At 34.5% G+C, this 144,179-nt stretch overlaps 10 protein-coding genes and 3 pseudogenes across 13 annotated transcripts; 4 read left to right on the top strand and 9 right to left on the bottom strand.

Annotated features, from left to right (window-relative positions):
- Positions 1 to 3,885: 3,885 nt before the first annotated feature.
- On the top strand, positions 3,886 to 5,293 carry LOC125216778 (uncharacterized). The gene is made up of 2 exons (XM_048118542.2): positions 3,886 to 4,425; positions 4,553 to 5,293. Exons 1-2 carry the CDS (start codon positions 3,984 to 3,986, stop codon positions 5,176 to 5,178), a joined length of 1,068 nt encoding a protein of 355 aa, XP_047974499.1. The 5' UTR covers positions 3,886 to 3,983; the 3' UTR covers positions 5,179 to 5,293.
- A 276-nt stretch (positions 5,294 to 5,569) lies between these two features.
- On the bottom strand, positions 5,570 to 8,948 carry LOC125211485 (large ribosomal subunit protein uL24c-like). 3 transcript variants are annotated; one of them, XM_048111306.2, is made up of 5 exons: positions 8,778 to 8,948; positions 8,170 to 8,211; positions 7,528 to 7,758; positions 7,225 to 7,436; positions 5,570 to 5,921 (listed from the first exon to the last, which is right to left on the bottom strand). In XM_048111306.2, exons 1-4 carry the CDS (start codon positions 8,868 to 8,870, stop codon positions 7,233 to 7,235), a joined length of 570 nt encoding a protein of 189 aa, XP_047967263.1. In that variant the 5' UTR covers positions 8,871 to 8,948; the 3' UTR covers positions 5,570 to 5,921; positions 7,225 to 7,232. The 3 variants fall into 3 exon arrangements, with proteins under 3 accessions (XP_047967263.1, XP_047967262.1, XP_047967264.1); XM_048111305.2 differs by lacking the exon at positions 5,570 to 5,921 and having other exon boundaries at positions 7,104 to 7,436; positions 8,778 to 8,947; XM_048111307.2 differs by lacking the exon at positions 5,570 to 5,921 and having other exon boundaries at positions 7,104 to 7,436; positions 8,170 to 8,208; positions 8,778 to 8,943.
- Positions 8,949 to 11,072: 2,124 nt separating this feature from the next.
- LOC125215915 (large ribosomal subunit protein uL23-like) lies at positions 11,073 to 13,334 on the bottom strand. The gene is made up of 3 exons (XM_048117495.1): positions 13,229 to 13,334; positions 11,652 to 12,015; positions 11,073 to 11,346 (listed from the first exon to the last, which is right to left on the bottom strand). Exons 1-3 carry the CDS (start codon positions 13,239 to 13,241, stop codon positions 11,262 to 11,264), a joined length of 462 nt encoding a protein of 153 aa, XP_047973452.1. The 5' UTR covers positions 13,242 to 13,334; the 3' UTR covers positions 11,073 to 11,261.
- Positions 13,335 to 23,446: 10,112 nt separating this feature from the next.
- On the top strand, positions 23,447 to 25,868 carry LOC125214440 (chitin-inducible gibberellin-responsive protein 1-like). 2 transcript variants are annotated; one of them, XM_048115461.2, is made up of 2 exons: positions 23,447 to 23,628; positions 24,356 to 25,868. In XM_048115461.2, the coding sequence occupies exon 2, from the start codon at positions 24,363 to 24,365 to the stop codon at positions 25,710 to 25,712; it is 1,350 nt and encodes a 449-aa protein (XP_047971418.1). In that variant the 5' UTR covers positions 23,447 to 23,628; positions 24,356 to 24,362; the 3' UTR covers positions 25,713 to 25,868. The 2 variants fall into 2 exon arrangements, with proteins under 2 accessions (XP_047971418.1, XP_047971419.1); XM_048115462.2 differs by having other exon boundaries at positions 23,449 to 23,628; positions 24,465 to 25,868.
- A 3,737-nt stretch (positions 25,869 to 29,605) lies between these two features.
- On the bottom strand, positions 29,606 to 30,281 carry LOC125215976 (desiccation protectant protein Lea14 homolog pseudogene; annotated as a pseudogene).
- A 4,525-nt stretch (positions 30,282 to 34,806) lies between these two features.
- On the bottom strand, positions 34,807 to 36,118 carry LOC125215776 (uncharacterized). The gene is made up of 2 exons (XM_048117317.2): positions 35,706 to 36,118; positions 34,807 to 35,014 (listed from the first exon to the last, which is right to left on the bottom strand). The coding sequence occupies exons 1-2, from the start codon at positions 35,999 to 36,001 to the stop codon at positions 34,957 to 34,959; spliced, it is 354 nt and encodes a 117-aa protein (XP_047973274.1). The 5' UTR covers positions 36,002 to 36,118; the 3' UTR covers positions 34,807 to 34,956.
- Positions 36,119 to 58,639: 22,521 nt separating this feature from the next.
- LOC125212044 (RNA-binding (RRM/RBD/RNP motifs) family protein) lies at positions 58,640 to 61,614 on the bottom strand. Its single transcript, XM_048112071.2, has 4 exons — positions 61,392 to 61,614; positions 60,133 to 60,201; positions 59,930 to 60,036; positions 58,640 to 58,905 (listed from the first exon to the last, which is right to left on the bottom strand). Exons 1-4 carry the CDS (start codon positions 61,561 to 61,563, stop codon positions 58,813 to 58,815), a joined length of 441 nt encoding a protein of 146 aa, XP_047968028.1. The 5' UTR covers positions 61,564 to 61,614; the 3' UTR covers positions 58,640 to 58,812.
- A 3,190-nt stretch (positions 61,615 to 64,804) lies between these two features.
- On the bottom strand, positions 64,805 to 66,167 carry LOC148930403 (uncharacterized; annotated as a pseudogene).
- A 3,478-nt stretch (positions 66,168 to 69,645) lies between these two features.
- On the bottom strand, positions 69,646 to 71,791 carry LOC125215006 (large ribosomal subunit protein uL2-like). The gene is made up of 2 exons (XM_048116278.2): positions 71,296 to 71,791; positions 69,646 to 70,179 (listed from the first exon to the last, which is right to left on the bottom strand). The coding sequence occupies exons 1-2, from the start codon at positions 71,733 to 71,735 to the stop codon at positions 69,837 to 69,839; spliced, it is 783 nt and encodes a 260-aa protein (XP_047972235.1). The 5' UTR covers positions 71,736 to 71,791; the 3' UTR covers positions 69,646 to 69,836.
- Positions 71,792 to 72,766: 975 nt separating this feature from the next.
- LOC125216765 (mRNA capping enzyme family protein) lies at positions 72,767 to 78,788 on the top strand. Its single transcript, XM_048118530.2, has 13 exons — positions 72,767 to 72,985; positions 73,184 to 73,323; positions 73,452 to 73,520; positions 73,615 to 73,686; positions 74,563 to 74,664; positions 74,898 to 74,954; positions 76,103 to 76,241; positions 77,286 to 77,350; positions 77,439 to 77,489; positions 77,687 to 77,749; positions 78,046 to 78,169; positions 78,251 to 78,312; positions 78,471 to 78,788. The coding sequence occupies exons 1-13, from the start codon at positions 72,907 to 72,909 to the stop codon at positions 78,564 to 78,566; spliced, it is 1,119 nt and encodes a 372-aa protein (XP_047974487.1). The 5' UTR covers positions 72,767 to 72,906; the 3' UTR covers positions 78,567 to 78,788.
- Positions 78,789 to 80,016: 1,228 nt separating this feature from the next.
- On the bottom strand, positions 80,017 to 82,496 carry LOC125215087 (Uncharacterized conserved protein (UCP012943)). Its single transcript, XM_048116397.2, has 4 exons — positions 82,073 to 82,496; positions 81,033 to 81,177; positions 80,686 to 80,779; positions 80,017 to 80,599 (listed from the first exon to the last, which is right to left on the bottom strand). Exons 1-4 carry the CDS (start codon positions 82,375 to 82,377, stop codon positions 80,250 to 80,252), a joined length of 894 nt encoding a protein of 297 aa, XP_047972354.1. The 5' UTR covers positions 82,378 to 82,496; the 3' UTR covers positions 80,017 to 80,249.
- A 3,299-nt stretch (positions 82,497 to 85,795) lies between these two features.
- On the bottom strand, positions 85,796 to 86,523 carry LOC148930402 (uncharacterized; annotated as a pseudogene).
- A 19,341-nt stretch (positions 86,524 to 105,864) lies between these two features.
- Positions 105,865 to 108,095, top strand: DFL1 (Auxin-responsive GH3 family protein). The gene is made up of 3 exons (XM_048109979.2): positions 105,865 to 106,251; positions 106,405 to 107,333; positions 107,395 to 108,095. Exons 1-3 carry the CDS (start codon positions 105,929 to 105,931, stop codon positions 107,985 to 107,987), a joined length of 1,845 nt encoding a protein of 614 aa, XP_047965936.2. The 5' UTR covers positions 105,865 to 105,928; the 3' UTR covers positions 107,988 to 108,095.
- The last annotated feature ends 36,084 nt before the right edge of the window (positions 108,096 to 144,179 follow it).

Genomic DNA, 144,179 nt, shown 5'->3' with positions numbered 1-144,179 from the left:
TAATTAAATATAATTTTAAAAATTTGAATTATATTGGGTAATTGTATTAATACTTCTCATTTATTCACTATATTTCTTTTATATTAAAAAGTATGCATGCATATGCTCGTGAGCTCGTCATATCCTTGATTACTAACTTTAAGATCCTTGTATCTATAAATATGAGTTGACTTTGTATATTTGAAATCGTCGTATTTTTAAATGTTGACAAAACCAACCTAGCTATATATATAGCATATGGAAATTTGGAACCCCACAAGAACTTATTACGTTAAAGGCAATTTGCTACTATATATTAACCAAAATTTTGGTGGAATGCTATAATTTATAAACATAATTATCTGTAATGCTAAGGAAGGCTAAGCATAAAATAGTCATTTATGTTTTACTCTTTTAGAAGAATTCATAATTAGCTAAATTTTGCAGAGGATTGAGCTGCTATATTAGCGTGATATATAACGTGCATTCTCTTCGTCCATTTTTCTTAATTTGAACTGTCGAAAAATATTTTTTTTACTAAAATGATTTTATTTAATAATATTTGGATGTATATATAATGAAAGTGAATTAGAACTAATTAATAGACTACTACAGCTGCACGTGGATTAATATTGACACCATCTTTTAAGGAGCAACATTACACGTGACCAAGTAATTCCAATCTCTATTGTATGAATAAATTGTATGAAAAACAATTACTATAACGCTAATTAAAAGGAGTGGTATTATCAATAATATTTAATGCAGTGGAGAAAGTAGTCGTTTTCTCACAACTAATGCGATAGATATATTATGGTTGCACTTTAACATGTGGAGTGCACTTAATGAATGATCGATGCAATACAACTATTGTTTTCTTTTAATGCCATCCAAGATTATTTTAGCCCATCATAAATATTTGTAACTAATAATTTTTGCATATAATTTAAGCAAAGAGTTCAATTCTTGCGTCATGATTTGAAAATGTGTCTTTTTGTGATTATTTATGTATTACTTTAAATTACTGTAAGGATGTATTGATCAGAACCCAATTAATCATTCAGCAATTACATTTCGTAATTACATGTATTGCTAGACATAATAATATCACATTTATGTATTGAGTACGTCACAGTGTAAAGGAACAGGACTCTATATTCTTTTTGAAATATGCATCAAGTATAATACTACTAGTACTATTTATCAAATATAAATGCCTTCTAATATCACGTAACCTTTTTAAAAAATAAAAATTCATGAATTTTGAATATTTTTTATATAATATTATGAATTTGTATTAGTTTGTCGATTACCCACATGAACACAAATTTTAACTTAATTTGAAAGATATAGACAATTGAGTGATATTTTATCAATAGAGTGAACTACAAAAATAGTCCTTGAACTATGTGTTTATCTCGCCAATGAATCCTAGACTTTAAAAATATCCTCAGACAACCCTGGACTAAGTGTTTATCTCGAAAATGATCAATTTTCACTGTTTCGTGACGAAAATACCCTTTTGGAGGGTTTTGGGAGGTTTGGGCAATTTGGTCTTTTTACATTTTAAATCTGATATTATTTTTGTGATGTACTAAATATGATATTATTTCAAAATTATCATTCTTCTTTCCTTTTGTCATCCTTCACTTTGTTTCTTTATTTCAATATTATATTTAGTTTCATAAAATTAAATTTTAAATTTCAATTTTTAAATATAAATAATTTTTTTTAATTATTAAAATTACTATTAAATAACAAATTAATAGTTTTAATCAATATTTGATAGTGTCTAATATTTAATCAACAAGGTAAGCCGCCGCTTTAATTTTAATCAATAAGTAATAGCTTTAATCATAAATAGATCATATAACACGATATATTCTGAAATAAATATGCATCTAATGTATAGGAGAATTCGACTAAAAATATTATGAAGTTGACTAAAAATTTGATACTACTGAAAATTTGATATAGGAGAAATTTTGTTGAAATTTTCTAGTTAATTATGATTGTTTTCAAATTAATAAACGAAAATTATATTAGTCTTACATTAGATGCATATTTATTCAGAATAAATCGTGTTATATGATCTATTTATGATTAAAACTAAGGTGTCGTCGTATCTTATTGATTAAATATTAGACGCTATCAAATATTGATTAAAACTATTAATCTGTTATTTAATAGTATTTTTAATAATTAAAAAAAATTATTGATATTTAAGAATCGAAATTTAAAATTTAATTTTATAAAATTAAATCTAATATTGAAATAAAGAAACAAAGTGAAGAATGACAAAATGGAAGAAGAATCATAATTTTGAAATAATATCAGATTTAGTACTACATAACTAAAATAATATCAGATTTAAAATGTAAAAAGACCAAATTGTCCAAACCACCCAAAACCCCCAAAAAGGGTATTTTTGTCACGAAATAGTGAAAAAGGACCATTTTTGAGATAAACGCTTAGTCCAGGGTTGTCTTGGGATACTTTTAAAGTTCAGGATTCACTGGCGAAATAAACACAGGACTATTTTTGTAGTTCACTACTATCAATAATATTGATTATTGAGATGATATGCAGTAATTAATGATGTGAGCTTAAATTTATGATTTAAAAATTCAACTTTTGTATGATTGAAGCTTAAAAATAAGTCTATAATATTGATAAAATGTCACTCAAATCGTTTACATCATCAATTGAATGCAACTTAGTCGTTCACATCCTACTATAATTTAAGCCGGATTCGGTTTTTAGTATGTAATCGACATCCCAATATAAATTCATAATAGTATTAGTATATCATCTTCAAAGTTTATAGCAAAAGAATAATATTTTAAAATATTCCGTAATAATAGGACATAATAAAACAATAGTTAAATTAATATGGAAATATATAACATTCTGCTGATGAGGAATTGGTTGAATGATGTTGAACGGATTGAATTGAAATGATTATATTATTTGGAATGCAGCATTCAATTTAGTCATCATTTTTGCACGGCTCCGTAATTCTACTTTGTTTCATTGAAGCGGATATGGATCGATACACTACGGAAACTCATAATTATTGTGTCTATTAATATTTCTTCAAATTTTGATTACAAAGTTTGAATTGGTAATGGAATCTATATTTTTAAACTTAATAAAATCTTATACGTATTTTAAAGTAATTAACGATAAAAGGCATTCTCCCTCGAATTATGGAAATTGAATTTAACTTAAAAACCTCATCCAAAAAAATTGACAAATTTGATTCCATCAAAATGATATATGGAACTAAGATATATGGGATTGAAAAAACTTAACTATTTTGACTCTATTTTTCGGTAATTATTTTGGTTGATAACAATTAATTAATCGACTCTGGTCCAAGATTCACATATATTCCTCCGTTCAACGCAAAAGATCATAGGTCATGCATCAACACTATTAAATCTAGAACCGCGATCTGTTTTTACACCAATATATAACAAATTGAATCTAGCATTTATTATTGTACTTTTTTCAAGATTTACGTATACAAATTAGTTGACTTATTATAATAATAGTAGTGTACCATTAGAATTGGCCCTCTAATAAATTAATTCGATGGTAAAATACATTGATAATTTTTTATTACATTTTTTATATTAATAAAATGTGATTCGCGACACAAATATTCATAGGATAATAACTTTAATCATTTCAAATACTTTGTAATTTCATTTACAAAATGAAAATCCAAAATATCCAAATGTATTTAATATTTATATTCCTGTATACATAATACTAACTAAAACCAAATTGCCGCGTCAACAGTGGTTTGAACTCGAAATCTTGGTAGTGAGATTATGAATATATTTTGATGTAACGCATTAATATCTTGATTCATAAAATCCCACAATCTGTTTGACGATGAGGGGCCAACTCCAAGTCCAATATTAATGTTACCCTTCTCTTGTCTTCACATCAACCACTTTTATTTAGATTAAATTCAACTGATCATTACAAAACTTATGTCGGAGGAGAAGAAGAAGAAAGACAGCATGCCAAGAGCTTGGTTCTCGTTGAACACCTGCAAATCCAACTCCTCCGACGTCCACGATCCCGAGACGAAGAAGAAGCCGCGGTCGAGAAGCAGCCGCTCTGGCTGCTCGAGGTCCATCGCGAACCTCAAAGACGTGATCCACGGCAGCAAGAGGCATCCCGAGCCGCCTCCCCCCGCGGCTTGCAGCCCTCGCTCCATCGGCAGCAGCGAGTTCCTCAACCCGATCACCCACCATGTCGTCTTCTCCACTTCCAAACACGACCTTAAATTCTCTCAAGACACCCGTAAAAATAGAATCACATCGCAAACACGAAACGACGACGCTGCTGGCACTGCAACCTGCCACAAATGCGGCCAACACTTCCTCAAGTTGGAGTCTCTCGAATCCCACCACCTCTCTACCCATGCTGGTACAATTATTTATCAGCCCTTTGTCGCTTTGATTCGTTATTTGAAAAAAAAATCATGGTCTCAGTCATTAACCACTTTTCCTACCAGACCAATTTATTTTCTGACAGTTTCGTTTTGCGAATGCAGTGACGGAGCTAGTGGAAGGTGACTCCTCGCGAAAGGTAGTCGAGATCATTTGCAGATCGACCAAATCTGAGCCGAGCCGCAGCATTAGAATCCAGAGGGTTTTAAAAGTCCACAACATGCAAAAAACCTTATGCAGATTCGAGGACTACAGAGAGATGGTAAAGATCAAAGCAAGCAGACTCCAAAAAAAACACCCTCGTTGCTTGGCGGACGGCAACGAGCTCCTCCGATTCTACGGCACCCACGTGGCCTGCGCCCTCGGCGTTGGCTCCTCGGCCCTCTGCGTCTCCGACAAATGCAGCGTGTGCCGCATCATCCGGCACGGCTTCTCTGCGAAAAGGGAGATGAGAAACGGAGTGGGCGTTTTCACAACTTCGACTAGCGGAAGGGCATTTGAGTCGATAGAGGACGATGTGGACGATCCGTCCCTTAGGAAGGCGTTGATCGTGTGCAGGGTGATCGCCGGGAGGGTGCACCGCCCTCTCGACAACGTGCTAGACATTGTCGGGCAGACCGGGTTCGATTCCCTGGCCGGGAAGGTGGGCTTGTATTCCAATGTTGAGGAGCTTTACTTGCTTAACCCCAAAGCTCTGCTTCCTTGCTTTGTGGTCATTTGTAAAACTTGAGGGACTTTGGTCTGGTGTTTAGGTTAGTTTCTATATGATTAATTGTGTCACAATTTTAATGATGTTTTGTAGAATTCAATCCTTGGTATAATTGCATTTTGGTTCAAACTAACAACATTAGCAACAAATAAACATCAATTAATTGTTCCCCAACATTTTTTGACCAAACTACCTACTTATATGAAAATGTCACCTTGGTACAATGGTAGTAGTAATAATCTCCTGAATATTTTACATGTAAATTCTGAATACAAGATGGTACCAAATCATTACTCTTGAAATTTGACAAACAAATGGTAGAAGATGGTATTTTTGCGAACTAGAAGAAGAAAGAAGTAGTGATTGAAATGAATGAATGTGAAAGATGGAGGAATGTTTTTGACTTGCTTAGTTTAAAATACAATCCAAATAAAAGTTGCTCTGCACAATAAATAATGTGGGGGCTAGTTGAGAGTAATGAATCATAGTGTGAGTTCAAAATATAGAACAAGAATCGAGACAATAACAGCTCATATTGTACTGGCAGTTTTATATTTGTCATGACATTTCACATTTGATTTCTTGTGTTTGTGCAACTCACTTTTTTCTGATGCCCTCTTCTCCATGCCTCTAACTTTCATGCTGAGTTTTATTTTTTCATTTGGAGCTTTCTTACCCATAAAGTGTGTCACATGTTTCTTAGCTGTATATAGTAACACTGTAATTGTAGTCTGGTAAATGGTAAATTTCATTGCTTCTTCAGACTGAGAAGAAAGAAAAGATGCAGTTAGGATTAGGTTGGAGAGAATCAATTCTTCTGCAAAGCAATATTAAAACATGGGCTATAAATGGAGAGGTAGATCATAACTATCTATATTTGGTTAAGAAAATTTGAAATAAGCATATTTGAATGTAAATAGCATTAATAGTGATTTGGACTCGTCACAGGGTGTCAACCTGCTACACTTCTCTCTCAAGAAGTTTTTGTCTATTGAAAACTTCAACACCAAAAATTGACAGAAAAGCCTACTTCTAATGGCCTTTGTCATCTGATGCATTCGGCAAAAGCCTTGAAACTGAGCCAACCAATATCAAAGTATCCAGGTAAAAAAGAGAAGAAGAAGAAGAAGAAGAAGAAGAAGAAGAAGAAGAAGAAGAAGAATTTTGACAGTTAATGGTTTAATCTGTTTGTGATACTGGAGTTTGGGTAAACTAAATCAATCTGCAATATCTTGGACCTTGTGTCATGATTTAAGTGGCACAATGAAACAGTTACCAGAATCTACGCTAGGTAAATTTGTTGTTCACGATGGGGTGAGACGAGCATGGTTCGTGACTGAGCTACTACAACCACGATGCAAGTCGTGGATCCCTGTTCATGTCATAGTTAGTCTATTCATGCTACTATCAAGTTACATACATTTATTAGAGCAGCCCCTGACTAAGCATCATCCTCAAGCTCAAACTCAATTCTAGCATCTTCTATTCTCTATAATTTCATTTCTGTTTTATAACATAGTTCTTAGAATAGGTACAAACATTTTTGTAAATTGTGCATATTTGTAAGAATTATACCACTACATAACACCTATATAAAATCTTGCTAGCTAAAAAGAAGCCAAATCTTCAATCATGCACCTAAGAGAAAAGAGAGTAGAAGAACACCTCCCAACAAACCAAGCTGAAAATCTCCAAATACTACACTGTGAGTCTGTGACTAGGCAGCAGCTTACACCAATGCATATATTTTTAGGTAAATTAGTTGAATGATCATCTTAAACTGCTGCTTCTTATGCAAAACATAAGTTTAGCCTTTTGTGACTTATTTAGTTGATTAACAGCATCTTCACTGCATGATATTTAAGAAATTACAGAAAGAGATGTAGCTATTCACATCTTGAGGTTACCACATGCTAAAGAATTTTATCAAATTGGTCATATTAAAATTTGGGAAGGAGAAAATAGTGTGTTCTTTAAATGTAAGTTAAAAGAATAAATTGAGGAGTACAAATTGAAGATCTAGATTAGTATTACATAGCTGGGATACATCAAACGGATATACAGAACCTGGTCTTCTAAGAGGCAGTAGCTAATTCTGTTGCTTTCTCCTTTTCTTTAGCCACTCTCTTCCAGTTCTCTGCGCTATCAATAATCTCTCCCGTCTTTATAAGGTAGCGTACGCGTTTACCATCATCCAGGGTTTTATGACCTACCCTGCTCACCACATCCTTCTCTTTTGAATATAGCATAACATTTGAGCTGTGAATAGGGGCTTCGATCTGAAAATAGATAATACATTAAACTTATCACTTGGACTTAGTTGCATATCACCACATAAGATTTTCAAGCGTCAATTATAAAGAAAATAACCTTGATTATCTGGCCTGGTTCATCCTCCCCCTTGCTCTTAACATGCTTTGTCTTCAAATTAATATCTTTAATTACAATGCTGCTGTTATGCGTGATAATCCTGCTTACCTCGCCGACTTTACCTTTGTCCTTTCCCGATATGACTTTTACAGTATCTCCAAGTTTAACGTGCATTTTCTGTAGCACTGGTAGACTGTTCGGTTTGCACTCTTTCCGTTCCCATCGTTTAAGCTGTTTGTGAGATTTTAAGGTAGTTAACAAGAAACTTTAGTTGCAACTTTGCAGATACATTCAGATTTGTGGAATGCTTTGAGAAGTATCACACTGCAAAATGTCGAAACAGCAAGCAAGAGAATAGCAAACAACAATGTCATTTTTAAAAATAATCATAAAAGAACGAACGTAATACAACTGTTGGAAGCAAGAATTGTTCCTGTCCAATCCTAGGCTACCTATGAAAAAATTAGTTTCATCAGGTTATGATAAATATGCAAGTTATGCACTGGGAGACTATAATTAACATATCTAACAATGGCGCGGGAAAAATTTATAGAGAGATTAGATTGATGAAGCTAAGTCAGGTGCATTTCTTCCCTACTAGGAACAACAAATGAAGTGAAAACATGCTCGAAAGAAACGCACCTTGGCGACAATTGAACTCGGCTGCTCTGGTAGCCTAACCTGCTATCAGAAGCACGAATTATTAAAAAAGAAGATGCACCGAGCTTCACGGCTTCTGGAATATAAAAGGAAACCTCACACATTTCACCAAAAACAACTCCTCAAGTTTACAAAGCATGCTATGTATATATGTGCATTGGCCTCTTAGCCTAACTACGTTGGACCAATAGCTCAGAAAACCTTATGTTTCCAATACAAGTGTATTGATATGTGAAAAGAAGCTATTAGAAATGGGTCACTCACCCCTTAAAAGGCCTCATAAGGGGAGGGGAGGGTTATCCACACTTATATAGAAGAGATAGGATCATCACCAAGCCGATGTGGGACAAGATATGGAGAATTTAACAGAAGCATATATAAGTGCAATCAATCAATTCAGCTGCTTAAACATTTCAGTCCTTACCATCAAACAAGATCACATCGTTAAAATTTCAATTGCTATCCTAGGAAAATATGGCAATTCAAGACGGTAATTGAACAATTTAGTTGGAAATATTGAATTGTGAATTACACTTTTGAAGAAATGAATTGAAAGTAGAGTGAGCGGGAAATTGAAAAGAAAAGCTTACAAGTGGGAGGTGGAGGGAGGGAGAGACGCGTTGTCCGAGGAAGGAAGTGGTGCCGAGATTGAGCGAGGTGAATGAGCTCTGGAGAGCAGCCATTGTCCAAGAACAGGGGAGTGATTTGGAGAGAGAGAGAAAGAGAGGAATAGATTTTAGAGATAGAGAAGGAAACGAGATAATATTTGAGAATACGTTTCTAATTCTGATTCATTTTGCTATCCTAACTAAAACAATAATTAGGATAAGCTAAATAATAGGGTTAATGGTAATTTAAATAATAAAGTAAAGTTAAATTGTTGTGTTTTCTATAATTTTTAAATTAAAATATTAAATCATGAAATTTCAGTTTTTTTTAATTAACTTATTCATGTACACAAAATATCATTTTTTAATAATGATATTCACAATCTCTCATACCCTAAAGGTATAGAAAATCCAAAAGTAGGCCTACTTATTCGGCCTGTTTTAGTTCTAATAGGACTAGTTGATCGGTTAACCGGTTTTAAATTTTCATATATCTTAGTACCGGAACCGATCGATTCTGGTTTGGAACCGGCCGGTTAAAAACCGATCGATTCTAGTTCCGAACCGGAACCGATGTGTAATTTTAATCTGAATTTATTTATAATTTTAAATAGTTCAATACTAAAAAAATAATAATCCAACATTTAGAAATATAACAAATAATACCTAAAAATTCAAATAAATACACAAAAAATACAAATCAACAATACAATAATATTCATACATGGATAAGAGTGATGCAAGTGTAGTAGACTAGTTTATGTTAGTAATTTTTTAATAAAAAAAAATAGGAGTTCTAAACTTTTAGCAATTTTAAAAAAAAATAAGTTTTAAAATTGAATTCCATTTTCCCCTTTTGTGGCTAAACTAATATTCAATGGAATTTCTAATACTAATTGATCTTGTTGTGACTTTTTGGCTTATAACGGAACAGTTAATAAATTATTCACAAACAGGTTAAAATCGTAGTATGTTAAATGAATTGTTACATAAATTTGTTAAAGTTAAATTTATATCATATGAAATGATATTGTATTTGTAAAAGTTCTTTTGGAAATTAAAAACAAACTTACGATGTCCTACTCATTGTAGTTAGTTCATCAAAAATCGATTGAGGAAATAATGGTAGATTCAAAGTTTTACGGTTTAAACATTTTAAATACTTCAGAAATAGAGCTCGCAAATCTAACACTATTTAAATCTAAAAAACAATGTTTCATTTCATTTTACTTTAATTCAAAATGAACCTCAATTAACCGGTCGGTTCCGGTTAATCGAGAACCGGAGAACCGTTTAAGCCCCCCTATCCAAAAGCATATGAAAGGCGAAATTAGTAAATCAGACTGCTAGTTAAAAATGAGATATACCTTATTAGAAAGAAGAGACTTACCAAAAATAGAGAAGGATAATTCTTATAAGACGGACTAAAATTAAAAAAGAAATTATTTTTTATAAGACGGAAAGACTATAAAATTAAGTTAGACTGGATATATGCTTTAGTAGCAGGGGCATGTTAGGGTGCCACCACCCCTTGAAATAACACCATACCACCATTTCTAGCCAATCATTTGTATACGTGGACGAATAATAAGCTGCTACGTGGCAAAAAAAAAAATCTGGAAAAAGACGGTCAGCAATATGCTGGTCTTTAACCAGCAATATTTTTTGTCCAGCAATATCCGATACATTATACAACAATCTATAGATTGCTATATAGATTGTTGTGTAGTGTTTATAATATTATTGTGTAGCGTTTATAATATTGTTATATAAACAATGCCACGGTATCATTTTAAGAGGGATTGTCATTTTAACACAAACCTTAGTAGCATCTAACATTATTTATTACTCCTAGTAATTAATTATTCTATCTTAAGACCAGGCCGCAATTTGCTTTCCACATGGATGAAATGTGAAAATGCATAGTATAAAAAGCCTTCAAGAACCTAACCTTTTTTTTTAAGAGAACCAATCAAACATTACAATAATAATACTCCATGTCCTTTTAAAAGTAGCTGAAATGTGAAATGGAGTAGTACATAGTTTTTTTAGTAGAACAATAGAAAAAAACTATAATAATACTCCATGTCCTTATAAAAGTGAGTTTCGACAATTTTGTAAACTAACTCCCTACTACGGAATAGAAATAGATCAATCACATATAAAAGAATTTAATAAATATAAAAATAACTACTAGAATTTCAAAACTCATTCAGGCTTCATTATAGTCTAATAGAAATGCATAAAGGACATTGGGCAAACCCAAAACGAAGGATGTGACTGAAAATTATGCATTTTAAAGGCAAGCAATCAAAGAGCACAAAATTTGGACTCTGATCAAAGGTCTAATAACATAGCTAAGAACTGTAACAAAGTCAATGTAATCACGCATCTTTACAAACTTCTGGGAATGACCAGTCTTAAAAACAAAGAGCACAAATAGCAACATAAAGGAGGGCAACATCTTCAGATGATTCCGATTTTGTTGGCAACATCCAAAGCATCGTAGTCTGGCGTCAACCTCACATACGCCTTCTTCGTACCATCGGGCCTGAAACAAATAAGCTTAGTAGGATTAGAGGGCAATAGAAATGGTATAAGACATGTATAACATATACAAACAAGGTCAAATATCATGCCAAACTATTTCATTTTGCAATCAAAATCATCTGGTTTTGACAATTCCATATTGCAAGCGCAACATGTGGATAAAATCAAGAAATTTTACATGACTGGCAAATATCATTATTCAGAAACAAATATCATTACATCAAATAATAACAATTATTGAAAAAAAAGTTAAGGAAAGCCATATATCAGTTCAGGATGTATAAAGCAGGCTGGGAAATGACATACCTGATGAGTGTGTTGACCTTCTTGGTTTGAATGTCGTACATCTTCTTGACGGCGTTCTTGATCTTCTTCTTGTCGGCACGGATATCGACAATGAAAACAAGGGTATTGTTGTCCTCGATTTTTTTCATAGCCGATTCGGTGGTCAAGGGATATTTGAGGATCTGGTAGTGATCAAGCTTGTTGCGAGGGGCAGCGCTGATGCGAGGATACTTGGGAGTTCTTTCCTTGGTCAATGTTTTAGGCCGGTAGAAAGTGACCTTAGTGCGCATCTTCTTGACCTTTTTCTTGAAGGCGCCAGGTGATTTTACAGCCTTGGCTGCCTTCAAGGCCTGAGCCTTTGCATCAGATTTCTTCGTAGCATCAGCTGCGTATCATTTAAGAACAAAGTAGAAAAGCAAAGGGGTGAGAACTTTTTTACATAATATCTTTGCATAGAATGATAATAGCAAATAAAAGGAAGCTAACACATTCAATTCCACACTATCTGCATAATACTATATGAAAGTGTGAAGAAATCATCACCAAATCAAATGGAATGATAATAACAAATAAAAGGAAGCTAACACATTCAATTCCACACTATCTGCATAATACTATATGAAAGTGTGAAGAAATCATCACCAAATCAAATGGAATGATAATAACAAATAAAAGGAAGCTAACACATTCAATTCCACACTATCTGCATAATACTATATGAAAGTGTGAAGAAATCATCACCAAATCAAATGGAATGACAATAACAAATAAAAGGAAGTTAACGCATTCAATTCCACTCTATCTGCATAATACTATATGAAAGTGTGAAGAAATCATCACCAAATCAAATGGAATGATAATAACAAATAAAAGGAAGCTAACACATTCAATTCCACACTATCTGCATGATGTATGAAAGTGTGAAGAAATCAATCACCAAATCAAATGGAATGATAATAACAAATAAAGGAAGCTAACACATTCAATTCCACACTATCTGCATAATACTATATGAAAGTGTGAAGAAATAAATCACCAAATCAAATGGAATGACAATAACAAATAAAAGGAAGTTAACGCATTCAATTCCACTCTATCTGCATAATATATGAAAGTGTAAATCAATCATCAAATCAAATGGAATGATAATAACAAATAAAAGGAAGCTAACACATTCAATTCCACACTATCTGCACAATACATGAAAGTGTGAATAAATCAATCACCAAATCAAATGGAAATTGATTTTAAACTAACTCCCAAGTATGTCGGTCACCACAATCAATAGTTTACGACTTCTAACAAAACACAACATTTTATCAGTGGCTAAACATCCTTCATATACTGCAGAGTTTTGCTTAAAAATCATAAAAATAAATCTCAAGCAACAACTAATAATGGCTGTAGATCAGCTTATAATATTAATAGGAAACTACATCATCATTTTGCTATCCTAATTCCAAATTTTGCATTTAGTAGTTTAAAACAAATTGGCACCATTCAAATCAACAAAAAAAACTACGATCTACAAATAATAAACAACGAATAACCGAAAACATATTCGAATTGTAGAGATTAAAAGACGAAGAATTGCAGACCTTTTGGAGCCATTTCTCTGGTGCTGGCTGTGGAGGAGAGTGGCGTTCTAGGGTTTTGGAGGAGAATGGGATCTAGTTTATAGGGCTTTTTAGGATTGGAATATGTTGAGATCAGGCCTATTAAAAAATACAAGTCCGGCCCAAGTAATATTTCATCAAAATTGTTGATGGAAATTGTTTGGATTACATATTATGATAGGTTTCAAGGTAAAATAAAATAATGAGTATAACTCTCAAATAATGAATCAAAATAGTATAGTACTACATTTTTATGTAAATTTTAGAAAAATTACTACTTTTTTCTTATAACTATATAGACTCTTTCTATTTTATTCAGTCTCATGAAAATAGTACATTTCTATTTTTGGTGATTTCTTTTACTTTAATGAGGTGAACCATATTTTCCACTAATATACTCTTATAACTTTTTCTTTTTCTCTATCATACTTAATTAATTATGCATTAAAACTCGTTTAGTTCCAAAGTCTCTATTTTTATAGGACTGAAGGAGTAAGATTTAGAAGTTTGAAAAATAATGTGAAAACTGAAACAAAATAATGAGAATTACCACATTTCAGGCCAATTGTCCGTGCACTAGTTAATTTTAGGTCATTTTTGTGGTGTGTCTAGTCAATCACAATTATAGAAAGAGGAAAAGAAGAGAAGTAATATTTCACCTATTGTGATTGGTTAGCTAGACACGCAATATGGCACAATGTCTGAACCACTATATTTTACTCAACAAACAAGAGGCACAACCAATTATATTCAACTAATAAGTTATAAGAGGCACAACCAATTATATTCCGCACTATTAAAAATATTATTCACTTCGTTAGTTTTACATCATATAAATAATATATCATAATGAGTTAATAATAAACTCGCAACTTAGTCTTTAAAAAATAATTATATGATAATGGGTTTTAACAACCGGGCAACACTATAGGGTCCAATCGACCATGTTCTTGAGCTTGTCTATTTAATTCAATTGGAGATGACATGTGACATGTCAACACCGTTGATTAGTGGCGAATCCATGATTTTTAATTTGGGGATGCGAATAGTGTACATAGTTATACATAATAGTCAAAAAAGTATTGCTAAAAATATTACACATTGAAATATTGTTTAATTTTAGAGTAATAGATTAATAAAAAAATACATAATTATTTATTATTCTACGAATCCTCATTTCTTTAAAGCGAGTGACTACATTGGTCACAAGAAACTTAAAAAAATATTTTGCAATGAAAACAAATTGTCAAAGATCAAACGTTTTAATAACACAGAAAATAATATAAACTATTACTCCCTCCGTCCCAACATAATTTTACACAGTTTGACTTGGCACGGGTTTTAAGAAATGTAATAGAAAGTGAGTTGAAAAAGTTGGTGGGATGTGGGTCCTACTTTTAAAGTATTGGTTTTATAATAAAATGTGAGTAGGAATGAGTTAGTGGAATATGAGGTCCACTACCAAAAATGGTAAAAGTAAAATGGGTAAAATTATGTGGGACGGACTAAAATGGAATAGTGGGTAAAATTATATGGGACGGAGGGAGTACTAGAATAGAAAATATACTCATGTGTTACTATCTAAAAATAAATTGGGGTATACAATTTAAAGACTATAACATAGAATTCAAAAAAAAAAGTGTGATAGGAGATATTAATCAAATGTTGTATCATATTCATAATTGGACAATAAAACTAAAATGAGGCGGCATATATCATTACCACATCACTATTTCCTAGGTGGCATAATTTAGGTTTCAATCAGATGCGAGATTACTTTACAAATTTTAATTGGAGATAGTATTAAAAGAAAAAGAGTGAACTACAAAAATAGTCCCTGTACTATGTGTTTATCTCGCAATTGAACCCTGGACTTTAAAAATATCCCAGACAACCCTAGACTAAGCGTTTATTTCAAAATTGGTCATTTTTCACTGTTCCGTGACGAAAATACCCTTTTAGGGGTTTTTGGGGGGTTTCGGTAATTTGGTCTTTTTACACTTTAAATCTGATATTATTTCAGTGATGTACTAAATCTGATATTATTTCAAAATTATCATTCTTCTTCCCTTTTTCCACCCTTCACTTTGTTTATTTATTTCAATATTAGATTTAATTTTATAATATTAAATTTTAAATTTTAATTTTTAAATATCAATAAATTTTTATTAATTATTAAAATTACTATTAAATAACAAATTAATAGTTTTAATCAAGATTTGATAGTGTCTAATATTTAATCAATAAAGTACGACGACTCGTTAGTTTTAATCAATATTTAATAGTTTTAATCATAAATAGATCATATAACACGATTTATTCTGAGATAAATATGCATCAAATGTAAGACTAATATAACTTTCATTTATTATTTTGAAAACAATCAAAATTAACTAGAAAATTTCAACAAAAATTCTCCTATATCAAATTTTTAGTAGTATCAAATTTTTAGTCAACTAATTTTTAATCACAAGCAATTATAACAACCGAACGAAGGCTAAATAGAATAGCTCTTATTTTTTTATTATGATTAATATGTATTTCTTCAATTCAGCTTAATATTATATTAAATAACAAAAATTAATAGTTTCAATATTTATAGTGTCCGTGAATTAATAGTTTTAATTAAAAAAATTTATTGATATTTAAAAATTAAAATTTAAAATTTAATTTTATAAAATTAAATCTAATGTTGAAATAAAGAAACAAAGTAAAGGATGACAAAAGGGAAGAAGAATGATAATTTTGAAATAATATCAAATTTAGTACATCACTGAAATAATATCAGATTTAAAATGTAAAAAGATCAAATTGTCCAAACCCCCCAAAACCCCTTAAAAGGGTATTTTCGTCACGAAACAGTGAAAAGGGATCAATTTTGAAATAAACGCTTAGTCCAGAGTTTTCTGGAGATAATTTTAAAGTCCAAGGTTCAATTGCGAGATAAACGCATAGTCCAGGGACTATTTTTGTTGTTTACTCAAAGAAAAAAAATGGGGGTACCACCGTCCCCCCTAGTTCTACATTCCGTCCGCCAGTGATGTGGATTGACTATGATGACGACATGCTGTTTTTGATGGAAGTGCTATGAGTAGCACGGTTGATCGTATAGTTTGATCAAGTGTTGTTGATCGAAGAAATCAAACGCTTGGCATAACACCAAATTACTAGGAGTAATAATTTGGTTGTGCGACTTAAGTATGTACAGGGGCCCATGGACAACTTAATCTATACAATATATAAAAGTAGAGTTTTTGGGATATTTAGGGAAATAAGAGAATTTTTGGAGGTGTTTAGAGAAATATCCCTTTAAAATAAATATTTAAACGAATTAAAAATATAAATGTGCGTGATTGGGAGGACTGTGAATTAAAATATATACTCCAATTTAATACTTTCTTTGTGGCAATTATAGGAATGCTTCCACGTATACTAAATAATATACTTCCTACCACCAAAATAATACTAACATTTAAAAGTGTGATTAAGTGTTAAATTAAAAATATATAATCTATCTATATAATATATAAAAGAGGGGTTTTGGAGAAATTTATGTCATTTAGATTAAAAAGTTATATTAAATTAAATATATATAATTTAAAGGTCATTAAATATATGATTAAGTGGAGTGAATGGGAGGTTTTTAGAGGAGCTTTGGAGAAATTTATGTCATTTAATTTAAAAGGTTATATTAAATTAAATATATATAATTTAAAGGTCGTTAAATATTTGATTAAGTGGAGTGAGGGGGAGGTTTTTAGCCTTCATTAAAATATTATAAGTTTTGGATATAAATTTAAATATTTGTAAATTTTGGATGATAATTATTGAATATTACAAAATCTTTCCTTCAATTTGTTTTTTTAACTGCCCACCATAACTTAAAAGCATGTAACCGCCGGTTGTGGTGGGGGGAATCATTAAAAATTAAATATATTATCTTAATTATGCATCATATTCATATAGATTATTAATCATGATGTGTTTAGCAATTGCAGGATAATGAAAGTTGATTTAGCATTTCCAGATGTTTTAGAAGAGAAACTAAAGATCTCATTAGCAGGTAATTTTCCTTCTCACTTTCACATAGGGTGCATGACGATTTCTTTACTTTTCTTCGCTTCTTGATTGCGGCCTTTTTGTGCAACTTATCGTGAAGGATTCGTCGAGAAAACTGTCCCCGAGAAGATTACCAGACATGCTTGAATCGTGAAGAATGCCGAACCTTTGGGTACTGCCCAAATTAGCCTATGATATTTTTACTCATGTATGTTATACTTATATAATTTATAATCTCAACTTAATCTTTCAAGCGTGCATGGGCTTAGAGTATAAATAAGTTCTATAAGTAAATTCTTTTGTTTAATGTATTTTTGTAATGGGTTTTGATTTCCTATGATTTAACATTGAAAAAATTATATTTTGTGATAATTGTTTCATGGGGTTTTACCATGTCATTTAAATTTGGTTTAAACGTTTGATTAGAATTGCAAATAAAAATATTTTTTGTCCTTTCATCGGATGCATGTGGTGTGAATTGTTCGGTTGTGTACTTTTATGGGTCTCATCTTATGATTTGCTTCACGGATGATCGTTTTAATACATATTGATTATTGATTTTGTGCATTGCAAATTAATTTTGTTCCGTATTTTATTTTAGTTTTAGGTGAGACTGACGACTTTAAAGATGACAAACGAGTTATTTTACCTATGAGTTCTATTGAAGAGTGACGAATTGTGAAGAATTGAAGGTTTTGGTTTATAATGATGAAATTGATTTTAATTTTAAAGATAATGTAGTGTATAAAGAAGTTTTAAATATGATGAGTAATTATCCATTGTGTTTAATTCTTTATTGCGATAGATTTTTATCTTCCTACTACATGACTTAATGTTTAAACATTAGATTATGTAATTTGTTTCAAATTTATTATGCTTCAATGTTGATGGACATTATAATGTTGCATGAACTTGTATCTATCTACTCCATCCGTCTCATTTAAAATGTCAACATTCTTGAATGACATGAGATTTTAGGTGGAGTAGTTAAATATGATAAAGTAGAGTGAAAAATGTGACTGAATATTTTAATGAGGGAGGAGAGATGAATTTGTTTCCAAATGTGGAAAATGGACATCTTGAGTCGGACAGAAAGGGTATCTATCTATATCAACATGTAGTATAATACTCTTCACTGCAGTGTTATGATGTCCTAGGTTAATTTGCATAAGACCTAAGTTCAATATATATAATGCCAAACTCTCTCTATCCCATGATAATCGTATTCCTTTTTGTACCATCAAAAGATAGTTTAGTCATTTTCTTTTTTTGACAAAAACTTTATTATCTTTTTTACGAAAAGAAATATCCAACTAAAGAGGGACATATAAAGTAATATGTAAGTTATTTCTGAATTTGCAATGAAAATGACAACTGTCATAGTGGTAAGGGAGATGTACAAGAGAATAGTGGAAGTAGTGTTAATTGAGAGTGTGGTCTACATTATTAATAGTGTAGTTGGTTTTTAAAAGCAGAAAGTTTATATTTTTCACATACGACTAAAAAGGAAATAGTTCATACTTTTTTAGGGATGGAGGGAGTCCAGATGGAGTATATTATACTCTCTTCGTTATGGCTAAGATGATACAAGGTAAACACATAATTTTATTGAGTTGTTGGTTAATGTGTTTAATTGAAAAAGAAAAAAAGGAGTATTAAATGGAGAGACAACATGAGTTGGATACAATTATAAAGTGAAAAAGTGGTTAGGTGTGTTGGCTAAAAATTAAAGTTTTTTAAGAATAAAAATATGTCATCTTAGGATAAATTAAAAAAAAAGTGTAGCATGTTTTATACGAAAAAGATGTAGCAGAAAAATGAAGTAGCATGGATTGGTTAATAAGATCAAATGTATGGTTGACGTATACAAACATGACTGCCACTGAAAATATACCAAATTAAGACCCAACACAATAAGATTAAATTATATTAGTTCACATTACAATAATTAATTCACATATCCTGATAGTTTGGGCCGTGTCAAAACAACTGCTTTCTTAAAATTGGATTATATTATGAAATAATAAAGTTGTCGACAAAATATTTGGCCACATGTAAAAAATGAATTTAAAAACAACTTTGGTCTTATGAGTTGTTGCAATATTATTTTTATATGCCATCAATCAATGCTTCGACACGATTTATTTTATTTATTTCTCGTCCCAAATTACTATCAAATATTTGTCTGGGTTCATCAACTCGAATCAGAACACACTCATTCTCCATTAGCTTTTTAGTTTAAACACTTTAAAGCTAAATTCTTAGAATCTTATTCTTTTGTTAGGACGGTGTCTTAATCAATTGTACGGTTATACATGAATTGTTATAAATAATAACCCATGATAAGATGGATGTCGAATCACAAAGAATGAATTATTCAAAATTAACGGAACATGAAACTTAAACATATGAATTGTATCAACGAATAATTCGTTCAAGGAACATTGTATATCCAAACTATTTGTCTCAAATACATTGTTACCTTTTCATGGGTGGGCAATTTATTTGATATTGATTAATTAACAAGTAATTTTAATACTACTCCCGTCAGTCATGTTTATTTTGGATTGTCCACTAAATTTGGACATGTTTTGGAACTGCCTAAATACTAGACTAATTTGGACTGATAAAACTAGGGCTATTAGCCACTAAATTCACAAACTATAACTTCATTTCCATCCACCTTTAATTTGGTGAAAAATACATCAACTTTGAGCGTGTAGCTAATATCTTATGTATAATTGTTCCGGCCAAATTAAATATTATTATTAGAGCATCCATAATAGCGGCAAGCCGATCGGCTAGCCGATTCGCGTCGCTAGCCGGTCGATTAGCCGAACCATTACAACCGGCCAGCCGAGAATCGGCGAGAAAATCGGCGTGGGCTAGCCGATTCGTGTGCGCTGGCCGCCATTGTGGTGTGCCGATCGGCCAGCGCCAATTTTAGTTTTTTTTTAAAATTTGTTTTGAAAACCTATATATACGCGATTTCATTTTCATTTTCATTTGCACCACTTGTTTTAATGGGTGGATTTGGATGCCTCGAGGGCACTGATGGGGGGTTCAGACGCGGGCTCAGATACCCCGGGTGGCGGCGGCGGCGAGGATGGCGGTGGCGACGACGAGGAGTAGAGAGTGGCGGGGCTCGTGTGTGGAAGCCCTTTTTTTTAGAAAAAAATCATATATATTTTTTTTATCTATATACCTTTTTTTTAATGAAATGAATGAATTTTCCCGTATATGTCTCGTAAATTTAATTCCGTAATTTAATAGTAAATTTAATTCCGTAAATGTAGTTGTTTTTGAATTATTTTTATTGCGGCTAGCCTATGGCTGGCCTATTTGAGTAAATGGACATGTGGATTTTTAGTGCTACTGACGTGGCAGGGAGAGAGAGTGGCTGACCTATGCTGCCATATTCTTATTGTGGATGCTATTACCAATGTTAATTAACGTGGAGGTGACGTGGCATGTCCAACTCATTTTCACCTTGAAAAGAAAATTTAAAAATTATAAAATAAATGTGAACTTTCTAGCTCCTAACCCTCTCATGGTATCGTCCCATCGGACTCGTCTCATTCCCCACTATGTTGTACTGGGGTTCGTCCCCATCGATCGTAGTTTTCCCACCAATGTCACCCTCAATCAACACTCTACTATCACCCTATCCATTTCTCAAATTGTAAATTACAACTTATTTAAATAATAGTATTAAGAGTAAAGCTAAACGTACATAATATCTTTAATTTTTAGATTTAATTAAATTTAATTAAAAAGTAATTTTGTTATTTGTTATATTATTATGTAGCAATAAGAAAGGAGATATAGAAACTTTATGTTAAATTGTAACATTATTTGGAGCTTGATTTGAATTAATTATACAATATTTAGTAAAAAAATATTTTTTCTAAACATGCTAATATTTAAGTTAAATTTCAAATTTGTTTTAAATTGTTGCAACATGTTTAGTATGTAATTTATTTTATAGCAATTAATATTTATAAGTCGATTTTCATAAAATTTTAAAAAAAGTTTAACTATGTATGTACAATTATATACATTTTTATGTTTGAATAAGGAATATAATTTAAAGAAATATAAATAGTTTGAAAAGCATAGTTAATTAACTACTAATAATAGTAATAAATCAAATTTTTTGTATATTTTAATTTGAATACACTTTACCCTGATCGATCTAAAAATTCAAAATTTGTCAAAACTTCAAATTGATTAAAACAAATTCTGAAAAAATCTAAACAAAATTTTATACTCAGTGTATTAATTTATTCCAGATCAAATATTCAAAACCAATCAGATTGTGTCCATAAGCAAATCTAAATACTGTAGACATACATACAGACTGTGTCCATATTAGTTTTATCATTCATTATTCTTTAAATTTGAGTCTTTTTCCAAACCAACTAATCTGTTTAACAAATTATTTATACGCCAGGAATCTGTCAAATGACTTTTAAAGAGGCCAAGAGACAACTTTATAAAGAAATATATAGAAATAATTAATATAAATGTTAAAAACGTGTTGTTAGGGTGTGTTTAAAAGGTATAGAGAAGATATGTTATTTTATGAGATGTGCTTTTTATATCCTACGATTTCTTATTTTTGTGTAGCTTAAACAATAGTAAATCGTAAACTGCATACATAATTTCCTTAAAAACAAAACATATAGTAGTGTATAAAATCTTTTAAAATGAGCTTTAAACATGAATAATGTACTCTAAACGCTAACTCACACCATCAAGATTCAAGACTACCTTTAATTATCTTCTTTGGCACCAAAGACGTCACATTCGGCAAAGTAGTTTCTTCATTTTCATTTATCCATCAAAATTCGTCTTATTTTAAAAATGAAGAGTTATTCTTCATTTATTATTCAGTTTTTCTTTCACATTTTTTTTATGTCTCATACTTTACTCATTTTATCTTTTTCTTTATCATGCACTACCATTTACCAATTTCAATTAAAATATGTGTAGTCCATCAATAAAATTATTTTTGGTGAACAAATATAGTATAATTATTATCCGCTAATTTTCTCTCACTTCTGTCTATGATCTACTTAGTTCCATCATTGTTTTTTCAAACTATCTATTAATCTATCTTAACATTACTTGAACTTGCAATCTATTAATTGGCAGAAAAAAAAAAATCTTATTCACTGAGTTATGTTTTCTTGTTTCTCGTCATTTATTTGTTACTGAATTTTACTTTTTCTGGTAAAATTTTTTACTTTTCTTAATTATTCTTGGATAGTGATATTTAGGAAAGTAAAGAATTGATGAGATGTTTAAATTTCATAAACGTAAATTTCATAAATTTATCATATCAAGCCCTATGGAAATTATAAACGTATTTTATATATGAAAAAAATAATTACTACCTTTGTTCCTTGTTAATTAAGTCATCTTTCTATTTTATATCAAGCCCTTGGGCACGCGACTCGGCTCGCCACTGCAGGGGCTGAGAGCCGCGGCCCAGGCCAGGTTTCAATGTCCCCCCCCCCCCTCCCCTTTGTGTTAGTTTTAGGGTTTTGGAGAAGATGAAGTGGAGAGAGAAAGAGAGAGTGTGTGACGAAAATTAAACGGTAGTTTTCAAAAATTTTGCATTAGTTTAGGAAACAAATCAATTTCAATCACTAAATCCCTATTAAATTGGTCAACTTTTAAATTAAGGATTGTGATTTCAATTCACACCCTAATTACGGAAATAATTAAAATTCAAATTTTCAATAAATATATTCACTTGTAATTGTCAAAAATTTTAAAATTAATTTAGATTTTTTAATATTATTGTCCAATAATTATTATTCTAGCTAAATTAAAATATAATAAAAAATGTAAGAAAATAATTTTAATTGGTGAATCGGAGAGCCACTATTATGGTGACTAAATTTTTATAAACAGGACCAAGTTTATTGAACATGCTCAAAAAATAGTGATTTAGGCATATCCAAGAGGAGCACCACTATGGACACTCTTGATCGTACTAAAATGATAAACTGGCCCTTCTTGATTGGACTAGTTTACTGGAGATGGAAAAAACGGTATGTTGTGGTATGAGCTCGGAGCTGACGTCAAACACTACTATTCTAATTAATATCCATCTACGTGGCACTTCTACACGCTCACACACGCCTTCAGTCTCCCTCTCTCTCTCTCTATATATATATACACCATTAGAGAGTGTTCTTCTGTAACACCCAATTCGAATAGTTTTCAAATATTTATATGATTTGTTGTTATTCACTTTGATTAATATCCAATACTCTGTTCACAACCAGAATTCATACGATTACATTATACAGGTACTTCATTTCCCTTCATTTCTTCGTTTATTGGCGTGATTCCGATTTCCTAATTGTTTTGTTTTTCCTGTCAATTAAGTATTCCGAATTTCTCGAAATTTCATGGAATTAAGAAACAAAAATATTGGGCCCCCTTCTTCTCTTTATTCGTTTCTTCTCTGCTTCCCAAAACAATCCCTTATTTCAATTGAGTTTTCAAGAGAGATTTCATGGGGCAAAACCTTTGGGGTTATGATTATGAAGGGGTAGAAGTTGTTTTCATCTTTACTAAGTATGATTTTTTTGAGTTTCTAAATATTGGGGAGATTTATTTTTGCTTGTTAACTACTCATGTTACACCTCAATTTTGTGTTAGAAATTCATTGGGTTATATCATAGAATCAATCAGTGATAAAATGACTAATCCATTTCAAGGTGAATCAGGGAGGGATTAGACTTATTTCTGATAGGCCAGCAATTTAAAGCCTAGATATATTGTTGGATCAGTCAAATTTTCAATTTCAGTCTATATATACTGGTGAATTAGTTAAATTTAGCCCACGATCAACTAATCGCTTTAATACCATGGCGTAAATCCATTTGGTTTCATCCTAAGTGGTCCATTTGATATTTTGATATAGTATTAGTACTACTGTGTTTATTTTTGTTTAATTTGCCAGCACTATTTATCTCATAAAGTTAAGATTTTACTAATAGGAGATATGTGTTTGTGTTTGTGTTTGTGCAGCATTGATATGGAATCTGAGTGCTATGGCTTATCCTACAATCCATATTCCATATCCTACAATCACTATCATGATACTCAATATCAAGAAGTTACTCCCTTTTGCTTTCAGGATAGTGTTGATGGAGAAATCAATCAGCACCACATACGGCGCGCTCTGCAGGAGCTGGAGCGTGCTCTAATGGCGGTCGACGACGACGACGACGCGGAAGACATCACATCCCATTTCCAGCCTCAGGGCTCGAGCAACGACCTCAAACAGCTGCTGATCGCGTGCGCCCAAGCCCTCTCCGACAACAAGGTGGACCAATTCGAGAAGCTCGTGGAGCGTGCTAGTCATGGCGTGTCTATAACCGGGGCGCCAATAGAGCGCCTCGGGGCCTACATGCTTCAAGGCCTTCTCGCCAGGAAGGGCGCCGGCATTTACAGAGCCTTCAAATGCCATGAACCCGATAGCAACGCTTTCCTTACCTACATGCGCACCATGTATCAAGTCTGCCCCTATCTCAAGTTCAGCTACATGGCTGCGAACGGCGCCATCGCGGAAGCCTGCAAGAACTCTGATCGCATCCACATCGTCGATTTCCAGATAGCGCAGGGCACACAGTGGATCACTCTGTTGCAGGCGCTCGCAGAGCGCCCTACCGGCCCTCCAGCCGTGCGCATCACTGGGGTAGATGATCCCCTTTCGAGACTCGCCCGTGGCACTGGCTTGGCCGCGGTCGGGGAGACATTCGTCCAGATTTCCAAAATATTCAACATCCCGGTCGAGTTCCACCCTGTCCCGGTCCTTGCCTCGGACGTGACAAGGGAGTTGCTCGACGTTAGGCCAGGCGAGGCGCTGGCGGTGAACTTCCCGCTCCAGCTCCACCACACTCCGGACGAGAGCGTGGACGTCTCCAACCCGAGGGACAGGCTTCTCCGGATGGTGAAGTCGCTGTCCCCGACGGTGGTGACACTTGTCGAGCAGGAGTCGAACACCAACACGGCGGCGTTCCTCCCGAGGTTCGTGGAGACCCTCGACTACTACCTGGCAATGTTCGAGTCGCTGGACATCGCCACGGAAAGGGAGAGCATGGATCGGATCGATGTGGAGCAGCATTGCTTGGCGAGAGACATAGTGAATGTGATAGCGTGCGAGGGGAAGGAGAGAGTCGAGCGACACGAGCTGTTTGGGAAGTGGCGGTCGAGGTTTAGGATGGCGGGTTTCGAGCAGTGTGAGCTGAGCCCTTATGTGAATTCGGTGATCAGAGGGCTGCTGAGAGGCTACTCGGAGCATTATAGTTTGGTAGAGAGAGATGGAGCTATGCTGTTGGCGTGGAAGAATAGGAATTTGATCTCTGCTTCTGCTTGGCATTAGTTTTTTCTTCATGTCGAGTTGTTTTAGTTTAGCTTGTATGGGATAGTAATAAGATGTTGTTACATAGCTATATGACAATGTTAGGCAAGTATAGAGCTAATAACAATGTCGAGTCCAATGATCTTAAATAATCCAACAAATCATTTTTTTCTTCCACTGCACTTTTCCTCTTGACTACATGGAACTCCTCTTTTGATAAACGAGAATGCAACGTCAAAATGTATCTTCGAGCTTCAGGGGTCATTTAACCAACACCCGGTATGTTACATGTCAACTCTTCAAACACAAATGAAAATCTCTATTAATTTAAGTTTCCACACTTCCCCTTTTCGTTCAGTGCCTCCTCAGAGCATACGGAACGGCAGCCCGGTCAAAGCTCAATCCCGCCCTGTTGGGTTGAGTCAAACGCGGCTCTCTGTTGCGAATGACTCGCCCCAAAGGGCCGCATGCGTCGGGAGGTGCGGACTGGCATTTTGGGGGCACCTCACTGGTGACTCGCCAGCTTCGTTCTTCGCCGAACTCAGCGACTCACCAGCCCTGTCCGGGAATACGAAAAGACACTTGATTTAGCTGTTTTTTTTAACTCTCGTCACACTAGTACAAATACTCTTGCTAGAGTTCTTTTCAAGGCAACGTTGAATCATTATGGTTGCATTTCAATCTATTGTCGGGTTTAGATTAAATATTAATGTATACTTTACTAGTTCTTGTGTTGCTAGTTTTGTGGAGCCATTAGATTATTGTTTGAGTGAAAGTGGCTATTGGATTATCTTCCTTGTTCTTTAGCCTAAATGATAAAGTATATGATCCTTATCAGGCTGGAGAAGATAGAGAAAGTCGTAGATAAACTGTGCTCTGTCGAAAATTGGTAATTTGTGAGATTCTAAATGGAAAAAGTAAATACGATAAATAGGAAAATAAATTATTTCATTGGTTGATTGAAGAGAATAACAATAGCCCTATTTATAATACCCTCCGTCCCGAATAATTCGTCCCATTTTGACCGGACACGAGTTTTAAGAAATGTAATGAAAAGTTAGTTGAAAAAGTTAGTGGAATGTGAGTCCTATTTTTATATATTAGTTTTATAATAAAATGTGAGTAGCAATGAGTTAGTGGAATATGAGGTCCACTATCAAAAATAGTAAAAAGTGAAATGGGACGAATTATGTGGGACGAACCGAAATGGAAAAATGGGACACATTATCCGGGACGGAGGGAGTACTAATACTAACTTAATGAGCAAGACAACCAAGATATGAAAAAAATATGCAATCTTTAAATTATCTAACTAAATAATGCAACTAAATAATACTCCCTCCGTCCCACAAAAGATGTCACCCTTGTGGGATGGCACGAGATTTTAGGAGGTTTTATTTTGTGTGTTAAAATGAGAGAGAAAATATAATTTTTATATTCATGTGAGAGAGAACTTTTTCCAAAAGGGGAAATGTGACATCTTTTGTGGGACAAACTAAAAAGAAAAATGTGACATTTTTTGTGGGACGGAGGGAGTAATGCAAGATATGAAAGAGATATGGAATCATGAGCGTATCAACTCCCCGATGGTTGAAAGCCACCTTGTCCTCAAGATGGGAACCACGAAGCAGTCAAGAGAGTTAATGATAACATAAGCTTTGAGTTATCCCCTCTTGGATCAAAAACCTTTAGAGAGAAATCAACATTGAGGTAAGGCATGTCACTCCCACTGCTCTTCTTAGAGAATCCACAATAGATGTCATAGTAAGCGCCCTAGTGGGCGGCCTAGTGGTTACCACATCAGCATGCCCCTTCTTTCTGCGATGGTTGCGCCCTAGTGTGAGCCCTATCAGTTATCCATTTTTCATTTAATTATTAATGTTATTATTTTTTTATATTTTCACATATTGTAAATAGAAAAATTAAATACTAAATTAAATGAAAAGCATGCATTACTAATTATAAAAAAAGAATTTATAAATTTTATATTTAATTTTAATCAAACAAAAAATAGCAAAATATAAATACACTATTATAGAACACAATAAATTTAAATAAAACACTTACATTAATCGAATAAAATGAGAAAAGTATAATAAATATCAAAATAAATAAATAAATAAAAAAGTTGAGTTTGGGGCTTGAACACACAACCTCTATAATTTTCGAAGATACATTTACCTAGGCTAAACATTGATTGTGTATTGAAATCAAACAAATTTTTACATAAAGCAACAAAAAACTCTCTTGTAAGTGTAAAACTAATTGTCCCACATCGAAATCACAAAGAAACTTACAGTTGAAAACCTATCTATAAAATTGCCATTTATCCCACATCGAAGTCACAATGAAAGTTGGAGTTAAAAACCTATCTATAAAATGTTTACTCAAGCAATGCAAAACTTGTTCATTTAGTGTGAAGGATTATATTTTACAAAATATATTCTTTCACTAATTCACGGATCTGTCTTTTAGTATGGATCATTGTGAAATTATAGTTTTTTATTTCAAGTTAAAAAATAATTTTTTAATTTAAAAATTGATTTTTAGAATTAAAAATTGAATTTTATATAATTTTTTTTCGAGATCGGACTCGGGCGCTGCGTCGCAATGGGCGCCCGATCAGGCGCCTGATGGATCGGGTGTGAGATCAGGACGACCAATTTTTCAGTCGCGCAGCTAAGGCTCGGGCGCTTGCAGTGGAAGCTCGATTTTGGGCGATCGGGCGTGAGATTGGACATCCACCGTGGATGCTCTTAGAAGAAAACAGACTGCACTTATGTTTCAAATGCCCGAGCTCCATATATTTGGTCATCTAAAATTCCCATACTACTCTAGAAACTTTAAACCAAGAAGACGATGCACGGAACCGGGGGAATGGCGTGTCATGGCGCGGAGGGTCCAATCGGGCATCGGCGTCAAGTGATGTCGAACTATGAACAGTACCCGTAACATCACCAACAAACAGATTCCCATAGATAATTATCTTCAAACCGGTATAAGCACCTCCTCTCTTGTTCCAACAATTCTCAACATCTTAGATGTCACCCGAGCAACATGAATTGATGCGATGATCTCCTTCACTTCACCAATAGAACCTTCCTCTTCTTTATCTTCTTACAACGGCTGGTCCCATTATGTGAGAGCACAACTCAAGTTGGCCCAAAGTAAATGAGCATATTTCTTTTTTGCTTTAACTCCAATTAGTTTATGTTTGATAAGAAATTGATAGCACATTTTGGGATTTTTATGCACAAATTAAGCGGTGACAAAATGAAAAGAGGGGGAGTCACGTTGCTGTTTTCATCAATCCAGAATTGAAACTGAGTGATTGAGTGATAAGTTCTTGACCTATCGAGCCTGAGCACCACGGATTGAACGGACAAATAGAAGAGAAGATAAACCTTGGTTGAAGTGTCAGGAGACTCAATAACATAAAACTAACAAGAAAATACGAGATATGGATTTGTGATTTTAATCGATACACAAAATCCTTGAATTTAGACGAGAGATTTCTTGTGATTTGGCATGGTGTGATCATTGGGCTGCTGTCACTTGTTGGCCTGGGCTCGGTCGAGGTTGTTGTCAACAAGCTGATAGGATGCGCTTAGTTAGATGGACTCAAGCTGCTGATAGGGTCTGAGTCCCTATCATTGATAGTGGCGTGAAAGAAGATGAGTGCAGATTTTTCAGCTCGGTGCAATCTTGTTTAATGCTTTGATCGAATATTCCTCCGTGGTATGATTGAAATCAAATTTAGTATTCGACCATTTTCTTTTATTTTTCTTTTATTGGCATATATTGTCACGATCTTACCAAACATATATAGTAGTATAAGAACTTTCATTATCTTTTATTAGGATATATTGTAACGTTATTGCCGTGTTGCCAAATGAAGAAAAAGAGTACATAAATTGGCCTAAAAACATTTGATTGAAAACGCAAATAGGTGAATTAAAAACGTAAGACAGAATCAAACCTCCTAACAAAGTCGGCAAATAAGCACAACAATAAAGTTCGATAGGAAGGAAAAGTATCATCACATAAAACAAAGAAAACAATGTCGATTACTTGACTTCAACTTTGTCACCAGTCTCACCCGACGACCCAAAGAACAAGTCCGAGACGGTAGGCAGCTTCATCTCACCATTATACGACATCGGAATCGTGAAATTGCCGACGACAGGGAGGTCGATGATGAGCCCCAGCTCCAAGCAGTAGTCAATGTCCCAATCGCCGCTGATGTCGCGGATCAGGCTAATGGCGGCGCTGTGCGGGACCTTGACGGTGACGTCGAGCTGAGTGGAGGCGCTGGCCTTGAGGGAGCCCGGGTCGGGGATGGTGCCGGAGGCGATCACACGCTCCTTGCTCTTCACGGTGTAGGCGATCTCGCCGATCGGGATGGGGACGCCGTACGGGTTGGAGACGGACACCTTCGAGAGGAGAGTGATGCCGTCCAGGCCGAACCCTTTTAGATCCACGTCCGCGATTGTTGCCTCCGGCACCGCCACGTTCGTGATCTTGTCGGCGACGTACTTCTTTGCCTTCTCCAATAGGTCCATTTTTTTAGATATTTTCAACTTGGGGAGGGATTTTGTTAGGGTTGCAGCTGCTTCTGGGATTATATATACATGGATGTACTAATATGCTAACTAATTTTAAAGTGCTAACGTACATCCAATCACGTGCTGCCATGTGGCATGAAAAATGCAATATTATATACAGAAAAATGCAATATGAATTTCGACAGATTGCATTTTTGTTATATGAAGATTGCATGTTTTATTGTTGAGTTTTGCATTTTCGATATTGACGGTTTAATTTGCATTTTATATCTATACGGATTGCATTTATATATGTGAAAATGCAAAACTTAACAATATAAAATGCAATTTTGTGAAAATGCAAAACTTAACAATTAAAAATGCAATTTTCCTATAACTAAAATGCAATCTGCGGAAATGCATGAACAACTTCACAAATGTGTATTGCATTTTTATATATACAATATTCAATTTTTCGTGCCACATGGCAGCACGTGGTTGGATGTATGTTAGCACTCTAATTAAGGATGCGCCCTAGTGCTCCCCTATATACATTCACACAAGTTTTCATTTATAATAACTGGTAAGTGAGAAAAGAAAAAAATGTTGTTAGAAAAAAAGTTGTTAGAAATTGTGCAATGGACACAATGAGACCCATAAATAAAAAAGTGAAAGAGAATGTTAGTAGTATCATAAATGGATATGTACTATTTTTACGAGACAGAACGAAAAAAAAATATTGTCTATTTCTATAAAATGGAAGGGGTATATTGCGTTCAATTAAACGTCTCATGTTTCTATTTTTGTCCAATTGTATTTAATTTTTTCATTTTATTTTTATAATTTTAATAAGTAAGTTTTCTACTCTGCTACTCCATTCCATTTACCATTATTACAAAATTAGTAATATTATATAAAAGTATGATTCATACATTTTTTTTATAATAAATTTGAACTATTTTTTAAATTCCAATTAATAGGGATTGAAAGGAATATACGAATGGATATGCGTGTGTGAGCGAAGAAATAAATGAACGCGTTACTTTAATTTTATAAGACGATTATTGAAATTTAAAAGAGTAAAGAGCAATTGATGCTATTTCTGGCGTAATTATGATTTCCAGTCTACATCATTTAAAAATATGCGCACCCAATGCATCCTCTAATATTATGATATTGATTATTGGGCTCATAACTCACTAATCTCATTGGAATTTATTGAATCCTAAATAAGTTAAAAGTAAAAAAAATAAATTAAAAACTCAACTGTTAATGCACAAGTAAAATATGAAAGTCATATTCAAATAACAGGGTGTTATTTTTAGATAATATCGAGGTCAATTTAATTATCCGTATTATAAAAATCTTGATTTCCTCAAAGGAATTGAAAACGAATTGAAAATAACCTTCGTGTTATCTACAAATGACAATTTTGGATTTTGCAATAAGATATGGTTTAATTTCCATCATAATACAGTATAATACCCTTATTTTAGAATTAGAATGTGTTTTATTCATTTTTATTTTTAATGGTATAATTTTATTCATGTATCCGTTGGATATGTTTAAAACTATTAATTTAAGAATAAAATTTTTAATTTAATCATGAATTAATTACCACAGTAGTATAAGTTAAGATGCTACGAAATGTAAATAATATGTTTAATTATAAAATAATTTTATAACTTAATACTGTACTATACGCTTTTTTAAATATATTTTCAGTTACAATATAGTTTAAATTCTAATTTCTTCTTTGCCCTAGCATGTTATTTTTCCATAACTTGTTTTTGATTTTGTTAAATATAAAATAAATATAAAGTATAGTTCTTATTGATAGTGGAATTATTATAAAATACTCCATATACTAATGACTAAGTATTTTTCTTATCTTTTTAATATTGTGTTATTTTTTCCTTAGCCTGTTTCAATTTTTATTAAATATAATATCCAGAAAAGCTAAAAAATGCGAATATTTTTTTATTTCTATGTAATGTTGAGATCGATGAGTCTTTTTAATTTGTAGTATGAAAATATTAATCACGATCTCTTCTTTACTTAATGCGGATCGTGATTAAGTAAACTAAAAATTCAATTAAAATTGATAAATCTCATTTTTTTTAAAATTGTGAAAGGAAAAAATAACCCAATTATGTTTATACAATTATGTTGGGTCAACGTTTGTTGTTAACTTGTTAAAGGCACTTTATTTTACGAATGGGCCGCTGGTCATGGCGTTGAAAAACTTGATGATGATGTAACTGTGAGGAATTAAATGATAATTATGTAAGTTAATCAATTAAGAATCTCTTGAGAAAGATTACGTTATCTCCATTTTTATTGTTTTTTAAGGGAGATTACGTTACCGACCAGATTATGAACGGCAATTGAACTATTCTTCAAAACAAGATAGTGAAAGATTAAAAATGCCACCGAAATCAATTGACAAAGGAAAAAAACTGAAACAAGCAACAAAGTGTTTTAGTAAGTTTGTTCTTAATAACCTATATGCTCCAAGTGCAAATTGTTAGAATATTTCGAAAATTGTGAATTCGAAAAAGAGATTTTATAAACATTTTATTTTCAGTGTAACAATCCAAAAACGAAATTGTTTCTTGTTTTTGAATGTAGCAGAATTATTAAACGATTAGAATGAGGGATCATGTTTAATGCACGGCTAAAAGTTTAGCGCACCCGGTGTCATGATAGTTGGCACGGATCATAACTAAAATACTCAAAGGCCCTAATAATTGTCAGTGTAATATTGATGTTATTATCAATATTAATTAAACTTAAATAAGTACAATTAGTACTTAATTTGACTATGTCGGATCTGCATCGGATCCTATGGCTTGGACTCGTGATTTCCCCACTTGTTGATTAACAATCAAGAATCTTTACAGTACTTTTGATTTTAATAAAAAAAAAACACCCAACTTGACTACAAATCAAATAAATGTGTTTGGGGTTTTAATTTATAAAATGTACAAATGCTGCTAAACAGATCATCTATCCCATTATTTTAGTATTCCTCTTTTATACACTACTCAAAATCGCTGGTGACTTTTCGAATAATTAAATAAGTATTCCTCTTTCCCATGTTCTCTTTTTTGGATGTTTAAAAATAAGCGAATTAATTCTTAAAAAAAAGATCTTTTATTTGTCGAGAAACCGTTAATAAGGTCTCTTTTCTTCTCTCTCGATCGATCGAAGCTCTAATCACAATATAGAAATTGTTTTCTTTTTTGTTCACTCAAGTGTGCAATCTTTGTTTCAATTCCGATTGCTTACAGATATTATTAACAAACTCAGACCCAATCGACCACCATAAGAAACTGAAAAGATCAGACTTGGCGATACAACTAATAAATCATAAGCATGACGTTTAATGAACCTGAAGTCATTCAGTTTTAATTTAGACAAGAATTTATCTAGTTATAATATTTTCCAGAGTTAGTTAAATCCAAAATGTTAAAATAGAATAATAGATATAGATGCATGCACATCTCAATGGGAATATCATGAACTGATAACCCAAACCTCTTCAGCCCATAATCCAATAATAAGCCCAATCACACTCGAAGAAAAATCAAACGCTTTTCCTCTGTTTGGCTTTTCTTTTTCATTAATTGCCTCAATCCTCACCTCATATCTAATGCTGAATAGTTTTATTACAAGTATGAACGGAATATTTATTACGAATATGGATTGTGATAGTTATGTGTGAAAGGAATATCTAAAATAATACTTTCTCATTAATAGTTCATTTTCACTTTTTATCATAGATAATAAATCTATTTTCACTTTTTACCATAAATAATAAATAAATCTTATATTTAACTAACTTATTCTACTCACATTTCATTACTCCCTCCGTCCCCTATTAAGAGTCACACTTTTCCATTTCGATCTGTCCCCAATTAAGAGTCACACTTCAATTTTTACCATAAATGGTAAGTAGGTCTCACATTCCACTAACTCAATTTACTCACATTTTATTATAAAATCAATATAAAAAAATGGGTCCCACATTCCACTAACTTTTTCAAACCAACTTTTCCTTACATTTCTTAAAATCCGTGTCCGGTCAAAGTGTGACTCCTAATGGGGGACAGAGGGAGTATAATATAAAAGTGAGATTCATTTTCCAATAACTTTTTTAACCAACTTTCCTTTACATTTCTTAAAACCCATTCCGAAATCAAAGTAGACAATTACTGGAGGACGGATGAAGTGCTATTATTTTTGGCATGGTATTTGATAAGAAAGTCTGTACTAATATTCTCATCCCTCCGTCCCACAATAAAAGTCACATTTTACCATTTCGGTTAGTCTTACAATAAGAGTCACATTTTACTTTTACCATAAATAATAAGTAGGTCACACATTCCATTAACTTTTCCTATATGAAATATGGACCCATATTTCATTAACTTTTCCAACCCACTATTCTTTTAAATTCGTGTTCATACTAAATGTGACCTCTATTATGAAACAAAATAAATACCAGTATATAAAACTTCAATAGCTAAACCCAAAATCAACGCCAGAAAAAACATATTGAAAACATATTGACAAAGAAATGGAGTAGAAAGTTTTATGGTACTCATATTTACAGAGATTGAAACAAGTAAGTGGTAGACATAGATTATATTCTACGAGGCACATCAGAGTATACAAATGCAAAGTAGAGTAGATTTGGTTGGTGTTAAATGACTGCTTCAAAACATGAAGGGCGCAGGTGAAAAAGTTGGCATTACGGTTGACATGTGGGCCCTCCTGCATCACCAAATATAACTCCGAATGTTAATGGAGTATACTGTATTGATAAATGTAAATAAAATGGTGCATTTTTTAACTTTATCCAATGCTATTAATAATGAATTGAACCATCTGTTACTAAACTTGATCGAATTTTTATGATGTAAACAATTGAACGTTTTTGTATTTTTTTTTTCGTATTTTGACTTGAGAAAAATGTTGAGCTCAATTTATATACATAACCGAATAATACATAAAGATTTTTTTTCACTTGATGATAAATTCAAAGAGTATAAACACTCTAATAAACTTCCAATATTTGTTTCTCTATTCACAACTAGATCTTTTTTTCTTAAAAACTTATACATTGGGATATACATTAATGACCTATATATTAAAACATACTAATCTCTAAAACCATTTAACTTTTTAAAAAAATATATTATTGTCCATGAATTAAAAAAATGGTTAAAAAAACCATAAACTTTGGCCGAGGGTAGTCGGACCCGATTTCAAAATTTTGCAGCAAAATACGACCTACGTGAACAATCACACCAGAAATTTACAACCTAGACTAGCTTTTTCGATAAATCTAAGAATTTAGCTGAAAAATAGTAGTAGTAATTTAAACCTTTGTATGATAGCTCTGTGCATTTGGGAAAATGTTTTAATATTTCAGGAAATGCCACATCACATAATCCATTATTACCGGAAATCGTCGTGAGCGGGGGAACGGCGGCGATCTCTTTGGGAAGCGGAGGCGACCTTTCTCTTGATGCTGCGGTGCCATTGCCAACCCTTCGCCGGCTGTTGGACATTACTGCTATTAATCCTCCTCGCCGTTAGCACGTCCTCCGATATCGACGACAACGAAGGCCGCCACTCACGGCCGCCCCTATCATGCTTCCGTCGCTGCGCCACTAACAACCGCGCATCCTCCGGCGGCCGCCTTTCCTCCTCCGATGATGATCCGCAACAAGCCACCAATTCGAGCAAAAACTTCATCACTAGCCTTTTCGATAAATCTAAGAATTTAGTCTAATTAACAAAATCGATGAATTAATTAATGACCATTTCGTCGATCCATGTTTAAAGAGAGAGGAATGGTGAGTTGGGGAAGTTGTGGTGGAGTGTTATATTAATAGATAGGTGGTGAGGTTTTTGTCCTTATCTTCAATGGGGAGATTAATGCGCCATCAAATCAATAATTTTAGTTACTAACACTAGGTTTATATCTATGTGTGGAGTGTAAATAAAAGTCAATTAATAAAGGATACATTTCTAATCCTTACAAATAGTGACCCACTTAATCCAAATCTTGTCTACTTCCATACCCAAATGCTTGGATCTTATGTTTTATTAACTTTGTCTATGTTATATATATACATGTATCAAGTTTAAAGCCTCCTTCGTGAGTTTTCTCCGCATTTTGGGTTGAGTTTTTTTTTATGAATTCCACTTTTGTGGTTGTTTGTGTTATGTTTAATATCATTGAGTAAATTTATGCTTATTAGCTTTGTGTTGCTAGTTAGTTGAGTCATTACAGATGATTCTATGATGACGTTTTATTATCTTTTTAGTTTTCGAGTAATTAGAATAAGAATAAATCTAGACAAATCTTTTGTGGCACAATACGGAAAGTCGAGATCACATCAATAACCAAAATGCCACAAATATGTTAGGCATATGGTATTTACTGACTATTTAATTCATCTTTTATTTTACCAATCATCGATGGTATATTGTATATCTTCCGTTCTTGTCCACTTTGATTTAAGCAAGAATTTAAAAAAATTTAAAGAAAACTTAAGCAAGGATATTAAAAAACGTAAAGAAAAATAATTTTAAAAAGTTAGTGAATATCAATCTCACTTTTATTAATTAATTTTATAATAAATATGAGTAAAATATGTTAATAAAATGTGAAGTCTATTTACTATTTATGATAAAGAAAACAAAAGTAGAAAATTAATAGGGGGACAAATGAAAATGGCAAAAGTGGATAGTTAATAAGGGAGGATGGGGTATTTTATATTGAGATAGTTCTGAAATTAATACTATCTCCGTCCTATAAAAATATGGGTAATTAATATGGTACGGGAATTAAGAAAAAATTGGTAAAGTAAGAGATATGGGGAGAAGGGTAGTTAAAGTAGTGCTAGTGGATAGTGAGACTCACATTGATAGTAGTGTTTAATGGTAGTATAAGATGTAAATAAGTTGATGTATATGGTAATAAATTGAGATAACTTTCTAAAAATGGAATGAACATATTTTCTAAGATGTAAATAAGTTGATGTATAGGGAGTATAAACTATTACTCTCTTTGTCCCATAAAAATATGTATTTTTGGTTGGGCACTGGCTATAATGCACAGTTGATAAAATAAGAGAGATAAAAAGAAAATGTAATTAAAGTATTGTTAGTAGAGAATGACTCCCGCCTCAATACAGAGAAAATAGTTTCCAAATTAGAAAGTGCATACTCTTATGAGATGTACTAAAAATGAGAGAGTGCATACTCTTATGGGAAAAAAGGAGTAAAATTTTGAAACTTACATATTTAGGGATGTCAGTACAGCCCGCAACCTGTGGGTTGACCCGAATAGCCTGCCAAATTTATAGGGTAACAGTTGAAATTTTATAATCCGATAAAATTACAATCTGATTAGCCTGCACCTGAATAACCCGAAACCCGTTAGGGCCAGACCCGAAAACCCAATGGACTGTCCCGAAAACCCAAGAAAATTTCTATTATTCTATTTATGACTCATAATTCGTCACTTCATTGATTATTTTTATAAGATAACTAAAAAAAATAACTTTCAATTATATAGTATTAAATATAAAAATTATATAATATTAAATTTTTATTAATATAATAATATATATTAAATTAGAAACTTAAAATTCACTAAAAATATATATAAATTTGTGAAACTTGCTTTATATTTTCTCCAAATGTGTTTATACTTCATTTTGCACAAATCTCAAATATTAATATTTTTTCATGTTTTTGTTTGAGTTTAAGCATACATTTCAATTTATCATAATTAAATATTTTACATTTTATAAATATAACTATTTTTCATCATTATTTATTGGATTGATCGCATGTTAATTTTATCGATAGCAACCCAATTAACTCGTTAAACTAGCCCATAACCCGAGTTTTTAGGATTAGAGTTGAACTTTTAAATTGCATATCTAAGAGCATCCGCAGCGATGCTTTTTTGTTCCGCCCGTCCGACCGTTCCGCTGAGCAGGCGGCGTCCGTTCGCCACTGGAGCTCGTCCGTCCGTGCTAGCGGCACGGATGTATTTTTTAAAAATTCGAAATTTATTTAAAAAAATATTTTTAAATAAAAAAAAAAATTTCCCACTTCCCAAAAAATTATATCCGTTTTCCACCCACTTTTAATTTATTTTTCAATTTTTTTTTCCAAAATTCACATTTTCATCTATAAATACCCCCACTTCAACACAAAAAATCACATTCTCATCTATTCTATCGTCTACATTCTCTCATCTTTTTTTCATATTCTTTCATCTAAATTCCCACCACACTACACAATGTCCGGCGCCGACGATCACCCCTCCGGCAATCGCGGTTGGAACCACGATTGGTTCGACTCCAGTGAATTCCCTAGTCCGGAAATGCAATTTACGGCCCCTACTCAAACCCAAGGTTCGCAATTTTCGGGTGGCTACCGTCCTTACCCGGTGCATGACCAAAACGCCTCCGGGTTCGGGTGGGCACTCGAACCCAGATCAAGAGGGAGCAGCGGCTCTACTCCTACTCCTACTTCTATTCCTATTCCTACTCCTCCTGTTCGTGGCACCCGTACCCCGTACACTCCGGGTGAGATGATGGCGATGTGCAAAGCCTACTTGGCAGTCTCCGAAGATTCGGACGTTGTCACGAACCAAACCGAGGATACGTATTGGTGGCGCATCACTCGCCTTTACAATGAAACCCGGCCGGGAGGAACCATCTATCGCAATGAGAGTATGGTGCGCAATTGCGTCTACAGATGCAACTTAGCAACCGGTAAGTTCCAGGGGTACTTCCAACAGGAAGAGCGGGCGGCGGGGAGCGGCACGAGCGAGCTCGACATCATCAGTGCCGCCTTGGCGACCTACCAAAGCTTGGAGATGATACCGTTCAAGTACCTCGATTGTTGGTAGGAGGGGCGCCGACATCCGAAGTATATGGGCGGCGTAGTAGCATCCTCCTCCAGCTCCTCTAGCAAACGGTCGAGGTCGGTAGCCCTATCCGACGGCGCCTCCGATGATGTGGCTACCCAGCTTGCCGGAACTAACTTGGGTAGCCCCGACGCTGGCCCGAGCAGTTCCCGCCGGCCGGAAGGAAGGAAGAAGGCGACGACTACCCGCCCCCGCTCCCGCTCCCTTTGTGCCTCCTCCACCCCCGAACAATTCGTTGTGGACCCTCTTGGGTCAACTCTATTTGAACGATACGTCTAAGATGACTCCGGATCAATTTGCAACACATGAGCAAATGATCTGGGGTCTCAAGAGGCAATTGGGGTTAGATGACTAGTCTTCCACGTGTGTAATTTTTAATTTGTAGGATTTTAATTATGTATTTTTTTATTTTCTAGGATTTTAATTATGTATTTTTATTTTTTAGTATTTTAATTATGTAATTTTTATTTTTTAGGATTTTAATTATGTAATTTTTATTTTTTTAATGTATTTTTATAATGTAGAAATGTTTTTAATAATTGGAGTATTTAAATTGAATAATAGAATGGTGGGACCCTTGAGCTTGTTCTTAGCTAAGAGTACAAATGTGAGTGTTGTGCTTTTAACTAAGGAAAAAAAGTAAAAATGGGTTCGGGCCCACAAACGTGCTCTTAGCTAAGAGCACGGATGAGAATGCTCTAAAAGAAATCTATTAATTTACGTTTGGTGTGGTTTATAACATACGTTCTATTTTCGAGCAACACTAAAAGCACATTAAAAAGTTGCAACAATATTATAATTGGTGGTTAGTCAATTACCTATTTCGCCTAATTTAAACCAACTGCAAATCATACAAATTGATTGTTACGCCAAGAACTAAAAATTGTGTTGTAAAACAAAAAATAACTAAAATATTAGTATAATAATAGTATACTATCAACCCCTGAATATCATGGAACATATTTTTTAATTTATATTATGATAAACAAGAAAAGTGATGAGATTATAAACAAGTATCAAATTCAAAATCACTCACATATAGGCCACATTCCTTGAAAACGACGTCGGGACACTGTACCATAAACTATAATACCGGGAAGAGTATAGATATAGATGTTGCCACCATGTTTTAGGTATTTAATTATTTAGTTAATGCGTTATATTTTATTTGACGTGCACTTAGCAAATGAAATTCGAGATATCAAACTGTAAGAGAATATCTTTTAGTTGAAAATAAATCTACTTTGCCTACTGCCCCGATCAGGCGATCACATTAATTAAGGTCTCTGACTTAGATATTCATTAATAATTAGTTGAATAACTTGAAAGATACTAATAAAGTCGAAGTTGTAATGTAATTGATTAGATAACTTACATAAATTTATCTTTTATAAGTCCTTCACAATATTTTTTATAATTTAAATTAGATATCATTATTTTTCTCTTTTTTTCTAAATTACTACTCTTTCCGTCCCTGATAATTTATCACCATTTAATCCGGCACGAGTTATAAAAAATATAATAGAAAGTATGTTGAAAAAGTTAGTGGCATATGAGTCTTACTTTTATTTATTAGTTTTATAATAAAATATGTGTAAGAATGAGTTAGTGGAATGTGAGGTCTACTATCAAAATTGGTAAAAATGAAATATGACAAATTTTTAAGGACGGACGAAAATAAAAATAAGTGACAAATTATTTGAGACGGAGAGAGTATATTATTTACTGTGATTCTCTTATTTCTATTGGTATATGGATTCGTTTAACTTCCAGCTACAAAATAAAATTATTAAATTGTGATTTGGAATTATGGTTGTAGTAGTGAGACTATTTTCTTTTTTAACTTATTAAAATTATTAAAAAGAGTATGATTTAGTCATAAAATAAAAGATATGGTCAACGTTGTATAATAATAAATACTTTCTCCGTCTCATTAAATATGCAACATTTGCTTTCCGGCACGAGATTTTATGTAGTGTTGTTTTGTGAGTTAATGAAGAGAGAATAAAGTAAGAGAGAAGAAAAAGTAGAGAGAGTATTGTTTTTATTTTTAGAAACGTTTTATTTTTAATGGGGCAGATAAAAAAAGGAAAACGTTCAATTTCTAATAGGACAGAGGGAGTAGGTCCCAACAAAGATAATTAAAAAAAATGATACTACAACATATTAAACTTAATTATAAACAATATTGGCTATCGTATTTTCTATAACATAATGAGATCATTAGCACTTGTGTGATTAAATAGAATATTAACAGTCACGGCCGAGGTGAGTTACTAGAATATGTAAGTGAATGGAACAGTTGATTTATACAACGCTAATCTTTAGTAAATCTTTAAAAAAGTCAGATTAACTTAAATTAACAGTTGATTTTGATGATGGAGCGTAACTTAATTGATAAGAAGATTATTTTCAGTCAATAAATAGGTGATTGGAACTATTATGGGAGATAAATATATAATTTTGTTGATTCATGTTATTTTATAAAAGCAAAACTTATTTTGTTGATTCAAATCTTTTCTCTCTACACTGTCGCCATCTACCACACAGTCACCTCTCTCACACCGCTCTACCTACAGTCACTCTCTCGCCTCCGAAGCCACCCATCTACTCATGCAATTGGGACGCGCGCACCCCTCATTTGCATTTGTCAGGTGGCCCCTCTTGCCACTCCACAGATTAGGGGCACCATGATGGGCCCTCTGCTCACACTATAGAGAGCACCATGATGGGCCCTCATTTGCTTTTGTCAGGTGCCCCTCTTACCACTCTACGGATTAAGTAGGGATGGGTGGGTAGGTATACCTTACCGAACCACCATACCGTATATCTTACCGTGAATACGGTATGCGAAACAGTCATACCTTTATCTTACCAAAGTTTTCGGTATACAGAACTTCGGTATATCTTATTTTTGGTATGACGAATTTTCATACCAATACCGTAACTCATTTTCGGTATACCATACCGAAGTTCGGTATACCTTACTTTTGCGGTATACCTGACTTTCCACATCAATTAAAATAGAAAATTAGAGTTTTTAGAATATTATTTATATTTTATAATTTTAAAAATAAATTAAATATAATTTATTATATTTCACAATAGATTTTATAATTTAAAAATATATAAAATATATTTTTATATATAATTATGTTTATATTTTTATGGTATATACCTTAATTTACAGTATATACCGAATTTCGGTATGCAGCGGTATACTGCGGTATTTGAAAATTCATACCGTTACCTTATCAGAATCTTTTGGTAAGGTATCATACCGTACCGAAAGTCGCGGTATACCGAAAATTCGGTATTTTCGATATTTTTCGGTATGATAAGTCCGGTATTTCGATATTTCGATATTTTTCCCCAACCCTGGGATTAAGGACACCATGATGGGGCCCTCTGCTCACACCGTAGAGAGCTCCATAATGGGCCCTCATTTGCTTTTGTCAGGTGCCCCTCTTACCACAATTATCTTGACGTCCACTACTTATTCCTTTGATGTATTGGAAGATTTGGGGAGTAAAACTTACAATGGTCCTTAATCGCATGAAATCAATCTAGAGTCGGATTTGAAGTATATGTGTTGAAGCCTTCTAATGCATGATATGTTACTTGATATCCACCTTTTTTATGTCTATACTTTAGTTTAATTTAAATTTCTTTTATATAAATTAATTCTTTCTCAATTAAAGTTGAGTTTTAATTCTTTCTCAAATCAAATGAATTTAGTTAAATTAATTCCTTCTCAGGAAAGGACTATTCGAATAAATGAGGGGGACACATTAGTTCCTCGGCAACCATCATATTCATAGTATTAACAAAACAATAATTTTAAAAAATTAATAATATGGCACACACAAAAAAAGAAAAAAATAATAATTATTTTTAAATATAGTATCAACGTAAATTCATACAGTAAGAATTGATGAAGAACTACCGCTTGACGTGGCCATAGACTATACTCCCCCTGTCCCATAGAAATAGGTCATATTTCCTTTTTAGTCCGTTCCATAGAAATAGTCCATATCCATTTATGATAATCATTTCCTCCTTTTTTACTTTATTATTTATGACCTTACAATCTACTACACAATTTATAGTAATTTATCTTTTTCTCTCTTACTTTACCAATTACATATTAAAACTCGTGCCAACTTCAAATTAACTAGAACAGATGGAGTATATGTCTTGTACACAGCAGACTAGCGTCTCAGTAGACTCCGTAATCCCAAAATTTGTCCTACTCCAACTGTAATTAGTTAGCTAATTAATTGATTTAACTCAGTACACTACAAAAAAATACTGTTAACCGAGATAAATGGAATATACCGAGCAATTTGCTGGGAAACAGTGAACTTTTTGTTTAAATCTCACCTCAAGTATACATTTAAATTAGTTAAATTTAGTTTATAGTCCATTATTCCATTAGGACTTATATAATGATTGCAGTTTTCCTTTTATAAATTTGAACTTATCTCTATAAAATTTGAAATTATCTCTTAGAAGAATTTCAGCGTAGATATGTACCACATGTCACTTTAGACAATCAAGTTATAGCATTACTTATCTGCAGCCGAAAGGATCGAGCTGTAAATTTATTGTATTTTTCACTAAACTCAATCCTATGCGGTGCATAATAATTTGTAGAAAGCTTATGTTGACACAACATCATGAATAAATATGAAGATTTAAAACGAAAATGGGTGAATATAGTTCAGATTGATATTAGAGACAATAGGCACACCGCTCCTCCCATGCACTTGTACACAATTACTTGCATTACAAATACGGAGTACCCATAGTATCAGTGTCAAAGCCGTTATACACAAAATTTCATTTTTGCTATAGAAAAATTCTCCATTCATACACTAATTCAAATTTATTTTTGCATTTTTTATAGGAACAACAATCAAATATGGGTGTGATATGGGTGTGTATTGTAGCTACTGCGAAACGGACATATACTTAAACTTTGAGTTTGAGAATAATGATTACAGAAAATTACTGTATTTTTTAACAAGGTAAATTGTCTAATATATGACTTTAACAAGGTAAATTGTCTAATATATGACTTGCAGATAGCAAGGCATGTCCCAAAAACGAAATTGGTAACCGTGCATAAGAGCATCCACAATAGCGGCTAGCCCACCGGCTAGCCGATTCGCGTCGCTAGCCGGTCGGCTAGCCGAACTATTGGAATCGGCTAGCCGTGAATCGGCGAAAAAATCAGCGTGGGCTAGCTGATTTGAGGGCGCTGGCCGCCATTGTGGCGTGCCGATCGGCCAGCGCCAATTTTCATTTTTTTAAAATTTTTTTTTTGAAAACCTATATATACGCGATTTTAGTTTCATTTTCATTTTCTAAATTTCTGTACAAGAGCAATATCGAGCGATGGACAACAACAACGAGTCCAGTCCGGCGACGAGCGGATCTCAGACTCTCACGGTACCCGTGGGATCTGGATGGGGCCAGATGGGCGGGCAGATGGGCCCAGGGGACGTCCCTTAGCAACAGTTGATGGGGATGATGGCTGGAGCGCAGGAGGGGATGCAGGGGGGGAACCAGGGGGGGTGCCATAGGGGATGCCGGGCGGGGTGCAGGCCAGTGGCGGGCAGGTAACGCCGGGGTGGGGAGGTATGTCCCAGATGCAGCAGCAGATGATGCAGCAGATGATGAAGATGATGCCGGTATGGCAGGGAGGGATGCAACCCGGTATGCATCCCGGGATGCAGGGGTCACCGGGAGGGGGGGGGACACGGTCTATCGTCCCTCTCTTCATTTTTTGACGGCTTCGTCTTACACGTCGACCCAAGTGGAGATGCAGTTCACTGGCGATGACCTTTTGTCATTGCATGAGATAGGGATCGATCTCGGGGACCTGGACACTCCCGTTCCAGCGGGTCGGGCCGCGCAGAAGAAGAAGAAGACCAAGGGGAAGGGCAAGGTGGTCGGCGAGTCGTCGCAGCCCGCTGTTCACGACACCCCCACACAGAGGAAGTGGACGGAGGATGAGTATGCCGGCTTGGCCAAGGCGTCGTTGTCGGTTTGCGACGATCCGTTAGTTGCGAACAACCAGCGGGTCGTCAACATGTGGGCGAAGATTGGAGAAGCCTATAGGAAGCACTGCCCGCACGGAAAGGACTACAGCGGGGAGGAGTGTCGGAAGGGGTTGGAACGCATCAGGGCCGCGGTCGGCCGATTTTTGGGGTTTTACGCCAACGCCCTCCGCCAGCTGACTAGTGGGCAGAATGAGGAGGATGCCCGGAGGATAGCGGAGAGTCAGTTCCCCTTGCCGGGGAAGTATAAGGAGTTCACCTTCAGGGAATGCTATGTGTTGCTGAAGGACTCCGAGCAGTTCCGGGCGGGGTGCGACGCTTGGTGGCCGAAGAAGCAGAGGCTGAACTATTCCGGCGAAGCATCGGCGGATCCCACGACCTCCCCCCGGATGCTGAGGAGTTTCCGTCCCCTCCATCCGTTACTCGTCGCCCTCGCCCGGTAGGCCAAAAGAGGGCGCAACAGGCAGCGAGGGGAGGATCCCCCCTATCGGCCTAGGAGGTCATCTCGGCACCCCCCCCCCACGCGCGTTACCTTATTCTCGCATGCAAAAACAGAGGAACGAATGTACAAGGTCTTCCAAGAGTGGAAGATCGCAACTGACCCCACGGAGAAGAGGTTTCTCCACTCGATGCTCGAGAACATGCAGGTGGATTTGGATGCATCGAGGGCACTGGTGGGGGGTTCAGACGCGGGCTCAGATACCCCGGGTGGCGGCGGCGACGACGAGGAGTAGAGAGTGGCGGGGCTCGTGTGTGGAAGCCCATTTAAAAAAAAAAAAATCATGTATTTTTTTTATCTATGTACCTTTTTTTAATGAAATGAATGAATTTTCTCGTATATGTCTCGTACATTTAATTCCGTAATTTAATCATAAATTTAATTCCGTAAATGTAGTTGTTTTGAATTATTTTTATTGCGGCTGGCCTAAGACTAGCCTATTTGAGTAAAATGCTGATGTGGCAGGTGGATTTTTAGTGCTGATGACGTGGCAGAGAGAGAGAGAGTGGTTGGCCTATGGCTGGCCTATTCTTATTGTGGATGCTCTAACTCATCATCGAACAGACCATGTTTAACAAGGTCCTATTTCTTCTTTCAGCTACGCCATTCTGCTGGGGTGTGCCCGGCGCAGCCAGTTGGGATTGAATTCCCGACGCTGATAAGTAGTCCAAAAACTCGGCACTTAGGTACTCGCCTCCGCGATCAGATCGCAGGCATTTGATACTCTTGCCATGACGCGTCTCTACAGCAGCCTTAAACTCCTTGAACTTGTCAAAAGTTTCAGACTTGTAGCGCATCAAATAGACGTATCCAATTTTTGAGAAGTCATCAATGAAGGTGATGAAATATCGAAAACCGCCCCTAGCCTTGGTTGACATTGTCCACACACATCAGTATGAACAAGCTCAAGTATTTCCTTGGCCCTATTACCCTTTGACCTAAAAGGTCTCTTAGTCATCTTGCCTTCCAAACATGATTCGCACTTTGAAAACGGTTCATTCTCAAGACCTTTAATAAGGTCTTGATCAACCATCGCATGAATCCTTCTGTCGTTGGCATGACCAAGTCTAAGGTGCCATAAGTACGTTTCGCTCATTGAAATTGAAGGTTCTTTTCTTTTCTTAAAAACTTTGAATTCTGATTTACGTTGATTAAACTGTGTAGAAGTGATTGTGTACAGATTGTTTTTCATGATACCACGACAGATATAAGAACCATCCTTCTTAATAACGCAATTGTCATTAAAAGAAATCGAATATCCATCAAAAGACAATTTAGAAACTGAAATTAAATTTCTTCTAAAAGAAGGTATCAACAAAACATTCTTCAAAATAAAAAATCTATCACTAGAAAAACGCAAATAAACGTCTCCCACTGCAACAGCCGCCACTTTAGTAGCGTCGCCTAGCTGGACTTCGATCTCACAATCATGTAACCATCTTGTCACTTGCATTAAGTCAGGATCAAAGCATATATGATCAGTTGCTCAGGATCGATCGTCCTTCCCAAAACCTCAATCTGGTTGAGGTGGCTCATCATCTCGAGGACATGTTGCCTCACAGATGTGCCTTCCTTCATAGTCTTCGTCATGATACTCCGAAAGGCTTGAGACTTAGCCGTTCGATTCTGAGTACCAAAAAGATTTGCAAGATTTTGCATAATCTCGGCGGCAGTCGTCATGGCAGAATGCTGATGCTTGAGTATTGAAGACATAGATTTCAACATGTAGCACTTAGCCATCTCATTCGCCTTATGCCACCGTTTATGCGCATTCTGAACTCCCACCGCCGCGTTAGCCGCGGGAGTTGGAGGCTGTGGAGTAGTGAGCACAAACTTGTACTCTTCTGCTGTGAGAACGATATCCAAATTTTGTTTCCATTATATGTAATTTTATTGCACTGCAAACAGAAAAATTAATTATTTGTCATAAACTTATGTAAGGAAATTGAGTAGATTAACCATAAAACTTTTCAAAATCTTAAAACAGCAAAATTAAAATTCTGTACCCTCTAGAGGAGGTTAATACACATTAAAATTTTGACAATTTTACTGGTCACAACACCGACGAATATTCCAGAGACCACAAAATGGCATGGCCGCCTAATGTTGCCTAAGCACAACCATCAGATTTAGCATTACGGAATTTTATTTCTACAACACACTCCCATGACAATGTTCATGTGCTGATAATATTAGGAACCACTTTCTAGTTCATTCTATTTATTATGTGAGAAGTCCGCTCTTATGAACTTACTGTTTCGTATGATTATTGTGCACACAGAGTGGGTGACGATAATATTAGAAATTAACTTCACAAAATTTGGCAGTCCAACCGATGGAGACCATATATAAACTTTAAGTTCATAATTATCGCTTAGATATTTGAGTTATGGTTTTTCATTAATTATCCTTTAGCCTTAAGGCAGATTTAGACTAATTAAATTGTGTTGGTATTTAATTGACTGGATAATTAAATCTTTTATTATTTTCAAGTATCTTAGTTTAGGACTTTGATACGCTCGCATTTTGCACTATTTTAAGGCCATTTTGTTGTCTGTTTTTTATATCAAAGTTGCATTACATGTCCATGATTTGCATATTTTATCTATTTTGGTATTTTGACATGTTTTGTGAGAAAATGTGCATATTTGAGCAAAAAAAGGGAGTTAAAACGCGAAGTAGGAAATCTGGAGAGCTTCAGGTGGCGTCCGGTGACCGCCGCAACACTTTTGGCGACCGCCGGGAAGTGCGTGGCAACCGCCTCAAGGAGTCAGAAGCTTTTTGACTACGCGCGGCGACCGCCGGCCAAGGTACGGCGGCCCGCCACAAAAACTCGGCGCACGACAGCTGTTTTAAAACTCAATTTTCCGTCGATCCTGAAGTACGATCAGGGCGTTCTACACAGCATTCTCTTTGTCTTGAAAATAGCTTCAAGTTGGTACCAAGATCACCTCAATCGGAGTTCTGTGGAGAGAGTTATGGGCGTTTTACCAAAGTCACGCAAAGCTGCCAGCTGCAGTCTAGGCGGAAATTCAATGAAGGAAAGAAGATATTACCTTGTGAAGCCAAATCTCCTACTATGGGGAACGAAAATTACATCTTTCCTAATGCTTGGATGAAACTTATTACCAAATTTAAATCCTTCTCAAGCCTATATATACCCCATAACCTCATTCATAGAATTCAACCCTTCCATAGCCCCCAAAAAGGGGAGCTTTCATAGCTCCTCCTCCAACCCAAATTCTTCATCATCTTTTTGCCAATTACTTCCATAGCATAAATTTGAGAGTTCTTCATTGTGCAAGGGGTTGGAGAAAGAAGCAAGAATATCAAGAACGACAAGGATTCAACCTACGGATTTTATTTGCTTTAGTTTTATGTTCCAATTGTTTTCACTCCAATCTATGTTTTTAGCTTATTCAATTATGTCTAACTAAATTCATAGGATTCTTTGGATGTGTTAGTAACGACTTTGGTTATACAATTCCTTTTTCTATTTAATATCCGTTTTGTTTTTACTTTGTTTCTTCCCTAAGTAGTTTCGATGCTGCATGATTCAGTGACACAATCGTGTATGATTTAATATAGCTTGCTTCATAACTGTGAGAGAGTTCTAGCGAGTTAGATTCACTTAGTAGACGCTACGTTAGCTTCCCTTAAAACGGCACTGTTAATTGAGAGTGAGGACTTTTCAAGGATCTTAGGAGCTTTATGGAGTTACGTGTTAGGATTGACAACCCTAATCTTGTAATCAACGTTGGCAACGCATGAGCATAAGCCAGGTGACTCGTCCTTTCAAAGTATAAACTGTGCTAGGGTATTATAGTTGGAATTTGTATAACCATAACTGTGAAGGCACATCCATGGAATTTTCTTATCTCTCACATTTTATCTTTGTGATTTAATTGCATTTGGTTGTTTGATTGATTTTAATTGTTTTCAGTTTCCAAAGTTTTCATAATTCTCTTGTTTCTCTAGATAGTATTTGACGCTTAGTACATAATAGCCAGTTGCAATTATATTCCCCGTGTTCGATATCCCGGTACTGACCTTTAGTTATACTATTCCTACTCTGTATACTTGCAGGTATTTATAGTGCTAAAAAATAGTGCATCAAATTTTTGGCGCTGTTGCCGGGGAATATTTTTGCTTTAAGATGATATTGTTGACAGGTTGATTATACTAATTTAGAGTGTAATATTATTTAATTTTATTTTTCTTTTGATTTTTTTTAGGTACTTGAGGAGAGCAAGGAGCGCAACAATGGATGCATTTCAATATTGGAGACAGCCGACATGGGCATACACCACCAATGATGAATCCAAGCAAAGGTGCCGTGGACTTGAATTCATAGTACAAGAACTTGAAAGACATAGAGAGGAGAATCTACAACAAGAGAGAGAAATTAGAATGGAAAACACGATGAAGTCCATGGAGAAGAAATGCAAAGAGATGAATGAAGTACTCGAAAATATGAGCAAGAGGATCACTGAGGCGATACTTCCATGTTTTGAAGAAAAATCAATCATTGAAGAAGAAAAGGAGGAACAGCCCCGCACCAATTGGGAGGAACTGTTAGAAATTTGCATCATCGAGGTACAAGAAACTAGGAAGGTGACCAATCAGAGGTTGATTAATTTGGAAAGAAACACTGACCTTTTAGAGCAAGGATTCGCAAGTCTTGTCGCACAAGTGGGGGAATTGGAATACAATGTGGGGAATCTGGCCACTGCTATAGGGAGTAGAGAAAAAGAGAAGAAACCAACTGACCCCTCGCCCGCCGTTGATCAACCTCAGCGGTCTGCTGCACATCTGCACAGCGGTCCGCCGGGAACTTCACAGCCAGCCGAGGCCGATTCGGACACAGATGCAGAGCAGCCGCCAGCAGCCGCTGCACCACTTTGCAGCGGTCCGCCGCCTGAAAGTCACACCCAAGAATCGCAGTTTCCTAGTACTGACACCATGACCATGCCTCCCCATGAAGACGAAGAAGATGAGACGAACAAAACTGTGGTTAATTCTTTCAAACCCTTTATCTCGATAATGTTAATTCCTTTTATTGCTGACAAATTTGATTTTGTTGAAAATTCACAATTAAGTCATGCATGGAGGAAAAGTTGGAGCAAAACCGAAAAATCCAAGTTCAAGCTAAGTGGTTGTCCAAAATATGTGAGGTACAATTTGTGTGGGTTCAATCTTATGTGTCCATTGTCAAATTCTGTGTTTGCAAAATCTTCTGCTGCTATACTTGATAAGCTCCGTAGAGCGTGGGTGAGTTATAAAGTTCCATATTGATTGCTTTCTAGTTTTTTTTAATTTTCTAGTTTAGTTTGTTTTTCTTTCATAGAGCTGAAGTTTTCCTTCATGGAATTAAAGCTAGTAGTTTTTATAAGAAAAATTTTTTAAAAAATATTTGTTTTCGTTTTGTGTGGGTTCAATCTTATGTGTCCATTGTCAAATTCTGTGTTTTCCTCTCGGTCCCGCGTCGCTAGGGCTGGGACGACTAGGGTTAGGGTTTAGGGTTAGGGATCTTCGCGATCTCCGGTGGCTTTGCACCCGATCGTTTCATCGGCGGCCTAGCGTGGCTGAGCAAGAATTCCGTCGCGGTCTCTTCGGCGGCATGGACTAGCCCATGCTCGTTTTTATGTCACCGTCGGATCGCTATGAACGCTTCCACTATTTGGTGTGTTTCGCGAGGCTCTCCGGGATCGGTGGTCACGCTAGCGGCGTGCACGAGCCCACGCTCGTCAGCATGTGACCAGTTGATCGTCTCCCTCACTCCCACTCAATTCGACATCCCTCTTCCGATCGCATGTTGTGCGATTCGTCCCGACACTAGCACCGACGAATCGCACACCTTGTACGATCGAATAATTCAAGTTCTTTGATTCGAAAGTTCTTGAGTTCATCATGCATAACAAATAAACAATAAAACAAGAACATGCTTCGTAATTAAATAACACATGCATACATGAATTTCGCGAAATTTAAATCCAAATAATCAAAGCCAAAGACTGACTCTGATACCAAATGAAGGAACTGGCAGCGGAAGCGCGTTTCGAATTTCATAATTTAATCGAACAAATAAATCATATAATAATCAGATCTATTTAGCAGATTATTTTGACTAAATCTATTAGCGTAATTCTCACATGTATCATGCTCATAACTTGAATTAATCATGCTTTAAGTATATTGAAACCTAAAACATGTTTTTCTACGGAGCAGAAATAATACCTTATTAATTCTCCAAAGAATTGATGATGGCTAGCTACTTCTCCACGTGACGCTTTGAATACTAGACCACAGATCTTCTCTCTAGTTCCCGAACTGTACTCCAATATCAGTGTGGGCTGATCTCACCGGAATACTAGGACTTAAATAAAGAAGACAAAAGAAATCATTCTCCAATTAGGAGAGAATTTCGAACTCCTCAAGGTAGAGAGGGACGAAAATTTTGAGCTGGAATAATTATTGTTTCTGTCTCCTTTATTCTCATATTTATATTAAGTTTCTTTTGGACCCAGACAGGGATCTATGGAAGATTTTGGATATGGGCTCATCCAATTTACTTTTTACTAATTAAATTGAACCCACAATTTAATATAAGATTTAATTGGAATATTACGAGCAGTCACTACAGAAGTAATATTGAACTGTCCCCATCCAAATCCGAAATTATAAGTAATCCGGGTTTCCGTTTTAACTTTCATTTCCCGCGCTTAAGATAAAAATGTCCATTAATTAATTAATGTCTGCTATGGACTTAATTAATTAATTTCTTATTAATTCCAATAGTGGACTTAACATGAAACGCTTATTTATTATTCATAGAGTGATCAAACTCCAACTAGCTAGGTTCCGAATTATAAAACCTTGTTTCGCACTCCTCTTGAGGACATTATCAAACAAGACTCACCTCGCGCACGATTCAATATAATAGCAATCCTAGCACCGCTAGATATTAATCACCACTACCCAATATATCAGGATTATTGGGTTACGAAAAACCCGCACCATTAGATAAGTCAAAGTAATGCATAATCAATACCGTATGCTAAATGCTAACCTACATTGATTAAGACCTCTCCTTTCAGTAGATAGCACAAAGACAAGTCTTGTTGTTAGATCCGTTCAGTGCTTTACCACACCAATGTCATCTTATTTCAGTAAGGCTTAGAAATATGCGGACTGACATTGCAACCTTTCACAATTGATAGCCTAATTCCATCTAGGTCGTGAAATTCTTCTTTTTCTTTGTTTAGGACTGACCGTGTTACCTTAAAATGGACGCCGCCCACAAGCGATCTACTAAAACAAAGACTTAGACTTTGTTAAGTTAACGTATACATTTAAACATGCAATTAACATCCATTAAATGTAAAACATAACAACATTATGATAAAAATAATCTGTTTTATTCATTTGAAAATAAAATAAGAGTTTTACAGTATTCAATCACTCGAAACGTGATTTCTAGTATACAAACTCTAACACCTCTTGCTCCTAACGAGAATTTCGTTCTAATTCACAACTGGAATACCACAATTCTGGCGCCCTCGTTTAAGGGTCGGCGGAAAAACGATAGGGCTGGCGCGGAGGAGTCTCCGTCGGCAACGTTGAGAGTTTAGATCCGTTGATTAATCCGGCGCCCCAGTCTTGGGTCGGCAGTGATCTTCAGAGATAGAGCTGAGCGCGAGAATATATCTCATTGGCAACGATGAATAATTGAGTTTCTTGATACGCACAAGACAACGAAAATAACAATTTCATTCATTCATTCATTTCCCTCATATGCAAATACTCCACATATTTATAATATGTGGGGATACAATAATATCCTTGAAATAGAGTAAATCAAATCTAATAATATCTAAACCAATATGAGAAAGATATGGTGAATCATTATTAACTAAATAGAATAATATCCTATGGATTTTCCCTGAAAATATGTAGATGATGATCGTAACAACTCCCCCACGGTTGAAATCCACATTGTCCTCAAGGTGGGAACCACGAAGCAACGAAGAGTTGAAAGAAGAAGCTTTGGCAAGATATCTCCTCCTGGATCAAACGCCCACCGAACAGTTGGGCGTGTCACTTCACCATCTCCATCAAAAATAATCAAGGTAGGACCAAAGCAGTCATCAAAATTCAGCGCTAAAACGTGAAGCTTGTCAACACGTCCATGAATTCCCAAACACGCCGTGTAATTTCGTAGCAAGATCAACTGTGCATCGATGCCAAGCAATGTCTGTCGATAAATCATACTTGCAACATCACTATCATGAAAATCTCCATTTTCATCCAAGCAATTCTCAGTAACATCTTGGGATGTCACTCGAGCAGCATCGAGAGATGCGACGACCTTCTTCACTTCCTCAATGGGATCAACCTCCTCTTTTTCTTCTAGTAATGTCTCCTCCTCTTCACTAATATCTGCAACATTGGGTGGGTTGTATAGCTGCAAGATTGGGGCAAGTGGGGGCAGGCCATCGTGTAGCAATCCGCCCACCTCTCCACTTACGTCGAGGTTGCACGACGGTGGTGGTGATGGTTGGTGGGATTACATCAACAGTCGGTAGCGAGGTGCTAGATGGATCGTGACAGAGAGAAGGACGCGAGAGACGCTTGGATTCCGTCGTGAGGCGGTGGGTAGCCGAGAGGGATTGGTGGAACATATGCCGACGACTCCCAACATGTAGCTGAATACGATGGCCGGTACCGGGGGGAGGGGGGGTGTGGGCTGATATTCCTCTTGGTCGGTCCCAACAGGTAGAGCGTCTTGGTTGATCATAAGCTGAGTGTCGTCGGGCTGCACAGTGCGTCGGGGAATCCCCAGCAGAGGGTTGGCGCGCAGGTGGCCGAAGCCTCTCAAGTCTCCGGTCGTACGCGTCCATACGCGACTCCAATTTGTCAAAGGCAGTCTATAGATACTCCAACTTCGCCATATTGGAGTCCTGTGGCGTCGAGACCCTTAGCGGAGGCATCACTACACCGTTACTATGGTGACTAGGGTGACTCTCCTTTGACGAAGACAGCTCGGGGTCACGCATACCATAGGGCAGTCCTAGATCGAGTGGGCGCAGCTCCCTGAATCGTTGTCGCCGCACCTGCTTTGGCCTCTCGAGGTGAGAAGGCAACCCTCGGAGATGTGGTGGCTGAGGCTGGTCATAGGTCCAGACTCCCCTCGATCGTCTCTATCTTGGCAGGTCCCACGGTGCCTGTCTCGGCTGCTCCAATCGCTGGTGGTGGGACTGAGATGGTGGGTCCCAGCAGGGTCGGAAGGTGGCCATGAATATGAAAGAAGATGGAAGTGCAAAATAGGGAATACGTATTGCGGCTGAGAATTTTTTTTTTTTTTTTTTTGATATTGATGATTGATTTGGGGGATATGGAAGAACGAAGACAGAGGATGAGCACGGATGAAAGCACCAGTTGTTAGGAGCCTCCTGCTCCTAACGTGAGAATTCCGGTCTAATTCACAACTGGAACACCACAATTCCGGCGCCCTCGTTTAAGGGTCGGCAGACAAACGATAGGGCTGGCGCGGAGGAGTCTCCGTCGGCAGCGTTGAGAGTTTAGATCCGTTGATTAATCCGGCGCCCAAGTCTTAGGTCAGCGGTGATCTTTGGAGATAGAGCTGAGCGCGAGAATCAATCTCGTCGGCAGCGATGAATAATTGAGTTTCTTGATACGCACAAGATATCGAAAATAACAATTTCATTCATTCATTCATTTCCCTCGTATGCAAATGCTCCACATATTTATAATATGTGGAGATACAATAATATCCTATAGAAATAGAGTAAATCAAATCTAATAATATCTAAACCAATATGAGAAAGATATGGTGAATCACTATTAATTAAATAGAATAATATCCTACGGATATTCCCTGATAATATGTAGAGGATGATCGTAACACGATGCTTAGTCATAAAAGAAGAGTGTTATTAATAGCAGTTTCAACAACGATATTTTCATTTTTCAGACACTGTCAACTCTTTTATTGTATGTTTTTAGTTATAGACACTAGACAACCATCGTATATATCTTTAGGGCTCGTTTGGTAGCTATGTCATGTTTCGACTAGACATGATACCGTTATGATAGTAATCATAGTTTCGATTAGTTAATTTACATATATTGGGTGTTTGGTAGATTAAGATAATTGTGAGTTATTTTATTGTAGTGTTTGGTACAATAAGTCACAAGTAAGGATTAAAATTATGATTGTCAAAATTATCCTCGTTAGTTTAAGTTAATTACTAAACTATCATCATTTTGCCCTAATAATTCCTATAAAATCGTTTTGTTTAAAATTAACATCTTTTCAAGCTAAACTCCTTACAAAAATTAGCATCTATCAAAAAACTTATATTTATTTTGGTATTCTATTTTTGTGAGCATTAATAATTTTGGACAAATTTTATGAATACTCAATTATTATTTTGGACAAATTCTATATGAAAATATTTTATCAAGTACCAAATTTTATATGTTCAATTTTTTGAAGTTTAAAGCGTTATGTTTAAAACAAAAGCAATTGCCTTCAAGTATTACGTAATTATAAGTATAATATAATATAATGTAAATAAAGTAATATAATGAGAATATAATACGATTTAATGTAAAGTAATATAACGAGAACATAAAGTAATATAATGAGAATATTATAATATAATATAATGTAAATAAAATAACAAAGTAATATAATTAGAACAACAAATTGACATCAACAAAATTCTTAATATGATTTAATAGGAAAATGACGTCCTTCAATACAACAACTAAGTAAAATTGATGGGTTAGAAATTTAGATGGGTAAAATTGTATTTTGCTAACTTAACTAGGCTTCCATGATAAATAACATAGGATTTTGGGTAGTTACAAATATGACTAAAACATAAGATTTTCAGTGGGCTTTGTGTGGGCCGAAAATAAAACACGGGCTACTATGTTTGGTAACATAACTACCAAACACACAAATAAATCCAGATTAATCTCTTATCTAGGCGAAACATAGCTAACAAACGGCCCCTTAGTTCTCTAATTATTTATAGACACTAGACAACTGATGATGTCCGACGCTAAAAATAACCAACAAATGTCAATAATGGATTGACTCTTAATATAAAAATCTTGGCTTTTTCGCTCGATGCTACACAAGAAAAGTAAACCATTTATCCTAGCCTTGATTCTTTCAATTTTAAAACGATGTAGATGGAGATAATGATACCGACATTGAAGATGACAAAATTGGGAAGAAACGTAGACGCAGAAATTGATGATGATCTGCAACAACCAACCAACTGCAACAGAAATGAAGATCTCATTTGTTTGATTGTTATTAGTTACTTGTACGCGATGGCAGCGGTCGAAGTCGATGTATGCCAGCTGTCGTTTCAGAAATTGATGGGAGAAATCTATGTCTCACTGCAATGGGCTGATTCATTGCACACGTTGTCCATGTTTTAATTCATGGTCCTTGTATTGTATACTTCACCAATTAATTACTACACCATTTTTCTTCAATTCCATTTCATTATAAATTTATAATGTTTCTTTGTTGCCTCTCAAAATTAATTTTCTAGTATTTTCTAGAGCTACCCATTTTTGGAATGTGTGATTGCGTATAACTTATAGGAATGTTAGTCTTAAAAACATAAACTTTGGGTGAGTTTTAATATATCTTTAGAATTTTCCAATATTGAATGTGTAATTTTCCAAACCTGACATTAATGAAAAAATATTTGGCGGATTTTGATCCTACGTGACCAATCGTGAAATTTTTGTGGTTTAGTTCGAATTATATACGAAAACGGCATGCCTAGTTCTTGAATTTGACGTTGAATAGTGTGTGTCTAATATGATCAAATATGTCTTGTATGTATATTTGTTAGAATTGAAGAATGGCCTATTGTGGAAAAATTACATCTAGCGTATGATTTATGACAACTTTTAAAGTTCGTAGTATATACCAGAATTTGAAAAATTACATCTAGTGTATGATTTATGGCCACTTTTAAAGTTTGCAGTAAATACCATGTCTAAAATAAATTGGAGGGAGATCTCCTGCTGTGCCAAATTGATACTACTTTTTATGACCAATATCAATTGATAACACAATCTTTACGCAATTTCCAAAACGTTGATCGGGATTTGTCCGAATTTGATTATGTGATTTAACTCAAAAGTTTTAAAATTTGTGTATTGGATGCAAGTTTGCAACGATTTCAAAATCAATTAACAAAAAAAATTGTACAAATTCATAGTATTATTATATACAAATTCAATTATATTTAGTTTTTGAGGAATATCCCTCCGTGCCATTTTTCTTGTCGAGAGTAAATTTTTTTTTTTATAAACGAACGTCACTGCTTTAAGATTCGAAGTTGAAGTTGCAGTTGCTCTTTACTTTTATGCCTAGTAGGGAAAATGAGAAAGTGATGCCAGACCTTGATTTTGGTATGAAGCAACGTTAAATCCTTCAACAAACTATCACACTCTTGTAGCAAAAGGTGATGCGGTCACCCCAGCCGCCCCCACACCCCGGCCCGACAATTTGTGAGGGAGTTCAATCAGGGTATACAACGGTCCGTTAGAGAGGAGGCCTTCAACCCACTGTCCTGACAGGAGCCCATCTATCAAGGCCTCACACTTGTGTCTGAGAGATGGAAGCTCCCACACGCCAGTAGTGGGATTCGAACCCAGCTCCTTGTAGCAATATCTGCTCCCCCGGAACCTACTGCGCTAAGCCCCTGCGGGCAACAAACTGTCACACTCTTCTAATGGAACAATGTAGAGAATACCAATTTGGTTTTAAACAGAGACATATATTTGAAGGAGAAGATTAAAAAACGCACATAGAATTAGTTGCATCGATCCAGTGTTCCATTGAATGTCTTTACCAATTTCGTATACATAACATGGTTATTTAAAAAATACACAAACGGCATTCGAAACACAAATGAGAGCGAGACTAACTGGATGAATTACACCACCCCTGTTTGCATAAATCAATGGTTCATTGATAGACGATTCTTCACCATTGACGCTGAGGCGCTGCATTGTTCAATGGGGTTAAAGGACTTCTCGGTCTTGCATACTCTACGAATATGACCCAACCTTCCAAAAACTGCAAGCCACAGTATCAACAATCAACAAGCATTTCAACCACACTACAATTGCCAATCAAAATAGCTCTGCATAAATTTTAACAATATCATTATGTTTTAACACATCAGTGAAACATGTACATATTGGAAAACCCAAGTGATAGGATTTAAAACTTCAGTTACTTCTTTTAAAAAGTAAAAATGAAGAATTTGCCTTGAGATCACATATATATACACATAGAATACTCTAACCACCAAAAGAATATCCACAATTACAGTTTCTTTCAGAAAAAAAAGAAGAGAATCACCATTCTAAAATATGACAATCAGGCAAAAACAAATTAGTCATGTAATCGTGAACAAATGCTTTAAACAATTAATTACAATGACATACAACAGTGTGAAATCATATTGTATTGGTGATTCTCTATTTGCGTTTAATTTGAGTGATAGGCATGATTAACAAGGTAATCCAGGTTAGGTAATCATCCAAATTGATGATTATTTTATCACTCCAAAGTTGGGTTGATTGTTTATCATCCCCCTAAAACCTATATATAATAATACTTGACAAATTTAAAACCTAAATATAACTGATAATTTGTCAGGTCCCGAATTGGGGCCATGCAAATTCGGAAAGCAGTCAATTAAAAAATAAGATAATATATTTAGGAAATCTTAGCATATATTTAAGGTCTTGACGAACCTATAACTTAATACTACTAAAATTTCCCTGATTCAATACAGTACTCCATATGTTATCCACTTAAACATTCTAAGAAAATTTAGTAAAATATTAACCTTCATTTACTTGTTTTTGATGAACTTTATCGGCATTAATCTCATCATTATATATTGATCTACTTCTATGAAATGTACATATATACGCAAGTCTTTATGCCTAAAACGCTGTCTGATGATCAAGCTTAAGAATCTCCTTGTAAGAAACTGGCCATAATGCAATTTTGATTTTCGGTGCAAGTAATCCAGTTAGCATTCAATGTTTATTATCGTAAACTAGTCATCTAGAGTTTCTATATTCACCTGTCCATCCATGGCTTTAAGTCCTGATGTAGCATCTTCTATGGTTGCATATTTCACAAAACCAAAACCCTTAGAGAATCCAGATACACGATCAGTAACCACTTTAGCTGCACAAAGAGGTAGAAATCAAGCAATTTCTTTTAAACTTATCCAGAACCTACTACAAATACCTTTGAATGGGAAAGATAAACTGATAAACATACCTTGGACAACTTCACCAAATTTAGCAAATTCTTTATGCAGTGCTTCACTTGTAGTGCGTTTGTTAAGCCCTGGAAATCATACACGAATTTGAATTTAAAAAACTAAAGAATGATGGAGAGGGAAAGTAGAAGAATTTGATGATGATGATGATGATGATGGCGTTATTTAGCTTGATTATAACTAATTTGACTAATGATACTCTGATCAAGAGTTTAATACATTTCAAAGTACATATATGTACAGGTTTAAAAGTTTTTGGTTTTCCATGGGTATACTCACCTTGCCATGCCCTGTGTATATTAAGTATTAACAGCTACGTATACATAGGCTTATTAGGAGTAGTTAGTAGTCTAATAACAAACAAAAAACATTTTTTAGTACTTCTGCCTGCGTTTCCTGAAAATAGAAACCTTTCTATTTCGGCCCACTATCCCACTTTTCCTTTCTATCTCTCTTACTTTACTAATTTGTATTAAAACTCGAGTCGTTTCAAAAATTCCTATGTTTAGGAAATGGAGGGAGTATATGTTTTGAGCCAAGCAAGCATTTTGTAACTTCGATTGGAATATGAGAAAAGATAGAACACTACCAAACTCTGTATGCAGAAAACCTAACATAGATATATTGGTTCCATAAGATCGTTTAATTAAAAATCAAACATCTATATAATTTAACTGAGTGATAAATACAGAAGGAAACCCACGGAGATATGAAGCTAGACAACAAGCATGGCGTGCAAAGCCGGATAGCCTATTTCAAACTCTATTGAACTTCCGTAATGTTTCTTCTGTAAAAGCGAAGCTCACAGGTCACAAAACAGTTGCGTATAACCTCAAATATTGTAAGCATAGTGAAGTTTGGATTGCAGTGGCCATCAGTATCCAAAAGCAAAGGAGATAAATAGCATTAATTGAGCAGTAGCAAAGATGCTGAGCTCAAAGAAAATAGTAATATGCTTCCTATAAATCCATACCTATATAAGTAGGTGTATCAGAAGTCAGAAATAGAATTTCAGGAGACGGCAATATTTAGCATTTCAGTCAGAAATTTTAACTTGATCACCAACATTAAGGCATGGATTAGCACAGCCAGTTGCTGTATTATATAGATTACGCAGGCCCTAAATAATCGTTACCCCTTAAAACATTCAAAAATTGACTATAGCGAAGAAATTGCAACCCAGGATGTATGAATTTCAGAATTTAATTTTTCTATTATGTGTGTGTGGGTGTGTGCGAGCGAGAGAGGAGATGGATACCAGAGACGAAGAGATTGGTAGAGGGTTCGGCGGGAGGAGGCTTCTCGATCTTAGACTCGGGTAGTTTAAAGGGAAATCTGGATAAAGTAGAGTACAAAGCCTTCATTCCTGATCCCATTCCAATTTGAGAATTAGCGAACAGCGCCGCCGTCGCCGCAGCCCTCATCGCCATTTCTGGGTTTAAGCTGGATTAGGGTTTTAGAAATGACGAGAAAGGGGCATCGGGTGAGAAATTAGGTGTATTTATCATTTTTTTTTCTTTAGTATATAAAAAAAATTAAACGAGAACGATGATATTTTTACTTAAATAGGAGTATTTGTTTATTCTTTAAAATCGAATAAATAAGATTTTGTTTAGTCTTAGTAACTGAAATCACATTTACGAAAAAAATATATAAATCATATTTTAATAAACAAAAGGCATGTTTTCTTTTATAAACATGTTAAGTAGAATATTGTGTAAATGAAAAAATCTTAACATCTGCTAGTAATAAAACAGCTTTATTTTCTTTAAAGAAAAATCTCATTTATATTTAAGTAAAATGTTGATTATAAATAACCGATAAAAATATTAAAGTCTTGTTTTTAATCAAAAATAATGTTGAGTAAATTTTATTTATGAACAAAGAATATATTTTGGCATTATCGTCAATCACAAAAAGTATTTGCTCTTAATAACAACTAATGTTAACCCACATGCAATGCACGTCGGAATGTTTTTTCATCATACAATTTTAAATTATTAATTTATTAATTAAATTAAAAAATAATATAACTATATAATATTTAAAAATATAAAAGTATACTATATAATAATAATTCAATAATTATATGCTCCTCAATTCATTTTACACCTAACATAAAATTAAACATAATTTGAGATGGAATCAAGACAAACACAATCATTTGGACAACAATAAAGAGACCATATCAAGGGTTGACACTTTTGAAAAATATGTTTAAAACAATGACATTAATTGGTTGAATTAACATCATTATATTAATGAATAATGATAGCCCTTTTGAATGTTGAAACGTTTATCTTTATTTATTGCACTTGTAAACGTGGCTTGTTGGAACATTAAACATCTATTATATTTTTTATGATACTTAACAATTCTCAATACTGCAAATTTTCTTTTTGTAAAAATATACTTAATATAATATATATTCCACTCGGCATGATTACCTATAGATAAGATAATTAGATTCTCTATATAAAATCAGTTGTATCTCTGAACATTTAAGTGCTAGTAAATCCTAATTTCAACAATAGTATTATCAGTAAACTGAAATTTGGTAGCAGACTATTTTATTTTGTTTGAACAACTAATTATTTGATCAACTCGATTTTGATAGGTTTAATTATCCCACTGCAAATATACATATTATGCACCACTTATTAATTCATCGTAAGTGATAAAACACTATTTTTTGTGTGGCACCACTTAATATAATTATAGCACCAATGACAATATTAATATACATAAACAATAAATTGTGTAAAGACGACGATAAATATTATGCATGTTTCACCATCTCCATCTCTAAGAATTGTAAGAAATATTATGATAAAATTCTTGAACAATATACACGTGGTACTCTAACTATTGTAATCAAATAAAAAAACAACAAATGAAATGGAAATTACAATTAAAATTATAAAATAAACTGAATTATAAATCTAGTGAGAAAAAACCTCTTTCCGCAAGACAAATTACTTCACGGTTAGTGCTCTCGAATTGACGAATTATCCCCAAAGATGAAACGAGTTCATCCTAACATATATAACATCTCAAATATGTTAGGGACAAATGAACTTGATGGAACTCCAAAAATTGAGCAATACAATGTTCCTAAAATATACAATAAAATGTTGAGAGCTTGCGAAGAATGGAGAATGTCTTTGTTGGTGTGTAATTCATCCACAACTCAATGCCTTTCATAGGCACAAAATTAGGATACGAGAGATCATGAAATTAAAACATCATAAATTATAAAATTAAGAGAATAGAGGTTACAAATTTTGTTAAATGCTCTTTATCCTCTTTAAGATTTGTAACTTACTCATCGTAGTGCTTTAAAAATTAGTCAAAGAATTTCATAGTTTTTATTTATTGCATTTACATCCTTTGCATAAAACAATTATTCAAATCCTCCCAAAACTCGCCTTTTATATATGTATAGATAGATAGATTACATTTGGGATAATTCTTATATTTACATATTTGAAATACCCACTTGGCCAAGGTATGTTACTCCCTCCGTCACATAAAAATATGTACATTTTCTATTTTCGTCTGTCCCACAAAAATATGTACATTCCATTTTTGGAAAGTTATATCAATTTAATAATGTAGGTCCCCACTATCTACTAACATTACTTTAACTATCATTCTCTTCATCTCTCTTACTTTACCATATCATTCTCCTCATCTCTCTTACTTTACTAATTTTGTCGGATAGATGGAGTATAAAATTGTGTTTATCTAATACTCCATGATTTAAGAAATTGATGCGTTACTTAAATATTATAAAGAGAGTAAAGGTAAAAAAAAAAAAGAATAAAATAAGAGATGAATAAGAGTAAAATAAGAGAGATGATAAAGTTTTTGATAAACAAAAAATGATGCAGTGATAAGAGGAGTACTCCCTCCGTCCTATTTAAAATGACACGTTTTCCTTTAAAGTTTGTCCCAACTAAGATGACATATTTCCTTTTTTGGAAACTTTCTCTCTCCAATTAATACACTCAACCACTTTTTCTCTCTCCAATTAAACACATTAACCAATAACTCCTAAAATCCCGCGCCGACTAAGGAATGTGTCATCTTAGCCAAGACGGAGGAAGTATTAATTAATCGATCTACTCTCTAGTTTAAATTTGTTTAAAAGATTTATATACCATATCAATTTAGTGTACTTTTTTCCAAGCTTAATCTATAAATACCACCACATGAGAGCATTAGGGTGACATCATGTTTAGGGTGACATTGTAACACTAAGACTATCCCCACTGGTGCCACTCACCCAACCCAACGTCAATCAACTTTTGAATAAAATACTTATTTCTCTTTTATCCACATATACAAATAACCCCAACTTATTAAAACTTTTACTTCCATCAATGACTCTAATTTAACCCCAATACATATTCTTTTTTTCATATACTTTCAGTCAATATAAATTTTATATTTATTCAAATATATTAAGAAACTCATTAAATTTATATAAATTATTTTATAATTCAAATTTATAATAAAAATTATTACACATCCATATATAAGTGAGGTACAACATAATAAAAACACACAAATAAAAGAAATACGGTACAATAATAGAAAATAAACAAACTAAACTACAAACTAAAGTGAAAAATAAGAAAGATTACTAAAAAGATAAACATTACACATTCAACTATTTGTGCCAAAATTTTCCCAAATGTGCTCAATCAAATCATCTCGAAGGGCAATATGAACTTCTTTATTGCGGAGTTGATCTCGATTTGTTATATAAGAAAACAAACTCCCGACCCATTAAGTAGAGTAGCAAAAAGCTTCAGCATTTCCTTCTTGAGCTCTTGTAGGTGTATCTTCAAAAAACTCAGTAGGATCATAATAATTTTGATATGTATCACGTTCATCTTCTACTATCATATTATGTATGATTATACAAGCAATCATAATTTTTCCCATCAACATTTTGTCCCAGACAAGGTATGGCCTTCGCAAAAATGCAAAACGCGCTTGTAGGACTTCAAATGCTCGCTCAACATCTTTTCTGATAGACTCTTGGAATTAAGCAAACAACTTATGCTTTTGAGTTTGGGGAGAAGTGATTGACTTCACAAATGCAGCCCATGCAGGGTATATGTCGATCAGTAAGATAATATGCCCTATTATACTGATGACCATTTACTACGTAATTAACATATGGTGCTCGACCTTCTAAGACATCATCAAAAACAGGAGACCTATGGATTACATTAAGATCACTGCACGAACCTAGAGTTCCAAAGAATGCATGCCATATCCATAAGTCGTATGATGCAACAGCTTCCAAAATGATAGTTGGTTTGCCACTTCTCCCTGTGTATATTTTTACCAGCCCATATATTAGGATAATTCTTCCATTCCCAATGCATGCAGTCTATACTCTCAATTATGCCTGGAAAACCACGTTGATCTGCTACATATAGAACTCTAGCCAGATCTCGTTAAGTAGGTCTTCTAAGATATGTGGCACCAAAACATGAAATAACACCTTCAACGAAACGTATTAGAGAATCTCTCGTCATTGTTGAACTCATCAGCAAATATTCATCAACGACATCGGATGATGTCCCATACGCCAACACCCGCATAGCTCCGGTACATTTGTGTAACGATGACAAACTTTGTCTCCCTATAGCATCGCGTCTCTCTTGAAAATACTCATCATTAGCAGTAACAGCTTCTACAATCCGAAGGAATACGGATTTGTGCATGCGAAATTGGCGTCGGAAGACCTCTGGTCCATATGTCGGGTTGGAACTAAAGTAGTCATTGATCAAACGCTTAGCACCAATCTCGCGTTGCCTTTCACAACACCTTTTTCTGACTGTAGAAGCTTGAGCCTCTACAATTAGATTTTGATTGGTGGATAACATGTCTTAGCAATTGTATAGATTTGATGATTTTGTTGAGAAACTCGTTCCTCCCATTGATTGAGTGCTATGATATTTGAATCATCAGAACTTGAATCCGATGAAAGTGATGAGTTTTCACTAGAAGACATTTTTTGGAGGTGGAATGAGTACTTGGTGTTATCTTTAAAAAATTTCCACAAGCTATGTATAAACTAAATATATTTGCATGTGACATTAAACCCCAAGAAATGTGAGACACAATTGTAGTAAAGCATGTGACATATCTAATTTTTGCAGGATAATGCATGCGATACAAAACATTTGATTGACACTATGACGCATGTGACATTTCAAAACTTTTGTAAGATAATGCAAGTAGCACCGAATTCATATCTGCAAATGCATGTGATAAAGAACTGATCTTTGTGACATCTGAATTACTTTTGCAGGAATATGCACATGACACCAAAACTCATATCTGCAAATGCATGTGATAAAGTAATGATGTTTGACATCTCAAATACTTTTGCAGGAAAATGCATGTGTCACGAAAATCATATCTAAAAAAATGCATGTGATAAAGAAATAAATCTTTGTGACATCTCAATTGCTTTTGCAGAAAGATGCATGCGACCATATCAAATAAACTTAATATTACACAAATTTATATTACATAAAGTACAAACAAAGGTCACACCAACACACACCAAACTAACATTACATAATTAAAAACACCAAACTATTTTACTTAAACTAATGTCACACCAAATGAATATTACATAACTTATTGTCACACCAAACTCATATCAAACTAAAATCGTTCATTTTCCAAACACAATCTCCATTAGTTGATGTTTCATCTCTTGATCTTCTGGGTACAAGTTCTCTTTGTCCAACAACTTAATCAACATTTTTTGGTACATCTTCATAGATGGATTTCCAGCTTTTCACGCTCTATCTGCAGTCAAGCCTCCACTAGTTCGTTCTCACTTTCTTTAGCTAGCCTTAGTGCATGAAATTCTGCAACAACTTGAGCATTAGTAGAATCAGATTGTGTTACCTTACTTTTTCCTTTTATTTTTGCCTTGTCTCTGCCTATAGGCTGAGACTAGTTGAATGTCCAGATGTAGGAGTTTCCGGATTTGAAGGGATAGTATACTCGCCAGATTCAGAAGTCTTTTTCCTCTTTGAATTGCTACCATCCTGTTCATAAACAACATTTTCATTGTCAAGAAATACCTATGTTGTATCATGAATACTCCACTTTTGATGTTTGCTCATAACTTCATTAAACACTATCAAATCTTGAAATTTGTTGCCGCCTCCTGCTTGGTAGATGCTATGAGCTTCATTCTTAACATCTTGGTTGCTCATTCCACTCCTCCTTCGCGCGTTTGCTTCTTTGCAAGCAGCCACCCATTTGCTTGCATTTTCGTTAAGTCGTTCCATCGACTCTTCATAGAACCAACATTTCTTTTGTTAATTTTAGCTAGATTTTCTGCTTGACTTTCGTGATACAATTTTTTCACACGTACCCATAGTGCATCTCCCTTCTGATGTTTACCACGCACACTATCTACGCTTGCATAGACCCAAGAAGACATAAGTGCTAAATCTTCTTTCACAACCCAACTTACATTGTTTGAGGTCCTCTTCTTTTTGTTCGCTTGTTGGGTATCTCCGAACAAGTTTTGGGTGACATTTTTTGATGTGGGAATTTCAGTAGATGTAGGAATTTGGCTCAGATTTGGAGATAATTCAATGTTTTGTGAATACTCTGGATTTGAAAATGATTGGGGATTCTGATAAGGTGGTGCAAAATTTGGAAAATTTTGCAAACTTTGATATTCTGATGATTGTTGATAATTTTGGGAATTAAAATAGTTTGGGAAACAAGGGCGATAAGTTGAATGATTTGGATCCATAAAATCAAATTTATCAAAACAAGAATGAAAGGAAATTTAGATTGATAAATTTGGTTTGCTTTTGTGATGAGTTTTACATGTTAAGTGGGATATATATAGAAAAGTGAAGCACAATGTAGTAGCAAATAATAAAAAATAATAAATTAAAATGAAACAATAAAAAATGAAGTAGTTCACGTCATTTTATGGAAGAGTGGTTCACATGATTTTTTTGGAAGAATAATTCACATGATATTTGAAAAGATATATAGAGATAAATGTAATAATCATTGAATAAAATAAATTAATAATTAATAAAACAATCAAAATTTAATGTAGTGCAAAATTTTCGAGATTGAAAATGTGACGTAGAATTATATTGTTATTGTACAAATTTATTACAACATACATGTACTCCAATAATCAAGTAATAAAATAAATCAATAATAAATAGTGAAAAATAAAAATAAAAAATATTTCAATATTCAGCCAATAATTATATGACATGTGGCATGTGCCCCATACTTTTTCTAGTGGCGGCTGGAGCAACGGGTTGCTGGATAAACCCAAAAAAGATGTCCCAATGAGCGTGTATTGGTTGTTGTTTCAGTTCGTGCTGCTAGGAGGCGCTGGGACGTTGTTATAGAATAGTGTGGCAGAGTCTGATGAAGAAGGCACAAGCAATGAAACTAATCCGAAGGAGTTAAAGAAACAGATCAGTGAGATCTTTAGCAAGGGGGTATCAGGGCGGGAGAGAGGGTGCATTGAGATATATTACTTTTATTGGTGACACCGAGAGATGAGGGGCGATTGAATTAGATTATTTTAGAATTACTTCTATTTATGCCTATTTTGTCTTTTATGTGTGACAGTGTGTGGAATGTCACCGGTGGAGGTGGTCTAATCCTAGCCCTAAGATCTATAAGATGAACGCCTAGGATTGAATTGATGAAATGGAGTTCAGATTGCAGTCGTATGTTTGTTGGATCTTGCAGGCGTGAGTATTTTAGACAATTCCAAAAAACTTAAATCAGAAACGGGTTTGGTAATATGTAAACTATAAATACTACTCCCTCAGTCCACGAATAAGAGTCCGGTTTTTCTATTTTTGTCTGTCCACGAATAAGAGTCCCGGTTTATAATTACCATAAATGGTAAAGAGACCTCACATTCCACTAACTCATTAACTCACATATCATTTAAAATTAATATATATATGTGTGACCCCTATTCCACTAACTTTCTTCCACCCACTTTTCTTAACATTTCTTAAAATCTGCGCCATTTAGAAATGTGACTCTTAATCGTGGACGGAGGGAGTACTTGGTAATACTGCAATATTCATAGAGTAACATTGCAATTTGGCAAGGTAAAAAACTTTTACGAATGATGCAGGCGCGTAACACTGCAATATTCATAGAGTAACACTACAATCTGATAACAAACTGAAAATAGAGAATACCAATTTTGCCCTTCAATGTTCTTTTTTATGTTCCATTTTAATTAAAATAGGCTATCACATGAAAGCTTCAGAATCACACGATCTCCATATCTAACAGCCTAAAATAGCGGGGTTGTCATATTAATATATCCCTACCACCACATTCACTTTATAATTTCAATTAAATAATTTTCGTTATTTACCGTTTCATTAATTTTATAAAGTGGACGAGTTTTATTTAATTTTGTTAAGTTTTCGACTTCTACTATACATCCGGAAAAATAAATTAACTATAAAATGCATTTTGGGTGTCTCATTGTTGTCTTACATAAACTTCAGCAACAACCAAAGCAAGTTGCATTCTTAAAGTCTCATAAAAATCAAAATTGCATAAAACAAAAAGAAACAATCTTTCATGGTCCAACAAAAACACGAAGCCAATATAATTAAGCTATTCATCCAAAAACACTAGCCTAAGCCTTATCGGCCTTAGCAGCTGTAGCAGCAGCTTGACCACGGAGCCGACCAGTTCTCCTGGCTGCAATAAGACCGACCTTCTGTCCGGGTGGTGCATCACGACGTACGGTACTGGCATGACCAATATGTTGATGGTTACCACCACCATGGGGATGCTCCACAGGGTTCATAGCAACACCACGAACCTTGGGCCATGAGTTTCTCTTCACCCTGAACTTGTGGTATGCATTTCCTGCTTTCAACATGGGCTTCTCAGTACGGCCTCCTCCAGCAACCTGACCAATCATAGCACGGCAGCCACTCGGCACAATCTTTTTGGCTCCTGAAGGGAGCTTGATTCTGCAGCCAAAAGTAAGGCGTGTCATCTAAACATGAAAAATCAACCCAGGCATAATCCTTACACAAGTAATAGAGTTTTAAAAATGCATCAATGATACAAACATAATGTGTGGAAAACAATATTCTACTAGAACAGCAGAAATTGAATACTGTAAGAATACATGCCTCATTCACATTGAGGATTTCAACATTCTAATTCCAGTACATAAATCCTACTTTCTCACCATATTCCTATTTTTATCATTCCAAACACAGTCACACACACACACAGACAGAGACATAGTCACACACGCACTACTCTCTCTCTCTCTCTCACACACACACACACGAAGTCACTACACAGACTTATGTGAGTGTGCGTGCATAGTTTCTTTAAATTCAATTCATATTAATTACATCATTTTTACCAAACAAAGTATCTGTAACTGAATCTTCCAATTCAATTCCATAGAAATCTAATTCCAATTCATGTACCGAGCGGAGCCTAATTGAAGTTTAACTGTGATTGTGATGACCTATGTACATAGAAAATGTTGATACATATTTGACAATCTGATCACTCATCTCTAGCCAGTTACAAAATAGCAGAACAATCAGAGTAAAATGGACCAAGTTAAGCATTAACTAGGTATGTGTTCAGAAACACGTCAATCAACAAAGCATCAAATGAATATATATCGGCATAATCCTCAAACATTTAACAAAGTTATGCAAATGATATATACAAGCATTATGCTAGCAGAACAACTGAAATTGAATCCAGCAATGTACATAAGAATACATGCCTCATTCAAATTGAGGGATTTTGAATTGACGAATTTGCCTACTGATATATATATTTGATAATCTGAGGAGTAATATTTATAACTAGTTACTAAATAGCCAAAAAACAGGGTAATATGGATCAAATTTAGCATTGATTGTCCAAATATATTACTCACAATACATGCATTATATTAACAAAGCATATCAATAGGGGTAATATGGAGCAAATTTAGCAGCCAAATATATTATGTGTTGTATGAAATTGGCAAAATCATAAATAAATCCAAATTATTTCTAATAAAATAGAAGCATGAGAAACAACAATTGAATCAATTATCAATTAAATTATACCTAGAGGTTCCATTATCAGGATTGTGCGAGATGACAATAGCATAATCGCCAGAAGCCCTAGCGAAAACACCGCGGTCACCGACGTGGTGCTCGACGTTGCAGATGACGGCACCCTCGGGAACAGATCTGAGGGGCAAGACGTTGCCGACGACGAGATTGGCCTTCTTACCGCAGTAAACGAACTGGCCGGTGTACATGCCCTCGGCGGCGACGAAGAGCTCCTTCTGGTGCTGGAAGCGGAAGGGGTGGCGGAAGGTGACGCGAGCGAGGGGGGCGCCGCGGCCGGGGTCGTGGATGATTTCGGTGACGACTCCCTTGAGGTAGCCGTTGCGCTCGCCGAAGTCGAGGGAGCGGAATCGGGCGGGGCCCTTGCGGTGGTGAGTGTGGGACTTGAACACCGAACCAGCTCCCTTACGCTGTGCGCGGATTACACGACCCATTTTCGCAGAGTGATGTGTGGAAACGGCGATGGAGAAATAGGGAATTAGGGATGATGATCTGCGGAAATAGGGTTTTAGTTTTGTGGGCTTGCTAATGTTTTCGTTTATTGGGCCCTCATTTCCTTTTAGCCCAAATTCACTTGTGGTACTCTATTTTCTACTCCCTCCGTCTCCGATTAGGAGTCACACTTTGACCGCACACAGGTTTTAATAAATGTAAAGAAAAGTTGGTTGAAAAAGTTAATGGAATGTGTGACCCATTTTTTATATTGATGTGAGTGAATTGAGTTAGTGGAATGTGGACCTACTTACTATTTATGGTAAAAATGAAGTGTGACTCTTAATTGGGAACGGACCGAAATGGAAAAGTGTGACTCTTAATCGGGGATGAGGGAGTAATAACCAACCTTTCACTATTTTCATCACGTGCCATGAATTTATTTTCTTCATATTATCTAACTTCATATTATCGTTTAATTAATTTTCAGTAAAGATATGATGGAGGGAAGGAGCTAGCGCTATAATTGCCCGGCAACGGTGATGGTGAGTTAGAAGAGAGAGGGGAGCTGGCGAGAAAAAAAATTGTTGCGTATATCAAATCACATTTCAATAGTCATGACTCAGATATAGTGATAAGTCATGATTTAAATATGGTGATTGCAGCCACATGAGATTTTAAATAAGCCATGTCACACATCCGAGTCATCCTGCAACCCTTTGAGGGAAAATTAACAACGGCTTTATAAGTTTATGGTTTTATATATATGCTTCAAAGTTAATTGGAAATACCAGATTTCGGCCAAAATTAATAGTTCTTTTAATACCATTGTCCCAAAAATTTATACTACTTCTACTCATTACTTTTTTTTTAATCCTATTAATTCGATGTGCTAGCCCTAAATCTATGCTCTATATCCAGGATTTAAAATATAAAATTCGAGTTTGATGAACCAACACCGAATAAACCCCTAATAAAAATACAGCTTACTCAAATTCGTATTAGTACTATGTAGTATGTACACAACCATTAGATTATTCAGAAATAAATGCAAAAGTAGTAAGCTTGTACCCCTTGTATTATATCGTTGTGGTTCTTCTTCCTCTCCTTCTCAAAACAATTGATTCAAACCCTTCTTCAATTAATCATTGCCTTATTATTGTATAATTATCAATGAAGCGAGGCTATCAAGAATCTTCATCATCGAGTTCTTATGGACCCCCTCAGTCCAAATTTAAGTATAATCCTGAAGGTATTTCAGCAACTGAATTTTGTTTCGAGCTATTGGGCGGATTTCCCGACTTAGGTTTTTTTTTTGACTGATAGTTGATTGGGGTTTCACAAGTTCGAAACTTTCATCAATTTTGTATGCTAATTGTTTTAATTTATTTATATTTGTGATCAGATGAATTGATTTCTCCACGAATTGGGTGATTTATATGTTTGCTAGGTGATGGACAATTTCTTGAGGATGAGAATACTAAGATATTTGCAAGGAAAGTGGCTGATCACTACAGTGCTAGAACGAATCAGACACTCGAAGAACGAGAAGCTAGCCCTATCATTCACCTGAAGAAACTGAATAATTGGGTACTTTTTGAAATTTATAAAACCATTTTATATCTTGCTTGCCAAATACTCGATTAGTTATAATGTAATGAAGTCCAATTGAAACAAAATTTCTGTAGTAGAGTCTTATTGCCATTTGCATTCAACAGATAAAGAGTGTGCTGATTCAGCTATACGCAAAAAAAGGAGACGCCGTTCTTGATTTAGCTTGTGGAAAGGTAGTATATGAGCAATAATTTTTTGCACTGGTTCGTGTATTATGTAAACTTCTGCCTGCCAATTTCAGCTTTTCCTTGTCTTTATTTGTACTAGGGTGGTGATCTCATCAAATGGGACAAAGCAAGGATTGGTTATTATGTCGGTATTGATATAGCTGAAGGATCGGTAAATTGTCACTATTCATTGTCAATTTTCATTATTCTTGCAATGCTGAACTTTGTTTGTGTTCGACTCTTCGCTGAGGCTATGGCTTTGTGGTTATCTTCTCGTCACCTGCTGCTCTCTCTCACAAACTTGCTTTCTCTATTGATTGTGTAAATTCTCTGGAACATATTGCGTACAATTGGAGGCACACTGAATCATACTGACATGTCTATTTTTCTCATTACTAAGTGCTCCATTTGTGCCCTCTTCCCCAAAACATACGCAGAAATCTTTGGTTTTTTGCTAGGCTACTTTAACATAAGGGATATTAACTTGCTTGACAGTTGACGCTCAAATTGCAGTGTGCTTTTGAATTGGCAACAGAAAGTGCCATTCTGTGGATGCATGTAAATTGTTCCACTATTACCAAGAGTTAACTCATGAATTAAACCCTGTCTTGATATGGTTGCTGATACTCACAAAAGGCTCTGCTAAGTCCAAAATATTTGATTATGTTTCGAGTCTTTTCTTGAAGGGGTTGTCTTCTTCAGATATTTCACTTAATTCTATCAACTCAACAGGAAATGCATTAATTCTTCCTTCAGTTGTCCGAAGTGTATCCGTTTATACTAGTCCATTTGCAGCATTAATGAATTAGTTAACTAGTAAGTGAACGGCTCTTTTTCTAATTGGCATCTGGTGAACCAAATGGACCTACATATTTCATGTAATTTTTTACTGTTACTAACTGCAACGGTTAGCGCATAACAAAACATCCAATTCTTCATGGCTGGACATCTTTTTTTATTTCCATGTATTGCAGCTCTCCTTGAAATATTAAGTAAAGATGGATATTCATCTCAAAAATTGAAATAAATTATACCTGCTTCATTCCAGATAGAAGATTGCCGCACGCGATATAACGGTGACGCTGATCATCACCAGCGTCGCAAAAAATTCTCCTTTCCTGCCAGACTCTTGTGCGGTGACTGCTTTGAGGTAAATACCAATGATATCTTTATTTGGGTCTACATTATATTAGAAGCATAATGACTTGTCCAGTTACCCCATCTCCTATAATCACTAGATTCTTTATGCATACGGCTAGACATCAATCTAATTCTTGTATGCTGGATAGCGGGTGAATTACCACCATCTGGATAGCTGAAGTTACTGACACGAGATTACTTCATACAGTCATATGGGCCAGTAATTCATTTGCAAAATTTCAGGTCCGTCTAGATAAGGTTTTGGCAGAAGATGCTCCATTTGATGTATGTAGCTGCCAGGTAGGTGACTCATAAATTTTCATTTTTTTAACTAAACATCTTTGTACTTTCTTAAATTAAACAATTTAGTTTCTGACAGTTTTCTTTTCTACCCAATCACATTCTCTCCTTTCAGTCTCCTAATGAGTTAAAATATGCACACTGAAATATGTGATGAGTTTTACCAGTTTGAAATATTACCAAACTAGATGATACAAGAGAAGTTTGTGTATCTTGAATTGTTTACCCTTATTTCACTGATACAAGAAGGGTATTATGCTTGCTGACTTCAATTTACAAGCTGAAAACAGTCTTATCTGTAAGAAAGATATACGTGTATAAATCTGCATGTTACATGATGATATCAAAATAGCATCTGCTGCTGGAAAATAAATAAAGAAAAACAGAAACGAGAAAGAACATGAAAATTAATGAGAGAAAAATAAATGATACTCCTATAACTAAGTGGCCATTCCTCCGTAAAGGCCACAACAAATGCTGAACTCGAACTATACTCTGAACAAATGAAACATAGCTTACCCTATTTAAGACTCTATTGAAGACTCCAATTGAATCAAAATTCCGAATTAAAAAAAGACTCCTAAACTAACTCATACTCCAAGAAATAAAATCTATTTCTTGAACTATTACCAATGCTAGACTTCCTACTTAAACAAATACTCCCTCCGTCCCACAAAGATTGTCGCATTTTTCCATTTCGGTCCGTCCCACAAAGTTTGTCCCATTTCACTTTTTACCATTTTTGGTAATGGACCCCATATTCCACTAACTCATCCCTACTCACATTTTATTATAAAACTAATATATAAAAGTAGGACCCACATTCCACTAATTTTTTCAACTCACTTTCCATTATATTTCTTAAAACCCGTGCCCGGTCAAAGTGGGACAATCTTTGTGGGGCGGAGGGAGTAACCAATAAGGATACTAAACAACTACAAGATAATCTGTGGGGAATAAGAACTTCACTGAAATTATTCATGTTTGAACATTACAGCAATGACTTCTATAATCTGCGAGGTACAGGAATGACTTCTATCACATGTTTTGGGAGATCAGAAATTTCAGCCTATGCTAGAAAACTATGCAACTAATGATTATTCATGTTTTGCAAGTTAAATTAATCTATCAAAGCTGGGATTTTGCAGTTTGCAATGCATTACTCATGGTCTACAGAGGCGCGTGCCAGGCGGGCCTTGGCCAATGTATCAGCTTTACTTCGGCCAGGAGGCATCTTCATTGGAACAATGCCAGATGCCAATGTCATCATAAAAAAACTTAGAGAAGGTTTTTTCCGTGCTGTTTACATTGAGGCTGACATGAATAAACTTAAAGGGCTTGTTTTTGTCATCATTTCCATACTTCATTTTCCACTTCCTCTAACACACAACACTAAAAACACATATGTATGAGTCATTTGCTATTAACACCAAATTTATTTTTCCAATGATATCATCTATCATCATTGTAGTGGGACCCACTTGAATGCTCATTCTTCATGCTAACCACCAAAAATATCCATCTGTTCATACGAACTGCAAATTCAGAATGGAAACATTGTCCAACAAACATATTTTCATCTTCCAGGTTCTCTAATAGTATTAATCATTCATCATACCAAAATCATCACTTTTTTTGTACAAAAAACATCAGAAGTACTAAAAAATGGAAACTACAATTTGAAATAAAAACCAATCATCCCAAAAAGTAATTTATAGGAAATTTGTAAATGAATGTTCAGGGTCTTTTTTACTTTACTTGTGGAGTATTTGTAGTGTTGAATGAGTAAGAACAGCTTGAAGATTGAATTAATCATTGGTTTCTTTGTTAATGCTAGAAAACACATTATTCCCCATTAGTTTTAATGTAAAGGTAATCATTGGCATGGCATCGCAACACCTTCTGTCTATGCGGGTTGCTCCTTAATATATTTTGTAAAGATAGTCATCCACAGTCATGCAAACACCTCTATGTATTTCCACACTCCCACTCAGTCACATGCGTATGCATACATAAACATATGTATACTTTGTAGATTATTTATGGAACCTTTTATGCCACATTCTCAGTGATGATATCATTTATGCATTTGGTTCATTTGAGTTTTGGAAATGATGCATCTTTTCAATTGCACTGACCACTGTGTCCCTTGCTTTTTGATTTGATTGATGACTGGAACAGAACTAGGTGGCCAATAGACATTACAGTGTAGCCTTTATCGAAATATGCATACTATCCTGTTGATTATAAATTTTGACATGCAAGCATTATGTAGTTTGTGAAGATATTTTGTATCATTGGCCGTTAAAAGGCTTTCCCTTGTCGATGCAGCTGAGGGGCTACAATTCGGTAATAGTGTGTACTGGATACGTTTTGATGAAGAATTTGACGACAAGGTAGATTTCTATGTTTGAACATCTTTTTACACTTCTGCTGGACTCCATTTGCAATATTTTCTTTTCTTCCATTTTTGGCCTATCACAGAAATTTAAGTCTTCAAGTCCCTTTGGCATCAAGTACAAGTTCCATCTAGAGGTATATTATTTGATCCCTTCTGATAATTTCTTTTCTTTTTCTCTTAATCATTGGAAAGGCAAAATAATCTCCTTGATCCTTATTGGTGTTAATGTGACTTGATGGATTCATTTATGTGAACTGTAATCTTTTACTCAGATTGCTTTTTTTGCTTCTAAATACATTTTTCATGGTAATATTTATTTATCTTCCTGCAGGATGCAGTGGATTGTCCTGAGTGGATTGTTCCTTTTCATATTTTTAAAGCACTTGCTGAAGAGGTACTCATTTTCTGCTTAAGCTATCGGTTTCATATTGTGTGGCAGTAATATCAAGTACTGTGTGGTGATATAATTTAGTCCCACTGAGAAGCTTTATTATTGTTATCCTGGAACGGTTTTGTAGTTGGCGATAATGTTTAAATCATGAAACACCGCTAGTTACTGCTAATTGTGAATATATGAACAAAAGACTATTTCGAGGTTACATCTTGAAATACAAGATCCTTGGGATGATTTGATTATCAGCTTAGTCACAATTATGTTTTAACGCTGTCATTCATCCTTTAAATACGCAGTATGGTTTGGAGTTGGTCTTTGTTAAAAATTCGCATGTATTTGTGGACGAGTACATGAAGAAGCCTGAGTTTGTTGAGCTCATGAGAAGACTCGGTGCTCTGGGTGATGGCAAAGACGACAATAGTAAGTTTTAGTTTATAGTCTTACTATAATCTACCTCTGTTTATCTTAGTCTGTTGCTTATTGGCTTTAATAATTTCTCAGGTACATTATCACCTGATGAGTGGGAGGTGGCCTACTTATATTCTGCTTTTGTGTTAAGAAAGGTACACTCCATAAACTATCTCCAAGTTGTCAAATTACTATCAACATGCCACTTCTAAATCTTTTCGGAGTTTAGAATATTGAAAGGAATTGCGATTTCAAATTGGCATCGTTGCTGTTGAAGTATTAATCTGTCAAAATCTGGTATTTTTCCGTGCAGCGAGGGAAACCCGATCAAGCCCCAGTCAGTAGTAGAGACAAGGGTAAGATGAACCTTTCAAAAGAAGATATCATCTTCATCAACGACCAACCTTAATTAATCATTTCAAAAATCAAAGAACTGGCCTTGCTGCAGTTTTGGCCTAAATTGTACTACTGAATTATTTTTTATGCAGCTATACTTGAATATATAAGGGGTGACTGATTTTCATGGCACTAGTCACCATGGCATTTTCTGATGTAGCGGTTTCCAAATTCGATTTATATAATCAAATTGAATAAGATGAACTAAATAATACAAATTCATTTTCTCTTTGCATCTCCAGTTTAGAGTTGATAAATGAATCTATAACTCAAGCTCATATACTTGGAACCCCCTTTTTGTTTTCTCAATCATCAGCAAGAATTGTGACTAGTTGACAAAATACGTTTTAGATTAATTTGAAGCTGACGTCGGAGTCATTGGTAAAATTAAAACTATAATAAGTACTATGAACAAATGATTTTTATTTTTATAAAAGCAATAAAAATAGCTTGAATTTAAAACATAAAAAATAAAAAGGGCATGCATTATAAAAATTGTAAAAATAATCTGATTTAAAAAAAAGAGAAGAAACTCATTTGTAAGCAATGAAGTTTCGAAAATTAAAAAAAAAATCTGATTCTATGAATGAATATATTTTTAAATTTTCATTTGTAAGTATTTGTATTTTTTTTTTTTTTATGTTTTTAATGAAATAATGTCGTATTTTAATTCTAAAGTAAAAGAATAAACAATGTAAGTTAATTTTAAAGGTGGGGAGATGATGTCCATGTGAGAATTGTGATATGAAACAGAAAAGTAGGGAATGACTATATGACTTGAGTTCTAGCATGGAGAAAGTCACTCAGTGAGGATTGAAACTTTGAAACAAGATTTGTGTTATCATATTCTTAAGAAGAGGATATACCCGTGGAGATAAAGATAACATAATCTTATTTTATACTATCTCGTCGAACGAAAAAAATTCTATTGATCGGTGATACAAATATTAATGTAAAATTAATAATTATAAAAAAAGAAAAGGTAAAATGGATAAATAGAATAGATGACACAAGTTTTAATGTAATAATAACAACTATAAAAGAAGAAAAGATAAAATGGATAAATTGAAAAAAAAAAAACAGAAGTTAAAAGTAGGAAAGAGAAAAATGCTTCCACCACCTAAAAATATCCGTCTCCTAAAAATTAAAACTTTCTCTCTAATAATATGAAAACCCATTTTTCATTAACATATTTTCTTTTTATCTACCTTCTATTTTAAGTTTTGCATTTTATCTATCTTCTTTTTTTTAGTTTTGCACTAAAACTCGTATCGTCTCAAAAATTCATACTTTTAAATTTTTACTTTTATAGAATAGTGGAAGTAAATTTTAACAAGAAAAAACAATAAGTAAATTTGAAGAGAATTTCAGTTTTAATATTAGGAAACAAATTTCGGTGGACTGATTGAAATGGAAAGATATATAATAATTGATGGCTTAAAAAAAGGAATTAATGACAAAAAAAAAAAAAACAAAATATAATTATTAAGAACAACAATATGTATGTTCAGTGCAAAACCTGGTGCATGAGTATATAGACAATTGTGTACATCAGTAATAAGAATGTCGAACCAAAAGAGAAATAAGAAGCCACTATATCTAATTCATCATCATCATCATCCCGAAAACGATCAAACTCCCTTTGAAATTCATTTTACACAACTTAGATTTTTGGATTAAGTTCACTTCGACTAATTTATGCTCGTTCGGTTCGCTTCAGCAAGATCACAAGTATGGCCATCACAGCCAATCCCATGAATGATGTTTGCATGACAGCATCTGCATTTACTCTTGTTGTACCATCTGCGCCACCCTTCACTCCAAATAGATTCTGCAGGTAACCGGACAAGTTACTCACCATATCAGTCACACTACTTTTCACCTTCTCAATTATATCGATAAATCCCCCTGCAAACTCATATTCTGAGTGCTCAGATGACCCTGTGGAGCTTTTCGCATCATAGTTGGCTTCTGATCCCGTTGAAGAGTTCTGATCCACACCATCATAATCTGCAACTGGCTCCGTCCAGTCTGGCCGAGAGTCACCTTCAAAGAATTATAAGCATTATTGGCCACAATTCACCTGCAGTTGTTGGCAAACAGAACAGGCGGAGGAGATAAAGAGTTCTTACATGGTGTGTGCGACTGCAGAAACTGCTGAAGATCTTCGTTTTGCAATACTGCTTTCCAAACATTTTGATCACAGGCAATAGAAGCAACAACATTCTACCGATGCATCAATTTGCCACAATCAATACTGATTAGCATGTAAATATGATTATGTATATTCTTAAAAGAGAAATAGGATTTCTAAGATGATTAAATGCATAATGTCACGGAACTTGACCCAAGGTTCCAATGCATACGAGTAGGAATTAGTAAACAAGAAATGTAGATATCACTTTGATGAGCGAGTTCTTTTAGAAGAGAAAGGAAAAAACGCATGTCTTCTCCATCAACATCTGAGGAAATTACAAACCTTGGCCATTGAGTTCTCATGCAGGAACCTGAAGGCCATGATAGCAGGGGCTGGAACAGAAGGGGCAACAGCATGCTGACTAGTGATGCATGCTTTGGTCTCTGAATCATCATTTCCAACCGAGTTTGGAGTCGACAGATAGGTCCTGCAGAAATGAAAATTAGACAGGAAATTCAATCACAAAATGCACCCAAGTCGCAATTCGAAGCAATAAACCCACAAAGATACAGTTGATGTATTAAATACACTAGACGAATTATGCCTGCCTTGTCAACATTCCAATTGGCATTTTTATGAAGTAATGATCAAGAAAAATGGAATAATATCGAGTGGCCTCTGCCTAACCAAATCAAGAAGCTTTGCCACAACATAGTTAATAACTCCGTATACCTAGTACTTCCTCCGTCTCACGCTACTTGACACACTTCTTTCTCACAATCATTTTGGAAAAATGAAAAAGTAAAGTAAGAGAAAATATTGTAGAAAAAACTCTTCTCTACATTATTCACTTTCTTTCTTTACTTTTTATTCACTTTTACTACTGCTATTTATTATACTATTATCATTTTTCCTAAATGACTGAAACTTTTTCTTCCGTTTAACTATTTATTACTAGCATTTTTCCAAAATGAATGTGCAACAAGTGTGACAATGCGTGGGACAGAGGGAGTAACGTTAAAATTCTTAATATCTTGTCCCACATCGACTTGGGAACGATCCTAGCTCACCTATATAAGTGTGTATAACCCTCCCCTTATAAGGCCTTTTAAGGGGTGAGTGGCTCATTTCTAATAAGTAACATAATCACCATAGTACTGAATGAAATGCGATGGCAGATGAGACATGAATCAAAACCCCATCGCTACTGAAATTAACATTTCAAATAGATGCGAGTGTATGCAGCAGTACAACACCAAAATCACCAGGAAAAAATAGTTAAATAGTGCAAGTAGATGTAAATTCATAATGTTGATGAATTCAATAGCTTGTATATGAAAATCTATAATTCAAACAGATAAAAGGAATAAACAAATTCGTACTTTTCAAGTGCGGCTGAGAGTTCAGAAGTGGCCTCTTCCGCTTCCTTAATCGTCGGCGTGCCGCTAAAAACAACCCTAGGCATCCGGTGACCTCCGGCCTCCAGCGCATCAGGGAACACCCAATCATCCAATTCCAAGCACGGCCTGGCCACCAGCTTCATTTCCTCTGATGCTGGCGCCAAGGGACGGGCTGACGCAGACTTCCGGGTGGCGGAATAGTGCTCCGCCGTGACGCTGAGCATGCCGCCGCTAGCGGCTGTGATCCCCGCCATCTTCGCCACAGCTCTCATAGCTCCGCCTCCCATGGATTGGAAACAGTGAATTGGGGGGGAAATTCGAACCCTAGATTATTTTAGATTACGATCACGATTGCTTAAAAGAGGGGTAATCTGAGGCGGTGTGAGAAGGAATAATTAATAAGCGAAAATGAATCAGAAAATTGAGACTGCTTCGTTGAGGGGGTTACACGTGTAACATTTCATTTCGAATTGGACTTTGGATAGGACTATGGAGATATTTTCAAAATTATTGCGTATACTAGTACTATTTTATATACTACAAACTCCTTTTTGCAAAATTTATTTGTCGAGTTTGCTAATTAATTTTATTGTTCGACTGATTATTACTCCTTTCGTCCCGGATAATTCTGGCCACTTTAACCAGGCACGAGTTTTAAGAATTGTAAAAATAAGTGGATTGAAAAAGTTAGTGTGATGTGGATCCATCTTTATATATTAATTTTATAATCAAATGTGAGTAGAAATGAGTTAGTGGAATATGAGGTCCACTATAAAAAATGGTAAAAGTGAAATGAGACAAATTATGTGGGACAGATTGAAATGAAAAACTGAGACGAATTATTCGGGACGGAGGGAGTATATACTAATAATTTACTTACAATTATTTTAGTTAGAGAAGTGATTATAATAACTATTTATTAGATAATTTACTTACAATTACTTTTATTTGAGTCAAGTTGAATTACGGCAATTTATATTTATGTGACCCACTGGATAATGTGAGCCCAATGAGAATTATTCTTCTTCATCACAAATCTGCTACAAACGCTCTAACTTTACAAGCTGAACTCCTCATCTACTGCAATTCTTTGCACAAATTAATATTCACTTTTACCCAAATATTCATTGTCTATACATGAATCTTTTCTCCCAAAATTGCCACAATCAAAATCTCGCAATCCAATTTTTTTTGGATGGAAGAATCAAGAGTTAGAAAGAGAAGAGGAGAGTAGCAGACGATGAGAACCGATTCCTCATTTAGTTGGAGATGAACTACTTTGGGCCAAATTATCAAAAAATAAAAATGGTTGGATTCATGAACAATTGCATGCCGGGTGTTGCACTATTTTTCATCAATAAATAAACCTGCAAGTATACAGAATATATATAGTATAGCCAAAGGTCAGTACCGGATATCAAACACGGGGAATGCAAACACAAAGTGTCTATCTTCTACTAAGACTCAATTACTGTAGGTTTTGGAAAACTTTTGAAAACTAAAAACAATAAAAAGCATATAACAATTAAAATGCAAATAAAACACGGAGATAATCGATAGAGATAAGAGAATCCCAGGGATGTGCGTTCACATTTATGGTTATACAAGTTCCAAACTACAATACCCTAGCACAGTTATTACTTTGATAGAACGAGTCACCTAGCTTATGCTCATGCGATACAAACGTTGATTACAAAATTAGGGTTGTCAATCCTAACACGTAACTCCAAAAAGCTCCTAAGACCCTTGAAAAGTCCTCACTCTCAATTAACAGTGCCGTTTTAAGGGAAGCTAACTGTAGCGTCTACTAAGTGGATCTAACTCGCTAGAACTCTGTCACAGTTATGAAGAAAATAACTTAGGGAAGAAACAAAGTAAAAACACAACGGATATTAAATAGAAAATTGGAATTGTATAACCAAAGTCGTTACTAACACATCCCTAGAATCCTATGAGTTTAGTTACACATAATGAAATAAGCTAAACACATAGATTGAATGGAAGACAATTTGAACATAAAACTAAAGAAAATAAAACCCGTAGGTTGAATCCTTGTCGTTCTTGATGTTCTTGAAATCCTTCTCCAAATCCTTGCACAAATGAAGTACTCTAGCTCTTGATCTCTATGAATTATTTTGCAAGTAGAAGCTTTCTAATTTGATGAAGTTTGTGATCTTATTTATAGGGGAAAGTCAATCCTTGTTGTAGAAGGAAAAGATCTCCAAAATATGGTAAATCTTGGAGCAAATATAGGGCATCTCGGATTCGCCGCCTTTCTCCGGCGGGCCGCCGCACCTTGGCCGACGGTCGCCGCGTTGGAGTCCAGAGAGTCTGTTTCCTCGGTGGCGGATTGCCGCACGACTTCCGGCGGTCGCCGGCCGAGACTTCTCTTCCAAGCGTATTTTTCCGAGACCGCTGCATGAACTGCCCGCCGGGCGCCGGCGGTCGCCGCACACATCCGCGGCGGTCGCCGGTCGCCGTCTGACTCTAGATTTCCAAACTTTGCGTTTTGGCTCCCTTTTTCGGCTCAATTATGCACGTTTCTCATAAAACACGTCAAAATACCAAAATAGACAAAACAATGGACGTGTAGAGTGACTTTGACATAAAAAAACGGACCAAATAATGGCCTTAAAATAGTGCAAAATCCGAGCGTATCACTGGGCCAAAGGAAAAGAAAGGTGCTTGGGATTGGAATTTATAAGTTTGGGCTAATTAGATTGTGTAGGGCTAGAATGTGAAGGAGATGGTTTGGTTTGGAGTTTTAATCTGTGGACTACGAATAAAATTCAAGAATTAAGAAGGGGTGAAGGAGTAGGATTTTGGGAGCTCAAATGGCTGGCCGACGTCGCCAGTGACGTCTCGGGTGGTTGAGGAATCGAAGGATGGGGTTGCGGATGGATATGGACTTCACCTTCCCCGATGTAAAGGGTTGTGTCTCACCTTTGATGGTGATCACTCTCCACATGTCCTCGTGTTATTCATCTCCACTTCATCATCTAGATAATGACACTTAAATTATTCACAAAGTTGCTCCGTGGTAAGATTATAGTTACCATTGTCGAGTCGGATGTGGAAATTCTCTTGGGTTTCCGTCCGCCTATCCCTATTCACCTTGTCACCTTGAAGCAACTAAGGAACTCCTATGCATAGTTTCGGTTGGATGGCCACCTTATCCTGACAAGAGCTTCTATATAGTGGCGGATGCAGAAATTTGTATTCGGGTACGAGTCATATGATAAATCATTATATAACATATCCAAAATAAAAACATTATATTTTGAAATATACTCATTACTAAAAGCATTGTATTTTGAAATATTATAAAAAAAAATTTAAAGTTAGATATTTCAAACATTAAATCTAATTTATTTCTCGACGAGTCTTCATTTCATCAAAACAATTCACTATATCATCACCAGATCCTTGTAGAAATACATTTTTCTCAATGAAAGTGACCAAACAATCATTCAAAGGTTGATCACTCATACTATTTTGCAACTTATTCTTCACAAACGTCATTTTACAAAACACACTCTACAATTGCGGTAGCAACTGGAAGAATCAAAATCACACGCGGATAAACCACATCTCTTTTTGTTTCAACAAGCTTCATTAAAAGAGAACTACTATCTCGCAAATTCCGAAAGTCTTGATCTCTTTTCATATCTCCCATGAATATATCAAGTTGGCAGTCAAGGGCCATCAAATCAATGTTTGAAAATCCGAAGGATAAAAAGTGACAAGTTTGAGTACATTTTCCTCTTTAAAAGAGTAGCCATCTTTAGGATTGAAGCAAGCTATACGTTTGATCAACTCTATATTAACTTCATCGAATCGGTTATCAAGTTCTTGAAATAATAAATCAATCACTTTTATAAACACATCAGCACGAAAATGATGAAGATATGAAACTTGTTGAACAAAACGTTTTGATCTTCCATTAGGGATATATTGAGCTTTCATATATGGAACAACAATGTCATGTTTATTGCAAATTGAGATTACCTTGTTCAAGTGATTCTTCCATCCACCCTCCCTCATTTTATGTACTTGATCATTGGTTAAAGTGACAAGCCTCATAACATTAATGATGTTTTGATCTCTTTGCAAATGAAGACACAAATTATTAGTGTACCTAAATATAGTAGTCATTAGTTGTGCCAACACGAAATCAAATGACTCTAGTAAGTTCAAAATACCTTAAGCTTTTCCCTTATCATCAAAAGTGGAATATTTCTTTCCAATCATCTTAAGAACTTGAAGATTGTAGAAAACAAGTCCATGATATTCAAACGAGTCTTTTAGTGAGAACCCCAACGAGTGTCTCCAGGCCTCTTCAAACCAAGTTCTTGATTCAACCCCGATCCTGATTCAAGTTCACCAATTTCCAAGGCTAGAGCAACTTTTTGTGCTTGAATTTGTGAATCAATTCATTTCTCTTACAAGAAATTCCAATTGCATTAAAAAAAATTGCAACAACTTCAAAAAGCCAACTACAATCATCGTTCTTTGTTGAAATGGCTACCAAAGTTAGTTGAAGCCAGTGGGCAAAGAAATATACGTAGTAAGCACTTGGAGAATCTTTCATGATCAAAGTCTTGAGTCTATGTATCTTACCCTTCAGGTTACTAGCGCCATTATGTCCTTGCCCTCGAATCTTGGATGGACTAATGGACGTTATTCAAGTAAAGCATAATTGCACTTCAAAATGACAAAGATGTAGTATCACCAACATGAACAAGACCAATTAAACGATTCAACTACCTTTCTCTTTGTTTTCAACATAGCACAAGCAAAGAGTCAATTGTTCCTTTTGAGACAGATCACTTGATTCATCAGCTAATATAGCAAAGTAGTCATCAAAAAGGCCATCCACAATTCTCTATATTTTTTCTTTAGCACAACAACTGATGATGTCTTTTTGAATAGTTGAAGATATCAATTGACAATTTCTAGGTGCATTTTTCTATGTCACTTTTGAAATAACTTCGTAATGTGACTTTAGCCATTTTAAAAGTTCAAGAAGATTCCCCCTATTAAGGGGATCTTCACGAAATGTCATGCCTTGTCCCAATGGATAACGTAAATAAAAAAAAAATGAAGTATTCAAGCGAACATTATATTCTCTGTTAATCACATCAGTGACATTATTTAAAGAAAGCAGAATCGATTTCTTTTTGCCATCTCTCATGTTCACATATTTCTCATAAGAAAGATTATGAGCACTTCCAACTCCACCAATATATTTTATCATTTGTGCTTATTCCACAACTTAAATATTTTATTCACAAATGCATCCCCCCGCATTAAGTCCAACTTCATTCTTGAACAAATAGCAAACAAAACAAAGAGCAACATCTTCTTCCATCTATATTCAAGCTAATCCCATTTATCAAACCATGAAACCATAAAACGACGACGCAAACCTCCAACTTCTTTTTGTGCAAAAGTATAAAGTTCCTGGATGACAAGGTTTTCTAAGAGTATCACCCTCCTATTTGCATCTCGCCTCATTTGAAGGATATTCCATTATGTTCGTTCTTTTAAAAGAATTTTGAGGAAGTTTTACGACATTATAAATCAATTCTTGCTTATGTAATGGCACATTAGCATCTGAAGGAGATACAATACCAATTGAAGGTGCAGAGCTTGAATTATGATGCTTTTTTATCTTTTTCGAGATGAATTGTCGAAGATCAAATTGTTTTCTCATAACTTTTTATTTTATTTTCTGCATATATATCATTACAAAAATTCTGTCGAAATCGTTAGTGACCATTCAATTCTACTCCTGTGCATTTACAATAATTTTAATTAGACATCAAAGACAACTATCCATAGAAGATCAAATTTTTAAAAGTAAAGCACAATAATTTACAATCCAAAACAACAACAATAAAGCATTGCTATTTAAAATTAAATCCCAGTACACTCTAATATTCTATAATCCCTAAAATGAACATTTTTCTTACGTTTTTAAGTTGTTTTTTTTTTTTTGTTTAATTTCAATTTTGTGTTGATTGAATTTTCGCAGCTACTGGATCAAACTCAGTGACCACTGGTGCTTGCATAGCAGCCCGCTGGGAACGCACAGAATGGTTCTGACTCTTTTTCAGCGACCGCTAGTGATATGATCACAGCCCTGTTGAAGGTGCTAGGAGGTCCAACGACCTGTTCGATGTCCAGGAAGATGCTCGAAGGCATATACATGCTTATCAAGAGAGTAAAGGACGAAGAGGAAATGCGGATGAGTTTTGGGGAAGAGGCTCGAGACGGGCGTCCTGGCAGTGCCACGGAACACACCGCTCAACACCTGCACCGAGACCGAGCGGCCAGTTGGAGAAGTCCGTGACACGGCGTCGATTATTTATTTTGAATGTAGTAGCGGATGCAGAAATTTGTATTCGGGTACGAGTCATATGATAAATCATTATATAACATACCAAAAATAAAAACATTATATTTTGAAATATACTCATTACTAAAAGCATTGTATTTTGAAATATTATAAAAAAAATGGATTTAGATATTTCAAACATTAAATCTAATTTATTTCTCAACGAGTCTTCATTTCATCAAAACGATTCACTATATCATCACCAGATCCTTGTAGAAACACATTTTTCTCAATGAAAGTGACCAAACAATCATTTAAAGGTTGATCACTCATACTATTTTGCAACTTATTCTTCATAAACGTCATTTCACAAAACACACTCTACAATTGCGGTAGCAACTGGAAGAATCAAAATCAACCTGATAATCAAAATCACACGTGGATAAACCACATCTCTTTTTGTTTCAACAAGCTCATTAAAAGTGAAGTGGGACAAATTATATGGGACGGACCGAAATGGAATACTGGGACGAATTATTTGGGACGGAGGGAGTATCTCGCAAATTCTGAAAGTCTTGATCTCTTTTCATATCTCCCATGAATATATAATTTTATTTAAATAATTTAATAATAAATTTTTAGAATAAAATGTACTATATGTTATTTATGTATGATAGTATTTTTTTAGAAGTAGATATCTAACAACATTCTAATGAACATTTGTGTATGTATTGATTTATTTCCTAACTTATGTAATTTTATTTGATTAATAGTCTATAAATTAGTGCAAAGAAAATAAAATAAATAGTGCGAAAGAAATTTAATCAATGTGATGGAATGAATACATATAAAATAAGATACTGGGCCTATAGTACATCTGTGCTTTTTGTATAAATGGACCAGACACACATGGCCCGTTTGTGGTTGTAATTCCACTATTCAATCATTAGAAATAGAAACTGTGAAAAAATTAAATGGGATATTGACGACTAATATCATGGAACTTTTAAAAGTTGGGTTTTTTCCATAAATTTTGAAATTGGTAAATAATATCATGAATTATATCCTGTGTTTGTTATTTCCCACTAGTGAAAAAATTCTGGTTATATTTTTTTGATAAAAAGAAAGGCTTAAACCATTCAACATGGTGAGCAAAGGAGGTGTGCTTTAAGAAAAACTATTCTCAAAGATTTGAAAATTTTGAAACTCTCGAAGTTGTTGTCGAGAAATTACGAAAACAATCTGTATCATGATATTATTTGCCGGAATTTTTTCATTGGCGGGAAACAACAAACTCGGGGGATAAAGTTCGTGATATTATTTGTCAATTTCAAAGTTCATGGGAAAAAGTCAACTTTTTGAAAGTTCCATGATATTAGGTGCCAATATCCCAAATTAAATTAATTATTGTAGCATTTTATAGTGTACATCTGTAGTGATTGGATGCATGCTAATTGAAATTAATCCCTCCGTTCGTAAATGTTGTCCAATTTTACCATTTTAGTCCGTCCGTAAAATGTTGTCCATTTTGGTTTTATTTTTCCTATTTTTGGTAAATGTTCTCCACTTTCCACTATCTCTTTATACTCATATTCTATTATAAAACTAATATATAAATGTGAGACCCTCATTCCACTAACCTTTTCAACTCACTTTTATATACATTTATTAAAACTCGTGCCGAGTCAAATTTGGACAATATTTTGCGGACGGAGGGAATATAATTATCGGAGTTATAGTAAAAGTTTGAATTGTAAACATAAATATTCAGAATTCGAGCTAATTCAATGGTTTAATCGGACTAAACAATAAGACCATATTAGGATTTATTTTTTTTATTATTGTTTGGTAGAAAGATGGGATATAAGAAGATTTGAAAAGTAAGATAAGAAATAGTGGCTTCATATGTCACGATAAGCTCAGATGAAGATTTCTTTCATTGTTGTTTGGTAGACAAGAAATGAAGCAGAAATGCTACCCAACCAAATTTGTGAGATATATATCCTTGTATTTTGAAGAAAAATCTGTAGGTTTGGATGGGCTACAAAGGATAACACATGCTTACATGATAGGTTAACTATGATACCTAGCACTTGAAAATAGTTATATAAGTATTTATATCTAAGTATTACTAACTTATCAAACAGATACATATTAAAACTAATTATGTATTTTTCAATCTTTAAGGATCTTATATTTATAGATACTACAATCCACCACTAATAGTCTCTTTCCATTTTTTGAGGTAAGTCTATCTCTTTATGAAAGTGTGCCTCGTTCTCCACTAATAATATATTTTAATAATTTTCTCTATGTTTATCCAACTTTACAAAATTTGCAATAGAAAAATATGATATAGCATAAAATTGACGATTAATAAATTTTGAATTAATAAATTTTGAATTGTTGAATGACAGAACACACAAGAAAATGTTACGATGGATTTAGAGAGTTAGAAACAAAATTAAAAATTTTAAAACTAATATGAAATATATTGAGATTTAATTTTACAGATGTCTAAGAATTTAGAATATTTATGTAGATAACTTAAATTTTTTTCATATATATATCTAGGGATGTAATCAATTGTTAACTAATTACCAATCCCAAATTGAGACCAATTTTCAACCATTAGATTAGAAGATCTTGTGGTTAATATGATGCCAAATGTAATAAATTTTAAATTTAAATAATTATTAATTAAATTAAAAGGGTATTAATGTCAAATCCTATATGTAGTAATTATAACTAACTACTTTCTCTCTCCTCAAAATCATCTCAAATCTTTAAATTTACGTAAATCTCAATTTAAATTATTTTTTCGCAAAAAATATATCAAATTAAAGATAATTTAATAAGGATTCCAACGAGATCTCAATTGCATATGTTCCGACGATGTTCGGGTGATGAAATTTGATAAATATATTTCAATTTTCGTACATGTTGATAAGCAGCTATTTTCAACAAATACAACAAAAAATCTCAATATATTGTAGGCAAAATCTCAATATTATGCATGTCCAATCTCAATAAAAATGTGTTGATATTCCAATGTCATATTGTTGATATTTGTAATACACAATGTTGATATAAAAAAGCACTCACGAAAATTATCATTTGATAACATAATGACGATATTACCCTTTTGTTGATATTTTGTCTACTATTTATTGAGATTTTGTGAGCTTTAATCTCATCCACTCATTTTAAAATCCAAGGGTGGAGATTTAGTTTTGATTTTGGATTAGGGTGCTAAAACATTATAATAGAACCCTGTATATCTATTATATATATTATTATTATTAATAATAATTTTACATGAAAAGATACTAAATAAATTAGAGGGTTGAGTTTATTTTACTTTTTATAGTAGGAAGAAATTCCTAATTAGTTACCGAACAAGTAGGAAGAAATTGTGTTCCAGGTTTTCTTATTTGAATTGCGAATGAATTAAATTAAATTTTTATTGGGTTAGAAACTTCAAATCCTAGCTTCTAAGTTAGCAGTTTATTCGTATTAATCCACAAATTTTGGGATGCATGTTTCCAACAAACAAAGCCAGCAACAATATCAAATCTACTTAAGGTAATGCGAAGGATTACAAATTTAAAAACTTTGGCTAAGCAAGTAGTTCTATGAAGATCTTCTAAAATTCAAAATCTTACACAAAATCAGCCCATTTTAATGAATTTCAATAAGTTCCACATAGCACAAATCCACAAGGCTTTAAGCCAGTCTAGTTATACTCCTTCCTTGCGAGTTCCATATTTTTGGGCCAAAATATTAACATGTCCAACATAAATACATAATATACCATATACACTATTAACATTAGGGGTGGGTCGGTACAGTATACCATACTGAGAACGTCATACTGCATACCGTACCAAAAACTGCAGTATGACAATATATCATGCTGATACCAAATCAAATTTTCGGTATACCAAAAATTCGGTAAGGTTAATTTTTTTATACCGTTACCTTACCGTTTTTGTGGTGTACGACACATTTCCGTTATACCGTAATACTGTTATTGTGGTGTACCACACATTTTTGGTATACCTAATACCGTTATAACATGAAAAAAAACCTATTTATACCCAACATATGTTTCTTACTGTTTCTCTTTTTTAACGACATTGGTTGTGTCGTTGCTGCTCTGCGTTTGATTTTGGTGTTTTAATTGTTGGTCATTTTACTTGCTTGGTTGGACCTTTAATTTAGCTGCTTATGGATGCATCATTTTTTGATAAATTAAATAATTATATAAATAAGCTATTTGCTTTAATTAATTATAAGAACAAGTTATGTAGATTAATGGAGATTATTAATTCTTAATTTTCGTTAAATCTGTAAGAAGACACACAATATAAAATCTTTATATATGCTCTTCTTAGTCTTTGTCAAACTACTATATAATTTCAACCATTTATGAATATGAACCTTCACAATTAGAAGCTGTATCTAGAGCACCCTAGAAATATCAAAGTAAGTTGGCCACCAAATATTTCCATAACTGTTTGTAATGGGAAATAAGATAATAATAAATTCCATGAGCTAACATAAAGCAAGAAACAAACTAGTCATTAGACCTATTTATGTCTTACGAGGGTGTGTTACATAAAAATGTATAATTATATTTTCAACTTGTGCATGAATATGTTCCCCACATTTCTTGGTCCATTTTCCATCCCACAAAATGCTACAAAATCCACAACTATTTGTATAGCAACAAATCAAAAAAGTTGAGACCCAACAAAAGGAAAGTAGTAGAGCAAAATGTACACTTTAAAATAAAATAAAAAGTAGGTGTATATGCATATGAGTTCAATCATATTGTAAAAGAGATGGACATATATATATATGTATATATTTAGAGGTGATGAAACGACCCCACTTGCTCTTTGAAACGACGACAAGAAACGATGGGCCAAAAGGTTTTATCTGCATCTGACCAATCGCCATTTGTCTCCTACACTTTTCGTCTAATTCACCTTCAAAACAATCTAATTAAACATAGGATTAATTTTATTTTATATAATCTTGTAAAGATTAAATACTTTATAGAGTTTTTATACATGGATGACCATATCTTTCCTTTATTATAATATTTTTGGGTTTATCCTCTACATATCTCCTACATGCTAGGCCATGATGAAAACAATTTTATTCGGCAACATACATAATGTTTAATTATCATCACTATTTGTTGCAATCTTTTAGAATGTAAAAGTGAGGGACAAACTCATTTTATTTGGGGGAGGGGGGAATTGCCATGTGATTTGTGGCCACACTATATGTTTATATTGGTTGGTCCTCATTTATTTGTTTCCCCTTCATCAACTCATAATTTTTCTAAATGCATTGGATTTTGGAAAGGTGCTAATTGATTTTTTTCTTTCCTATTTGGGAAGTTTGTTGCTGTGTTTTTGTGTAGGCCACTAGCCATTAGTTTACTGCTCAATTTTTGCTACCTTAAGACATATGCTATCATGGTTTTTTGGTGTTGTTTAGACCAATTGCTAATAGGGTTTTCAATTGCTAATAGGGTTTTCAATTGCTAATAATCTCACTAGCCAACTTGTATCACACAGCCTTCTATCGTCACATCTTTTATCCGCCTAATTAATTCGATTTCATCCGTTAAATCTTACCATTTAACTGTAATGATGAGCCATGCCAAATTTAAGAATTTCATCCTTCAACAATGACCACTCTTTTTAGAAAATTTAATTTTAATGGAGTATCCAAATTATTGACCTTTTAACATAACTAATGCAAGTACTCAGCACGGGCCATTAATTTATTTTTATTTTGGTCAAATTTCAAAATATTAAGCAATACCTACATAGCATACAAAATAAATATACAACAACAATTTGGTCATGTACCCATTCCTAAATAATACTATAACATACTAATATTGTTTATAATAATAAACCTGAAATTAAATTAAAGTATGTATATTAATTATAGAAAGTTTAGAATTTTAATAAAAAATAAGATGGTAGGTGAATTTTATCAATATAATATTTGACCATTACAAATACAAATTATATTTTAATTTATTTATTTACTGTAAGACTTGTTATTACACTAACATTATCAGATTAATATTTCTACTTTACATGTTAGACAGTGTCAAATTCTATTGTATAATTTGAATAAGAAATTCTATTCTCTTTCTTATGTGGTTTATATTCTATTTTTCTTATTTCTCATTTCTTCTTAATTGACTAATCACTAGTTTTCAACGGTTGATATTGTTATGTAACAGTAGATATTTACTCACTGCACTGTTAGAAGCTTTAATTGTATTTAGAATTAATTTTTCAGTAAGACATAAGATAAAACAGTTGAGACATTGAAACTTGTCAAATGCTACAGAAATGAAAGACTGAAACTGAAACTCATGAAGGCAGAGTGGAAGAGTTAAGAATAATTAAATAAAGTAGCAAAATAGAAAAATAAAATAATTAAAGCAGAAAAATACATTTATTTTCGTGCTAATAAAATACAAATGATCAAGCAACACAACGACCAAAGTCAACCTGCACAATTTTATTAAGTACTATAATTCATGATTTCACCATAAATTAATCTAAAATTTGTTTAAATTTGCCCAAAAAGATTTTAAGTTTTTGCTTTTAAGTCAATGTCCCTTTCATTTTTGACACGTTACATATTTTACTTCATGCATAACAACATGCATATTGGTTTTATAACCAAGAATACCTATTTATATGGTTCCAAAAAAAATAAAAAAATTATACACAAATCATTAATATATGACCACAATATTATGCATGTTTCATGTACTATATATGAGTCCATATATTTTAATTAAATCCATAAATAAATTAGTTTTTTCTTAAATACAAAATTTGGTCACATAGATTTATTGATTGGATATTGACCCATATTTCAATTTATTTTCTCAAGTACTTAAAAACCCAAAAATTGATTTTTCGAATCAAAGACGTAAAAGATGGCCGCATTAGTGAGTTTTACTTAAAAAAATACTCCCTGGATAAATATTGTTACTTCGTCCATTCGCCATTACAATTAATCTGACACAAATTTTAAAAAATGTAAAGAAAAGTGGGTGGTAAAAATAGAGATTCTACTTTTATATAATACAATGTGAGTATGATGAGTTAGTAGAATGTGTGTCCATTACTAAAAATAGTAAAAAAGTAAATGTAACAAATATTGATAGATGAACCTTTTTTTACAAATAACAACTTATGGAGGGAGTATATACGCTAGATTTGAGTTGTATCTGTGAAAATCATTCTCTTTCCGTTCATGTTCGCATTGTGATTTTTGTGTTATATCCTTTTGATTATATTCCAATACCTTAACAATGATTATTGGTGTAATTAATTTTTTATATATAATATAAAAATAAAAACTTAATTTGTTCTGTTATTATTTTTTGCATGTATAGAAAAAATAGATAAAAAGATTTGATTAGGAAACTTTAAAATTTAATATCATTAATAATTATTTTTTGGGTATTAAATTGACACTAAATTAATAAAACGAGAAAAGACAATGGTAATGTGACTATGCAAAATGATATTCAAAGCCCTCCTCACAACCTATCTTCAATTTTCTCATGTCACATTATCGGTCTATCTCACAGTCTATCTCACAGCCTATCTTTAGCCTTCACAACCTATCTCAGCCCATTAGCAGCCTATCTCATAGCCTATCTCACTATTTTTATATAATTCAGTTTAATTGTTAGAGAAAACAACAAACACAAAATAAATTAGAGAAAAAAATATAGAAAAACATTAAAATGTGATTTAAGAAAAACAAAATTGAGATCAACACACGCAATAGTGCATTGATCTCGCACCCATCGAAGTCCGGCTATGCCCGCCCCTCCGACGACCGCCGCTCGGCTCTCCTTCCCCAATAGCACCCCTATTGTGAGTCCTCTCATGTAAGGTACTTTCTTCATCCCATCGAAGTTAACCCACTTTCACGTTTAGTTTATTCCACCCAAGATGACTCATTATAAAAATATGAACTCTTTTATTTCTACTTTATTCTCTCAATTTAACAAACAAAATAAAACTATATAAAATCTCGTAACGACAAAGAGAAGGTTTCCTTAGTACAGATGGAGTACTACATTAGTACTCATTATCTATGCTATGTATATTCCATTAAAATTACTCCACAAATTAAGTTAAAGTTAGTGATTAAACTATATACTACTACTTGCTATAAAATAAAATAATGAGTAAATACACAATATATTAGGCCATTAAATAGGTGTGGATAGTGAAAAGGATGGTAGAGGTTAGAAGAGGAAGAGAGTTTTGTGAATAAGTTAGAGCACTTAACCGACAAGTGTGCACAAACAGTAAGAAGATAAAGAGCAGTGCAGAAATCCCCCATAATCACTACAAATCCGTCAGTCACCCTATAAAGATGCCTCCCAAATGCATCAAAATCACACTGTCATATCACTATCATCTTAAATACAGTAACTCTTTAAAGAGTATATTTTGCACACACACACATGGGTGAATCCAATTAAAAGCCCAAGTTTTCGGCCACATTTTTTGAATTTTCATTTTTCCATAAGATGGAAATGACTGTGAGCCAATGCACATTTCCCTTATTGTCCGCATATTGCATCTCCCTTTTAAATAATGGACTAAAGATTTTTTTTCTTTTTCAACTGCTTTTTGCATATCACTTCTCTATTATTGGATTGGACACCTTTTAGAGCTAATTATTCACACAATTTATATTTGAAAAAAAAAAAAAGTACACACACCAATATTTGAATTTCTTTTGGCCTATAATTATCCATATGCTATTTGAATTTTATTTTCTAGACAGGACTTGTTGGATGTACAGACCGGTGTACTGAAATATGCTGCCATTTTCGATCATAGCCGTACATTTATTGGATCGACATATATTCTCATTTATGTGTGACGTGTTGGCTTGTGATTGTTGTGCAAATGAAAATATGTAGTACTATGCTTTAAAAAAGACTAGTCTTTTCAGCAACATTGTGTATCATTTTTATGACAATTTATGTATAAAGTAACTGAGTTAATTTGGTAATTCAAATGATATATGCATTAAATAATTGAAGTTTGTCTCACATGTGTTCAACAACCATGCACCAAAAGTTTGAGACAAATATAACACAAGATATTATTACTGTGTAGGCCTACTGAGGTTTATAGTGGTAATTTGTACACAAATTATGGACTGTATTTCTTGCTTTTCCACAAAATTTTAATGGTTGGAAAAATAGTACTCACCGTGTCTCATTATAAGTGACATATTTTTTTCACATTTATTTTGAAAAAATTATATAAATAGTTAAAGTGCAGAGAAAATAAAGTAAGAAGAGAATAATGTAACGGAGTATTTCATCTAATTCTTTCTTTTACTTTATTTTCTATCAACTTTAACTATTTATTACTCTCGCTGTCCGATAAAAATATGAGCAATTGAAATGACACGGAAATGCACAATTGGTAAGAAAGAAGATGATAAGGTAGTTAAAGTAGTGTTAGTGGATAATGGGACACACATTATTATTAATGTTTAATGAGTTGTAATGGTGGAGCATAGTGATATATATAAGTTGTAATATATACGGGGAGTTGAGGAAAATTTTTTATAAATGAAAATGCCCATATTTTTATGGAACAGAGGAACTATGAGTGTCACTGGTAATGGGATGGAGGAAGTATGAATTGAAAAAAAATAACAAATTAATATTTTAAAAATTGACTTAAGCTCCCCCAACATCTCTTGAATCAGCCCACGAGGCCATATATACCTTGTAACTAATTCAATTTCAGTGCCTTAACTTTGTTAGTATTCTAATTAATTATTTCTTGACACGAGCATAATTTTTGATGTAGCACTTGTCTGTTGTTAGAGGAAAGTGAGAGTATCACAGTGTGAAGCATGAACATGGCACAGTTTAATTAAGATTTCACAAACATAGTTTGATAGGGATATATCATCAATGGAAATTTGATAGAACTGATTTTGCTGCTCAAGCCCTTATAAATTTTGAGTAACACGATATTATTGGCATATCATAATTACGACTAGTTTCTAGATATAGGAACAATAATGACTTAGGTTGTGATGAATCTGCCTAGGTACGACATGATGAATTAAGCCTGTTTTATAATTGTTAAAAGTGTTGCAAAAGTATGAAATTTAGTAAGATAAGTTGAAAAGAATACCTAATTTATAGTCCACAGGCATTCAAATGAAAGTACTTTAACGAGGACCCCCGTTTAATAATTTTTTTTTTAATTTTTCCTAAGTAGGTGGAAGTCATACAGTGTAGCTTTAGGTCTCTATTTTACACTAATAGCGTATACATTTTCTTAAAAATTTCATAGGCCACCAGTGTATTTATAATTATTAGTACGTTTTTTTTTCATACATTTTTTACAAAATAATATTCTGACTTTATAAAAATAATAAATAGTAAAAGAGAACTATATTGCTTTAGGACGCCTTGATAAGATATCTTGAGCATTCATTTTGTTTGTATTATTTAGATAGGGTTCTAATACCCTAACACCATTCATATGTGATCTAAGAATTATTGAGATTCATTAGATAGTAAAAATGGACGGTGTTTATTGACTTCAGTTTCAGTTCACTGATTCATAAATATCAATTGGGGTGAAAATTAAATGAAGTTCGATATCAGTTTGTTGAGATTCATTATATTGTAAAATGGATGGTCTCGATTTTTCCGACTTCAATTTTCGTTTGCTGATTCATGAATATCGAGTTAGGATAAAAATCAATTTCAATATCAGTTGTTTGATTTAAGGAAATCAGTTAGGTTAAAAAGGATTTCAAAATATACAAACTAATACAAACCGATATTACTATTAATGAAAACATATATTTTTAGATACAAACGAATACGTCTTGCATTGAATTGATATGTTTGAATTGATATGTCACTCATAATGTGAAAATACCATAAAATTGCTTTCTGATATGGTTTTTAAGATGCAAATTAGTATGTTAATTGATATTAATGAAAAAGAATTGTATACGTCCGTGTCTTTTATTATTTCATCAACTACAAATATTGTAGTTCGTTGAACAGGTCAACGGATGTAAAACTAATTACAATTAGTGTACAAAATAAAATATCTTCTATAGTTCACTTCTAAATCTAAAATAAGGTTTGTGCCCCAATCCAATAGCCTTGAATTAATATAATCAATGCAATCCATCATGTGTGTGTGTGAAAGAAAAAGTGACAGTTGATAGCAATTCCTGTGGTATCATAATTCAAAGCAAAAGAGTGCATGTGATGAAAGAGAATAGTACTCCTAATATCAATTAAATTGATTTTGGAACTTAATAGCCATGAATTGAAGTCTAAGCACGTACTTTTATTGATTAATCATAGGTGTGACCAGAATGTCACATTTTAGGCAGGATCCCCCCCTTTCCGATACCCGATTATTTTACACTAATTCATTTTTTAATCATTTTTATATTAGATTAATCACTGGCAATATCTAACTTTGTTATACCAGAACGGAAACACAAATTAGGGACCACATAATTTGGTCTCTTGACTTAATTATTTATGTTTGTTTAAATAATAAATTAATTTGGCCAATCGATTTATCCCATTTATCTGTGTGCCAAAGGTTGCTTAAGGTTGTCCAAATTAATATTTACAATTCTCACAAAATCCACCTTTTTTCCTTCCTGGCAGGACCAAATCTTGTGTGAACGTGTGATAACCAAGACTTTGTTACGATTTTTGTTTTTAATTTGGCTATTGTTCTCCCATTTCGTATACGGACAATTCAATCCTATTAAGATAAAAACCTACAACGAGTTACGTATAAGTATTACTCCATCGTTCCTCTGTAATTGAGTCGTGTTTTTTTTGGGTTGTTTCATTGTAGCTGAGACATATTTTGGGCAAAAAATAACTTATTTATTCTTTCTTATTTTTCTCTATCTTATTCTCTCTTTTATCTCTCTGCATTTTTCCTTTCTTCCTTTATTCTCTCTTCATAACTCACTTTTAACATATTCTTTTTTAAATCTCGCGATGAAAATAACCGCATCAACTACAGATGGGTGGAGGGAGTACTTTGTATTGCTAGTCAGCGATTCATTTATGTTTGTGGAGTTTCTATGTCATCTGCTAAATGAGTAAATGTGTTTCAAGTGTTTACTTTTATTATCAAAACTAAGGATATTCACAGGCGGATCTAATGAGTATTCCGTAATGCTGATTAGTAGATGTCTTGAAGGATGCGGCAATCGCTCCATATAGAGATCAAACGCCTATTTATTTAGTTAAAGATGGAGTCGATGATAATTTTTCAGTTTGGCTATTGTTCTTCCATTTCGTATAGGAGTACATGTGATGCATGTGTAACTACTCATTTTAATTGTTAAATTTATAATTTAATATTTTAAACCGTAATTTTGTTCAAGTTTAAAAAGATAAGAAGAACATAAAAGAATAATAGTAATAGATAAATATGCTCTACACTACAAGTTATTCAAATAAACTTATGGACACGACTTACAATAATTAAACCTGGATAACAAATGACATATTTGCAAATAATTATGAAAGATAACATTGAATATAGTAACTGGCCTGCAGAATGGGGACAGTTCAAGCTATAATACATATGGGACCAAATATTTAGAAGGAAGTATGAATTGAAAGAACATGGAGACTATAACTTAGGGATCGATGTAAGTATTATTAGAACAATTGTTTAGGAGCTGTAATAATTTGATATATATAATATATACGCTCCCTATGAATGTGTGAAAGGTCTGTTGAAGAGTGAGACCCAAGAAGACTAAAAAGGTTGACTGAAATGAAGAATATGATCGGTTATTGGGTGAGGGGAGGACGGTGCTCGAGGACTCGTAGTAGGCAAAAAGCATTCACATCATTGATTTCATCAATATATTGTGTGTGATCAAATACATAAATTTATCAACTCAAAAATATAAATTTATCAATCTTATTGTGTTGATATTTAAATTTACATGTTATATTGATGTAATTATGTCTTTGTATTGATAATTTCAATACACAGAATTGAAAATTATTAGTTATTACTGTAAATTAGTTAGCACATTAACGCAACTCATAGTCTAGTATATATACATATATATAGGAGTATTATTTTGCCTCCACATTCCTCCTTAATATTTGACCCAAGGTTGCATAATTCCATCGTATCATCATCACATTTAGAGATATTAATCGGATCAATCTAGTGGATTTCGGTTTGACTCTACACGTGTTATTGGTGATTAGGTACGGGCAAATCTAATTGTGATTTTATCGTATTGGAAAATTGTCAAATCTAACCCTAAACATTAATGATTTGGGATAGCTAGCCCACTGGACTAATCAGAGCTAAAAATAAAATTAACATAAATACATTAAGAAAATCAACCAAGAAATAGAAGGCGGAGTAATACATTTAATTATGATCATTTTAAAATATATAAATATATACTTACTCCAACATGATTAAATACTAATTTAAGATTTGTATATAAAAACATATTTTGAAAAATTTTAAGTTCTGCTTTAGAAGTCAAAATATTTCTTAGAGTGAATTTATATTTATAAATTCATTTATGTTTTATTATATTAATAAAATTATAATATATTTATATTAAATATAAATAAAAAAGTTAATATACGTATAGTTGTTTATTTTATAAAAATTATCAATGAAGTGTCGAATTAATTGTTAAACAAGATGTAATAATATATAGTTGCACCTCTCCAACTTAGGGCCAATCCATCGAATTCCATGTTAGCCATACTTGGATTGATCCTCTAAATTTAGCAAGTTATTCGAATCAATCTATAGGTTTCAGATTATACTGACCTTCTTAATCATATCACTATTCCAACAACGAGTATACATATAAAAATTTAATTTATATGATATATTAGTATTAAATAAATTTTTATCATGATTTATCTCAATGTATTCACTAAATATCCCTTTCCAAATTCTCAAAATAATCTTATATACTTATGTCTTAGATAAGTTTTCGTTGAAATTTAGAGAGACATATAATAGAGACTGAACTTTATATATACACTCACACATAAATACATTAAATAATAAATGGTGGGAGGAAGAAAGCAAGAGCAGAATAAAGTGGAAGTGGAGAAATTCAAGGGTCAAAGATTTGAGAGAGTGTAGTTGTCTTCCACATAGGACGCAGGTAAGTATAGTAATAACATATCGACATTCCCAGAATTCCTTTTTTTTCAGTTTCAGCACCAAGCACTAAGCGCCCCACTTGCCTCCATTTCTGCACATTTTTTAATCTCTAAAAAGTCGCTAAATTAATTAATTTTATATGTATATATTGTTGAGGTTAGATTTCAATTTTTCCACATTAAATGTATAGTGATTGAAAAGTCGCATTTTTTACGTAAAAACCGTAGAATTTTTATCTAATTGAAATTAGACAAATTTAAACACAGTTGTTTAGTCATTTTCTAGTGAAATGCCATACAATCCAAACTTGTTATTTTTGGTGATTACGTATCAAATGATTAAGTTAAGAATAGCTATATAAAATTCATGTAACAGACAGGCTGACAAGCCTCTTATATTTATTTTTGTTGTATACTTCATTAATTATTAATTTTCACATTTTAGGGAACATTAGTGGAAACCAAATTTTATTGAGTTGAATTTAGTGAAAGGGTACGACTTTCAACTCTACCACGCCATGTATCTGAATAACTATTGTTGCAGAGAGAGAGAAAGTGGAGTGATAACTATTCACAACCGTTATTAAAGATTTCATTTTCTTACCTCCAAAGTTTAATTGCGTAAAATAATCGTAGCTTCCTCTAGGGTTTGTAACAACAATAAGATATTTCCAAATTCCGGATTTAAACGCAAAAAAACTTGTCTTAAAATAATTGTACATTGAATAATAAATCTAGAATTTTATAGACAAAATAACTAAATAAGCTCTCTCTTTCTTGATGGATCAGTCTTTTGGAATTATATCAGCTCTTCTTCATGTATTAGTATCGCTTTTATTTATATGCTCAACGAGTTAGAGTGGTGGGCCGGAGAATGACTCAGTCATGGCCAACATGGTTGTAACCAACTAGGAACTTCAAGAGCCTACTTAGAGTGATGATCTGCGATAGGAGCCTACTATAATAAACGAGGATGTTGATCTTAAATCCTGAGAAAAGTTACAAATTACAATATTGCCACTTTTTTCATCAAATAAGTGATTAACACGTGTCTCATTGAGTTCTAATCACATGTGGTGCATTCCATTTTCCGATGAAAAAATGATGTGAATTTACCTAAAAACTACCCCCTTCTTCCCAGATTTGTAGTAACATTTTACCATAAAAGTCTGTCCCATATTTGGAGTAACATTTAGAATTTACCATATTTGCACAGAAAATTTTACCCCATTATTCACTAAAATTACACCCAAATGCCATTATCTACATTAAAATAAATCAAAACAAAAATAACAAACCAAAAAGTCAAAAAGGGACCCACCAACTCACTTAATTTATTACACACTCCATCATCTCACTTCATTTATTACACACTCCATCATCTCACTCCACCAACACACTTCATTTATTACACACTCCACCTCTCACTTTAGTAATTACACACTCCACCAATTCCTTAAAACCCGTGCCATAACTAAATGTTACTACAAATGTGGGACAGAGAGAGTAATAGACAATAGCTCGAAAGATTTAAAAGAAATGTTCTGTTATTATTTGCTATGAACTGAGTACAAAAGTCCTATGGACTATGGTTAACAAGTGGCACTGCATTGAAGTTTTGGATAGGAATCGTGATATTATGCGAATATGCTATGAACTGAGTATGAGAGTCTTTTGGAGAAAAAACACAATGGAGAAACTACCATTAATTGGCGGAGAAGCTGCCATTGACGAGATCTCTTCCGTGTGCATTTCGTGTATAATAATAAGCACATCTTCTTTGTTGAAGTGGCTAGAAAGAGTGGATTTGTTACATGTTGCAGTTGCATCAAGATAATAGAAATTAGAAAAAGTCAAGTCATCATCAAGAACAATGTCATCATCCGAATCACCGTGCTCCTCATTTTGTTAAAGGGTAAAGGTGTGTAGACAAAGAATGGTTAATAAATGCAAAAACACTATACAAAGTAAATAAATGAATTGGAAATTTTATTCCATTCACATTCTAGATCTATCATATCGAAATTTGAAATAGGATTACTTTTCATGTAACTTTGGCTGCACGTGTGAATATTTCAAAAACTGAATTAGTTCAATTTGATGGAACTGAAATGCGTTGTCACATGCATGTTTGTCAGCGGCAGTTAGCATGGTGCACTGCCAATTTGGGGCTATACAAAATCACAATTCTATACGACGACTGCAACCTTAATCATGTGTCTTTTGATTTAATTTTTAAAACCTTTATCTATATCACATTAAACGACATAAAACCAATAATCATCTTTGACTCATCAGTTTTTTTCTGTGAAACACGATGCTGAAATAGAAGAAAATGATGCACGAAAACAGGTGTGTAGCGTTGAATTAAACGGTGAATGAAGAAACAGAAACGGGTGGAGAGAAGCTCCTATTCGTACACGTGTTAGATGGGTGATGTGGGCGCCAGCTGTCAAAACGCAGGAGTAGTGTAAAGCCGTTACAACTGAAGTAAAAAAATAATGGAGTAAGAAGTTGTTTTTTTTTAACCAAATGTGTATTGAATTCATTTTTGGCGGAATCCGACTAATCCCTCGATTGCGTTTGCGGATTAAGGCTGAAAGTTTCCGGAAGGTGTTGGGGTTTGAACCCGTTACCTATATTCACCACAGCTCCGTGCTGCCAACTGCGTTGCGATCTGTTGGTATAAGAAGCCGGTTTTATGGTAACCGGGAAACGAAGCTGCTGCCTTGTGAAGAAACACCCGCAGTACAAGCACGCATGTTATATGTGCGGGATTACTGGGTATTGCCGGTCAACTCAGCCTCATCTTCATCTACCCCTTTCCTCACACCCATTGCATTCCACCAAATTTCACTTGTCTTTTTACTCTATACATATAATCTATTTTGTGTATGAATAATTATAAACAACAAAAAACACATACATATATAGAAAAAGATGAGTTGGTGGGAAGGTAGTAAATGGGCAGAATGCAAATTATATGAACCATTAAATTTGAGCGTGTGAGTGAGTGATATCTGAAAAACAAATTGCCACAAAGTCCTATCCATATTCACAATCAAGCCATCCATCCATTTTGCTTCTTTGCACTTTTGAACGCAACAGTGTGGGCCCCATTTCCTCCCCATCCTCCTCTATATAACCTCCCTCTCCCACCCCAACCTCAGACTCACACACACACACACACTCCATCACAAACTACATTAACTCATACATACATACCATGCCTGAGGCACCCGATCAGAACCCGATGATGTCCGGCTTCAGCGTTGCCGAGAACAACAAGAAGAAGCTGGACTTCATCGAGGATGTAACCTCCAACCCCGACCAAATTCAGCAGCAAGTCCTTTCCGAAATCCTCTCCCGAAATGCCAACGTCGAGTACCTCATGAGGCACGGCCTCAACGGCCACACTGATCGTGATACTTTCAAGAAAACCTTGCCCGTCATCTCCTACGAGGACATTCTCCCCGACATCACCCGTATCGCCAACGGCGACACCTCCCCCATTCTCTGCTCCTGCCCCATCTCCGAGTTCCTCACTAGGTAACCCAAATCACCTCACTTTTCTCTTGTTTAATTTCCACTTTTTTCTGTTTCAAAAAGAGAAATCAGATTGGACCACACTGATAACAACAGCTCTGCTCCCTACTTTATGATGATTCTTGCATGTGATTCAATTGTCTTTGTTGGATGCAGCTCTGGAACATCTGCCGGGGAGAGGAAAATGATGCCAACGATCGAGGAGGAGCTCGGTCGGAGATCGCTTCTGTATAGCCTGCTGATGCCGGTGATGAGCCAGTTCGTCCCGGGGCTAGACAAGGGGAAGGGGATGTATTTCTTATTCATAAAATGCGAGAGCAAGACCCCGGGCGGCCTCCCCGCCCGTCCGGTTTTAACGAGCTACTACAAGAGCTCCCACTTCATGGACCGGCCTTACGATCCCTACACGAACTACACCAGCCCGAACGAGGCCATTCTCTGCCCGGACTCCTACCAGAGCATGTACTCCCAAATGCTCTGCGGCCTCTGCCAGCACAACGAGGTCCTCCGCGTTGGCGCGGTCTTCGCCTCCGGCTTCATCCGCGCCATCCGCTTCCTGGAGAAGCACTGGGCCCTCCTCTGCCACGACATCCGCACGGGGACCCTCAACTCCCTCATCACGGATCAGGGAGTGAGGGAGGCCGTGATGCGGATCCTCAAACCCGACCCGAAGCTGGCCGAGTTTGTGGAGTCCGAGTGTAAAAAAGGGTCGTGGCAGGGAATCATCACCCGCCTCTGGCCTAACACGAAATACGTGGACGTTATCGTGACGGGGACCATGTCGCAGTACATTCCGACCCTGGATTACTACAGCAATGGTTTGCCCCTTGTCTGTACAATGTATGCCTCTTCGGAATGCTACTTTGGTGTCAATCTCAACCCTCTCTGCAAGCCCAGTGATGTCTCTTACACCCTCATCCCCACCATGGCCTATTTCGAGTTCCTCCCCGTCCACCGCAACGACAGCCTCTCCAACTCCATCGCTGTCCCCGTCTCCCTCAACGAGAAGGAGCAGCACGAGCTCGTTGATCTCGCCCATGTCAAGCATGGCCAAGAATACGAGCTTGTCGTCACAACTTATGCAGGTAGTGCGATCAGTGGCTAACTATGTCAACAGCCTATGTTCTGATTGAGTTCATCATGCAGGTCTGTACCGGTACAGAGTGGGCGACGTGCTGCGCGTGGCCGGGTTCAAGAACAAGGCGCCGCAGTTCAACTTCATCTGCAGGAAGAACGTGGTGCTGAGCATAGACTCGGACAAGACCGACGAGGTGGAGCTGCAGGCCGCGGTGATGAGCGCGGTCGGCCACCTGGAGCCGTTCGGGGCATCACTGACCGAGTACACAAGCTACGCGGACACAAGCAGCATCCCAGGGCACTACGTGCTATACTGGGAGCTGAGTCACAACAGGTCGATCCCGATCCCACCATCAGTGTTCGAGGACTGCTGCCTAACAGTCGAGGAGTCGCTGAACTCGGTGTACAGGCAGCACCGCGCGTACGAGGCCATAGGCCCGCTCGAGATCAGGATTGTCCAAGGAGGGACGTTCGACAAGCTCATGGACTACGCCATCAGCCTCGGCGCGTCGATCAATCAGTACAAGACGCCGCGATGCGTCAAGTTCGCGCCCATCGTCGAGCTTCTCAACTCGAGGATGGAATCCTCCTTCTTCAGCCCAAAGTGCCCCAAATTCACCGCCGCAGCGGCGCCGCACAGCCAATGGAGCACGGATAATTGAGTTGAGCGCCTCTCTACTGTTTAATTTTGTCATCATCATCATCATCATCATCATCATCATCATTTGTAGAGATGTACAACTTAATATTATGCTATTTAGGTTAACCAATCATTTTTCATCCTTTTCAATCTCCTTGTTACCATTTTAACCGCTGTTTTATTATGGTAGAATCTTCCGCCATGTAAAAATGAAAAAACAGATCCTTTTTCAAGGAATGTTTTCTTCTTCTTCATCATCTATGGGGATTAATTTGTTTTCTTCCTTCCCACTCAACTCAATCAGACACTAGGCATATCATACTAGTATAGAAAGTAAATAAAATCTATATAATTAATTAGTTCAAATACCACCATATTTGGGAAAGTAAGCCTACTTTATGCCTTCTTTAATTCAATGTAGAGTAAAGCAAACTTTATTATTACCTTTCCAATATAAACAAATTAGAATAATCCTTCCGCTTACTATCCAAAAATTAGCTGTTGAGCTTAATAGAACTCTATCCGTCCTCTATTACTCTAAGTCGTATCTCATTTTTGGATTGTTATATTGTAGCTGAGTCATTTCATTTTTTGGTGTCTCTTACTTTAATATCTCCTAATCTGTTTACTTTTCTACTTTATTATTCATTTAAATTTCATACCGAAAAGAAACGTCCATACTGTATAGAATGATGTAGGGAGTAGTAATTATAGCATTTAAAAGTAATGAGTTTCCACTTTATCTCTATTTCCGCAAACAGAACAGATAAGGGGAGAGGGAAACAGCAACACAAAGCTAGGGGCCCATGTGATTGACTGAATAAAAGTGTTCATTTCTATTTTAGAGTCTAATCTTTATTTTCTAGTACAAAAATGTTAAAAGACTGTTTGCGTACTTGTAGTTGTACTCAAATTTGTTGGGATTAGGTATCGTAATTAGTTTGGTCAAAATAGGTTTATTAAATTATTGTTATTTTGAATTAGCTTAAAGAATTATTTAAATCAATGAATTTTAATTAAATTTAGTAAGTCAGAATAAGATTTGAAACAAAATAATAAATCACGATATTTATGTATTCAAAATCATCCCACCAAACAAATATTATATAATCAGTAATCTCATCAAAACCAATGCGCGTACGGGTCACCTTATTCAAAGTAATAAACTTAATCGTGGGAAAATTTCATCAAGAGACAATTATGAAAAATAAAAACTCGTGATTACATATTTCGTATATATTAAACTTTATGAGTTTGATTAGAATTTGATCAAAGTTAATGATTTATTTACGTAGCTAATTGTGACTTCAATTAAAACTCAATGTGAGTTAAAGAAAGGGCGAAACAACATATAGGCATGACTTTAACAAAATTGATGATACAAGTTTGACTATCCAAGTATAGGAAATTGATCCCAAAAATTTGCAACACTAGGAAACTTAGAGGACTCGCAATGCAGACCACGCGTGCATTTTGATAGAGTGTATGCTAACATGGCGGCCAGTGCTGCGGGGGGCTGATCGGCGGGTGTCCTTGTGGTGAAGAGTGTCTTGATCAAATTATTTGTATGGACTTTATTATATATAAATAAATTTATCTATATATAATTGTAATAAAATGATAACTCAAATCTTCTATAAGGAGTAACTAAGAGCATCAATAACGCAAGCGGGCCGGGCCGCAAATTGCGAGTCCCGGCCCGAGAACAGCGTTGGAGCACCGTGCGTCCCGGCCCGGGACGGTCCCGAGGACGCAGTTGCGTCCCGGGGCCGCTCCCGAGTCACGTCCCGGCTGGCGTTATGCGTGCCCGTGCCGCAGCGGATGCGGCCCGTCCCGGCGTTAATTGCGTTCGGGCCGGGCCGCAAGTCACCACGAAATTTCAATTTTTTTTTTTGTTTTTCTATTTATACACTATATTTGCTCATTTTTTGTAACTCTTCCACACAAACTCTCACTCTCAATCCTCTAGCATTTCAAGACTTTTTGAGTTCTATGGATTGGTTTAACAACGACCAACGCCAGATGGACGATTTCGTGAACTCCCAGAACCGGCAAGTGCCGCCGACACCCGATCCAGATGCAACGCCTAGTCCCGGGCTGCCTACCAATGTGGACATGGAATCGCCAGTTAGCACTGATGAGTACAATATCAGCGATATGGAGCCAGCTCCACGGAGGGGCAAGGGCAAGGTTGCCGATGAGGATGGGCCGAAGAAGTACAGTCCGCAGGAGACAATGTGGCTGACCAAGAACTATGTCGACGTCTCCGAGGACGCTGTGATTGGCAACCAGCAAAGCGGCAAAGCGTTCTGGCAGCTGATTGCGGATAAGTACAACGTTGGTCGACCCGAAGGCTCGTTCGAGCGTACCTACGTGAAGCTACGCAAGCATTGGGGTCGGGTGCAGAAGGAGATTAACAAGTGGAATGGCAAGTGGACTAACGTAGTCCGGATGTGGTCGAGCGGGCACAGCGAGATGGACCTTGTGGACAAGGCCAAGGAAGATTACTTCGCTGACGGGAAGAAGCACTTCAAGTACTTTGACGTTTGGAAGCTTGTCGAGAAGAGCCCGAAGTACACTGGTGGGGCTGAAGCGGCGTCGAAGAGAACCAAAGTCGCCGCCGGACACTACACTTCGAGCGAAGGAGGTCCGCCAATCGACCTCAACGTGACAGACGATGACTTCTTCCTCTCATCTCTTGGTATTGAAAGCCGTCCGATGGACACAAAGGCGGCAAAGAGGAAAGCAAAGGGGAAGGCAACTGCGAGCTACTCCGCTATGCCGCCGCCGCCACCCAATCCTTCCTTGGACAAGATATCAGACTCTATGTCGGATATGAGTATTACGTTGCGGATGGGCCAGCTGACGGAGTTGACATCGAGGGATACCTCGAGAATGTCGGAGTACGAGCTCGAATTGCACCGTGAGATGATCGAATACCTTCGCGCACAAATGAAGAAAAAGTAGTTCTTTTTTCTAGGATTTGTAATTTTCTTTTTTCTAGGTTTGGTAATTTTCTTTCCCTAGTATTGGTAATTTTTTTTTTCTAGGATTTGTAATTTTCTTTTCCTATTTTCTGACTGAACAATGAATTTTCCCGGTTTTAATTGTTCAACGTATTCTATTTTACGATTAAAATATGTTGTGAAATGAATAGTTGTGGCCTGAGTTGTGGCCCGAGGTGTTAATGGAGTTGTGGCCTGCGGTGTTAATGGAGTTGTGGCCTGTAACCCCTAATTTGAGGGAATGATGATGTGGAGGGGACTTGCGTCCCAAATCCGGGCCAGGGTTAAGGATGCTCTAATAATTGAACGGCGTACTCTTGTGATTAAGTGGCTAAAATGAATTTCTCTTTTTCTTTTAATTTTTAAATGAAAATGGCAAATTTTGACATCTGACTTATGTGGTCGCGACGGTTATTCCTTTCATATTAACTTTGAATATCAATTTCTCTCTACTAAAGTAATTGAAAATTTGAATTTCTCATAGCTTTTTAATTTAAATAACTTTTTTGTGATGATTCTAACAAAATCCCAATCACATAGTATTATACCAAAGAGGAAAATACGATTATTGTAACATAGACACATTGATATTGTTTTTGTGTGATAATAATATCGTGTGTCTTAACAAAATGATACTATGTTCAGTACAAAAATTATGTTGCTCAGTAGAGAATACTCCATTTGCTAGACCATTGGGACGACACGAGTTTTAATGCATAATTTGTAAAGTAATAAGACAGATAGAAAGAAAAATAATTGGAGTATTATTAATGGAGAATGGGGCACACTTCCTTAAAAAAAGTTACCAATAATAAAAATGAATTATTTTTATGAGACGGACTAAAATGACAAAAGTCTCTTTTTTATAGGACGGAGGGAGTATGATACTAATTTTGATGTAAAATGATTTCAATATAAGTAACAATGCCATTGCTTAACAGTATAAAATAATACTTCGGTACAAAATAATATTGAATGCAAATAAGAACGATTAGAGGTGGGGGAATTATACCAAAATATCGGAATACCAAACTTACCGTACCGAAAAAATACCTCGAATGAATTGGGCGTTAATGGTAACTGTATTAGATATCCTATACTGCGGTACACCAAATCTTCGATATACCAGTATATACCGACATACCGAATCGTCGATATATACAGACGCTGGTGTACCGGTACACCGATTGAATGATATGCTTTTAAGTTATAGAATGATACTATCCGGCCCAAGAATGATATGTTTTCGGGATGAATCTGAGTCATCCTATTTATTGGTCCAAATTGAGTTATATGTTTCTAGATTATTTTAAGCGGCTTGTTAGGTTAATGCATCCCATACAAACCACGTTAACTCATGAAGACAACATCAAAGCTAACATTAGGCCTTGCATTATTAGTCTATTTCACGTATTTATCTTTACATTCGCTTTTTTTGTTATAAGTAATTATCACCACTCACATAATAATTGAATTCAAATTACTTGTATCCTAATTAAGTTTTTTATTCGTCACACATAATAGTAAAAGAATTTTATGTATCAAGTATATTTGTATTCTACGATTCAGTGGTATAACGATTTGTAAGTTGTCGCACATGGTCTCCAATATATGGCAGAAATACCATATCAGTGATATCAAAACCTCAAAATATTATTTTGAAAACAAAGTAGAAAAGGTAAGGATATTTTGTCCCATCATCCATATCAATCTAGCAATTCAATATCACATTTTCAGTTGAACTGAAGCGTAAAAATATTTCTCTATTTTTATTCCAATTAAGTAAAACAAGTTTTGCGTTGATTTAGTTAAATAGGAGACAGGGACTTGAGGGAAAAAACAGTACTACCATAATCAATTAGAGAAAATGATGATTTTTTCAGAAATTGTTCCCCTGTTTGCCTCTGCAGAAAGTTGCAACAGAAAACAAAAACTTTTTCTTTTTCCAGAAAAAGAAAAAGATATTGATTGCTGAATCTGCGCAAATTAGAGGCTACATAGCGTTTGTTTGGGTGTAGAAATGAAATTTCAACATTAATTTACATAGTTTTTTTTTTCATTTAGAGCATCTCCAATGGGTCGGCTAGAGACCGGCTAGCCGATACGCGGCGCTAGCCGATCGGCTAGCCGAACCATTGGAGGCGGCCAGCGGGAAATCGGCTAAAATTTCGGCGTGGGCTGGCCGATGCGCAGGCCGGCATTGTGGCGTGCTGATCGGCCAGTGCTATTTTTTAATTTTTTTTTAATTCTTTTTTTTAATTTTTTTAATTCTTTTTTAATTTTTGAAAAACTATATAAACGCGATTTTCTCTATCTCTAAATTTCTGTACTAACATTGCAAGGCATACTAATATTTGTTAATGTATTTTTTTAATAAATTAGTGAGGAGTAGAGTGGGGTGGTGGCTCGTGTGTGGAAGCCCGGATTTTTTTTATTATGTAATTTTTTTTTATTTAAATAAAGTTAATGAATTTTCCCGTATATGTCTCGTAAATTTAATTCGGTAATTTAATCGTAATTTTAATTCCGTAAATGTAGTATATTTTGAATTATTTTTATTGCGGCTGGCTTATGGCTGACCTAAATCTGATGTGACAGGTGAATTTTTGGTGCTGCTGATGTGGCAGGGAGAGAGAGTGGCTGGCCTATGACTGGCCTATTTGCATTGGAGATAGTCTTACGTTTTGCATCATGCTTATTATTGGCAGTTTGATTTGCTTTATTCCTTTATTCTTTTTCCTAGTTGTACGAATACGCAATTGAATGCAATATAAATTTAATTTTTATTTTGCAATGTGAACATTTATTAAAGAAAAAACTAATCTTTCGTTGTCTAACTTAACTTGCCTTCATATGATCGATATACCAACCAAATCTTAGTAGGAGTATGAGTTAATGATCAATGTTTTAATCAATGTTTTAAAAACTGGACGGCAAGCAGTATGATGCAGTAATAGAAGATAAGATTTGAAAGCTAAGCAAATTATATTTTAAGTTTTATTTATTTCCTTGTTAATAGAATTAGTAGATGAAAAAATATTAGGAGTAATTGTTTTTCCTTCTATAAATTAGGTTTTCCTATTTTGCTCATTTTCCTTTTAGTTATTTTCCTTTTAGTTTTAGTTTCCATAATTTTAAGAGTTCCCTTTGACTATATAAAGGTCTCATTGTTGAACTTAAAATACTGACTTTTGATTATTAATTTTACATTGAGTTTTATACTCTGAAGTTCTCAATTAGTCTGAGTTCTTTATTTACCAGTTCAGTCATTCTCCATACGTTTCTGCGTCATAAATACACTTGAATTATTAGTTAAAGTAAATAAATTATTTATCAATATTGTGTTAGAGTTTGTATACTAGTGTATTTTGAATGCGCGTATATGTAATAAATTATTTACCCATTTGTGACTATATTTATGAGAATGAGTATTTTGTTTCAATGTGTTATGCTTATGTATTTATGAAGTATGTTTAATATTTTAGTGTATAGGATATGCAAAATGAGTGTAAGACTTTTGCATAGTAGACAAGTTGTGAGTTGCGTTCACAGTAGGTAACTTGTCAGTTCTTGTAGAACGAAAATTGTTTCACAACCTAGATACTTTGACCATCTATCGTAAAAGGTTGCGACGCCAGTCCTAATATTTCCTCACCTTAGGAAATGATGACATCAGTGTGGTATAACACTGAATGGATCTAACGGTGAGATAAGTCTTTCGTGCTATTTACTGAAAGACGAGATCTCGGTCGATTTATCATTTCTTAACCATTGTTGACATAACATTGAGCATACGATAATATTTGACAACTAATTTGATTTATCAAATGGTGAGGGTCTTTCGTTATCCAATAATTCTGGTAAATTGGGTAGTGGTCAATATTATCTAGTAGGTGCTAGTAGTGTTATTGCAATGCAATGTGCGCTGGAGAGTCCAGAGAAGAAGTTTTATTATTCTGAACCTAGCCAATATGGAATTTATTCCATGAGTAATAAAAAGGAATTTCTAAACATTACCACTCTAAGTCAGATAGCATACTCGAATATTAATTAATGGATATTTCTATCTTCAACACGAGAAATGATATTATTAAAGAGGAAGTCTCATTTTACTCGTAATTTTGGTTTTTGGACGGACAATCAATATTATATCTTTGGTGTTTATTCTCTAGGTCTCTCTGTCTTCAATCTTGTTCGAATCCTGAGGAATTGACGAGCTATGCCGACACAAAGGTCAGTTCTGGGTCGAGTGAATAGATCAGAAGATCCGTGGTTGAGATCAAGTTCATATGACAGAATCAAAGAGTGAGTGAATTCAGTTCCTAAATTCTACGATACGATTTATGTGATTAATGCATGAATTGATTTAGTTATGTAATTATGTGATTAATAAGCACCAAATCATTTAAAATAATAATCAGAATTAGAAACAAATACAAGAATATGGATAAAATGTAATACGACCATCACCAAGTGAACACTCCAACAAAGAAACTTGAGCTTTGAAGTAGACATTTAAAAAAAAAGAAGACAATATCAGACTATCAGTAAGCAGGAAAAAATTTAAGATTTTATCAAATAAGAAAGTTCATGCAGGTAAGAACTGTCTGTACACATTTCTTCCACAACCTTATCTTGCCACACTTTCTTCAATCATTAAATATTAGATCGAATTGATCAAATTGTTATTTTCTCTCAATAAATCGTCATACCTAGCCTGTTATTCATACTCTATAAACAATTCAACAATACTACGTATACACATACAAAAGAGTCATTCACACCTATAAAATGCCTCATGAAAAGAAGGATTATCTAAAAATATATCGAAAAGAGAGAGAACTAATGAGAAAAAAGGGTTATAATAAGATATAGTAATAAATAGTTAATCAAACATATTACTCTACAATGAGAATTGAGAACCAAGCAATAAGATTAACAAATAGTTAGCCAAACATATTACTCTACAATACATAAAATTTACATTTCAATTGGCCAGATAAACAGTTGTAACATGTTTAACATTTATAAACTCAAACAAAAAGAAACACGAATAGACATGATACATATATATATATATATATATAGTCAAACATAATAATTTGCACTGAGAAGTGTTATGATCAGCCTCATCTGCAATAATGGTGAAAGTGAGGGGTACGAATGCTATTGATCAGAATTAAAGTATCGATAGCGAGAGTGAGTTTTGCTTTTAGGAGACAGTAAACCCAACAGCGACGTTGACGCCGATGTTGACATTTACATCAACTGCGCTGTAAAAACTCTCCATTCATTATATTGAAATTTAGGATTCTACATTTTTCTCACACTCATTTTAGTGCATGTATTAAACTTGATATTGGCAAGGAGGTATAGTTGACCATTAGTATCGTCATGATCAAGCTTGGTCCATTTGGTATTGAATTGAGTTCCGTATTTTGTTTATCGAATACCTTGAGACTAGCGAGCTTCAAAACAAAATATACTCATTGGTTACTTACGATAGATTAATGTAGTTACATACGAATACAAGTTTACTACTACTACTTAATAAAGAAAAAAATATAATTATATTTGTTTAGTAATTTTGTAAATCCAAGTTAAATCACTTAATGAGCGTATTCACAAGATTTTCTTAAGCACGCATAGTAAAGTATGCGAGAGGCTTGGTTCGTGTACAACCTATGTAAAAAAGAATTTTACATAATATATCTAGGTAAATTATCATTATGCTCTTGTTTCCTAATAATGAACAAAAAAACGCTACAAACCATCACCACGTGGTGAGTTCAATCTTGGAAAAATTAGCATCAGTAAAAAATAATCAAAGAATAACAAGCTAGAAAAATCTGTGAGAACCTATGTAAAATAAGAATTTTACATGACATGTCTAAGTATATGATCTTGCTTTCCTAATAATGAACAAAAACGCTACAAACCACCACCACTGCTAAATCAGCATCGATTAAAAATAATCAAAGAATACTAACTTACAATAAAAAGTCGAGGAAATCAAGAAATGACATCAGAAAAGATGAAAAACCCCAGCTCCATGTTGAGTTTTTATTCATGGGAGTTTTTTATTCATGGTATAGTTCTTTTGTAATACTAGATTTTATATCACGGTAGATTTTAATATTTGGTTTTCCATGGTAGAGTTCTTTTTTAATTCATGGGAGTTTTTAATACTTGATTTTATATCAAGTATTAACATAGCTTATTTTTATGCTAAATTTCATATTACGATGCATAGCAATAACCACCATCCATATAGGTTTAAAATCAAGTATTAACATACTAGTTTTTTTTTCTTCTCGAAATTTTTAAGAAAAGTTGGATAATTTTCTCGATTGTGTGTCGACGCTTATCCATAATATCATTGTAATTATTAAAATCAATTAGCACCACAGCTTTTTATAAGGTTCCAAACAACTAGTTTCTTTAAGTGGAAATACATTTATATCTATATTTGAAAAGGCACGTCGCTGTTATTCGAAAAATTATTGCAAAATATTTACATTATTTCTCTATAACACATTATTTTATATAGGTAAGCAAGGAACATATCCACCAAAATCCCGGGTATATTTGCCAAAAAAAGATCACGTGGTGTTGTCACATTTGCTGTAGCTTTGGCCCATGATTAGGGTAGCTGTGAAGCAATCTTTGTTGTGTTATTTACATGATATTATTAAAAATATTAAACTAAACCCTGTAATATCTATAAAATTTATAGGCATTAATCAAAACAACTGTATCCATCTACTGACAATTGGTCAAAGATAAAATATCGTTGAGTTGATTGTGTGGTGCTTTACTTTATTTTTTTTCAAACTAGAATAATGTTCCCTCCTGTCTTCAATAAATATATATTTAATAGTTGTAAATTTTAAAAAATTATTTCATACTCCCCTTGTCCCCCAAATATTATCGCATTTTGACTCGACACAGTTTTTAAGAAATGTAATGAAAAGTGAGTTGAAAAAGTTAGTGAAATGTGAGTCTTATTTTTGTATATTAGTTTTATAATAAAATGTGAGTAGGAATGAGTTAGTGGAATATGAGGTCCACTACAAAAAATGATAAAAAATGAAATGGACAAATTTTGTGGGATGGACGGAAATGGAAAATGGGACAAACTTTCAGGGACGGAGGGAGTATTACTAAAAACGTGGAAGGCAAAAATTAATAGAATGTGAACCCTACTTAATAATTTTGACTAGAATAAGTTACGGAAATGCAGGATCCAGTTATCAAAATAATAAAAATAAAATGAAATATTTAATTTATTTTGAACGTAAAGAAAATATGGAACAACAGAAAATATGGAACATCTAACGAAGATCAGAATATTATATACTTATAATAAAATAATAACTACATTTCAAATGATAAATGAAAAGTGTTAAAATTACTTTAAAATAGGTCGGATGTCAACTTTATCCATACTAATTCATTTAATTTGAAAGAATATTGAATTGTAGTTATTTAATTCTATTTTATTTATAGTTACGATAAATCCTACTCCCTCCGTCTTCAAAGCATATGCACTTTGGGTTCGACGCGGATTTTAATATAAAATGGGTAAAATAAGAGAGAGATAGAGAGAAAAAGTAATTAAAACATTGTTAGTGGAGAATGAATCCCACCTAATTAGAGAGAAAAGACTTTCCAAAATTAGAAAATATATATTCTTGTGAGATGAGCTAAAAACGAAAGAATGCATATTTTTTTGGGACGGAGGGAGTATATTACTACTCCAAACAATGAGGACACATGTCATGCGCGTGAGAGTGTAGTAGGGTAAAAGGAATTCTTATATGTTTTGTGCTAATATGGACAGGTTTAGTTGACAATAATCTCAATATGAGAACTTTGGTGATATAAATTATATCCGTTATTACTGATATATTATAATTTATAATGTTAATTAATATGTTATTAAGTTTTCATTTTAAGATAATTTTCAATGAATTATATACTCTCTCTGTCCAATTAAAAATAAAATATTTTCTTTTTTGAGTTGTCCTATTAAATTTAAAATATTTCTAAAATGAAAATACCAATATTTCTATTGCTTCGCTCTCTCTTAAGTTTATTCTCTCTTCATTAATTACTCACAAAACAACACTACATACATAAAATATAGTGCCGGAAAGCAAACATTTCCTATTCAATAGAACAGATGGACAATATTAGTAATATACTCCGTATTTCGTAGAAAATACTAATGATAATGATACATTTAATATGTTAGTGACCTAATAATATGGGCCAAAATGGAAGCCTGATAATCAAAGTCATCCAATTTATATCTTTCTAATGACTTATAATCAATGATTTCATTGATTAAATATCTAAGAAATTGTTATCAACTTTATGAAGTTGAGAAATTATTAATGTATCAAGGTTTAATTTTTCTTTTTTACTTTTAACTTCAAAACAAAAGAAGATTTGTCCAGAACTTTAACATTAACTCATTAGTTGGAATCCCCAATATTTGTCCTTTCATTTACTCAACCAATAAACCAACAAATGGTAGTCAACCCCACACAAGTTAAACAAAATGTTAGAGAGATGGAGAAGAGTGTTAGAACTAGAGGATCTCTTTTAAGTTTGACAACTTATGCTATGCAAGCAAGTAAACCAAAGGCAATCGTTACCAACGAAATCCACCTAAACTGACTTCATTAAGTAGAAACAAATAACTAGCAAGCATGCTTTTACATAAACAAATTAAAAATAAATCAATTTAACATGAATTTCATACATAAACTCAACCAAACACATGAGAGAAACTCTTAAAGGAGGTTTAGGGTTTATACAATTTCAAAAAGAAGAAATCATGATAGAGTGTATTTTATACTTGGGGCGAAACACATGAGGAAATGAAGCTCTGAACACGTCACACGGGTCGTGTGACGGCTAGTTTGGAATCGTTTTGAGTGCAATACATATGAATTATATTCTTATATTATATTATACATTTTGGTATTTTTGACGCGTTTGTTGAGTATTGATAATGCTCTCAGAATGGTGTATGGTGGTATACAATATGATATGGTATTAAAGATGTGTTAGGGCGTATCAAATTATGTTTCTAACCGCTTATATTCTAAATTTCCTACCTTTCCAATTTATGAGAAGAAATTTATTATCACATGTTTTGGCATTAATTCTCGTGTCATTTTAAATAAACATATTTTTATGTGACAAGGAAGTATCATCTAAGGACACAAAATAGAGACGCAACTACTTATGTAGGAAAATTTTTAAAAATAAATCTAGGATGCAAAAGAAAACGTTCATAATTGAGGATAAATTAACTTAATCTTTTGCTATTTGTGAACGACCTCGTCTTCTAATATTAGTTGACAAACCAACTATAAAAGTATTTTTTAAGCATTAATGGTATATTTTAAAACAAATTACGTAGCATTTTTAATTGCATTAGAAAATATTCTTAGCTGTAGTAGTGTATGTAATTAACTCACAAATAGAATATTGGTTGCTATAAACTTGGTTTGGAGTCCACTCTGGATGCGCTTACTACTAAGCTAGTTTTAAAATCCATACGAATTTGAATTATTAGTTGTATTCAACTCCAAGTGATAAGTATGAAAGATGGAGTCAAACATTATTGTTGTGGAATACTATTTGACGATCAACTTTGCGTAATCAAAAATTGAAAAATGTTAGAAGAAGAAGTGATCTCACACGTGTGTGGCGGTGACAAGACAGTGAGTGGACACCAGCACTTGTTGTGTGGCAGCGACAAGACAGTAGACACCAGCACGTGTGGCATTGGATTCAGGAGTCGTGGCTCTTTGACCTCGACAATTTTTGGGCCCTCACCCAAGCGTGAGCTTACCTAGCTGTCTTCGCTTGTCTCTAGGCCCATTGGGCCCATACATGGCCTCATTTTTTGTCGATATTTACAGGTAATATATCCATGGATGTTTGTCCTCCAAATCAATATATACATGTGACCACTTAAAGCTATTCTAACTTCAAATTTGATTATCGAGCTAGGAGACTGTTAGTCGTGTATATAAAAACTTTTATTAAGAGGTGGCAACAAATAATTAATTACTCCCTCTGTCCCATAGAAATATGTTACGAAGATGATACAAGTTTAACGTATAATTGATAAAATAAAGAGGGAATGAGAAAAAGTAGTTGAAATAATATAGTGGATAGTAGGACTGATAAATGATAAAGTAAAAAAAAAAAAGAAAAAAATGTTTCCATAAATAAATATGGACTATAAGTATGAGCAACCTATTTCTATGGGATGAAGGGAGTATATAAGTTATAACACACTAAAACTAAAAAATACTACTAAAAGTAATATATTTAGAAATTAGAAAAATTGATCAATCTTAAAGTCATGTACTCCCTTTGTACGAGCCTAAGCGGGAAATTTTCCTTTTTGGTACATCTCAACCTAAGTGAGACGTTTCCTCTTTTGACAATTATTAATTCACTCTCTTTTCTTACTTTATCCTTTTATCTCTCTAATTTTATGCCCTCTCCTACTTTATTATTTCTTTCTTTTTCCTATTTTATTCTCACTCTTATTTTATTATCTCTTTCTGTTTCTTAATTTGTTATCTCTTTTATTTTATTATCAATAATTTAATCAAGTAAACACCACTACCTTAAATCTTGTGATAAAATAAAAATGTCTCAATTAGACCAGGAGGGAAGGAGTTTTCAAAAGAGAAAAAAAAAAAAAAATTACTACATAACATTTAATTTATTTTTAGCGGGTTTTCATTTTACAAAGTGACAAAAAAAAATTTCAAAAATTTAGTACTGCTATTTCTCAACTAACTAATCACAAACGACATTTTACAAAAACACTCTCTACACTTGCAGACTGCACTAGCAACAAAATTAATAATAAAAAGTAATTTCATATCGTAATGCGTAATTGAAAAAGGATAATTAAGCAACATCTCGTTTTCTTTCAACAAATTTAATCAAAGTGAAGTAAATCGTGGAAATTTGTAAACTTTTCAAATCTTCAATGAATGTATTAAAGTGACACTCAAGAACCATCTAGCCAATAGTTGGAAATTCGAAAGGACAAATTGTGACAGGCTGAAGACATTTTCCTTGTCAAAAGGAAAGAAATCATCTTTACGATTGAAGCAAGATATGAATTTAATCAATTTCATACATACCTCATGCAGTTAATCAATTGTTTTTATAAACACATTAAACTGAAAAATGATGAAGATGTGAAATCTATTGAACAAAATACTTAATCTTTCTTGGGAGAATTATTCAATTTTCACCTAAATTTAAAATAAAATGTAGGGTAACATTTTATGTCATAAGTCATACATAGCAAGATGAATTTAATTAATTAAAATAAGCATATCGCACATTAATATATTAAGCAAATGAAAATCGACGAATTTACTTCCATTGATATTAAGAAATTGTTCCGTGGCCCCACCACAGACAAGGTCCTGCTCCAAGTTTGAATTCCTCATGTAGTTATCGTCAACTGAAAAATTACGAGCTAGTATTAGTAATGAGCTATAGCATTATCTCTCCCATACAAATTAGTGTTGAGCTATGCTAAATAGATGTATATATAAAATTGTACTCCCTCCGCTGAATGTGATTAACTTTTTTTTTGGCACGGAATTTACAAAGATGATACTACTACTTCTTATTAATTTAAGTAGAGGGGATAAAATAGAAAGAGATAGTAGAAAAGATAAAGAGAGAAAACAAAAACAACTACTTGCAAAAGAAATAATATACTAATAAACTAATAATATTGTAAAAATAAAAATGGAGGTGCATATTCCCTCTTAATAGTGAGTGGCCTCAGATACATCATTGTGATATGAGAGTTTGATGTTATTTTCGTATATACTTATGCTTATCATATTTGAATACGTATGTCTACTTAGATATAAGGGAGACCCACTATGGTTCCGTCCAGCCTTTGCTCTCTTGGTTTCTCCCATTGTTTGGTATGAGCTAGCCACAATGTGCCTGTCCTACTCAATGGGCTTGTTATTACACTTTTTGTTAGCATTAATATTTATTTGTAAGTGGATACTGCAATTATAGTATAGCAAAAATTAATACGAGTATCATTACTGCAACAAATAAGTAAAATAAGTAGTTTTAGAGTAAAATAAGTAGTTTGAACCCCTATTTGAGCTACTAGTTTTAGAGTTGGTTTGATTTTACTAAAACAAATAAGTAAAATAGCATAAATTAAATTTATAAAGTTTGAATTAGAGAAATGGTATTCAAGAGTATTGATTTTCTTGACTCTTGATATAGTAATTTAGATTATAAATCAGGAATGTGATTAAATGAAAACTCTAAATATTGTACAAACTCAAAACTCTGATCTAGACCATTGAAAAATGTCAACATATCACAAAAAAGTATCAACAGGAAAATGTCAACAGAATTTCAACGGTAGTCAATGATTGATGTTGTGTTGATATTGTGTTCCAATATCAACATTCCAATGGTAATTCCTGCTTTACTAGAACTGTCACAATTCTAACATAAGTTTCTAAGATTCCCCATGTCCTCAAACAATTAGTCTAAAAAATCCTTGGTTTTTAATGACTTATTGTTAATATTTTCTATGTTCATGGATATTTCCATCTCTCGAATTTTGTAAAAACATAACAATACATTCAATTATTAGCCAAATAATTAAAACATTCAATCATTTGTCACATAGTAGGTTTTTTTAGAAAGGAACTATTAAAAAACAGAATTAGGAATTAAATAAATAATTAAAAACATATTAAGTCAAGTACTCTCAAACTAGAAACTCAATGAGTTTACCTATCTATAGCCATAAGCTTTAAAAGGATAAAAGAGAACACATAGAATAAACTAGATAAATCCATGTGGATGAATCAGTTGTCTTGGTTTTCCTTGAAATCTCAATCCTTATTGCTTGAACAATCCAAAAGCTCTTTGATGGAATATGGATGTATTGAGTGTGTAAAAAGTGTATGAAAATATGAGCTAAAAGAGTCACTAGGTTGGAATATGACTGGGAAGCCAATCGGTGCTAGGCCTCTTCTGTCCACCATTTTAATTCCAAATTTCGTATCATATATTTTGATCCTATTTTATGCCTCTTTTCTACACAACGGAATGGTAACAAAATATAAATTTAATTCCTAAAAAGTAATAAAATCTGTCCTGACCACTCATCCTCCTCAAATTTATGTTTATGTTCATAGTTGTAGATGTGTTGACCTTTTCGTATTCTTTTTATATATGAAATGTATTCCATGATTTATGGTTTTATTATATCTAAAGGTTGAGAGTCTGCCTAAATTTTTATTTGTATAATGTTTTGCATAAAAATATACTAATATTTAAGAAAAGTGATAAAATTGAATATGAACTAATTAAGTATTATCCCATTCTTTTCCCAAGCTTGGGATTGTTATAGTATCACTTGTTATGAATAGACATGGAAGGCGAAAGCTGTAAAAACATCAATGAATTATGAGAGATGGAGATGTACATTTAATCATATTCATTGAGAGATTGAGATGTCCATTTAATCACCCAAATTTTAATCTACTTTCCCCATCACTAAATGAAAATAGTATGTAGTGTACAGTGTACTTGAAGCATAGAGAGGTGTAAGGTTAGGGTTTGTGTAGTAACATAAGAAGCTCCTAAAAAAGAAGACTCCATTTAGATCAATACATGGCACCCCTATATGACACGTGTCTTATAAGGGAACACTAGTTTATAACAAAATTAATGAATTAATTCGATCTGCAGAAAGATGGGAGCAAGAGCAATCAGCAGAGTTAAGGATAGGTCCCTCACTCTGCAAAATGATAAATTTATTATTCTCAATTGATAGATGAAAAAAAAAATATATTGTGGTCCTGCCTATTAATTAATTTCATGTCGCATAGAAATTCCATGCATTATTCACACTCTTCTTCTCCAAACCAATCTCTTAACATACTTGCATCTTTCAAAAAGACATTATTCATTTCACAATACCTTACACAAATCCAAAAAGAAAGGTGTTGAAAAAAAAAACCATTACCAACATCGAATAGGTGATGATCTGGGCTATAGAAATGTGTTGAAAACCCCTATTCCTGTCCCAAAATCGACAAGGTGATGATCCTGTCTTATCTATATATTCCTGTAGCGTACAAGGCGAGATGGGGTGTGTTAAATGTGTGTGATTCGATTAAACATGTGTAGTAACTATCAATCTTAAAAGGGACAGCATGTGAGGTTGCAATTATGTATATGTTGTCAAGTTTTCAAGAAACTCTTTTTAACCTGATCAACAACGATGCATCGAACCGTTATTAATGAGGCTGGCTTAACAGAAACACAAGCTCTTGGATTCACCAATAAACTCTTAAATATCGACGCGGAATTAAAACTAAAATGATTGATTGGATAAATAGATGTGAATGTATGGAGTCCACGCATTTGAAGAATACACCACACACACACATATTATCATTTGCACGTTCAATTGAATTGAAAGTTGAAACAGTAGACTTGAGATATTTGGCTTTATACCACAACAAAAATATCAACTTTTGCGGCTCTTATTCTAGCTAAAATCCTCAGTTTAACTGCTCTACAATTATAGATTCTAAACTTCAAAATGAGCGTTACACATTTCATCCCCCACCCCAACCCACACAATTGGTTAGTTAAATTTAAATTTTATATGCAAAATTGGTTCTATAAAGCACATACTATCTCCCTCCAAAAATAGAAACTTTGAAACGACACAGATTTCAATGCATAATTTATAAAATAAGATATATTAATTGGTAAAATAAGAAAGTAGAAGAGATAAAAAAAAAACTAGTAAAAGTAGTGTTAGTGGAACGTGGGGTCTATTTTTTTAAAATAGAAAATTTCAAAAAGAATTTATTTTTAAAGAACAATAAAAATAAAATTAGTTTTTATTTTAGTATGACGCAAATAGTGCATTTAATTATAATATTAAAAGTACTAGAAATTTTAATTTTTCGCATTGGTTCAACTTCGCATCTGACGGCCGTCTGAGTGTTAATTTTAGTCACTTTATCAATTGTAATTGAGTATACAAATACATGGATCTCTCTTCCTGTAGAAAGTATATAAACTTAATTTTTACAAATCCAAAATGTATATCCATTATGCACACGGTTCGAGAATATGTTTCGAAAAGAAGTGCATGAACCAATAAGAGTGTATTTTGAGATTTACCACATTCACCAAATTAATTATTGTTATTTAGTCTGGAAACGGAACTAAACAAATTTATTTCTAATGACAACTAACTAAAATCATTGGTATATCACAGATGAAATTCGGACTGAAATTGATGCACATTTAAAGGATGGGCCTAACACAAGTTCAATATCTAGGCTCAAAGCCCAGCATAATTAATTTCTTTTGGCCCAAATATGTTTAGATTAATTGATACATAAGAGGGAATTGAATTAGGCCCAAATATTTTTAGATTAATTGATAAAGAGGGAATTGAATTTTTAATCCATGGTCCATATTCTTAATAAATATCCCCAGATATTCATCGACATTGATATAATGTTACTCGAAGGACTTGCATTTTTTAGATTTATTTTGGACTAAAACGCCCCCAGGCTATAAGCGCTATTTTTCACTAATATTGCTATGTGCTGCATCGGCTTAAAGATAATATTATAACACAAGTTTACCCGACATTTATTAATCAAGATCAAAAAATTATACTCCTTCTGTCCCACTAGAAATGAAACGTTTTCCTTTTAGAATTGTCCCATTAAAAATGAAACGTTTCTTAAAATAGAAATAACTTTATCTCTACTTTTCCCTCTCTCTTACTTTACTCTCTCTTCTTTAACTGATAAAACAACACTACATAAAATCTTGTGCCGAAAAGCAAACGTTTCATATTTATTGGGACGGAGGGAGTATTTACCAACGTTTTTAGGTACATAATCTTGCCTGAAGTTAGTAATAGCTTTTCTTTTGAGTGTTTGGTAATTCTAATATGCACATATATATATCGAGCGGCCCGTTCAAGTTTCGTCAATCAATCGTCTCACATAAGATATGAAACCTTAACAAAAAGGTGAATAAACAAACAGTTTCTACCGATTAAAAGTAATACTCCATTCGTCCCTATTATGTGTCCTATTTTTATTTTATTTTTTATTTTGACCTGTCTCATATTAATTGTTCCACTCCACTTATACTACTTTTGATAATGAACTCCATATTCACTAACTTATATTCCCCCACATTATATTATAAAAATAATACTCCCCCGTCCCACAAAAGATGTCACATTTTTCTTTTTAGTTTGTCCCACAAAAGATATTACATTTCTATTTTTGGAAAAAAATCTCTCTCACATAATTAAAAAAATAATATTTTCTCTATATATTTAACACACAATATAAAACCCTCTAAAATCATGTACCGTCCCACAAGTGTGACATCTTTTGTAAGATGGAGGGAGTACTATATAAAACCTTCCTTACTAATATTATAAAACTCTCATTTATAATAAAACATCTTATTTTCTCATTTTATAAAAATCCAATGTGAGAAGAGTAAACTCACCTTATGAATGAAAAAAAGAGTATCTTTCTCTTGCAATTGAACCTTCATTCCCACAAATGAACTACTCCCTCTGCCCCAGGTTAATAGGTACGTTCCAGTTTGTGCATTTGCTTTGGAAAATAATATAATACTCCCTCCATCCACGAATAGGAGTCCCGGTTCATAATTACCATAAAAGGTAAAAAGGTTCCACATTCCACTAACTCATTCCACTCACATATCATTTAAAACTAATATATACAAGTGAGACTCCTATTCCACTAACTTTCTTCCACTCATTTTTCTTAACATTTCTTAAAACCCGTGCCGAAAAGAAATGAGACTCTTATTCGTGGATGGATGGAGTACTAAATAGTTAAAGTGGAGAAATAATAGTGTAAGAGAGAAAATAATGTAAAGAAGATTACTTTGACCACTTTGTCTATTTCCACCACATATTTGAAATGTGTGTATTTGAAATCACACGAGAATTAATGTTAAAAGTAAGAGAGAGAAGAAGAGTAGTTAAAGTAGTGGATAGTGGGACCCTATTGTGATTTCTAGGGTGCAATTTAGATACACAAAACAAGTTATAATTCTCCAAAAATACTACTTCTGCAAGTATATAGACGTGCAATGCAATATAAAAGGTGTCCAACCCACAGGAAGGGGGTTAATTGCTAAAACTAGTAAACCTAACTAAAAAACAGTAAATTTGTTTGATTTGGGTTTTCGAAGAGACAGATAGTGAAGTACTAAACGAGAAAACAAAATGCAAGAGAAACACAATAGAGAGAAAATACTACTCCTTGCTTGTTTTGGGTCACTTGTTCACATGAATCCTAAAGTCTAATCACTTATCATTATTTATCGGGATCGTGTTGATTTCACGCTCTCACGAAGTTGATCACTGATCATGGAATTTTACACCTAGAATAAGCTGATCACGATTCCTAGGCTCTACTCACCAACCCCTCACTCCTACAGTTGCATAGTAAGCTCGGGTTTGGCTTCTAAAAACATTCAACACACAAGATCCACCTCGGGCTATCCCTTGATCAGTTTTAGCACTAAATAAACCTGCAAGTATACAGAGTATATATAGTATAGCTAAAGGTCAGTACCGGGATATCGAACACGGAAAAGACAAACACAAAGTGTCTATCCTCTACTAGAACTCAATTACTATCTGGAAAAACAAAAGGTTTTTTGAAAACTTTTGGAAACAGAAAACAATAAAAAGCAATTAACAACTAAATGCGAATAAAACACGAATACAATCGATAGAGATAAGGGAATCCCAGGGATGTGCATTCACAGTTATGGTTATACAAATTCCAAACTACAATACCCTAGCACAGTTATTACTTTGATAGGACGAGTCGCTTAGCTTATGCTCATGCGATGCAAACGTTGATTGCAAAATTAGGGTTGTCAATCCTAACACGTAACTCCATAAAGCTCCTAAGACACTTGAAAAGTCCTCACTCTCGATTAACAGTGCCGTTTTAAAGGAAGCTAATTGTAGCGTCTACTAAGTGAATCTAACTCGCTAGAACTCTCTCACAGTTATGAAGCAAGTTATATTAAATCATACAAGATTGTGTCACTCAATCATGCAGCATCAGAACTACTTAGGGAGGAAACAAAGTAAAAACAAAATGGATAATAAATAGAAAAAATGAATTGTATAACCAAAGTCGTTACTAACACATCCCTAGAATTCTATGAGTTTAGTTACACATAATGAAATAAGCTAAACACATAGATTGAAGGGAAGACAATTTGAACATAAAACTAAAGCAAATAAAACCCGTAGGTTGAATCCTTTTCGTTCTTGATGTTCTTGAAATCCTTCTCCAACTCCTTGTACAAGTGAAGTACTCTAGCTTTTGATCTCTGTGAATTATTGATAAGTCGTATTCTAAGCCTTGGTTACTGATCAGTATGTCGTAAAATGTATCCAGATTAATGGATCCAAGTCAGTAGGAGACAATTCGGGTGACGCAAGTGAAAAGAGCGTTAGAAGGGTGCAATACTGACCAGGATGCATGCCAGAGAAAAGGCTCGAGATGGAGAAGGAGGATAGCTAGGATGATCATTAACAAGGGCAGAAAAGTCAAATCGTGAAGGAAGTCTACCCTAAAAGCAAGGGCAAGCCTCCCTATAAAAGAAGCCACTTGGAGAGAGAAGAAAAAAAAAGTTGGAAGTTCGCAAGTTCGATTCTCATACACACTTAGTAGAATTCTCTCTAGAAGATCAGTCCTTCAACATTATCCAATCTCTCGTTCCTCGCCACAGCTATGGTCACTTGACGTCCAAGAGTCTGCCGGAGAAGTCATCGTTTTACCGTTCCAGCCAATTTGCCGTAGTAGTATAACAGTATCACCGCCCGGAGTGGCAAAACAATCGTCTTTTGCTTTTTAGTTTAATCTTTACCTACTTTCTTCGTTGGATCTGTTGCAAACATTTTATCTTGGTTAACTTTTGAAGTACTTAGTGAAGATCCAAACGTTTAAGTTATGAAATTTCTATTCCAAATGTCTCTTTGGTTTGAGTTTGCTCCATTCTGCCTAGGAAAGTTAGATTTAGTTATCGCTTTTAACTTTTAAGTGCGTGCATGTATTTTCTTTCGAGTAAGCTAGATCTGTGGTTGTTGATTGAATTTTATAGTTATGTTTCAGTCTGAGTTTTCGTGCATGAGTATTTCGTTACGCGTTGTAATTACCACCTTGCATGTCAGTCATTAGAGGTAAAACTTCAGTTCCGCCGTCCATCTTAAGTTTGAGCATTTTAAATCAATGGATTTTGAGTTTGAAGTCATGAATCTGAGTTTAGTTATGGTGTTTGTGTTCATATAATTTCTGTTAATGCTTGGTGAAGAAGAAAACGTCAAAATCAACTTTAGTTTGGACCACTTTACTTTTAAGTTACTTTTGCTTTTGTTCCCTACTTTTCAGTTGTACCTTCCAGACCTGTCAGAGAGCCAACCAGCCACCAGATATATCTTGTTGTCTAAATTTCCTCTTTTAGTAACTGTCTACTTTTCACATACCTCTGAGACACCTTGTCCCTTATTTTCACGAATACAACCACATGCCTGCTATTTTCATGCCTACTAGTCATTAGAGTACCACCTTTATTTCTTGCCTAGGTAAAATCTCAACCCAAGCGTGGTAGCTACCCAAAAACACCCAGGAATGTCACCGTAGTATCCGAACGTGTCCATCCTTGTGGGATTCGACCCTTACCTCCATTATACTAATCAGTAGAAGTGGGTTGAGGAATATTTGTTTGATACCATGTTTCGGTTATCGTGCCAACGACTCAGCTAGGTCGGGAATCTCATCCTGATCAGTTGGATACATTGACCGAGAGAAAACCTGCACTTTCAATTATTTTGCAAGTAGAAGCTCTCTAATTTGATGAAACTTGAGGTCTTATTTATACGGGAAAGCCAATCCTTGTTGTAGAAGGAAAAGATCTTCAAAATATGGTAAATCTTGGAGCAAATATAAGGCATCTCGGATTCGCCGCCTTTCTCCAGCGGGCCGCTGCACCTTGGCCGGCGGTCGCCGCGTTGGAGTCCAGAGAGACCGCCGCATGACTTCTGGCGGTCGCCGGGTGAGACTTCTCTTCCAAGTGTAATTTTTCGAGGCGGACTGCTGCACTACTCTGCCCGCCAGGCGCCGGTGGTCGCCGTACAACTTCACGGCGGTCGCTGGTCGCCGTCTGACCCCAGATTTCTAGACTTTGTGTTTTGGCTCCCATTTTCGGCTCAATTATGCACATTTCTCACAAAACACGTCAAAATTCCAAAATAGACAAAATATGCAAATAATGGACGTGTAGAGTGACTTTGATATAAAAAATGGACCGAATAATAGCCTTAAAATAGTGCAACATCCGAGCGTATCAGTTCCTTATCTATGTTAGCTCCCTACTCCATGTTAAAGAGACATTGAAGTTAAGGCCTTTACCAGATTTAGTGCGCTAGCAAAACTCAACACAGATAGAAATAAAGACATAGATAAGAACCAAAACATGAAAATCTATCAAAACATAGTCATGGATTCATATTTACAAGCTCCCTAACAAACTAGAAGTAATCCATAAAATCTAGCTACTCATAGAGGACAACAATACAAGATGAGGATTAAATGCTACCATATGAGGCTTGATTTTAGGTGGAAGGGGGCTTGATCTTCTCTCTCCTTCCAAAAATGGTTCCCAAGCTTTAATACACGAACCTGGCGAGTCGCCAGATCGGGACGAACCCTAGGGCTGTCGGCGGGTCACTAGGTTCGTCAAAGCACGAACTTGGTGAGTCGCCAGTTTTGTCCTTGATTTTCCATAGCTAGGGATGTCAATCGGGCTAACCCGTTCGGGTTCGGCCACCCACTCGGGTTGCCGGGCTTATCGGGTGCAGGCTATTCGGGTTATGAATTTTTTGGGTCATAAATTTTCAACCCTAATCCTAACCCGCCGAGTTTCGGGCTAACCCATCAGGCTATTCGGGCCTAAAACTTTAAAAAATAGTCTCTTGTATTAAATTTTCCTTTATAAAATGATTTTATATTTTAGATATTTTTCTCTTCTTAGTTTTAGAATCATATGAAATTTTCAAATTTTCATAGTTTTCTTCACAGAGAAGCATTTCATCTCGATCAACTACAATATAAACAAAGATAGCTCAAAATTAAATCAATCGAATTGAACTAAAGATTGTGTTCGTATCATTATTTTGAATTGTTCATAATTAAATCTTTATGAAGATTAAAAATCATGTCTTACATTAATCATTATTAAAATGATAAATATATTGAGATTTTGATGGGTTAGTTCTTAATTTTGTCTTGATTGGCTTTGGTGTTGGTAAGACAGTTAGGTAGATGATGAGAAGATAGAATAATGAATCAAAGTGGAACTTGAATGTTGATAGTGCAGGATTGAGTGGAAAAGTGTAGAATGAAGAAGAGTAATGGTTGTGCCACATGAAATTCAGAAATACGAAAAACCCCTAAAAATTAATAGTTGCAACCCATCGAGCCGACCCGCAACCCGTTCTTGCCAACCCGTTTAACCCGCCAACCCATTCGGGCCAACCTATTTAGTCTGTTTTGTATTCGAGTTATAAAATTATAGCCCTAACCCACTAATTTTACCGGGCTACTCGGGCCGACCCACGGGTTTCAGGTTGGATTGACATCGCTAGATTTGTCAAGGCACGAAGCTGGCGTCTCGCTGGAAACGTTCTGTCCGCCTTTGATCATGCTCGGTGAGCTCTTATTGATACGCTCAGATTTTGCACTATTTTAAGGCCATTATTTGGTCCGTTTTTAAAGTCAAAGTTGCATTACATGTCCATTATTTGCATATTTTATCTATTTTGGTATTTTGACATGTTTTGTGAGAAATGTGCATATTTGAGCTTAAAAAGGGAGTCAAAATGCGAAAGTAGGAAATATGGAGCTTCAGGTAGCGTCTGGCGACCATAGCAACACTTTCGGCGACCGCCGGCGCTTAGCGGTGACAAAGACACGCCCGATGACTGCCGGGAAGTGCTTGGCGACCGCCACAAGGAGTCATAAGCTTTTGATTGAAGCGCGACGATCGCCGGCCAAGGTGTGGAGGCCCGCCACAAAAACGCGGTGCACGACAGCTGGTACCAAGATCTTTGTCTTCGAACGAGCTTCGCGTTGGTACCAAGATCACCTCAATCGGAGTTCTGTGGAGAGAGTTATGGCCGTTCTACCAAAGTCGCGCAAAGCTGTCAAATGCAGTCTAGACGGAAATTTAAAGAAGGAAATAAGATTTTACCTTGTGAAACCAAATCTTTTCTTTCTACTATGGGGAACGAAAATTCCATCTTTCCTATTGCTTGGAGGAGACTTTTTTACCAAATTTAAATCCCTCTCTTACCAAATTTAAATCCCTCTCAAGACTATATATACCCTATAACCTAATTCATAGAATTCAACCCTTCCATAGCCCCCAAAAAGGGGAGCTTTCATAGCTCCTCCTCCAACCCTAATTCTTCATCATCTTTTTGCCAATTACTTCCATAGCATAAATTTGAGAGTTCTTCATTGTGCAAGGGGTTGGAGAAAGAAACAAGAGATCATCAAAGAGCTACAAGGATTCAACCTTTGGGGTTTTATTTGCTTTAGCACTTAAGTTTATTTTTTCTTCACTTCGATCTATGTTTTTAGCTTATTCAATTATGTCTAACTAAATTCATAGGATTCTTTGGATGTGTTAATAACTTTTATTATTTTATACAATTCCTTTTTCTATTTAATATCAATTTTGTTTTTACTCTGTTTCTTCCCTAAGTTATTTTCGACGCTTCACGTCTGAGTGACACATTCTGTGTTGATCCAACATAACTTGCTTCATAACTGTGAGAGAGTTTTAGCGAGTTAGGTCCACTTAGTAGACACTGCAGTTAGCTTCCTTTAAAACGGCACTGTTAATTGAGAGTGAGGATTTTTCAAGGGTCTTAGTAGCTTTTCGGAATTACGTATTAGGATTGACAACCCTAATGTTAGTAATCAACATTTTCATCGCATGAGCATAAGCCAGATGGCTCATCCTTTCAAAGTATAAACTGTGCTAGGGTATTGTAGTTGAAATTTGTATAACCATAATTGTGAACGCACATCCCTAAAATTCTCTTATCTCTCATATTTTATCTTTGTGATTTAATTGCATTTAGTTGTTTTCTTGTTTTTAATTGTTTTTACTTTCAAAAATCCAAAATTATCTTGTTTCTCTAGATAGTATTTGACGCTTAGTACATAATAGCCAGTTGCAATTATATTCCCCGTGTTCGATATCCCGGTACTTTACTTTAGCTATATTAGATCTACCCTGTATACTTGCAGGTATTTTTATTGCTAATAAAAAGTGCATCACTTATTCTGCCCTTTTTCTCAAGCCACTTCCTTACCCGAGAGCCGTGAACCTATAGCAATCGATGTTAGCTCCATTTGATTCACATCAGACCCACATTATTATTTGAGTTTAATAAGTTGAATTGTAACAGCCCGGCATTTCTAGGGTATAATAAATACAGCGACTGCTACTTAGGCGAACTTAAAAACAACAAGAACAGAGACTAGGGTTTCAATTAAAGAGATTTACCCTAGCAATTAATGAAGATCAAGGCAATAAGTCAATGGCTAACTTACGAGAATCAAGACTTAATAGATTAGGCTCAAAAGTCAAAGGTTTAGCATAATTCCAACAAAACGCAATAATTCCCCTCATTCCAAAACAAAGAATTAAGTTCACCATAACCAAAAAAATATAAGTTTTCCAAAAATATTCAGCAGAAGCATATCAAGAGAAAGCGGAGCCATGTATGAAGACACGACTACACTTATAGTTTCAAACATCCATTTTATTCGAATCAATCTTCTCAACACCACCGACCGCCCATCGCCGCTCAACCTGCACATAGGGAAAACACATGCAGGGCTGAGTATTTTAAATATACTCAGTGGACTCATGCCAAAACATTTTATAGTTATGCCACCCTTACCATAGTGAACTCGAGGTTTTTGCATTTATTTAAAGATAAGCATCGAGTATCACAAAATATATAATGGACTGGCCAGTCAAACAATACCTCCCATTTTCTCATCATTTCCACAATCACAATCACAATCATTCCATAGTGCGACGAAAGTGTTGCCACACTTTTCGCCCACGAGACCGGCCGACTAGCAAAGACGGCTCCCGATCCCACCGTGTACACAGCCTGGTAGGGTTTGCGGCCCTACTCAGACCCGAATTCGTTTAATCATAGCCACTGTAGCCTAATGAAGCGTACTCACAATCTAGGCATCAGGCACACACAATATCCAAAATAATTTATAGGCATGGCATAACAGTTTAATCCACCCTTATTTCTCCAACATCATAAATTTGCACATAGAAGAGAGTTTAGAATAAAGCCCACCTCGATTTCTTTCGAGTTCAACAAAAATGCACTTCTTCTTGATATCCCACCGGGAACGCGAACTATCACCTTTAGTTCATATTTTCCAAATAAGTCTCAAATCATGGATTTAAAATTATGCATGATCTCACGTTTCCCTTTTCCCTTCGATTATTTTCAAAATCAACAATCAAAATCAAAGTACGATTATCCTATCGTTTTTATTCACACAACAACTCCAAATCTTTCATCAAATCGTGTCACGCATGAGTGTTCTTCCACACACAACACATGCACACACACCACGCATGTACACGCCTACCGAGGCGTGCACACACACACACACACGGTTACACACACACATGCATCAAATTTCACCGATTAATTTCCCCCTTCACTCGATCTAAATGCATGTGGACTCAAGAACACCGATTAATCGGTAGAGGAAGAAAAGATTAATAATAGAAGTACCTTTTCTTGTAAAAACAAACGGTAGAAGCAAGTAGAATCATGATTCTTCAATGAATTCTTGAATTGCAGCTTCAATTCTTCTCCAAAAGATGAAGAATTAATGGAGAAAGTAGAAGAAAAATTTGAGAGAGTGGGAGATAGAGAGAGACCGAAAATTGGGAGAGTGGGGGACGGTTTCTGTAGTGCTAGGGTTTTGATTTCTCTCCTCTTATTTATAGAGTGCAAGATATACTCCAATAATTAAATAAATAAAGATTTGGAAGAGATATGGAAGATTTGTTTGTTGAAGTGGCCGAATATTTGAGAAGTAATAATAGGGAATTCGAATTCTAGGCTATTAATTTAGCCTAGGATTTAATTTGAATATTTCACGGAGTAGAATAAAATATCACGGAGCAAGAATAAAATAAAAATAGATTTCCCAATTTAAAAAGGAAAAGTGGCGTGTGATATCCAATTTCTTCAAGGAATTTAGTATAAATCCTAATTTAATTAGGATATGGTAAGATCTTCTTAGATTTGACAAGATATGCTAGGATATTTGAATTTAATTATGGAAGAGAATCAATAAGGGATCAAATAATAGAATAAAATAATCCCTTCTCCCATAATAAGGAAATTTCGAAAATCCCTCTAGGCCATTCATAGGTTTCGAAATTTTCATCAATTAAAATAGGAATAATCGGACTTTAGATTTAATTTGGATAATTATCCCAAGCAATAATTAAATCCAAGAAAAATAGGATTTCTTTCCAATAAATAGGAGGGTCGAAAATTCCACATGATTAAATAAAATGCTCCTATTTAATTCTCACTCATCCCTTAGGAAAATAATTCACCACAAATATTATTTCTTCCCACATCACAATATCCACATTTTCGAAAATCATCTCCACTTCACATTTTCAAACGACTTTGACCATTCCACGGCCACGTCATATTTTCCACAATATTGACTATTCAATAGCCACGTCACATATTCCATATGTTTGACTATTCAACTCAACCTCAACTCAAAATCGCAATTAGGTCACAAGAATATTGAAATTAATTCACGCATCAATTAATTCCACATATCATAGCATTAAAAGCATTTAATGCAAAATTTCCACGTCACAAAAATTAGGGTTCGAAAAAGCGGGGCGTTACATCCTACCACTCTTAAAAGAAATTTCGTCCCGAAATTTGGTACCTTCATGGAAAAAGTTCCGGGTACATTTCCATCATCTACGGAATTCTTATATCCCTACTTTTCTTAGATATTAAGTTTAGGAATTTTAAATATTTAATTATTTAACAGTATTATTTTTATTATTTAATACAACTATACTAATTAATAATCCTTACATCCCACCGAGTATGAACCACTTTCCTTTTTGGTTTGTCCCATCCTAGACGACTCATTTCCAAAAATAGAAACTCATTTTTCTTTACTATATTCCATCTCTCTTACTTTATTCTCCACCTAACACACAAAATAAAACTGGATAAAATCTCGTGACGTCCAAGAGATGGCTCATCTTCCTTGGTACGGATATTAACATTGTCACTAGTATTAATGTTACTAATATTGGTCGTTTGATGTGCATGATGTCGAGTTTTGTAGCTAAAATCCTTTTATTCTGACACATTATACGACCATTGAAAATTTAACAAGTTTGATTAGAATATGGTTAAATAATAGTTTTAAAAAAGACTTCAAAGACAAAGAAACGTGCCAAGGGAGAAGAAAGGCTCCAGAGAGCTCCACTCGGTCAAGTAGAGCTCCGCCTTGAAGGAACTCGACCGAGTCGAGTAGGCAACTTCCAATAAGATGATTATACTCAGTGATAAGGATCCATGTATTGTGAGATCCATTTCCCAAGGAAAATCCAATTGAAGATGTTTTATAATTTTTTTTTGTAAAGTAGATGTTCAATTTATCAAAATAAACAAAGATAAATCATAGATCCAACAAGAAATAGTGAATCTAAGATGAAACAAGAAGAATCAACAATGGAAAAGGAATGAAATGTCATTGATGGAATAAGCTAAGGCACTTACACCATACTAACATGCATTCATAGCTAGATTTTTAAGGTAACCACAATCCTGAAAGCATACCTCTACTTGATCCATGTTTCACTAAGAATTGATGGATTCAAGCAACCTAGAGCTTGGAATTGGAAGAAAACCCTCAAAGGGGAAACAAATCTCTGAAGCTTCTATGTCAATCAAAGTCTAATTGCAAAAGAGGAAGATACTATTTATAGCAAAGGCCCAAAATTCTAGAAAATGGCCCACAAAATCTAACTCCAGGTGATTCGCCCGGTCGGGCGAAATGAGAGGCGTGAAACGCCCGGCCGAACGAAGTTTCTGGAATGCGTCGCCATTTCGCCTGGTCGGGTAATTTTCAGGGATCAAAAAGCCCGATCGGGCGTTCCTTCTGCCTCGTTGTTCCGTGCACCCCTGGTTGGCCTTCATTCTTCAACACGACCTTTATCGTTGGGTCCTCTGCCTTCATAGACTCCTCCCACATGGCCTTTTGAATGAAAATGGAAAGCCTCTCTCGTAGCCGCCTCGCCATGGACCTCGTCGTGGGACTTTCACGTGGGGTGGCATCAACTCGCCCAAGTGGAATTTGGTATTTATACTCTCTTGGCCGAGTCTTGAAGATCCTATTCGTCTGAGTGCAGTTTGATCCTTGAACTAACTCGGCTGAGCGATGCGAAGGATTGTTGGTCCTGGAGATTCTACTCGTCTGAGTCAAATTGGCGTCTGAAGTCACTAGGCCGAGTTAGCAAAAAGCTTCCTACTCCAGAGACATGTAGTTGTCCGAGTCATAGCCAACCCAAGTGGAGACTTGGTCGAGTAGAGATCGGCCATTACAGATATCTTTCCATGTTGAGTTGGAGTATAAATCGGAGCTAGAGCACGAATTTTGTAATAATTTCGTTTCCCATCTTTCTTGCCCTTACCCTTCTTGGTGCCATGACACGTTCAACCCTATGAGGATGATTGCGGAGATGCCACCACTAACTTTGTCTGGACTAGACCTGAAAATATGACCTTACTCAAAATAAATTACCTTTTACCATAGCTAACCATTTGGACCTTTAAACCTTTTCTTTGAAAGCTAAAATAATGGAGATTACTCTTGGGATTATTTGTATTTTTTAGATTAGAGTTGGAGAGAAAAAGGAGATAACAGTGAAAAGTAGTATGCTAGCTTCAATTTAAAAATACATAGTTGATTAGAAATTGAAAAAATCAACTGCGCATAAAATTAAAAAATTATGTACAAAAGAAAAAAAGAGAAGAAATAGAAAAAAAAAATTCTTCTTGTCCTATTAAAAATGAAACGATTTCCGTTTTGGGTTGTCCCACTAAAAATAAAACATTTCTTAAAATGGAAACAACATCATCTCTACTTTTCCTTTCTCTAACATTATTCTCTCTACATTAACTCACAAGAAAATACTACATAAAATCTCCTGCCGGAAATCAAATGCTTAGTATTTAATGGGACAAAGAGAGTAAAAAAAATAAAAAAATAAAAAAAGAAGAGTAAAAATCAAAGAATTTGGGAAAAGTGGGAAGTAAGAGTTTGTATCAAAGAGTTAATTGGGGTTGAATGAAAATAGTTGATGTTAATTCGTTCTTTGATTTGGGAATTTAGTCATTTCTTAGCCAAACATTCCTAACCTATCAAATATTATATATTACAGCAAAAAAATAAAAAAAATTAAGATTTTTTATGCTTAATCACAATAAGTAGTGAACAGATTAGTTTTGGAGCAAGTTTATGATAAACTTTGTATGATGCATGTTTTGAAAGCGTATGCATACTTTACCATATATACTTTGAGAGTAAGTGAAAAACACACTTCAAAACACTTGTGAGTGCATGAGTCCAAGTGATCAGCGACCTAGTAATGAAAGTGAACAAATAATCTTGCTTGATAAATATCCTTAAATCATTTATCCATGTTTCTAGAGCAATAACGAAGTCTAGTTCTTAACATCCGTGTTCCTTATTAAGTTTTTCTTTTTTTCATTGTTTGAGTACAAAAATAGTTAAGTTTGAGGATTTGATAAACGTGGATTTTACATCTTTTTATAGTTTAGATTTGGCTCGTTTAACTATCTTCCATTCAAAATATGTTCTTCAATAGACTTAGAAATAAACTATCTTCCATTCAAAATATGTTCTTCAATAGACTTAGAAAAGGGCATAAAAACAACATAAAAAGACAAAATTTGTACAATTTGATATTTTGACATGTTTTGCGGGAGATTTGCAAAATAGATTTAGAAAAGAGCATAAAAAGGTCAAAATTGAAGATCAAAGGACTTGGACAAAGCCAACACCGCCGAGCGCGCGAGCGGTTGATTAAGGTCCAATGGCCCATTGTGAAATCAGTCCTAAGCCGACCTCTCGACCAGCAGTTCCCCGAGGTGAAGTTAGTAGTCCACAAAGAGTTCAGTGCCGAGTGTCCATGGGCATGTCAGTGACCCTTAGGAGGGAAATCAGCGACCAACTGAGTTTGTGCGGCAGATCCAGCTTGCCCTTCGCTCCAATAATTACCTTTATGGGCCAGCATTGTCAGCATGCCGAGGAAAATGCCCCAAAGTCTGTAAATACCATTCATAACTAATAATTACTTCATTTAAATTCGTTCTTTATACTCCCACCGCTCCATAATAATAATAATATATTTATATGGCGAGCTCATCGTCTATTAATAATACTTCAATCATTTGTTTTTTTTTTAATTTTCCACTTAAATTCCTGACACCCTAAAGTTAGTATTTTTTTTGAGAATAGAGGAAGTATAATGATTTTTTTGCCCCGCCTTATTAATATTTTTGGCAGGTAATTATTAGTCACCCATCTTTAAATTGAAATTTTGTTGATGTTTGAAAAATTTAATGGGTTGACACCTAATGTCGACCACTTAGAAAGGTAACTATTAAAATAATAGTTTGATAAGTGGGCTGGAACGTGTGTTTTCACCAACAAGGTAAAGCGTTTAATGTAATTTTCAGTTTTAAAACTTTATTTCATTACAAGTTTTTCAAATCAAATTTTATCTCCTAGTTTAATTGGTTGTAAATGTTCTAACTTTCAAATCAAATTTTATTGCTTAGAGTTATTTTGTTGTATGATTTTTCTTTAATTAACACTTAAGCAAATTACGCAAGATAACTTGCTTATATTAATTTCATAATAAATAGATAATCTATTAATTTCATGAAATTAAACTAAGATAATTAAATAATAGTAATAATTATTAATTGGAGTACAAACTAACACTCAGTAATAATTAGTTAATAATCTAATTTAAAAACTAATTAAATAAAAGAATATTCTTATATTATTAATCAATTATTATTAATTAAATTATTAATAATAATATATTATTCAAATATAGATAACTTATTAAATCTAAATTTATTTTGTTCCACAATATGGAACCCTAGTTTGATATGATCGAGATAGATACATGATTTATTAAAATCCCTAAAATTTAGATAACTAATTTAAAGCTATCTAAATCTTCAAATAATTAATTTAATGAGTATCCATAAAATAATTAAAAATAATTTTGAATATGATTTATTAATATTCAAAGTTATTTGAAGAACGAGACGAGGACGTCTCATCCGCCGATCACACATGCATGCATTCATGGAAGATGCCGCGCCATGACCATGGCTGTGCGCACAGCCGATGTGCTGATATCGTATGCACCTCACACTCGACGAGAACTATGGCCGCTCCGGCCTGCACAACTATCAACCATCAGCTCCCTAACCCATATCGCGTGTGTGATATTCGACCGACTAAGCCATGGCGTTCGTGCGATGGCCTTTTGATCGAATTAGCCGATTTATCCAGCCCTAGGGTTTGAATTGTAGGGCTCAAACGAGCCATCCATTGAATTTAGCGATTGTTCGCCGACACCGGCTGCTCGTGATCGAAGAACCTTAATTCTCATTTTTAGAATGTTCAAGTTCTACATATCACAATTCATCAACGAATATTATGCGGAAAAAATAAAACATGCGTCGAAAACAGAGAATCATGCTTATAACATGTTATTCATGCAATTAAACAGGTAGTAAATCAAAACAATCTGAGCCAAAAATCTGGTTTTGATACCAATTTGAGCCAGGTGTGTATTAAAGTTCGTCGTATTCAAAGAAAGAACAGATCAACTATGCGAACGAACGGATCAAGGAAAAGGCGTCAACTTGCTGTGCAAACGGTTTAAGTCAGATCAAATGGCATACACCAGGAGCACCTGATTAAAAGATTGAGCGTCACACAAGAAAGATCTCCAAGGGCAAAGGGCAAGAAGGACTTTTTGAAGGATAGTTGCCCTAGGGATCAAGACCTCACGCCTTCTTATAAATGGAAATAGAGAAGGAGGAAGGAGGCAACGCTTTAAGCTTCCAATACTTGACGCTCAGTAGTTTTCAGCTCTCTTCCAGAGCTGAAATGGGGGCTCCCAACACTTCAAACTTCTGATTCCCGTAATATACACACTTGATTCTTGTTCTAGTTTAGTCTAGCCGTTGTTTGGTGTTGGTTGTCTATTTTTAGTTCACGTGTTTTATCGCAAACACTTGATGTTTTGTTTACCATGCATGAATGCTCTGATATACTTTCGATTTCAGATTTATGATGCACTCCATAGCTTAAAGTGTTTTGTTATGGTTTGATTTGATTGGATCTGAGTTTTCGACTTATGTTTTTGTCTAGTTGCGAAGGATATCATATACAAGCTATTTTAGGATGATCTAGGTCGATTTGTGATTTATGCATGATTATTGTTTAGTTTCTAAACTACGTAGGTGTAGTTTAGTTCTTAGTGGTAGATTTAAATTTACAAGCTGTTATAATAGTTTAGTTGTTCGGAAATGTTCAGATCAGATTTTACTATATTTTTCATGTTGATTCTGTAAAGAAGATGAAGTTGTTAGAAAAGTTTTACTTTATCGTACGTTTTGCAGGAGGCTGACAGTCGTCCACTTTATTCTGTTTGTCCATTTCAGGAAGTTTCTAGTATGAGTTGATCAAGTAGATTTTAGTCCGTTAGCATGTGGATTAGTTTAGTAGTTTAGTCTCTCAAATCAAGTAGTTCAACTTAACCCACCCTGGAAAGCGTGGCCGCAACCAACCCCATTAGTGTCCACAACAAATGTAAAACACACCATCTCTGTGGGATCGATCCTTACTTCTCTATACTAGTTAATAGTATTGTGGGTCAAGGTTTTGAAAACACTCTCGAGTCCTTCCATTCACATCACTCTAGTCAGATTAAGTCGAGTTGATCAGTTTGAATCTCCAATGGACCCACTCACCTGTATCTATAGGTTGAAAACATACCTTGGGTAGCTGGATCAGTTGACGGTCTAACTTGAGCAAGTCCATAACGATAAAAAGATGAGGACGAAGAAGAAGATGAGCAAGTTTTTCAATATTCATGCATACGAATGATATTTTTCAAGTATAACAAAACTGCCACTCTTCGTAAAAGATACTCCCACCCACTATCACAAGTTAGTTCATGCATATATTTCTGGCACTGGATTTAAGAAACTAATGTTTACAGGTTAAAGTGGGGATAATAACATAAAGAGAAATTATAAAGTAGGAGAGAGAATGTGATTTTCAGAAAATTCACCTACACAAACACACAATCTTTAATTTTGTTTCTTTTTCTATATATAAAGTCCTCTAGGTGTGATTAATTTTGTCACCACAAAGTATCACACTTTGAGTTTGGGAATATATTAAAAGATTCGTGGTTGAATATCAAGAAGCGCAATATATTATTGTTTCTTTTAGAGAGTCTAACAGTAAGGTAACAAATTCATATAGAATTCATGTTTACGATTTAATTATATGCATGAATTAATGCCGTTCGTAGCAAGCTATTGATAAACATACGAATTTGCATTCGTATGTTGCATATTTTATACATTTTGATATTTGACATTTTGTTGAGTATTGATAAGTCGTATTCTAAGCCTTGGTTACTGGTCAGTATGTCGGGATTTACATGTATTATCCGCAAAGAAGTTGCTTAAGTGTGCAGGAAAAAGGTCCAAGTCAGTAGGAGAAAGTTCGGACAACTCAGGTGAAAAGAGCTCTAGAAGGGTGCAATACTGACTAGAATGCATGCCAGAAAGAAAGCTCGAGATAGAGAAG

Source organism: Salvia hispanica, chromosome 3 (genome assembly GCF_029641045.1).
Source record: "Salvia hispanica isolate PSC_SH4W2 chromosome 3, Shi_PSC_v1, whole genome shotgun sequence".
Taxonomy (NCBI): Eukaryota; Viridiplantae; Streptophyta; class Magnoliopsida; order Lamiales; family Lamiaceae; genus Salvia; species Salvia hispanica.
This window is presented reverse-complemented; position numbering and strand designations above follow the sequence as displayed.

Coding starts and splice junctions, on each gene's coding strand:
- LOC125216778 (XM_048118542.2), top strand. CDS start 3,984: ATGTCGGAGGAGAAGAAGAAGAAAGACAGCATGCCAAGAGCTTGGTTC. Junction 4,426..4,552: donor CCACCTCTCTACCCATGCTG/GTACAATTATTT, acceptor TTGCGAATGCAG/TGACGGAGCTAGTGGAAGGT.
- LOC125211485 (XM_048111306.2), bottom strand. CDS start 8,870: ATGGCTGCTCTCCAGAGCTCATTCACCTCGCTCAATCTCGGCACCACT. Junction 8,212..8,777: donor CCTCCCTCCACCTCCCACTT/GTAAGCTTTTCT, acceptor TGCTTCTGATAG/CAGGTTAGGCTACCAGAGCA. Junction 7,437..7,527: donor AACCAGGCCAGATAATCAAG/GTTATTTTCTTT, acceptor ATCTATTTTCAG/ATCGAAGCCCCTATTCACAG.
- LOC125215915 (XM_048117495.1), bottom strand. Junction 11,347..11,651: donor AAGGTCAACACACTCATCAG/GTATGTCATTTC, acceptor TATTTGTTTCAG/GCCCGATGGTACGAAGAAGG.
- LOC125214440 (XM_048115461.2), top strand. CDS start 24,363: ATGGAATCTGAGTGCTATGGCTTATCCTACAATCCATATTCCATATCC.
- LOC125215776 (XM_048117317.2), bottom strand. CDS start 36,001: ATGAAGTTTTTGCTCGAATTGGTGGCTTGTTGCGGATCATCATCGGAG. Junction 35,015..35,705: donor CCCGCTCACGACGATTTCCG/GTAATAATGGAT, acceptor TTGGTGATGCAG/GAGGGCCCACATGTCAACCG.
- LOC125212044 (XM_048112071.2), bottom strand. CDS start 61,563: ATGGCGATGAGGGCTGCGGCGACGGCGGCGCTGTTCGCTAATTCTCAA. Junction 60,202..61,391: donor TACCAATCTCTTCGTCTCTG/GTATCCATCTCC, acceptor TATGATTTCCAG/GGCTTAACAAACGCACTACA. Junction 60,037..60,132: donor ATTTGGTGAAGTTGTCCAAG/GTATGTTTATCA, acceptor CTCTTTGTGCAG/CTAAAGTGGTTACTGATCGT.
- LOC125215006 (XM_048116278.2), bottom strand. CDS start 71,735: ATGGGTCGTGTAATCCGCGCACAGCGTAAGGGAGCTGGTTCGGTGTTC. Junction 70,180..71,295: donor CCTGATAATGGAACCTCTAG/GTATAATTTAAT, acceptor TTTTGGCTGCAG/AATCAAGCTCCCTTCAGGAG.
- LOC125216765 (XM_048118530.2), top strand. CDS start 72,907: ATGAAGCGAGGCTATCAAGAATCTTCATCATCGAGTTCTTATGGACCC. Junction 77,490..77,686: donor AGTACAAGTTCCATCTAGAG/GTATATTATTTG, acceptor ATCTTCCTGCAG/GATGCAGTGGATTGTCCTGA. Junction 78,313..78,470: donor CTGCTTTTGTGTTAAGAAAG/GTACACTCCATA, acceptor TTTTCCGTGCAG/CGAGGGAAACCCGATCAAGC.
- LOC125215087 (XM_048116397.2), bottom strand. CDS start 82,377: ATGGGAGGCGGAGCTATGAGAGCTGTGGCGAAGATGGCGGGGATCACA. Junction 81,178..82,072: donor CTCTCAGCCGCACTTGAAAA/GTACGAATTTGT, acceptor TCATTTCTGCAG/GACCTATCTGTCGACTCCAA. Junction 80,600..80,685: donor TCTGCAGTCGCACACACCAT/GTAAGAACTCTT, acceptor AATTCTTTGAAG/GTGACTCTCGGCCAGACTGG.
- DFL1 (XM_048109979.2), top strand. CDS start 105,929: ATGCCTGAGGCACCCGATCAGAACCCGATGATGTCCGGCTTCAGCGTT. Junction 106,252..106,404: donor ATCTCCGAGTTCCTCACTAG/GTAACCCAAATC, acceptor TGTTGGATGCAG/CTCTGGAACATCTGCCGGGG. Junction 107,334..107,394: donor TGTCGTCACAACTTATGCAG/GTAGTGCGATCA, acceptor TTCATCATGCAG/GTCTGTACCGGTACAGAGTG.